The sequence below is a fragment of the Onychomys torridus genome, chromosome 5 (genome assembly GCF_903995425.1).
Source record: "Onychomys torridus chromosome 5, mOncTor1.1, whole genome shotgun sequence".
Taxonomy (NCBI): domain Eukaryota; kingdom Metazoa; phylum Chordata; class Mammalia; order Rodentia; family Cricetidae; genus Onychomys; species Onychomys torridus.
The window spans coordinates 34,638,518-34,781,184 of record NC_050447.1 but is presented as its reverse complement, the minus strand read 5'-3'; the positions used below and the strand labels follow the sequence as shown (position 1 = coordinate 34,781,184).

At 44.9% G+C, this 142,667-nt stretch overlaps 6 protein-coding genes across 9 annotated transcripts in view; 3 read left to right on the top strand and 3 right to left on the bottom strand.

Moving 5' to 3' along the window:
• Terf2 (telomeric repeat binding factor 2) overlaps nt 1-600 on the top strand; it is a 27,935-nt gene extending 27,335 nt beyond the window's left edge. For both annotated transcript variants that reach the window (XM_036188544.1, XM_036188543.1), the window contains one exon: nt 1-600. This exon is cut by the window's left edge and continues 531 nt beyond it. The gene's annotated coding sequence lies outside the window, so the exon portion shown is untranslated.
• A 4,052-nt stretch (nt 601-4,652) lies between these two features.
• Tmed6 (transmembrane p24 trafficking protein 6) lies at nt 4,653-10,729 on the top strand. The gene is made up of 4 exons (XM_036186765.1): nt 4,653-4,889; nt 6,797-6,923; nt 8,579-8,727; nt 10,409-10,729. The coding sequence occupies exons 1-4, from the start codon at nt 4,677-4,679 to the stop codon at nt 10,634-10,636; spliced, it is 717 nt and encodes a 238-aa protein (XP_036042658.1). The 5' UTR covers nt 4,653-4,676; the 3' UTR covers nt 10,637-10,729.
• Nucleotides 10,730-13,190: 2,461 nt separating this feature from the next.
• Nip7 (nucleolar pre-rRNA processing protein NIP7) lies at nt 13,191-14,950 on the bottom strand. Its single transcript, XM_036188371.1, has 5 exons — nt 14,815-14,950; nt 14,623-14,709; nt 14,398-14,536; nt 13,743-13,883; nt 13,191-13,559 (listed from the first exon to the last, which is right to left on the bottom strand). The coding sequence occupies exons 1-5, from the start codon at nt 14,868-14,870 to the stop codon at nt 13,440-13,442; spliced, it is 543 nt and encodes a 180-aa protein (XP_036044264.1). The 5' UTR covers nt 14,871-14,950; the 3' UTR covers nt 13,191-13,439.
• Nucleotides 14,951-15,072: 122 nt separating this feature from the next.
• On the top strand, nt 15,073-26,255 carry Cog8 (component of oligomeric golgi complex 8). 3 transcript variants are annotated; one of them, XM_036188370.1, is made up of 6 exons: nt 15,073-15,549; nt 18,204-18,411; nt 19,507-20,334; nt 21,664-21,832; nt 23,753-23,929; nt 25,531-26,240. In XM_036188370.1, exons 1-6 carry the CDS (start codon nt 15,155-15,157, stop codon nt 25,686-25,688), a joined length of 1,935 nt encoding a protein of 644 aa, XP_036044263.1. In that variant the 5' UTR covers nt 15,073-15,154; the 3' UTR covers nt 25,689-26,240. The 3 variants fall into 3 exon arrangements, with proteins under 3 accessions (XP_036044263.1, XP_036044260.1, XP_036044262.1); XM_036188367.1 differs by lacking the exon at nt 25,531-26,240 and having other exon boundaries at nt 23,753-24,221; XM_036188369.1 differs by lacking the exons at nt 15,073-15,549; nt 18,204-18,411; nt 19,507-20,334; nt 21,664-21,832; nt 23,753-23,929 and adding an exon at nt 24,070-24,861 and having other exon boundaries at nt 25,531-26,255.
• Nucleotides 26,256-27,473: 1,218 nt separating this feature from the next.
• Nucleotides 27,474-41,186, bottom strand: Vps4a (vacuolar protein sorting 4 homolog A). The gene is made up of 11 exons (XM_036188101.1): nt 40,954-41,186; nt 35,632-35,743; nt 35,395-35,542; nt 34,501-34,562; nt 34,288-34,407; nt 32,369-32,525; nt 31,397-31,545; nt 31,024-31,105; nt 30,576-30,795; nt 28,678-28,818; nt 27,474-28,194 (listed from the first exon to the last, which is right to left on the bottom strand). Exons 1-11 carry the CDS (start codon nt 40,972-40,974, stop codon nt 28,093-28,095), a joined length of 1,314 nt encoding a protein of 437 aa, XP_036043994.1. The 5' UTR covers nt 40,975-41,186; the 3' UTR covers nt 27,474-28,092.
• A 13,247-nt stretch (nt 41,187-54,433) lies between these two features.
• Sntb2 (syntrophin beta 2) lies at nt 54,434-142,339 on the bottom strand. Its single transcript, XM_036189001.1, has 7 exons — nt 141,731-142,339; nt 90,572-90,785; nt 79,954-80,164; nt 72,439-72,581; nt 68,542-68,738; nt 60,137-60,321; nt 54,434-58,102 (listed from the first exon to the last, which is right to left on the bottom strand). Exons 1-7 carry the CDS (start codon nt 142,254-142,256, stop codon nt 58,010-58,012), a joined length of 1,569 nt encoding a protein of 522 aa, XP_036044894.1. The 5' UTR covers nt 142,257-142,339; the 3' UTR covers nt 54,434-58,009.
• Nucleotides 142,340-142,667: the final 328 nt, after the last annotated feature.

Below are 142,667 nucleotides of genomic sequence, written 5' to 3'. Positions count from 1 at the left end.
ATCTGGAATGAACTTAATCTTTGTTGAGTTTTGGCCTCCTGACTCGAGAACAAAGGAACTCTGTGTGTTGAGAGGTCAGTCCTTGTGGAACCTGATTCCTTTAAAACTGTTTAATAACCACTTGCATCATCAACCCTGGACCGGACTGCCTTGGCATTCGCTGTTCACGTGTGCTGGGCTACATGGCAGGTTTATCCTCCACACTTTTCATGTGGTTCCAAGTGTGTTTTTTGGTAAAGTGGTGATGTAGATAAGCTTAGCTCCCCACCCCCATCCACCTCCTCCTCAGAGCCCTTCCTTATGCTGGAATTTTAAAGCTTAAATCAGTCCTGGTTGAATCCAGTGCCTAACTCACCCTCTGTGAAATGCTTGCTCCTACACTTCCCTGGTCGTGCTGTGGTCGTGTCTTGCACCGGAACCCAACACCCTTCCCTTTTGTACAGTGTTGTGCTTGCTGTCTTTCAGACACCCTTAAAAACTGTCTTTTTAGCAAAACAAAACAAAACAAAAATCAGTAAAGTGTTTTCTGTAATCTTTTTTAACTGTGAGAATGAATTGTTCCTACTGTAACGTTGTCATTAAAGCCTTGCTTCTCATGCCTCCGCAGCTCGTTCATAGCAGTGCAGCCTGTGCTCCGACGGGGCAGCGGGTCCGCAGGCTGCTCCACCGCGCTCTTGAGCTGCTGTGAGGCCATGCCAGTCCTTGGGTGCCATGTCACACATGCTCTGGGTGTCTCTTCTCAATGTGTGATCCTCGAAGGAGCACTCTATCCAGGGACTAAATAATCCCTGCTTCCTGTCTTCTGAGTGAGTGCTAGGCAGGTTTAGAGATGTGTGCAAGTTTCCATTAAGTCTTTAACGTAACTGCAGAGTGGAAAGTGCGGGTTCAGAACTGTCACCGTGTGTGGCATTTGGTACCCCCGCCCTCCTAACCAGCCAACACATGAAGCCACAGGGAAGTGAGACCTGGAGCTGCTCAGTGCCATGCCTCTCTCCAGCCCTGATTAGAGTCACGATCTCTTGCCCTCAAATCCTATCCTTAGAGGCTCTTTCCTGGAGACGGCTGAGACTGTCATGTTTCCACAGGACTTCACTGTTTATACAGGGCTCCAGAAACAACTTTGCTTTGCTCTCTTCTGAACTATAGAATTTTCTATGGCTGCAGCTTGTAACATAAGTGATGTTAAGACCAAGTGGAACTTGACAGAGAAATCTGTGTTGCTGTAGAATGAGGTAGTCTCAGGCTCCCCTGCCTTAAAAACTGCCCCCAGAGCAACCAGGCCTCCCAGATGGTGAGATGGTTGCTGTGGCTTCAGTGGAACTGAAGTCTGTTGTCTGCTTGTTAACACTTGGAGCCAGTGGGATGAATTCTGGGAAATTCTTAGTTTAAAGGTGCCAATACAGTGTATTTTGTTTTTGTTCCCTGGAACTCCATCTGAAGACCAGGCTGGCCTCGACCTCACAGAGATCTGTCTGCCTCTGCCTCCCCAGTGCTGGGATTAAAGGCGTGTGCCACCACCGCCTGGCTGAGTGTTTTTTAAATGCTTTAAATGCTGCTGCTCCTCCTCCTCCTCCTCCTCCTTCTCTCTCCCTCCCTCCCTCCCCTTTCTCTCTCTTTTCCGATCCCTCCTTCTCTCCTCCCCTCCCTTCCTCCCTCTCTCCCTCTCTCTCTGTTCTAGAGCAAGGCAACTTCTCAGTAGAAGAAGAAAATGACCCTCTTCCCTGTAATTTTTTAAAGACTGTATTAGTTACTTTCCGTTGCTGTAAAGCACCATGACCAAGACAACTTACAGAAGGAAGAGTTTATTTGGGCTTAGGGTTCTAGAGGGATAAAGAATCCACACCTTTAATCCTAGCACTGGGATGGAGAGGCAGGTGGATCTCTGAGTTCCAGGCCAGCCTGGTGAGTTGAGCTCCAGGAAAGCCAAGGCTACACAGAGAAACCCTATCTTGAAAAACCAAACAATCCATCATGGCAGGTAGGCATTGCAGCAAACAGCAGGCATGGCATCTGGAGCAGAAGCTAAGGGTTCACATCTTGAGCCACAAGCACCAAGCAGAGAGAGCCGGGCATAATCCTTTATTCTCAGCACTTGGGAGGCAGAAGCAGGCAGATCTCTGAGTTCAAGACCAACCTGGTCTACAGAGTGAGTTCTAGGGTAGATCCAGTTTCAAAAAAAGAAAAAAAGAAAGAAATCTAGGAGAGGCTCATCCCTAGTGACATACTTCCTCTAGCAAGGCCACACCACCTCATAAGCCTCCCCAAACAGTGCCACCAACTGGGAACCAAGTATTCAAATGGCCAAGACTATCCAGGGGGACATTCACGACTCAAACCACCACCATTTATTACAACCACCACCTGAAATAAACGATGAAGAAGCCCAGAGGTACCTATCTAAAATTCCAATGCTTGGGAGGTGGAGGCAGCAGATCATAAGTGGTAGGCCATCTTGGGCTACACTGTGAGATCCTAGTTCACCTGCCCCTAAGTTACAGATGGGAATTTGGGACCCAACAGCTTGAGAAACTAACTGTCTTAGAGCATAAGGACTCCAGCTATTTCTGTGGGACCATGAGTTATTCAGGTCTGCATCACTGTCCTCAACTGTAATATAGTAGATGACAGTGTCTCCCTCTAATGCTGTTGTGAGGATGAAAGGAAAGAAGGGTGGCGAAATTTTGAGCTCAGTGCCTGTCACAGAATCAGTGGGTGTTGAAGCCATGAATGGAGACAGAAGACTGGGTTATGCGATAGTTTTAAGATTGGAATATATGGCCGGGCAGTGGTGGCGCACGCCTTTAATCCCAGCACTCGGGCGGCAGAGGCAGGTGGATCTCTGTGAGTTTGAGGCCAGCCTGGGCTACCAAGTGAGTTCCAGGAAAAAGTGCAAAGCTACACAGAGAAACCTGTCTCGAAAAACCAAAAAAAAAAAAAAAAAAAAAAAAAAAAAAAAAAAAGATTGGAATATATGATGGTACTAAAGGGAATGTTGGACAGCCTTTCCCCCCGTGAGTGCTAAAGAAGTCATGAAAAAGAAGAGAAGGAAGACTTAAACAGTATCGTTTTTTCAGAGGGTTTTAGAGAGCTTTAGATAGACCCGTAGGTGGAAATCAGAAGGAGAGACTCAGCAGAGGGTAGACCACCTTCCTGTTTGCTGTCTCAGTCTGGGTTTCTATTCCTGTGATAGACACCAGGACCAAGAGCAACCTGGAGAGAAGAGGGTTTATTCATCTTATGCTTCCACATCACTGTTCATCTTCAAAGGAAGTCAGGGCAGGAATTGAGGCAGGAGCTGACGCAGAGGCTGTGGAGGAACATTGCTTATTGGCTTTTTCTCCTTTTTCTTTTCTTTTTTTTTTTTAAGCTTGTATCAAGTTGACATAAAACTAGCCAACACTTCTTCATATATGAAAACTTGTATGTAGCTGGGCTTGGTGACATATGCCTTTAATCTCAGCACTCAGGAGCAGGCAGATCTTGGAGTTCAAGACTAGTCTAGGGGCTAGAGAGAGCAGTGGTTAAGAGCACTGGCTGTTCTTTTGGAGGTCCTGGGTGCAGGAATTGAACCCACATGGGCGCTCACAACCTTCTAATAAATGTATCCCATGGGATCCAATGCCCTCTTCTGGTATACAGATATACATGTGTGGTTTGAATCTAGATGGTCTTTTAATAAAAAACTCAGAGCCAGATATCAGGGTGAAAGCTGAAAGATCAGAGAAGCAGAGCAGCCAGCCACTAGTTCTTACCTCACCAAAATCCTCAGCCTAAAGAGAGTGGGTTCCTGTTTCCTCACGAGTTGTATACCTTTCTCTGCCCAGACATCACTTCCTTGGATTAAAGGCGGGCGTGCTTCCCAATACTATGATTAAAGGTGTTTGCCACCACTCCCTGGCTCTGTTTCCAGTGTGGCCTTGAACTTACACAGATCCAGATGGATCTCTGCTTCTGAGTGATAGGATTAAAGGTGTGTGCCACCACTGCCTGACCTCTATGTCTAATCTAGTGTCTGGCTCTGTCCTCTGATCCTCAGGCAAGTTTATTAGGGTACACAATATATCACCACATACATGTAAACACAACACCCATATACATAAAATAAACACCTTTAAAAAACAGTCTAGTTTACATAGGACATCCCTGCACCCCACCTCACCCCCCCAAAAAAGTGAGAAAATACCTTTTGTATGAATGTATGTGCTGTGCTTTGCTTGAGCCACAAAATCTGTTGGCCAGATGCTCCCTTGGTGTTGGATAGACAGTAAGTGGCACCTAGCCATTTGATATAAGAGAAACCTCACCTTGGCAAGCTTTGTCAGTATGCACAATGGCTATAAATTAACTCGCCACATATTTAATCTACAACAGGCAAGAACTGAGAAATCAGCACAAAGAATGGATGGAAACCTCTCTTCTGATACAGTGCTTTTCTAGAACCCATAACTAGATCCAGCAAGCCACTTTCTTGAGGTGAAAGCAAAATCTATCTGTGAGCCAAGGAGGAGTGGGGGGGGGGGGAGGAGGCAGACTCAGCACCTGTATTGCAGAGTATCTATGACGGCCCAGAAATTGGTCCTAACTGTGACTCGTGGGGTTAATGATTAGCCAGATGCGGTCTAATCTTCCCACAGGACTGTGAGCAGTCACCTGCAGAAGAAGTCACAGAAAGCAGCATGTTCCCCTTGCTCCTTGTGGCTAGGCTGATGGTTCTGAGCCTAGTGGCTTCTGCTAAGAGCCAGGAGACAGACCCCCTGACTGGCTCTGAGGACCAACCACTGTTCCGTGGAGCTGATCAACATGACTTTGCCATCATGATCCACCCAGGAGACACAGAATGTTTCTGGCAATTTGCTGAACGGATGGGTTACTTCTACTTCAGCTATGAGGTGCGTGGAGGCCTCCGGCCATCCCTTTTATAAAGTGAGTCAGGTTTGGGATGGCGCCAAGGCCTGGTTATCTATAATGCTGTGGTTGCCGATTGTGACTGCAGTTCAGAGGGCAACTCTGGATGCAAGTTGGAGGACTAGCAGCAACAGAGGCTAAAGCATATGGCGGTCTAGACCTGGCGCCTACAGAAGTGTGCTCAGACCCAAGGGGCAAACCATGCTTCTTCAAGAGAGGCAGCCTCCACCTTTCCTCTGGTCTGGGGGACAGGAGAGCCAATGCCTTCTAAAATAGTTACCTATGCGGCACAGAGTAGGACGGAAAAGTTACATAATAGATTTCAAATGAAACCACTTCAGTCAGTGGATGGGGGCACATCAGTTCTTCCTGCCTCTGTTAACCCCAGCAAACTGGAGAATAACCAGCTCAAAGCTTGTCTACTTCGTTTTTTGTTTTTAAGATTTATTTATTTTATGTATATGAGTGCTCTATCTGTATGCATGCCTTTATGCCAGAAGAGGGCATCAAATCCTCTTATAGTCGGCTGTGAGCCACCATGTGTGGTTACTGGGAATTAAACTCAGGATCTCTGGAAGAGCAGCTAGTGCTCTTAGTCACTGAGGCACCTATTTCTTTTAGGAAGGTACCTATCCCTTGGGTAAGTACACCCAAAGGGGTTAATGCCATCTAAAGATTCTGAGGTTAATATTAAAGTTAGAGGTACTTTCTTTTTTTTTTTTTTTTTTTAAGTTATGGAGGCTCTCAGGGGAGGCCGGGTCTCATGTAGCCCTGGATCAGCCAAGGAGGTGGCCTCACACTTGAGATACAGCCAAGGATGACCCTGAACTGGTGATCTTCCTGCCTCCACCTTCCAAGTGCTAAGACTACAGATGCACACCAGCAGGCTTTAGTTCCCACTCAGGACCTTGCGTACACTAGGCAGGTGCTCCGCTGAGCTGTAACCTATCTCTCCTGTTTTTATCTTAGAAACCTCTTGGCTTTTTTTTTTTTCTTTTTAATTTTTTGAGATAGGATCTCAATATGTGTGCCTTACTGGGTAAGAATATGCAAGGTTCTTGTGTTTCCCAAAGTGTATGTTGCCATACCCAGCCATAACTTTCTAATATTGATTTACATAGTGGTAAGCTATATTGCTCTTACTCCACTAAAATTAACTTATTCTTTTTTTTTTTTTCAAGACAGGATTTCTCTGTGTAGCCTTGGCTGTCCTGGAATTGGCTCTACAGGCTGGCCTTGAACTTAGAGATCTGCCTGCCTCTGCCTCCCAAGTGCTAGGATTAAAGGCCTGTGCCACCACCACCCGGCTCCTAATTTGCTAGTCTTTTATGATTTATGTTATACTAGACCAGAGCTACTATTGAGCTTACTATGGACAAGTGTCCAGAAGTGCTGCTTGCTTTGGGGAGGGGGATCTCATGCAGCAAACACCCAAATCTAGGTCACCCCAGGGAGCTCAACCACCCCAGCGTCAGCCAGGAACTCCACAGTCAACTGCATATGGCACTGATCCATCCGTATCTGTGAGGCAGGAGAGCTGGTTTCTCCCTGATGGGGGATGGTTTGGGTGACTCTATCCTACATTCTGTGTGTGACACTGAAGAATGCGCTGATGTGGCTCCATAACACCATCATGGTGGCAACCAAAAGAACCACCTCAGTTTTGAGCTTCCAGACTGGGGCTGGGAGGGTGGTCCCATCACACGGAGCTACTGTGGTGATGCCATGGGTGTGCCAGTCTTACCATGTTGCTGGTGTCTGAGTGACTTTTTTTTTTTTTTTTGCCGGAGCTGAGGACCGAACCCAGGGCTTTGTGCTTGCTAGGCAAGCGCTCTACCACTGAGCTAAATCCCCAACCCCCCTTTTCTTTTTTTTTAAATGGTGATGGAAGGTTCAGCTCATTCTCGGGATGTCACATGACCGCCACATTGCTGTCACCGCACATACTCCACAGGGTTTCCTTATTGACACTTCCCAGGATGTTCGGGGCCAGATTAACTTCGCTACACAAGAGACAGGTCTGTATTCATTCCCACGGCTATGATAATAATCATAAGTTTCTATGAAATTGGATATAAGAGCCGGGCAGTGGTGGCCCACACCTTTGATCACAACACTCAGGAGGCACAGACAGGGAGATCTCTGTGAGTTCAAGGCCAGCCTGATATACAAAGCAAGTTCCAGAACAGCCAGAACTGTTATGCAAAGAAACCCTGTCCCAAAAAGCGAAACAAAACAAAAGAAATAAATAATGAAATAAAATAAAAAAAGAATGAAACGTCAAATGTAGGGAATTACTCCAGTTAGGACACTTTTGTCCTTTCTTCCTTCCTTCCTTCCTTCCTTCCTTCCTTCCTTCCTTTCTTTCTTTCTTTCTTCCTTTCTTTTTTTAAGACAGCATTTCTCTGTGTAGTCCTGGCTGTCCTGGAACTTGCTTTGTAGACCAGGCTGGCCTCAAACTCATAGATTCACCTGGCTCTGCCTCCCCAGTACTGGGATTAAAGGCGTGTGCCACCACTGCTGCCCAGCAATTTTTCCTAGTTTCAAATTCAAGATGTCCCCCTCCAGTTCTAATAGCCTACAAAGAATAAGCAAAGACACAATACTTTCAACTTCAACACATACCTGGGGTGACGCACAGAGGTCTGTAGTCTCAGCACTCAGGAGGCAGAGGCAGGCAGATCCCTGTAAGATCGAGGCCAGCCTGGTCTGAGTTTTCTTGCTGTTGCAAAATGTCATGACCAAGGCAACTCATAGAAGAAAGCATTTAACTGGGGCCTTGCTTACAGTTTCAGAAGGTATGTCTGTGACCACCATGGTGGGGAGGAAGGTGGTGGACAGGCAGGCATGGTGCTGGAGCAGTAGCTGAGAGGATACATCTGACCCACAACCATGAGGCAGAGAGGCAGAGACTGGGCCTGGTATTGCTTTTGAAACCTCAAAGCCCACCCACAGTGACACACCTCCTCCAGCAAGGCTACATACACCTCCTAATCCTTCCCAAATAGTTCTCCCAACTGGGGACCAAGCATTTAAATATATGAGCCTAAGGGACCATTCTTATTCAAACTACCACACTTGTCTTCATAACTACACAATAGTGAGACCCTATCTCAACACAAAACAAAAAACCAATTAGTGTTGGAAGAAGAAAAACACTTTTGTATCCAGTACAGGAGTTATCATTTAACAAAATGTAATTATGAGTAATTACTGTTAAGAACAGTGCCCTTTATGTCAAAAATAGTCCCATTACTTCCTAAACAGGTGCTACAGTAGTTATTTTTAACCTGGGAACAAACTAGAGGTGGTAGTGAATGACTATCATCCCAGTGTTTCAAAGGCTGAGGCATGAGAATTCTGGGTTCAAGGCCAGACTGAGCTACATAGTGAGACCCTGCATCAAATTAAAAAATAAAACAAGCCAGGCAGTGGTAGCACATGCCTTTAATCCCAGCATTTGGGAGGCAGAGACAGGTGTCTCTGTGAGTTCCAGGTCAGTCTGGTCTACAGAGTGAGATCCAGAACATCGAGAACTACACAGAGAAACCTTGTCTTCAACCACACACCCCCAGTAAACAAACAAACAAAACTGGTGAACAGTTGTCTAGGGGAACCTTAAGACAGGGTGGGACACCTAAAACATGGTAATAAGATCTAGGAATTCCCACAGGTTTCTATCAGCTTTGTCTAAAAAATGAGCATAATCGCTTCAGTTCTGTACAAGTGTATCTCAACTTTGGAGTGTTCTACGAAGGGCCTGAAATGGATCACAAACAGAACCAAAGGAAACAGCTGAATGACACTCTGGATGCGATCGAGGTAAAGGGCATCCTGGGGGTGGGTGAATGCTGACTCAGGAGAGAAACCACAGACGGGAGGAGCAGAACGCTTCAGTGCAGCAGCATGCAGCATGGAGCTCCGTTTGGTGTCGAGGCCCGGGCAAACATTGGCTAACAGCTCCATCTGGCCCACTGCCTGTTTTCATATGTAGTCACAGGTTGTGCAGCTACCCCTAGTACCTAAAGCACAACAATCTCATGTCCCCTAGAGAAACTCTATGCACATCCTGACTGCCCCCATTCCCTCAGGAATCTCCCAATGCTAGTAGAATCACTGTTGTTCTGTTCCCATAGGTTTTGTGTTTGAAATTTTATGTAAGCATGCGCCTTTGTGGCGGCTTCCTTCACAAAGCATGGCTTTTGTTTGAGACAAGGTCTTACTATGCCTAATGTACAGAGCTCCATCCATCTCTTCAGTGCATGTGCCACCATGCCCGGCTTGATTAGTTAGTTAGGTTTTGGGTTTTTTAAATTTATTTATTTATTTATTTTTTGAGACAGGGATTCTCTGTGTAATAGCTCTGGCTGTCCTGGAACTTGCTTTGTGGGCCAGGCTGGCCTCAAACTCATAGAAATCTGCCTGCCTTTGCCTCCCGAGTGCAGTAATTAAAGGCATGTGCCACCACTACCCCATTTTGACTACTTTGAAAAAAAAAAAAAAAAAAAACCAGAAAACAAAAACAGATCTCTGTGTTTAAGCTAGCCTACAGAGCAGTTCCAGGACAGCTGGAGATATGTAGAGACTGTCTTCACCTGCTTACTGGCCATTTTGTAGATCTTGGAGAAAATGTCGACTCAGATCCTTTGCTCTGGGCTGGGGCTGTCACTCAGTGCTAGCTAGTCCTTGCCCCATATGTCCAAGCACCAGCAGCACACATAGCCTCCCTGTGACACATGACCTGCACACATCTTCTCCCATCACTTTGTCTCCTTGGCACACAAAAGCTTGTGTTCTGTAAACCTAAATCTTATTGGAACAGAGCCACGTTCCTTTGACAGTTATACATCATTTACGACTGTGTTTGTGCTATAATGGCAAAATTTAGTACTTACCAGACACATCTCACCAAAGATATATATATATCTTGCTAGGCAAGCACTCTACCACTGAGCTAAATCCCCAGCCCTTATATTTCTTTATAAGCCTAACAGTTTGTAGGAAGAAGACATCAGTTAGGAGGGTAATGACAGGCTGAGCATACATCTTTTTCTTTTTTTTTTTTAAGTAATTTATCTTTGTGTGCATTTGTGTTTTACCTGCATGTCTGTGTGAAGGTGTCAGATCTTGGAATTACAGACAGTTGTGAGCTGCCATATGGGTGCTGGGAATTGAACCCAGGTCCTCTGGAAGAGAAGTCAGTAGTCTTAACTCTCCAGCTCCAGCATACATTTTTTTTTTTTTCTTTTTTTTTTTTTTTCTGGAGACAGGGTTTCTCTGTGTAGCTTTGTGTCTTTCCTGGAACTCACTTGGTAGCCCAGGCTGGCCTCAAACTTACAGAGATCCGCCTGCCTCTGCCTCCTGAGTGCTGGGATTAAAGGTGTGTATTCTTTATTATCAACTGCTACAGAGCTATGGGTGTCAGAATCATGAGGGATATGACTTAGGGACTTAGTGCAAGTGAGGCCCAGCCGGCAGCCAACGCGGCTTCCTTTTTCCACAGCACAGTACACGAAAGTTACAGAACCATGTTTTTCACATGTGGCGCTACTACAACTTTGCCAGGATGAGGAAAGTGGCTGATTTTTTCCTTCTCCAGTCCAACTACACCTATGTGAACTGGTGGTCCGCAGCTCAGAGCCTTGCCATTGTTCTTTCTGGGGTCCTTCAGCTGTATTTCTTGAAACGTCTTTTCACTGTCTCAACTACTAACACAAAGCCAAGATGCTAATATAGAGCATCTTCATCAAAGCTTTGATCAAATCAGCCTTTTGTTGGAGGGGGGGGTCAATTTAAATCCTATCTGTGTTCATCAATAAATGCAGACGGCAATAATAGAGTGCTGATGCTGATTATTCTAAAGTATGTATTAAGTGCTAAACTAAACTACCGTTTTTTGAGACAGGTTTCAATATGCAGCCTTGGCTAGCCTAGATCTTGCTGTGTAGATCCAGCTGGTCTCAAACTCAAGATTCACTTGCCTCTGCCTCCCCACTGTGCCAAGGTGTGTACCACCTGCCCCCACACTCCTGCTAAAATACCATTCTCTCTACAGCTGTCCCTTTCCCCTCACAGATTCCACTTACAAGATAACAGAAGCACCTGGAAGGGGGTACTGAGGATGTATGCCAGTTTCAGCGTGCCCGCTTTGCCCACATCAATCAGAGTGGTGGTAGACAGGTCTGAACCCCAGCACTCCAGAGGTGGGAGCACTAAGACCAGCTTCCAGCTTCAACCAGTTCAAGACCCCATCTCAAAATATGTTAGAATGCTCTGAAAGAAGAGCTGAAAACAATGAGACAGTCTAATTCTGTTAAGTGTCTTTACAAACTTTTAATCCTGTCTCGGAAAAAAAGGATTTTTAATCCATTGTATAGGGCTGTAAAGGTCAGCATTCCTTCTCTCTACCTTGTCTGAGACTGAACTGGGACAGCTTGGTGGCCTATGTCCTTATCCATACCACCAGCCTACCCACTGAGCTATCTTGCTGGCCTTACAGTGCCTTTCTGTGGCTCAAAATACTTTTCTTTAAAGGATGTTACCTTTGGAAACTAGGTGTGGTGACACAGACTTACAATACCATCCATCACTTGAGAGGCTGACTACAGTGTTTCAGACCAACTTAGATACAATGTGAGAAAATTGTATCTAAATTGTGTCTAATTGTATCTAAAATAAAAAAGACGCTGGGTAGTGGTAGTGTGCACCTTTGAACCCAGCACTCAGGAGGCAGAGGCAGGTGGATCTCTTTGAGTTCAAGGCCAGGCCAGGCAGGACCACACAGAGAAACCGTCTCAAAAAAAAAAAAAAAAAAGAAAAAGAAAGAAAAAAAAATTGTGTTGAGCCCAGTGCAGTTCACCCATTTGATTCCTGCACTTAAGAGGCAGATGGATCTCTGAGTTCAAAGCCATCCTAGTCTACACTTGAGCAAGTTCCAAGCCTGTCAAGATAGTGGGACCCTGTTTCAATTAAAATAATGTAACAAAAACATTTCAACACAGGCAGGGAAGATGGCTCAGAAGTCAAGAGCCATCTGTTTCAGAGGACAGGAGTTTGTTTCCCAACACACCAACACAGGGCAGCTTACAACTGCCTTTAACTCCAGCTCCAGGGAATCCAACGCCCTCTTCTGGCCTGAGGTCACTTGTATCCAAGTGGAATATACTCCCACACACAGCTTTTCTTTTGAGACAGCAGCGTTCCTCTACATAGCCTAGCTGTCTTGGAACTCACTATATAGACTACTGGCTTTGAACTCAGATATCCGCCTGCCTCTGTCTCCTGAGTGCTGGGATTAAAGGTGTGTGCCGACATGCTGGGCACACATGCAATTTTTAAAAATGGGGATTGGAGAGACGTTTAATGGTTTAAAAGCACAGGCTGCTCTTGGAGGAGACCCAGTTTGGTTCCAAACACCCCCACGGTGGCTCATACACATCTGTAACTGTTACATGAATCCTAATAGGAAAATTTCTAACTACATGTAACTCTAGCTCCAGGGAATCCAAGACCCTCTTTTGGCCTCCATGTCAAGGTGCACACACATACATACATGCAGACAAAACATTCACATACAAAAAATAAATGTAAAACCCTTTTAAAAACATACTTCAGTATTTATTCACATCTGTTTGCCAGATCCTATGTTATATACTTTACAAACATTAATTCTGAATACTGCCGTTACACTGATGATTAAAGGTGTTTTTCCAGTTTTGTGGGTTTGCAGTTTGTTTTTTTAGGCTGGCAGGAACTCCCTTTGTAGACCAGGCTGGCCTCGAATCCACAGAGATCCATCTGCCTCTGCATCCCTGGTGCTGGAATTAAAGGTGTGCACAACCACACTCAGCAGTTGAGTAGTTCCCTAACAAAGGAAGAAAATGGAGCCTGTCCAGGTGGAGTAACTGGTCCAATGCCACACAACTGGCAGGTGGCAGGAATGAGGCTTGATATAGGCTCTTCCACACCATTCACCACTTACCAACAAGAAAAATGGCTGAGCTGCATATATTATTTTTACTAAATTCCATCTGTAAAATCACAGGCATAGCCTACTATTCTTATATGGCTGTTTCTATCTTTAATGACATTAAAAAAATAGTAGAAAGATATGCTATTACTAGGCTGGAAAACAGTGTTATCACAGATAACAATAAAACCGCCCCTGTCCTTAGTGCAGTAACTTAGAACTTGTTATCAGAACAAGTCTGCTGATGCAAACAGTTGACGACGATAGAGAACAGAAACACAAACATTTGACAGCTTTGGGGGTTGTTTGTTTTAGATTTTTGAGACAGGGTCTCACTAGGTAGCCCAGGCTAGCCTTGAACTTGCCAAGTAGCCCAAGCGGGTCTTATACTTGTGATTCACCTGCTTTTGCCTCTAGAGGGCCTGAAACCCTATTTTTAAGCCATTTCTGTTGAGTAAGAATCCAAGGTGCATGTATCAGTGTTCTCCAAATTCAACATGATGTTTGCACACACAGGAAACAGCTAAGTCCTCTCACACAGCAAAAAGGTCTCGGGAAGACCATCCTAAGTCAATGTCTCTTCGTGGCGTACGTATTCTCCAATGTCTGCTTGATGAAACACCACAATTGCCATGGGGTCCACTTTTCTGCAGTCTTGAGTAGACTTTGCTGCTACCCCAAAACCCTAGAATTGAAAGAACAGACACCAATCTACTCACAAAATAAATAAAATCAAACAAGCTAAAACAGTTGTATCTCTGAGAAACTCACAGGGTGCTGAGAAGTTAAGTCTCACAGGTGCACCAACTCAAACAACATCCTTTTCAAAAGGTGCTTGGTATTGGTGATGGCCACCATCTCTACTCACCAAAGGAATGTCTGCCATGGAGTAAACCACTACTCCCTGGTACTGAGAAGTGTTTTCAGTGATTCGACCCAGACCGGATTTCAACACATGGTTTCCATATAAGAAGGACTGCTCTGCTCCGGGCTTTATCCACACTTTATACTGAAAGAGGGTTAGAAACCAAGAGACGAAAATGCTACTTATATCCCTGGGGGCAGGGGGGCTGCTGCTTCTGTGTTTAAGGAGGTGGGAAACAGACAAGCAGACACTTTCTCTTTAAACTGTTTGGACCCTGATCTTTGTATCTTTCGTCATGGAGTTCCTTCCTCGGCTCCACATCTCAACATTATAAGCAATTTATAGAACGGACAGCTGAACAGTTTTCTGGGGGGTTTGGGGGCCCCAGGATCATTCTCCTCACAGCCACTTATATCTGCTTTCTGATGACCAGCGGGCACTGTGGAGGCTTCTGTTTTCCTACAGGTACGTAGGCTATGCAGCAACATGGCATTCTCAGGCCCATATCCCTTCCTAAGCACGTCCAAGCAGCTACACCTACAAACATCTCCTTGTGCTGACGCTGTCAGGAACTCGAGGAAAAGGGAATCTGTGCTCTGACCTAGCTGTCAACCTTGACATCATCCCCGGTGGCCAAATGGAGACCAGCCCCACATACCTTGGCATAAGGTGCAAGGTAATCGAGGGCTGTAACGTGCAACCGGAACTTGTGGGTCTTGGTAAACTTTCCAAAACACGTCCCCAGTGACACTAGCTTATCCCCGGAGATGTTGGCTGCCAGCTTCAGGATCATCTCACTACAAGGTGGAGGGAGGAAGGTGCCAGGTGACGGCCACTGAGGGACGCAGGCCTCCAGCCCGGGACGCACCAAGCCCCACCTCACCTCACATAGTACACCCGGTCGTTGTGCAGCCGGAAACAGTAGGTGCCGTCGGGCCTGTCCACCAGGAGCTGTAGATTCTCCCCGATGCTGAGGGCAAAAAGAAGACTGGAAGTTACGCCGCGGCCGTCCCGCCCCGGTGCCGCGGCCCCGCGCCCCGCACGCCCGTCCCTCGTCCGCCTCTCGGGTTCCTACTATTTCGCAATCTTCTCGAACATTACTCGGGTCTCGTCTTCGGTCAAGGGCCGCATTTTTCCCGCTAGCTTGGCTCCCAGGATCCTCGTGCCCGGAGAGGCGGAAGCGGAAGTCGCCTTACCCCGCTTCCTGGCAACACCAAAGCGTGCCTTTCTAGCCCCCCAATGCCACGTGTTCTTTTGTGCTAGTGCCCCCTAGCTGGGAGGACCTCCGGGGACCGGAAAGCTGGCTGGGTGAGAAACCATAGAGAAAGGACGTCTTTCCCAACTGTTTCCGGTTCCAGGCGCGAAACCAGCGCCCTCACCGGGTCCGGAGAGGAAGTGACGGGGTTGCCGGGAAGATGGCCGCCGCTGTGACTCTCCAGTCCTCCGGTTCTGCTTCGGCCACGGCGACGGCCACGGCGGCCGCGCTGGGGGAGGTAGAAGATGAAGGACTCCTGGCGTCGCTGTTCCGCGACCGCTTCCCTGAGGCCCAGTGGCGTGAGCGGCCTGACGTGGGCCGCTACCTCCGGGAGTTGAGCGGCTCGGGGCTGGACCGGTTGCGACGCGAGCCCGAGCGCTTGGCGGAGGAGCGGGCCCAGCTGCTGCAGCAGACGCGCGACCTGGCCTTCGCCAATTACAAGACGTTCATTCGCGGTGCCGAGTGCACCGAGCGCATCCACCGCCTCTTCGGCGACGTGGAGACGTCCCTCGGTCACCTGCTCGACCGATTGCCCAGCTTTCAGCAGAGCTGCAGGTGCGGCCGGCCTAATGCCGACAGGCCCATTAGCTGTAGCCGACAGGATGCTAGACATAGCTGACCCGTACGTAGAGCACAGAGCAGCTCTCTAGGTAGGTGCTCTGTCGTTGTTATTTTACAGACGAGGAAGCCGAAGAGACTTGTCCAAGAACACAGCTAGTAAGTTACCGAGTCAGAATTTGGAAGCCAAGGAGTCCAGCCCTCCCTCGTAGGCTGTTGTGTTAAATAATGATACGCATCCAGCCAGTCTTGTGGACACAAGCTGTGATCCCGGCACTTGAAGCGCAAGCTCATCATCCAAGTCTGAGTATTGAGTTCAGGCCATCCTGAGCTACACGAGACATTGTATCGAAACAAAACAATCAGAAACCTGTGCAAAGCAGTTCAATGGGCCCGGCAGTTAATACTATAAAGATGGCAGTTTAATATATATGCACCTTTGTAATTAGGGATATTCAACAGATTGGGCTGGAGGCTATCTGCTTTGAAACTTTCATCGATATGAGGCTAACTGAAATGGAAATCCTATCGGGGAACATCATAGGTCGTCAAAAAAGTTTCCTTTTTGAGCTATCTTGCCTTATGTGATTCTAGCTCAGTTCTCCTTTAGAGCTTTTGGATATTTCAAACAGCCTTTGTACCCTCTAGGCCTGAAAAGAGATTCAGGACTTCCTAAAGGCAGTCTCTGGAATTACTTTAGAGAAGTGGAGAAAGTTAAAGAGGAAGAACAAAGTTGAACGGCAACACGTTACATTAAGGCCTGAGGGAATCTTGGGGCAAGAGTGTGCCTTGTAGGCTAGTTAGTACTCCATTAGGAAAATATTAGTAGCTATCAAAAATATGTGTATGAGCGTTTTGCCTGCGTGTATGTCTGAGCACCATGTGTGCCCCAGGATGACAGAAGGGGGTGTCAGATTCCCCTGGGACTGGAGTGGTTGTGAGCCACTTAATATGTGTGCTGGGACCTAAACCTGAGTTCCCTGCAAGAGCAGTGACTGCTGAGCTGTCTTTGCATCCCCAATATTAGCTAGTGAGGAATTTGTTTACTTTTTTTATACATTTACTTTGTGTCAGGTCCTGTGTACTTCATAAATGTCTTTTTTTTTTTTTTTTTTTTTTTTTTTCCCCCTCTAAAACAAGGTTTCTCTGTGTAGCCCTGGCTGTCCTGGAACTCCCTCTGTAGATCAGGCTGGCCTCAAACTCAGAGATCTGCCTGCCTCTGCTTCCCAAGTGCTCAGATTAAAGGGGTGTGCCACCACTGCCACCCAGCCTCATACATGTCATTTTGCCTGTCTAACTTTCTTTTTTTTTTTTTTTTTTTTTTTCTTCTGAGACAAGGTTTCTTTGTGTAGCTTTCCTGGAACTTACTCTGTAGACCAGGCTGCCCTTGAACTCACAGAGATCTACCTGGCTCTGCCTCCCGAGTGCTGGGATTACAGGCATGTGCCACCACCACCCCCTGGTATCTGTCTCTAAACTTTCATACCTTTGTGAGATGGGTCTTCTTACTATTTAACCAATGAAGAGACCAGTCCAGAGAGGCCAAGTATCTTGCCATAACTAGTCCTTCTTCATGAGATCCAGAGCAGTTCAGTCCCAATGTGACACCCAGTCCAGATCTACAAGCCATTTTAAAAGTTACATGGAGGGAGATGAGTGCCACCATGTGCGCTGTGGAAGTGGGTTCTCTCCTTCCATTATATGGAATCTGTGGATCAAACTCAGGTCAGCAGGCTTGTTGGCAGGTACCAGGCACCTTTACCCTCTGAGCTATCTTGATGACTTCATGTAAGCCATCAATTAACGATATGATCTTGAAGTTTCTTAAACCTTCAGTTAGAGGTTTCTTCAAGGGGCTGGAGAAATGACTCAGCGGTTAAGAGCACTGACTGCTCTTCCATAGGACCCAGGTTCAACTCCCAGCACCCACATGGCAGCTTGCAACTGTCTATAACTCCAGTTCCAGGGGATCTGACACACTCACACATAAAATAAAGTATTAAAATTTTTTCTTGGGCTGGAGAGATGGCTTAGAGGTTAAAAGCACTGGCTGCTCTTTCAGAGGTCCTGAGTTCAATTCCCAGCAACCACATAGTGGTTCACAACCATCTGTAATGAGATCTGGTATCCTCTTCTATCATGCAGATGTACATGTAGACAGAATACTGTACACATAATAAATAATTTTAAAAATTAAATATTTTTTTCTTTAGCTAGGTGGTAGTGGTGCACACCTTTGATCCCAGCACTTGGGAGGCACAGGCAGGCAAATCTGTGAGTTTGTGGCCAGCCTTGTCTACAGCGAGAGTTCCAGGATAGCCAGGGCTATGCACAGAAACCCTGTCTCAAAAAAACAACAAAAAAATTTCTTCAAGTATAATAGGAGTTATAGGTTTGATGTGAGGAAAATGAGACAAAATGAGACAGGTTCTTCCTATGTATCCCTGGCTGGTCTGTAACTCACTATGTAGGTAAAGATAGCCATGAACTCATACCAGCCTCAGCCTCTGGAAGGCTGGGGATCAGGGAGTATACCACCACACCCAGCCCTGTATGAAGACTTTAAAGAAACCATCAAGCCAGTGCCCAGTAAATGCTTGGTAACTACCTAGTGTGCAAAGCAATGAGATCTTTTTCCTAATTGGTTCTAGGAACTTTGTGAAGGAGGCCGAGGAGATCAGCTCTAACCGGCGGATGAACACCCTGACTCTAAACCGGCACACAGAAATCCTGGAGATTTTAGAAATTCCTCAGCTTATGGACACTTGTGTCCGAAACAGCTACTATGAAGAGGCCCTGGAGCTTGCAGCCTATGTCCGACGACTGGAAAGGAAATACTCCTCCATCCCTGTCATCCAGGTAGACAACTTGCCCAGAGGGCCCTCAAGCTGGTGAGCTTGTAATCATTAGTTCTGTAATTGTGACTAAGGTTTTAAGTAGAAGCCTTTGCATATTTCTTATCAATTTCTGCCAGCCAGGTAAGCTGAACAGAAGATACTGGCTCACTCATTCAAAGATCTTTTGTTGTTGTTGTTGTTGTTGTTTTTTTTTGAGACAGGGTTTCTTTGTGTAGTCCTGGCTAGTCCTGGAACTCACTCTAGACCAGGCTGACCTCGAACTCACAGAGATCCACTTGCCCCTGCCTTCCTAGTGCTGGGATTAAAGACGTGCACCGCTACCACCCGGACAAAGATCATATTACTCATGTGCCAGACACTAACTTAGGAACTGGGAATACCATGTGAACAAAGCATTCAAGGCCATGGCTCTCATGAAGTTTCTATTTTAGTGAACGTCTGATAATTGACAATAATATTGCAGATATTGGTAAATATCTGAAATGAGCCAGAGAAAGCCAGGCAGGTATGACGGGGTATGCCTGGAAGGTGGAGACGAGGATCAATCAGGAGTTCAAGCTTAACTACTTAGTGAGTTTGAGGCCAGCTTGCTGAGATTATCTCAAAAAACCAAAAGGAAAGTGAATTGGGGACTAGAGGCTGGAAACAGTTATTGGAGTACTGCTTTGCTGGCATGGTCAGGAAGAGAAAGAACTGGCACTTGGAGGTCTAGGGAGTCAGCAAAACAAGAAGCAGGAGAAGTAAAACAGGTGAGATGGGAAGAATTGGAGTCCCAAACCAGCCACTCTTACTGGACTATCGTGAGAAAGGCTGGGGCATTAGGAAGCAGGTGAAGCTGGAGAATCAGGCAGGGCCTGGAGATCATGGTCAGTAGTTGGGAGTTTGTTGATTGTGATGGGGAATCCTAGGAGGATTTTTGAGCAAGAGAGTTAGTTATGGAAGCAGATCTTTGTAAACCTGCAGGTGTAAGCTTTAGAAATCCACTGTATGTCAGGAGAGCCATAAGAATGTTGGCCTCCAGTGTCTAGGGTTAGTAGGATGAGTTCCAAAGTATTTTTTCCCAGTGTGTTGTGACTCAGTGTATCTGTATTGTCAGAGCATTGTGAATGAAGTGCGCCAGTCCATGCAGCTGATGCTAAGCCAGCTGATCCAGCAACTGAGGACTAACATCCAGCTCCCGGCCTGCCTGCGTGTCATTGGCTATCTTCGGCGCATGGATGTCTTCACTGAGGCTGAGCTGAGGGTGAAGTTTCTTCAGGCTCGGGATGCTTGGCTTCGCTCCATCCTGACTGCTATCCCTAATGATGATCCTTACTTCCATATCACAAAAACCATTGAGGCCTGCCGGGTCCACCTCTTTGATATCATCACCCAGTACCGTGCCATCTTCTCAGATGAGGACCCCTTGCTGCCACCTGCCATGGGAGAGTACACTGTGAATGAGAGTGCCATCTTCCATGGCTGGGTGCTGCAGAAAATCTCACAGTTCCTGCAGGTGCTAGAGACCGACCTTAACCGGGGTATAGGTGGTCGATTGGACTCTCTGCTAGGCCAGTGCATGTACTTTGGGCTGTCCTTTAGCCGAGTGGGAGCTGATTTCCGGGGCCAGTTGGCTCCTGTTTTCCAGAGGGTGGCAATCAACACTTTCCAGAAAGCAGTTGAGGAAGCAGTGGAGAAATTCCAGGATGAAATGACTTCCTACACCCTCATCTCAGCTGCAGCCATCCTGGGTAGCAGTAACATGCCTACTGCAGTGCCAGCCACACAACCAGGGACGTTGCAGCCACCAATGGTGCTCTTAGACTTTCCACCCCTTGCCTGCTTCCTCAACAACATTTTGGTTGCTTTCAATGATCTTCGTCTCTGCTGTCCTGTGGCCCTAGCACAGGATGTGACTCAGGCCTTGGAGGATGCCCTTGCCAAGGTGGGTAACTTTCTGTGACCTTGATCTGCCTTTGTTAAAAGCCAGCCAGGCTTTTGTATTAAACCAGGTGCCTGCTGACTTTCAGAGGTTTAGTGTGGTCTTAAGGGTTTTTCTGATCGAGCAGCTCTGATGATTGATGACTCTTTGTGGGGATGTATAGGCAGAAGTTTCTATCCTGCCAGAAGCTCCCAAATAAACACACTGAGGATTATATTAATTATAAATGTTCGGCCAATAGCTCAGGCTTGTTACTAGCTAACATTTCAATTAACCCATATTTCTTATCTACACTCTGCCACATGACTTGGTACCTTTTCTCAGTACGGCATGCTCATCTTTCTTCTCCTGGCATCTCTGGACAATCTTCTGACTCCATCCTTCTTCATCCCAGTATCCTCAGTTTGGCTCTCCTGCCTAACCTTACCCTGTTCAGCTGTTGGGCAGTCAGCTTCTTTATTAAACCAATCAGAGTGACAAATCTTCACAGTGCACAAAAGGATTATTCCACAGCAGAGATGATCCTGGAAGAAGCTGTGAAGTAGAGTACCTGTAGCAGTCATTCAGCATGCACAGTCTATTGCTTGATACCAGATTCCCAAGAACTCAGCAGCTTGAAACAGTACATATATCATCCAGTTCTGTGAGCCAGGAGTCCAGGGACACTGTCTCTGGGTCCTCTGCTCAGGGTCTCACAGGTTGTATTCAAGGTGTCAGCTGAGTCCAGGCATCTATTGGAGTTAGAGCTCTGGGCTGTTAGAGGCTCATTCCAGTTGCCAGGTGTTAATCTGTGCCATTGGAAAATTTACAGAACTGAGGTCCTCAGCTCCTAGAGACCATGTATCACAGATAGCTCACAACATGGCTGCTTCTTCCTCAGCGCTGGCAGGAGAGCATCTCTCCTGTATTTCGTGATGCTCTTCTACTGGAACTGGAAACCATACCAGAACATAACAAGTTGGGTCATAAATCCACCAATGAAGTCACACAATAGTGACTATTGACCACAGTGCTGAATTTGAACAAGATAGCAATGAAATGTACTGTTGTGAATCAGTAACTTTCTATTTTTGTTTTGTTTTGTTTGTCAAGATAAGGTGTCTTTGTATCCCTGGCTGCCCTGGAACTTGCTCTGTAGACCAGGCTGGCCTTGAACTCAGAGAGATCTGCCTGCCTCTGCCTCCTGAGTGCTGGGGTTAAAGGCGTGCGCCCTCATTGCCCAGCTGTGAAAACTTTCTTCATGCTGCACATTTGTGCCTTGTGCTTGCTCTTCCACATAGCAGCAGCAGTAGACTTCCTCTGTGGTTGATTGTTGGCGTTCTTGTCTTGTAGGTAACCAAAACAATCCTGGCATTCCATCGTGCCGAAGAGGCTGCATTCAGCAGTGGGGAGCATGAAATCTTTGTCCAGTTTTGCACTGCCTTCCTGGAAGACCTTGTTCCTTATTTGAACCGCTGTCTTCAAGTCCTTTTTCCACCAGCTCAGATAGCCCAGACTCTAGGTAAGAGAAAGGAAAGAGTTTTTAATTGTTTGCCTTTTTATAGGGTCTGTGTAGCCCAGACTGACCTGGAACTCAGAGATCTGTCTTCCTCTGTCTCTCCAATCCTGGGATTAAAGGCATGAGCCATAACACCTAGCTCTGGTTTTCTTTTATTATTGTTGTTGTTGTTTTTGGTGTTTTGAGACAGGGTCTTATTTAGCTCTGGCTGCCCTGGAACTCGCTCCATATGCCAGTCTGGCCTCGAATTCAGAGAACCTCTTGAATGGTTGGGATTAAAGGTGTGTGCCATCACTGCCTGGCCTGTTTTTATTATTTTTAATTATGTATTCATGTAAAGTCTATGTGGGGGGTATGTATATGTGAATATATTTTTAATTTAAGTCTCACGTAGCTGGTCTTGAATTCAATATGTAGTTAAAGCCATTCTTGAACTTCTGGTCATCCTCCCTCTACCTTCTAGGGGTTAGGGTTACAGCCACGCACCACCATTCCTGTCTTGAGTAAGAAGTTTTAAATTGCCTTACAGGTGTTTAATTTACATAAATAAATAGTGTGTACATTAGTATAAGTCAGTGTCTTTCTGGAAATATAGAGGTGGGTAACCATTACTAGTACCTGTTTTATAAGTCTGTCACCCTTAAGATCGCAGACTTCAGTTGTACCCGGGAAACTTTGAATGCTGTTATCTCTCGTTTCTGAACATTGTATAGAAATGGAATCATATACTGTATTATTATCTGGGGAAGTGGAAGAAGCCAGTCACAAAAGAACCACTTATTGTGTGCTTCCCTTTATATAAAATACCAGAGAAATGGTTCTGTTGTTTTTAGACAAGAGTCTCATGTAGTCTAGGTAGGCTATATACTGGAGGATGTATACTCTGTACTGGTAGGCTGTATACTGTATACTCATGTAGTCTAGGTAGGCCTTACTGTATACTGGAGGATGACCTTGAACCCCTAGTCTGCCTGCCTCAGCCTCCTAAGCACTAGGATTACAAGTGTGGGAGAAAAGTGGTTTTTTGGAGCTGAGGATCGAACCCAAGGCCTCAGGGTTAGGCTAGGCAAGCACTCTACCACTGAGCTAAATCCCCAACCCGAGAAGTGGTTTTATTTATTTACTTTTTTTTTTTTTTCTAGACAGGGTTTCTCTGTAGTTTTGGAGCCTGTCCTGGAACTCGTTTTGTAGATCATGCTGGCCTCTGCCTCCCAAGTGCTGGGATTAAGGGCATATGTCACCGTGCCTGGCTAGAGAAGTGGTTTTAAAAATATTTTTCTAGGCACTTGAGAGGCAGAAGCAGGCTCATCTGACTTGAGGGCAGCCTGGTCTACAGAGTGAGTTCCAAGACAGCCAGGGCTACACAGAGAAACCCTGTCTTGAAAACAACAACAAAACGAACAAGCAAACAAAGAAAAGAACAACAACAATTTTCCCTCACTGGGCTTGGTGTCACAGGCCTTTAATCCCAGGACTTGGGAAACAGGAAGCAGGTGGATCTCTGTGAGTTGGAGGCCAGCCTGGTCAAGATCGTGAATTCCAGGACAGCCAGTGCCATGTAGAGAGACCCTGTCTCAAAAAATAAAAATAAGACCAGTCAAAAATATTTTTCTTCAGTTATAGATTTTTTTTTGGAGTGGTGTGAGGCGAGGCGCATGACCTTCGATAAGGGTAGCTGTTCTCCTCCTTGGCTTAGCCCTTTCTCTTGTGTCTAGCCCAGGACTCTAGTGTCTCCTGGCTCTGGCCCACCCATGTTTCTGTGGGGCTCCAGTATAATAGCATTCTTTCCATTAGTACAAACATGCTCTTGCTGGATTGGAGTATGTAATTGTGTCCCCCCCCCCCCCCCCCCCCCCCGCCGTGCTCTCTAAGTTGAATTTAATGACTTTTTCCCATTTCGTTTTTTCCTACCATCTGGGTCAGGCATCTCACCCACCCAGCTCTCCAAGCACGGAACCCTTGGGCATGTGAACATCAGCGCCATCCAGGAGCCTCTCGCCTTTATCCTGCCTAAAAGAGAGACAGTCTTCTGTCTAGATGACCAGGAGCTAGTGCCTGACCTCGGGGTTCCAGCGCTAGAGCCTTCTGCGGAGCAGCCCGGCCTGGAGCCAGTGACTTCGGCGGCCCCTGAGGGCGGATCAGAGAGGAGCGATCCAGGGGAGCCGCTGCCTGGGGAGCCAGGGGAGGGGGAGCCGCTGCCGGCGCAGCCGCCGGGGGAGGAGCCCTAGGCAGTGTCCGGGCACCCAGACCGGGGAGCAGCACTAAAGGCCCAGAGCTGCGGGGTTATCTGGAGAGGGAAGGTCGCCGCGTGTGTGCAGGCTGAGACTGCTTCGCCTAGGATATCGTGGGGCACTGTGGTATGTGGGAGCTTTAATAAATCCGACCGACTGTCGCCACCTGGCTGCTCTCTCGGAGGGCGGGTGCCCCAAGTCGCGCGGGAACTACACGTCCCGGCATCCCTGGCGCCAGCGGGAGGCGGCGCGGTTTCGGCGCCATGGGGCTGCTGGGTGGGCTGCTGGTGGCGGCGCGGGTCCCGCTGAGCCGGGCGCGGGGCTGCAGCTCGTCGGCCGGCCTCGAGGGCCCCGCACGCACGCGCTCCTACTGGCGGTACCTGAGGCGCCTCGTGTGGGGCGCGCCGCAGCCGCCATACACGCGCGTGTGCCAGGTCGGGGACCCGGTGCTGCGCGCCGTGGCGGCCCCGGTGGAACCCGCGCAGCTGGCGGGGCCGGAGCTGCAGCGGCTGGTGGGGCTGCTGGTGCAGGTGATGCGGCGGCGCGGCTGCCTGGGCCTCAGTGCGCCGCAGCTGGGGGTGCCGCTGCAAGTGCTGGCCCTCGAGTTCCCCGACGCGCTCTTCCGCACCTTCTCACCGCGCCTGCGTGAGCTGCGTCAGATGGAGCCCTTCCCGCTTCGGGTGCTGGTGAACCCCAGCCTGAGGGTGCTGGACAGCCGCTTGGTCACCTTCCCTGAGGGCTGCGAGAGCGTCTCCGGTTTCCTGGCGTGTGTGCCTCGCTTCCAGGCCGTGCAGATCTCAGGTCAGGGCACGGGGTGGCGGCAGGGTGACTGTGCTCTCCTTAGCCGGAGACTGCAAACAGCAGGACCCAGGAGCACCGGGAACTCAGGGCTGACAGAAGAGCAGGGTGAAACCCGCTTAGATGGATGGCAGGATGCCAAGCTGGGAGGCTACTACTTAGATAGGGGGTCTGTCAGGGTCTGTCCCTCCTCTCTTATAGGTATGTATAGATTCCCGTGTATGTGTGTCTGTATCACACGTTTTTCCTATTTTAACTGTCATGGTGGGCTTGTGTAAGAAAGTGGGACCCAGCTTTATCCACACTAGGGCAACAAGTCATCCCACATTGTTTTATAGAACGGGTTATTATTTGCTACTGTGCCAAGCTGAAACAGCTTTGATAGACAGCGCCTGAGAAGAACTTTGAGGAGGGAAGTGCCTCAGCATGAGGATTTCTTATCCTTGCCCTGTAGTAGAGCTGGGAATCAGGCTGAATAAAAGTTGGCATTGAATGACGCTGAGGTATCCTTTGTAGGAGGGATAAGGCTGTTGTCCACATTCACTTTCAGATGTTGCCTCTGTAGATAGGATACAAACAGGCACAGCCAAGGCAGGAATCAGGAAACAGGGACAGGAGGTTAAGGACATTCAGCAAACCCTCACCTCAGCCAGCCTGTAACTTCCTTTGCAGGACTGGACCCAAGAGGAGAGCCAGTGGTGTGGTCAGCAAGTGGGTGGACCGCCCGAATCATCCAGCATGAGATGGATCATTTGCAGGGCTGCCTGTTCATTGACAAAATGGACAGTGGGACATTTACCAATCTCCACTGGATGGAGGTGAATGACTGACGCTCTCTTGCTTGACTGAGGGTCTGGAAAACTGGCCTGGAGACATTTCAGGTTAAGGTGGGCACATCTTTTGTGCTTCAGCTTGGAATTGGTTCTAATCTGACAGTAAACAGTGGACTGAGGTAAAGGAAGGTGACAAAATGCTTGTCCTGAAATCCGACTTGGACAGAGTCCATTACAGCATGAGTAGAAATACACCCTTGAAGAAGGGGTCGGGGTACTTTCTGACAATTCTGCATACAAAGACGTGGGCAGGTAAACATTCTCAGTACAAATGTACTTCATGAGACACGGTCTACCCACGCAGCCAATGCTTGATAATGTATCCAGCATCTGGAAGTTGTCGTCAAACACAGGTGAAGTTTGGGTGTGGTAGCACTCTGCGGGCAGAGACAGGCTGATGTTTGAGGCTACCCAGAGGTACATAGTGAGACTGTCTCAAAAACAAAACAACAACAAAAAACGTTAATCAGGGAGGGATGACTTGACAGTTAGGTTAAAGAGTACTTGCTTTTCAAGCAGCGGCAGCACGAGTCTTTAATCCCAGCACTTGGAAGGGAGAGCAGTTGAATTTCTTGAGTTTGAGGCCAGCCTGGGCTACAGAGTGAGTTCCAGGATGGTCAGGTATACACAGAGAAACCCTGTCTCGAAAGAAAAAAAAAAAAAATTCCCTCGGAGCTGAGGATCGAACCCAGGGCCTTGTGCTTGCTAGGCAAGCGCTCTACCATTGAGCTAAACCCCTAACCCTGCAAAACAAAATTTTTAAAAAAGTATTTGCTTGCCGGGCGGTGGTGGTGCTCGCCTTTGATCCCAGTACTTGGGAGGCAGAGGCAGGCAGATCTTTGTGAGTTCGAGGCCAGCCTGGTGGTCTACAGAGCGAGATCCAGGAAAGGCACAAAGCTACACAGAGAAACCCTGTCTTGAAAAACAAAAAACAAAAAAAAAAGTATTTGCTTTTGCAAAAGGCTGCAGTTCTGAGACAACTCACTACACCTGTAACTCTAGCTCCAAGGAATTGAGTGTCTCCTGGCCTTCACAGGCACTGTTCTATGTACAAACTTACAGAGAGCCACACACACATAGTTAAAAGAAAATCTAAAAACCAAAGCTGCTAACAGCCACTTTCAATCAGCAAGGGAAACAGTGAAAGGCCAACCAAGTCCTGGCCACAGACTCAGTTCTGAGCCTTTCAGGTTTTCAAGTTAGAGCACTTAGAGCTGTGTGTAAAGCTTATATAAAGCTCATAGGTACAACAGTACTTAATGTGGAGGGACCTAGGTTTGATTCCTAGCATTAGGAAGTTAAAATATAGAGCAATAATACCAGTTTGGGGAGGATAGAATAATCCCTTCAGTGTGTGAACATGCCTGAACTGTGTTCTGTGTCACACAGCATCTATCTGTGTCCAGGGCTGCTCTATCTGGGCAGCATCTGTTCGGGAGCAGTTACCCATGGGAACAGAGACCTAACAGTACCACTCACTCTTATCTCAGCACTTGGGAGCTGGAAACAGGAGTTTAAGGTCATTCACCTCTACATAGTGAGTTCAGGGTCTGCCTAAGCTACTTGAAACCCTGTCTCAAAACAAGAAAGAAACCAAAACTACAGCCACACTTTGAGCCATAGGCCATGTAGGACCTGTCACCTGACTGGACGGTAGGCCTGATGAGTACTCCTACTTCCTGCCCTGCTAAGGAAAGAAAACAATGAAGAGAGCCTTACCAGAAGTAAGCTCCACTCCCAAAGAACCCCACACTAGAATCAAAATTCAGAAGACTCCAGTAGCTCAAGAAGGGGAAAGGTTTATTAGATATCTCCAGGACAGGACCAGCAGAGGCTGGGCTCAGTTCTCAGTCATGAAGGCAGCAGAGACCTGCCTGAGTGTCATCTCTCCTGATGGAAACGTTCTGTGCTCACAGAAGCCATCAGCTCCTGCAGGGCGAAGCTCCAGATGCAAACTTAAGAAGGTGGGATGGATGGGTTTTCCTGCTTTCCCACGGTCCGCTCTCAATAGCCAAACTTAAGAGGAAAGGAGAGGGAGCAGGGGCCTGGCAGCTCTCTCCTAACACTTCAGATGAGTGTCCTCTTTATTTATAAACAAGACAGAAATCAAAGCAGCATTAATTTAGGGGAACCGAAGTTAACGAAAACACAAGAAAAACATATCAGGACAAGGAGTGTGAGCATCCAGGAGTGAAGTGTGCAGAACCAGTGTTCAGGTGTCCTACATGGTGAAGCATCTCCGCAGCTGTAGAGGCCCTTCCATCATCCCACTAGGTTGACAGCCAGGCAGCAGAGGGGATACTAGTGACTTCAGGACTTCAGGCCCTGCCTGGCCACTGGTGGAGGAAGTCCCATGAATTTGCTCCAGTCAAACTCCCGATTTCTTTATCAGCATGAAGCTTTAACTCTCCTGTCCAAAGTCCTCAGAGAATTTCTTTACTTTCAGGAGGTCGTCTGCATTCACTGTGGGCCGGGTAGTGGCTAAAGACCGGAGCATGTCTGACTGCAGAGACACAAGCATGCAGCTGAAAAGAGCTGACTGCAGGTCCTCAGCGCCTCTTCTCTAGTCGTGCTGTCTAGATTGGCCTGCCTCAGGTCACCCCCAGTGCAGACTGCATATCATCTGAAAGACGACTTCTTCACCCCGTAACTCCTCCCTTCCTTCCCATCAGCAGCTTCCGTTACTGTGTTCACCCCTGTGCAGAAGCTGCCGGCAGAGAACAGTACCACAACTGACAGAATTAGAACCCTAGACTGCTCGGGTCAGACCCAGGTGAGAAGACTTTCACTGGCTCCCTCTGGACTTCCTCTGCCTCTTAAAGGTTTCCAGAGTCTCAGCAAAAACCTCAGCTACCCACAACCCCAAAGGCTTCATACTCTCTGGGAGGACTATGAGCCAGAACAAGAGGAAGACACTCAATTTTACTCTCAGGCTCAGATTCCCAGTTTTCTGGACTTTCTGGTTCTCTCCCAGTGGGTCACTTACCATGCAGACCACAGGCTCTAAGAGTTTATCACCAGGGACATCCATCCAAGTCATTTCTATGGCCCCTGGGTCCCCTGGAGAACATGGGGTCAGAAGATCATCAATCATGACGCTAGGGTTGGTGCGGGAAGGTCCACAGACCTGAAACCAAGCAGAGATTGTCAGGCTGGTGTGGCTATCCCTGGTAGTAGTGTACATCAGGACCTAAGGATAGCCTGAAGGCAACACTAGGGTTTCTAGGTCATCAAGGCTGGAGGAGGGCAAAGCTCCTTAAGAACTCAGGCCTGAGGTCTGAAAGATGGCTGGCTCAGTGGGTAAAGGCACTTGCCATGCAAACCTGACAGCTGAGTTCCATCTGTGGAACCATGTGAAAGTTGAAGAGAGCCAAGTTCAAACTTGTCCTTTACCTCCAAAACATATCATGGCACCCATGCATACTGCCCCCACCCCCACAGCAGAATTTAAAACAAAACAAATAAGAACCCTCTGGAGGGGCTGGAGAGATGGCTCAGAGGTTAAGAGCACTGACTACTCTTCCAGAGGACCTGGGTTCAATTCCCAGCACCCACATGGCAGCTAATAACTGTAACTCTAAGATCTGACACTTCACACAGACATATATGTATGCAAAACACCAATGCACATAACATAATAAAAATCAATAAATTAAAAAGAACCCTCGGGTGGCAAACACCTATGATCCCGGCACTTAGGAGGTACGGGCAGGATGGATATCTGAGTTTAGGCCATCTCCAACTACAGGGGGAGTTTGATGCTGGCCTGGACCAATTGACACTGTCTCAGACAAATGAATTCCAGCTAGTGAGATGGTAAAGGCATCTGTAAGCCAGCCTGATGATCTGAGTTTGATCTCCCAGATCTATATGGAAGGAAAGAACCAACTGAAAGTTATCCTTCCACCTCTATGTGTGCGCACACAAAACAACGAAGAGCAACCAATAAACACAGGCCAAGAAGTCCAAGTGGGTGGTTCTGGTTTTAGAGGTGCATGGACATGCTCTTCTAGCTGCTGGTCTTTAGAATCTACCTGTAGCCCCAAATGTCTCATCTTCCTCAATAATGCCACCAAGATTCAGCCCCATAAATGTAGTTGCAGCAAAAATGTTCCTCCTGCAATGGGGAAATACCCCAACACCCCAAGGCTACTTTCCCCATTCCCAAGAACTGGCTCTGGTCACTACAGTGTGTCTTTTCTTAACAGAGCAACCCATTCACCCCTCCAAACTTCTGGTACTCCTAGTGTCTCCAACTATTGCTAAAGAAGAATCAGCATTTCTTGTTGGGTGTCTTCATGACTGCCTTCCCTACACCCAGGACAGTGCTGGCACACAGCAGGAGCCACAGCAGACACACAATAAAGATGTGCCTGCAGGAGTGGGCAGGCCCTTCCACCTGCTGTGGCTGGCACTTGGCAAGTGTCTGGTTTGTGTGCCCTGCCCTCCAGCATGGTGCTGCCTGCTGTATTCTGTCTCCCACAGCTGAAGAGCACTATTTTCCAGCAGCAGCTGCAGGGGGGCGTGTGGATGGCACAGCTCCAGTCCTACAGCAAAAGGGGTACATAGTATCTACCTTTGGGGCCGGATGGTGGCAGTGCACATCTGTAATCCCAGCACTCAGGAGGCAGAGGCAAGCAGATCTCTGTGAATGTAAAGCCAGCCTGGTCTACAGAGTGAGTTCTAGGACAGCCAGAGCTACAGAGAGAAAACCTGTCTCAAAAGAAAAAAAAAAAAAATCTACCCTTGGTTCTCTCATAGAGAATGTACCTTTAGCAGTCAGGAAGCTAGTAAAAAACAAACAAACAAACAAACAAACAAAAAAACCAGAGGCCACTCCCACCTCCTGACTGGTGACACTGCCTAACCACTGCTGCCACCCACCTTCTTGAAGTGTGTTGCTGACTGGACTTTTCTAACAGGCTGCATGAGAGAGTCCCGCACGATGATGCTGATATCTGCTCCTGAGTAGCCTTCTGTCTTTCGGGCCAGCTCGTGGATATTAGCATCAGTGAGGTTATGAGGTGTGCTTCCCAGATGTAATCGAAACATCTGGGCACGGGCCGCTTCCTCTGGCAATGGGATATAAATTCGCTTTTCAAACCTGGAGAGATAGATGCATATCAATCAAGAGCTGGTCACAGAATGATGTGAAGGGAAAAGACAGCATGCATATTAAAATGAGTGACTGAGGTCCAATACCCAACTTTGCCAAGGGCTCTGCTTGACACGCAGACATGGGAGGATTCCAGAGAAACGGGGACGGACAGCTAGTAGCAAAATGACCATTGCTAGACAAAGATACCAGCCTAAGCTCCCAGTTTAGACTCACCTCCTCCTAATGGCTGAATCCAACACCCAGGGTATGTTTGTGGCACCAAGAACAAGAGTCCCATCATTGTTATTTCCCACTCCTGTGGAGAATGGAAGACAAAGAAGCAATAACTGAAGATGCCTGCAGAGGCAGCCGGAACCCATGGAAACTAACCACGTCTTGGGGCTTCCCTGGGTAGAGACCGACAGCACCACCCGCTCTGGGTGGCAAAGGCCTGAGAACACTCTCTTTGATGCAAGCCCACATAAGGCTGGCAGAGATGGCATCACAAGTGCCTCTCCTCTATCGTGCCCAGTGCAGCCACATAATGGAGCCCTGGGTTGCCTTGAGGAGGAAGACAGCCCAGGAATGACAAGGTGCCAGCACACACCCTGCATCTGGACCAAGAACTCCGTTTTGATCCTTCGGGCAGCCTCGCTCTCATTTTCATTCCGTGAGCCACAGAGGGAGTCCACCTCATCAATGAAGATGATGGAAGGCTTGTGTTGCCTGGCCAACTCAAACAGGTTCTTGACTAGCCTGTGAGAGTGAGAAAGGGGTCAGGACCTGGACACCCACAAACGTGCCCACCCTGAGACCCAGTCATTACATCCAGTGCCTCTCCCACAGGGAGGCTGAAAATGCTAACAGGGAAAAGAGGGCAGACAAGTCCTCCAACAGTAGTGAACCAAGAACTTGCTGTGGTTCTTGCTTGGCCTCAAGTCCTGGGAGCTCCATTCACTAGCTCCTTTCCTTTTCTCTGAGCCTCAGTTAATATCAAAGAATGGTGGTCAACTTGAGGAATAAGCTAAAGCCATAAAGGGCCCCAAAGAGGCACACAACTGCAACTGACTCTGTAGGCTTGGTGGCACATGTCCGTAACCCCACCACTTCGGAGGCAGTACTAGGAGAATCAGGTGTTCAAGGCCAGCCTCTGCTACTGAAGGAGTTTGTGACTAGCCTGGGGTACATAAGACCCTGTCTCACAAAACCAAAGAGAAAGCAAACAGAACGATATGTACTCACAACAGGTTGCTTTCTCTTTCCCTTTTCTTTTTCTTTTTGGTTTGGTTTTTCAAGACAGGGTTTCTCTGTGTAGTACTGGCCGTCCTGGAACTCACTCTGTAGCCCAGGCTGGCCTCACACTCAGGGATTCTCCTGCCTCTGAGTGCTGGGATTACAGGGTGCTTCATCTTTTCCCAGTTCCCTGACATGTGTGTATCAGGACAGCATCTCAGGAAGTAAGCTTGTTCTCCTGACTACTCTCTCTGGTCATCTGATGGCAGCCTCTCTGGGAAGTGATTTCCAGGGCCAGGAAGCTGGACTACAGCAGCTGCCACAGCGCAGCTGACGGCTGACTTACTTCTCACTCTCCCCCAACCACTTAGACATCAGATCCGAGGAGGATACAGAGAAGAAGGTGGAGTTGTTGGCTTCTGTTGCCACGGCTTTGGCCAGGTAGGACTTGCCTGTGCCTGGGGGCCCAAAAAGCAATATACCTCGCCAAGGGGTACGCTTGCCTGTAATACAGAATGAACACAAGTCAGCTCTTTCCTGACTGAGAGAAGTTGAAAAGTTGAAGGCAGAGCAGGAGAAGCCATCACAGGAGGCAGAACACTTGCCTACAAGCATGAAGACTACAGTGCAGCTCCCCAGCACCCAGGAAAATACCAGGCAAGGGTGGTGGCCTGCCTGTCACCCCAGTACTCAGAAAGCAGAGTGAGGGAGTCCCTAGAGTAAGCTGCTAGAGTAGCTGAATCATTGCGTAAAGATCTTGCCTCAGTATATAAGGTGGAGAGCAGCTGAGGAGGACACTTGACGTCCTCCTCTGACCTCCATATACATGTCCACACACATGCATCCCCACATAGGGAGCATTTATATATAATTATGCATGAACATACCACACATACACAATAAATAAATAAAAAGTTGTGGGGTTGGAGAGATGGCTCAGCAGTTAATAGCACTGGATGTTCTTCCAGAGAATTTAGGCTTGGTCCCAGCACCCACATGGCAGTTCACAACTGTAACTCTAGTTCCAGGGGATCCAACACCCTCTTCTGGCCTTCAAGGGAACTGCATGAATATGGTGCACAGACATACATGCAGGTAAAACACCAATACATATAAAATAAAACCAATCTCAAAACAAAGTTATTCCCCGGGTGGTGGTGGCTCATGCCTTTAATCCCAGCACTTGGCAGGCAGATCTCTGTGGATTCAAGGCCAGCCTGATGTACAGAGTGAGTTCCAGGACAGCTAAGGATACACAGAGAATCCTGTCTTGAAAAAACAAAAACAAAAATTAACAACAAAGTTATAAAATTTATATAAGTATATTAAATGAAAGGCCCTTAGTCACTGTCAAAACAGAAAAAGAAACTTCTGTAAAAACACTGATTTTAAAAGTAAAGAGAACCAAACACCTGTTGCGAGCTCACACCTCATCTTCTTAATGACCCCCATGTCCTTAACAAGAATACTGGCCAGCACTGGTTCTTGACCCTGCCTGCTCACTGAGATGGTCTATTCAAAGTTCAAGTCTCCTGTATCTCAAATGGACCTAGAACTCATGCTGTAGTCAAGAATGACCCTGAACTTCAGATCATCCTGCCTGCCAAGTACTGAGATCACAGGGCTGTTATACCAGCACATCCAATTTATGTGGTGCTAAGGATCAAACCCACGGCTTTACAAATGTCAGAAAAACTACAAATCAAGCTGGATTCTTAGCCCACAAAAACTTTTTTTGTTTATTTGGTTGGTTTTTTGTTTTTGTTTTTCGAGACAGGGTTTCTCTGTGTAATAGCCCTGGCTGTCCTGGAACTCCTTTGTGGACCAGGCCGGCCTGGAATTCACAGAGATCCACACAAAAACGTTTTTGATGCTGGCAAGACACCAGGGAATTAGGGTCAGGGTAGTGGGAGAGTGCTTGCCTAGGTCCTAGGTTCCATCCCAGCGAGGACAGACACAACATACAAGGCCAGGGCCTACCCTCTGTGAGCTGTCTGCTGAGGACACGAGGCCACCTACCATCTGTTCTGGGACACTTGGGGTGGAACCCCAAGCTAGATTCCTCAAGCTGACAGTTTTATACCTGGGCTAGTGACTACATCCTTTTGTTTGTTTGGTTTGGTTTTTCAAGAAGGGTTTCTCTGTGTTATTTTGGCTATTGTAGAACTTGCTCTGTAGACCAGGCTGGCCTCGAACTCACAGAGATCTGCCTGCCTCTGCCTCCCAAGTGCTGGGATTAAAGGCACGCTCCATCTTCCCTCCTACCTGTGAATAAGTGTGGGAATTTAATTGGCAAAATGACAGCTTCTTTGAGAGCCTCTTTCGCCCCCTCGAGTCCGGCCACATCATTCCACCGTATGTTGGGCTTCTCCATCACAACAGCACCTGCAAGAAGGCCCAGACTGACCCATGAGCACAAGTGGACCCCAAAGAGGACCCCTGACACTCCCCTATTGCCATGGACCTCAGGCCTCTTACCCATCAACTGCTCTTGTAATTTCTTTTTCTCTGGATTATCCCCTTCGCTGTCACTGTCGCTACTAAGAAAGGAAACAGAAGATCAATTTGGTCCTCCATTCTGAGACTCTGGAAGGTGACTCTGGAAGGCTAGGTGTGTGTGTGTGTGTGTGTGTGTGTGTGTGTGTGTGTGTGTTCCCAATTCAGCCCTGGTGAGGGACGAGCAAGCAGAGATCTCTGAATGTGAGGACCACACTCCTCTAGGAAACACTCATATGCCATCCTTGCTTTTTCATTAAAGAAATAAGGAAAGAGGCAGCCGCCTCTTCCTAAGGGCTGGTGAGTGAAGTGGGCTTCGGCTGGACTTTAAGAACACCGAGGCAAATGGTCAGACTTTTCAGATGGACTCTAAAACAGACAACAAGAGTTGGGGATTTAGCTCAGTGGTAGAGCGTTTGCCTAGCAAGCACAAGGCCCTGGGTTCAGTCCTCAGCTCAAAAAAAAAGACAACAGACAACATGTAGCTGTGACCCCAGAGAATTCAAAGGGTGGAGAAAACATCAAGTTTAAAAATTAAAATTACTAAGTTTAAAATTACATAGTGAGATATCTCAAAACAAACTAAACAAAAGCATTAAAGGAGAATGTGCTCTCATGCCAACAGCCATCTGCTGCCAGATCTGCATCGCTTATTTCCAGCCTCAGACCCTCCTGCTGACCTATCTCCTGTCTCTTCCTAATCTGTCTGTCACACTCGGGACTCAGACACCGTGGACTGCTTAATGAAAGCAGCTGTTGGTGTTTTGTCAGGAGTACAAGTTCAGGGCAGCATTAGCATCCAGAATGACAACAGCGTGAAATAGGAACATGCACTTGGGGACTCTGGCCCCAGAAGCAGCGTGCTCCAGCACTCACCCCTTGCCCTCACTCTGACTCTCTTTGACTGGCTTCTTGCCATGCTTCTCTTTGCTCCGTAGATAGTCCTTCAGCTTCTCTGCTCGGTCTAGGTACTGCACACACTTGGCTCGGATGCTCTCCTTGGCCTTGTCGCTGTGTGCTTCATCTGCAAAACAGACCCAGTGTGGCCTCCCTGTCCAGTGTGCCTGCCCTCGCTCCCAGGGCACTGCACCGGGCACCCTGAGAGTGACTCACATTTGATGGCGTGGAGGAAGTACTCCACAGCATGCTGGTAGAGCCGGAGCGCCTCCTCGTAGTTCTTGGCTTTGTCCTCCTCTGTGGCTTTTGTTACCAGATCGATGGCTTTCTGGAAAGGCAGAGCATATAGCTCAGTGCTCCCCATGGGATCCAAAGAGCCTCTGGGGTCACAAGCAGCAGAGTGAGACATGATGAGAGTCAGTGCCAGGCCTGTGGCTTTGTTGGTGGTAGGCCATTATGTTGAAAAATGGCTGTCCTTCCCTGGAAGCTTAATGGTCAGAAGCCACCCTTCCTCCATCTGTTCTGGAGCTTGGCAAATGGAAACTGACTAATGTCTAGGGTTGAGACTCCAAGGGCAGGCCCATGGAGCAAGCCCACATTCTATGTCACCACCCCAAGGGAAACATGGACTAGCTCTTGGAGCTCAACAAAGCCAGAAACCACACTTGGCCCAGGGGCCAAAAAGATGCAGCCAGCTAAGAAAGTCCTTTATGGACCTGATCATTTCAATCTAATAAATTTAGAGATAGCTCTAGCCCTCTCTACTGCCCAGATCACTCTGGGCTCAGAAGAGAATTTTCCTGAACTGCTCAACCATACTACAAGCTCCAGGAACAAAAGTGCCAATGGAGGGAACTGCCTTCTGGCTCTCTAAGAACTCTCCCAGTGATGCCTCTGGAGTCTCAAAGGCTCTGCAGGCCCATGCTTCCAGCCGAACTGGAAGCCCTATACAGCCAATTTCAAAACCTGCAGCTTCCCCAATCAGCAAAGCCTGGCCAGAATTCTCCTCCATCTGGTGTGGCACTAGCCGCCTGGCAGGCAGATCCACTGCAGACCCTGCTTCAGCCACAGCAAACAATAACCTCCTGACCAGCTCTTGGCAGGGCCAGGGCATTTGTTTAGTATCCTCATCTGTAAGAAAAGGCACACAGACAGCTCTGTGAGACGGCCAGGCTGGGGTAAGGAGACAGGCTACATGAGAGGAACTCACTAGAATGAAGAACAGGAAAAGTGAGAGTGTGGATAACTGTCACGCTTCGATCCCCACTGTCACACAGTGCATGGCCAGTGCTGAACTATCTTGCAGGTGGACATACTAGTCTCCCCCGGCAGCTCCTTAGAAGTCACAAGACAGTACCTGGTCTTGGTGGCTTCTTTCCTCTACAGTCAACACCCTCAGTTCTTTGGACTTTCCACTCGTATGACTTGCTTGGTCTCCCCTTTTAAAATGGGGGATAGAGGGAAGGATCAGGGCTGGCGAGATGACTCAGTGGGTAAAATCACTAGCTGTGAAAACCTGAAGTCCTGAGTTCAATTCCTAGAACCCATGGAGGAAGGAGACACCTAATTCCTGAGGAGACCCCACACTCAAGGAGAACTTACTACTCCTGAGAGCTGTTCTTCGACCTTCACACAAATAATGTGTAAAATTAAAACATAAGGTAAGAAAGATAGTTCATCAGTTATACCCTACACAAAATAAAACAAAATAAATGGGAAGATGGCTCCATGTTTAAGGTACTTGCAGCTCTTTGTTTTGAGACAGGGTTTCTTATATAGTTCTCACTGGCCTGGAACTCTGACTGTAAATGACCTTGGCCTCTGCCTCCAGAAAGGTGCTAAGATAAAGGTGTGTGCCACCAAGCCTGACGGCGCTTGCTGCTCTTGCAGAGGATGTGGGTTTAAGTCCTAGCACCCATGTGGTAGCTCACAACTATCTGTAACTCCAGTTCTAAAAGACACCTCCTTCTGGACTCTGAGGGCACCAGGCGTGCAAGAGGTACACATATATACATATATACATGCAGGCAAAACACATGTATAAAAATTAAAAAAATAAGCTGGGCGGTGGTGGCACACACCTTTAATCCCAGCACTCGGGAGGCAGAGGCAGGAGATCTCTGTGAGTTCGAGGCCAGCCTGGTCTATCTACAGAGCAAATTCCAGGACAGGCACCAAAACTACACGGAGAAACCCTGTCTTGGAAAAAAAATTACAAAAATAAAGTGGAGGCTCAGAAGAGTGTCTGAGGTTCCTGTCCCCACAGAACAGAACAGGCCTGTCTCATCCCTGCTGACCACTATCAGGACACCTACTGGTGCATGGCATTTTTCTGGCAACCAATGCTGTCGCTCAGTTGAAGGAGATCTTAGTTTCAAAGGAGTGAAACAGCTTCGCATAGCAGGAGGGTGAGGTGACAGATTAAACTGCCACATCTCTAGTAACACCACGGCAAAGGCTGAGATGAAGGAGCAACAAAGGTGTGCTAGCAGGGACTGACAGACTTTGTATGAAAGCCCAGTCAGCAGGTATGTTAGGTTTTGTGGGCCATATAATATCTGCAGCACAAAAGTAGCCACAGACAGTATATAAAAGAATGAGCTGGGATGTCATCCAATAAAACTTTATTTATAGGCTCCAAAATCTGAATTTCAAATTATGTCATGAAAGGCTCCGAGCCATTTAAACAATGTAAAAGATTGTGACAGTAGTTAAGCTGGCCAAGTCAGTCACAGAGAACCACACACTACGAGTCTATTTAAAGAAAATCTCAGCTGGGGTGGTGGTGCACATCTTTAATCCCAGCACTTGTGAGGCTGAGGCTCGCAGATCTCTGAGTTTAAGGCCTGCCTGATCTACAAAGTAAGCTTCAAGTTAGCCAGGGATACACAGAGAAACTTTGTCTCAAAAACAAAACAAAACAAAACAAAACCAAAAAAACCAACCACCACAATTTAAAAAAAAATTCTGCCAGGCAGTGGTGGTGCACACCTTTTATCCCAGCACTCGGGAGGCAGAGCCAGGCAGATCTCTGTGAGTTCGAGGCCAGCCTGGGCTACAGAGCGAGATCCAGGACAGGCACCAAAAACTACACGAAGAAACCCTGTCTCAAAAGAGAAAAAATCGTGGGCCAACAAGATGGCTCAGCAAGTAAAGAAGCTTGCCTGATTTCAGGACAAAGACAAATCAAATGAGCTGGGTGTGGTGGTACACACACAACTTTAAGACCAGGTCTGGAAAGATAAAGGCAGGTAGAGATTTGTGAGTTTGAGGCCAGCCTGGTCTACACAGCAGGTTCCAGCCACAGCTACATACATACTCAGACACTGTCTCAAAACCAAGCTGAAACTGACCTTCCAACTAGCTTTCATAGTGTTCGAAGTTGCTACGTGGGTCCCTGGGGGAGGAAAGACATATATAGCGTCCCTGAAGTCAACCAGCTCACTATAGCTGACCTGCTCGGCAAGCTGTGCTCACTGGTGGCACAGAGGTTATGGGGTACTCAATGTGTTTGGCTTGGACCTGAAACCTGCTCTAGAGTAGGGAATTCAGGACTGGTACTGTAAACCTGCTCAGAAGCACACGGCTCAGGAATCACAGGCCCTAGAGAAGAACCGAACCTATATGCTGCTGTTTTGTTAGATGACATGTTGTTGAACTGTCTTCTAAATATTTATGTTTATATCCATAGATACAACCTAGGCCAGAGAAGCTTCTCTCTGCACAGTGGTTAGAGTTGATGCAGAGACTCTTACCAGAGTTAAGTGTCTACTGAGGGCTCGGCCCTAAGTGGAGCACCTATATCAATACTTGTCCCCAAGGCTAAAGGAAGAACTTCGAAGAGAGGAAGGAAAGAGTGAGCCAGAGGATATGGAGGAGTGCTGTAAAGTGCTGTCTTTGGAATAACGTGGTCACAGCAGCTATGGTTACCTGTACCATTCAGCATTTAAGAAGCACTAACTGGACTCAGCGGGCTATTACTAAAGAAAGGAGAGGAGAGGACGCAGAAGGGGTAGGGGGATGTGTTGGCAGTTTGAGGGGACTGAGGAAGGGGTTGGGGGCTCCTGGTGGGAGCTGGAAGTGCACAGGACCAAGATGCATTGTTTACATATATGAAATGCCAAAGAATAAAGGAAATTCCAGAAGAAAAAACAATAAAGAAAGAAACAAAACTGCTTACTACCAAGCCTGACAACCTGAGTTCAACATCGGCGAGAACCAACTCCTGAAAGTTTTCCTCTGACCTCACCACACAGGCAGTGGAATGGGAATGGGTGTGCTGGCACTGGCATACTAGAACACATATACACACCACACAGACACACATAATAATAACATAAATAAAGTGTCTAAAATAGGCTACCCCACAGACAGAGTGTGCTACATGGGACAGAATGGCTGGGAACTATGGCTGATGGCATAGTTTTTTGGTGATGATACAAACCTCTAAAAGCACTAAATGGTACACTTTAAATGAGTGTACTGAATAGCACAAGGACTCCATCTACTAAAACTGTTTCAAAAAAGCCATACAAAAAAAATCCCATTCTTGATTCATAGGTAGTGCTAACACTAGCCAGACAGGTGGGATGGGGCTCAAGTTGGCGTAATCCCTAGTAAACAAACAGATAAGAATTCTGGAGGTGGATGGTGGGTTCTGGCTCTGGATTCCATCTAGTTCCAAACCTTATACTCCAACTGATTCCCACTACTGTATTTCCATCTGGAGCAACCATTCCAATCCCCCTCTCCAACAGGTATGTGGAAGCCACCCACTCTTTGATGCTCCGAGTAAAGTCCCTTCCTTCATGAAGTATTGCTTGGTTCCACCTAAGCGCTGACTTTTATTTATAAAGGCTTACCGAGCACATGATGTGCTGAACCTATGTTACAAACGCTTTCCCTTGAATTATTCAGTCTCGGGCCGTCTGACAACCACCCTACAAGGGCACTGCCCATTTTACTGATGAGGAAACCAACATTCCAAGATCAAAAACCTAGGCATGCTAGTGAGTGGCAGGGCTGGGATTTAAACCCAAGCCTGAGGCCTGAACGTGTTTACGCTGACAGCTTTAGAATGAGCCCTTCCTTCATTCGGGCGGCGCCACCCCAGCATCGCCCTGCACGATCTAGGGAATGAATGAAGGGTGGCTGGCCGAGAAACCGGGGGGGGGGGGGGGGGGGGCTCGCTGGCAGAAGGTCAGGGGGCAGCAGGGCGCGTTGCAGGAGCGAGTGAGCGGCGTTCCCGGAGCGACCTGCCGGACCCGGGCGCGCTCGGGGGGAGGCGGCGCCGCTGCACGGCGGCAGTTCAGCCCCGCCTGCGGGTAGCGAGATCGGGGCCACGCCGGTTCGGCCTGGGCCGGGGCCCGGTGGAGACATCCCTTGGGCTCCGAGCGTGGGAGAGGCGGCAGCACAGGTGGGACGGGGCGGCCCTATCGGGACCGCCGGACCGAGCTCCGAGGAGGCCGCCGCCCGCCCGCTCAGCGGCCCGCAGGCCCTGCCGCCTTGGGCCTCCGCGGTCGCGCCGCGCCCAAGTACCTGGAGGGTTGACGTTGTCATTTCATCTCCTGGGTCCGCCCCACTCCCCGCGGCGCTGCTTGCGGCCTCGGTCCGGCCCGGAGGAGCCGAGGTGGTGGGTCCGGCGCTAGGAGCCCGGAGAGTCGGCGTTCGGCGCGGGCACGACGGCCACTAGCAGCCGGAGCCTAGTCCAAGGGTGAGCGAGGAGGTTGGCCCAGAGCGGCCCAGCCCGAGCTACACGGCTGCCACCCAGCGGCCATGGCCCGGAACTGCAGGCATCTCTCCTCCAAGAGGGGAGGGGCCTGTCGGGGGCGGGACCTGGTGGGATCCGGGTGAGGGGCGAGGCCTAGTGAGACCTTAAGTAGGAGGCGGGGCCTAGCGAGGGTGAGGATGGAGGGGGCGGGGAAGGGAGGAAACCTGGAGGAGGGGTGGGGCCGGAAGGGGCGTGGCCTGGTGATCCGGGTGAGGGGCGGGGCCTGGTGGGATCCGGGTGAGGGGCGGGGCCGGACAAGGGCACTGCTGGGACCAGCAGAGTGCTTGCTTGTAAGGGCGGGAGTCGGACGGGACAGAGCAGGGCAGGGCTTGGAGGACTGGGAATGAGGGAGAATCAGGATCCGAATTGAGTTAATATCACCAGAAAAGTAAATCTAACTTCCTGGAGCTGTGTTTTCTGGCTATTAAATAGGTTATGATAATATAATGATATATTAGCATTTACCTCTTAGCTTAACTAGTGTACACTCAATGAATGCTACACTGTGATTCTATCCCTGGTAACTGTTCCGCTACAATGACTCCGCCAATTTTGTGATAGTTTTTAATTTTGTTTATTTTTTGTCTTGTTTTTCGAGACAAAGTTTCCCTGCTTAGCCCTGGCTGTCATGGAACTCACTCTGTAGACCAGGCTGGCCACTTGCCTTTGCCTCCGAGTGCTGGGATTGAAGGCATGCACCATCACTGCCAGGTTTGTGCTAGGTTTTTTGTTTGTTTGGTTTTGGTTTTTCGAGACGGTTTCTCTGTAGCTTTGGAGCCTGTCCTGGACTAGCTCTGTAGACCAGGCTGGCCTCGAACTCACAGAGATCCGCCTGCCTCTGCCTCCCGAGTGCTGGGATTACAGGTGTGCGCCACCACGTGCTAGTTTTTAAATGTTAACTTTTCTGGCCAGAGATATGGCTCAACAGGTAAAAGAGCTTGTGCACAGGCCTAATGATCTAAAACCGTCTCCAGTTCCCACCAGACTGGAAGGAAAGAACTGACTTCTTAGATTTGTCTTCTAATCTCCACACTCCTCGCCCACCCAACTAACTAACTAAATGTACATTTTTATTTCAAAACGTTAACCTTTCTACCTTTCTCTTAGGAAACTGGTATTTTGTTCATTTTGTTTTTGTGGTACTTGTAATTAAACTCGGGGCCTCTCTCAGCAATGTAGCTTTGTGCCTTTCCTGGAACTCACTTTGGAGACCAGGCTGGCTTCGAACTCACAGAGATCCGCTGGCTCTGCCTCCCGAGTGCTAGGATTACAGGCGTGGGCCACCACCGCCCGGCTGAAAAGTTCTTTCTTTCTTCTCTCTCTCTCTCTTTTTTCCCCCAGGCACATTCCTTTTTTTTTTTTTTAAGATGTATATATTTATTTATATATTTATTATGTATACAATGTTCTGCCTGCTTATATGCCTGCAGGCCAGAAGAGGGCACCAGATCTCATTACAGATGGTTGTAAGCCACCATGTGGGTGCTGGGATTGAACTCAAGACCTCTGGAAGAGCAGCCAGAGCTCTTAACCTCTGAGCCATCTCTCCAGCCAGCCCCCCCACCCCCACCCCCACCAAGGCACATTCTTATGGTGCCAAGTATGGTCTCCTCAAATTCAGTAGAAAGCTGAGGATGACCTTGAATTTCTGAACCTCCTGCCTCTATCTCCCACACCTGCTGTCATATATATGTGGGGTGGGGGGGCACTATGCCCAGCTTTTTTTGTTTTTTTTTTTCCCCCAGACAGGGGCTCTCTCTGTCAGTCCAAAGGAAACTTCATTTCCCAAAATTCTGGCAGTTAGACAAAAGCCAGCATTCCTCAAGAACTTGCAAAGTTGGTTCCTCTCTTCCAAAAGAGACATTTCCCTTGTCATCATCAGAGGGGCAAATGGTTATCTATGGTGTCTATCCGCATAAAGTGCATACTGGTATGCAGGCCCTCTCCTCCCTTCCACTTCTCCAGCTCATGGGCTTCCCTCCCACAGCTACTCATTTCTCCTGATTTCGGCTGTGTGCCCTCTTGGCCCCTCTCTGCTCTGCTCCTGCTTCTCTCCTAGCCAGGTCCAGTCTGCTGGCCATGTTCAATCTACTTCTTTCTCTCTGCTCTGGATTCTCCCAGATGCATTTGGCTGTTCTCTCCCTCATAGCTACAATACAAACCTTCCCCATGACCATATCATGGTGGCACACACTTTTAATCCTAGCACCGAGGAGCCAGAGGCAGGAGGATCTCTGTGAGTTCGAGGCCATCCTGGTCTACATAGCAAGCTCCAAGACCAACAGAACTACGTAGAGAGGCCCTGTTTTACATTGTGTGTGTGTGTGTGTCTGTCTGTCTGTCTGTCTGTGTGCCTGTGTGTAGGACAGTGGAGTCAGTTCCCTTCTTCCACCTATAGATCCTGGGGATCAGACTAAGGTTGGCAGGCTTCGTGGCAATCACCTTTATCTGATGTGCCATCTTGCCTGTCCAAAACTATTGTTTTTTTTGTTTTTGTTTTTGTTTTTCTAAAACAGGGTCTGTGGTCCAGGTTTGTCCTTGATCTTTCTATGTAGCTAAAAATGTCGTGGAACCTGAAAAAGCCAGGCCAGGGGCTGAAGAGATGTCCTAGTGTTGAAGAATAATGGCTGTTCTTCCAGAGACACTGACTCACCCACATGGCAGCTAACAACGGTCTATAACTACACTTCCAGAGGATCCAAGACCACCTTCTGGCCTCTGTGGGCATCAGGCACACAGACATGAATGCAGGCAAAACACTCATACACAAAAATAAAATATTTTTTAAATTATTAAAAAGAAAAGAAAAGGTAAGGCTATCTTTTTTCTTTCTTCTTTTCTTCTTTCTCCTCCTCCTCCTCCTTCTGGCCTGGAGCTCCTAATATAGCTGAGAATGACCTTGAATTCCGGATCCTCCTGCCACCGTCTCCCAGATTTGTCTGGATCACACCACCACACCAGGGTTTGGTGTGGATTTTTTGCATTTTAAATAGATGAATCTAGACTTAATTTAGGAAACAGCATGCAAGAATGGCTGTGGCAGATCCAAAGAGAGAGAGGAAGTTTGGGACAGCATAGAGGAGGATAGACGGAGAGGTGTGAGAAGGTGAATCCTAAGTGTGTAAAGTAAGGACATGAGCGCTCCAAAGTATGGTTGAGGGGAAGGTTTTTAGTGTAGATATGAGAGAGAGAACAGCCAGAGGCATCTGGAGGACTCCAGAGCAGAGAGAGAGAAGTGGACCGCACATGGCCAGCAGATTGGACAGGGCCATGGGGGTGGGGGGAGAGCAAGAGAGGAAGAGCAAAGAGAGAGCCGAGAGAGTGCCGAGAGAGTGCATGGCTTAAATGGCAGGAGAAGATGGAGAAGTTTAGGATAGGCGCAGGCTGGGAAGAGCCAGGATGGATTCTGTACAGTCATTTTCCAAAGCTGAGAGAGCCTGAAACCAGCATTCGATTTGGTATGATAATAAACACCACGGCAGCCATTTGTCCTGCGTTTCTTTTGGACCTGACCTTAAGGACTAGTGCAGGGATTAAAGATGTATTCCACCATGTCCAGCCTGGTGTTTGTTAGTTAGTTTGTTTGTTAAGATGCTATTTATTACTTATGTGCACCATGTGTGCAGGTAGCCACCAAGGCCAGAGGTCTTAGATTCTCTGGGGTTGGAGTTAAAGGCAGTTATGAGCCATCTGATATGGGTGCTGGGAAACAAACCTGGGGCCTCCGCAAGAGCTAAACTTGCTTTCTCACTCTGTCCCTGTCTCTGTCTGTCATTGTCTCTCTTTTTTCTTTCTTTCTTGTAGGAGTCTACTGAAGTCCAGCTCCAACCTATCAAACGGTTCTTGGGTGGAGGAGAGAGGAATGAGGAAATATTAGGTAGAAAGAAAGAGACAATAAGAAATACAAAGACACAGGATAGCTTTGGGAGCCCTGAGTCAATACCCAGTTTCCTGGATGTTTATTCCAAAGCATTTTTGTATAATACCAAGGGGAGAGGCAAAAGATGTCTCCCTTTCAAGATCAAAGCACACTGTACAGCCAAATATAGACCCTTCAAAACACCTGGTGACCACACTCATGGCTAAATCATCCCTTTATGCAGCCCTGCTGGGTAAAGCAAGCTCAGAATCTCTGACCTTGAGGAAGGTCTCACTAGGAAGACTCTGTGGGTCTCTACACTTCCTTTCTTTCTTCCTTCCTTCAAGACAGGGTCTTTCTATTATGGTGATATTTTATATGTATTGAAATGTATTTTATTTGTATGTTAGTAAATAAAGTTGCCTGGGGGTCAGAGCTAATAGCAAGCCATAGTAGAAGTCAGGCGGTGGTGGCGCACACCTTTAATCCCAATCACATTGAAGTGTGTTCAAGGATACAGCCAGCATGGAGACACATGCCTTTAATCTCAATACCAACCACAGCAGACCTGGAGGTATAGACAGGCAGTTACAAGGAGGTCATGTGGTTAGGTTTACAACCAATGAGAAGGCAGAATAGAAAGTCAATAAAAAGACATACACAGGAAGTAGGTCTCTTATTGAGGGGAAGGACGACAGCGGCAGCGAAGGGTTTTAGCTACTGCTCTGACCTCTTGGGCTTTTAACTCTGCATTTGGCTCTGTGTTTTCTAATTAATAAGACTGGAACTCATAGAAATCTGTTGCAGGATATTTGATAACTGTGTGAAAATGTGATACTGTTTTATTCTTATTGGTTTAATAAAGAGTTGAGTGGACAATATCTAGGCAGGAGAGGATAGCCTTGGACGTTCAGGGAGAGGGGAACTGGGGAAGAATCTGAGGCACATGGGAGACACCAGCAAGACACTGAGGAAGTCAGATGTCAGAATGAAGGATAGGTAAAGAGCCATGTGGCAGAGCATAGATTAATAGAAACAGGTTAATTTAAGTATTAAGAGCTAGTGGGACAAGCCTAAGTTAAGGCCAAACTTCCATAATTAATAATAAGTCTCCATGTCATTATTTGGGGGCTGATGATCCAAAAATCCAACAAGAAAGACCAACTTCAGAGATCCACATGCCTCTGGCTCCCAAGTACTGAGATCAAAAGGTGTGTCACTGCCAAATGAGTTAAGATTCCTCTCCCCCACACTCCCAAGGCAGGGTTTCTCTGTGGAGCTTTGGTGCCTGACCTGGAATTTGCTTTGTAGCCCAGGCTGGTCTCAAACTCACAGAGATCCACCTGCCTCTGCCTCCCTAGTACTGAGATTAAAGGTGTGCGCCACCACTGCCCGGTGAGCTAAGCTTTCTTAACCACTGAGCTCTCTCTCCAGCCCCCAGATAAAGCACTTATTAATTAATTAATTAATTATAGATTTGGTGGTCAGGCTGGCCTCAAAAGAGTTATGTAGCTGAGTGTGGCCTTGAACTCCCACAATCCCCCTTCCACCTTCTTTTTTTGTTTGTTTTTTGGTTTTTTGAGACAGGGTTCTCTGTGTAGCTTTGCGCCTTTCCTGGATCCTACTCTGTAGACCAGGCTGGCCTCGAACTCACAAAGATCCACCTGCCTCTGCCTCCCATGTGCTGGGATTAAAGGCGTGCGCTGCCGCCGCCGCCGCCGCCGCCGCCGCCGCCGCCGCCACCACCACCACCACCACCACCACCACCACCGCTCGGCTCACCTTCCACCTTCTAAGAGGTAGGATTATATAGGTGTGCACCATCACCCCTGGTTCCAAAGTGGCTTTAACAACAGAAATGTCATTTTCTCACAGTTCAGGTCCAGTATCATTATTTCTTTGGAGGTCTCTCCTTGACTTGTAGTGGCAAGTCCCTCTCTGTCTCTGTCTCTCTGTCTCTGCCTCTGTCTCTCTCTCTGCCGCATCATCTTGTGGTTTTCCTCAATATGGATGCCCTTGTCACTCAAATCCAAGGTCTCAGAGGATTGTTTTGAAATGTGAAAGACTGGAAGAACTCCATGGGAGCTTGGACATTTTATTACTCACACAATGCCCAGTGTCTGCATCTTGCCTATAAGCAGTAGAGATATGCATAAATATGGAAATAATGCTGGAGGCCGCATTAACTGACTTCTAACTAGCGCCTTCCTTGCCCCCCAAGCCATATTTTCTTTTTCTGCTTCAGTGTCTTCAAAGGAGGGAGAAGCCAGACCCCAGACTCATCACTTGCCTTTATAGTCCACAGAACACATGCAAGAACAGGGCCCCTTTGCCACTGCAGACACTGACATGGTTTTCTTCAGTCAGCTCAGGATCTATGCCCACATTTCTTCATCGTATAAGGACAGTGGATTCGTGCCTACTCAAAAAGCTCCATTCCAACTTAACTTTTTTTTTTTTTAAGATCTATTTATTTATTACATATACAGTGTTCTGCCTGCATGTATCTTTGCAAGCCAGAAGAGGGCACCAGATCTCATTACAGATGGTTGTGAGCCACTATGTGGGTGCTGGGAATTGAACTCAGGACCTCTGGAAGAGCAGTCAGTGCTCTTAACCACTGAGCCATCTCTCCAGCCCCCCAACTTAACTTAAAGCCATCCTGAAGGGCCTTCGCTCACTTTCTGAGATTTATCATATGGATTTTGGGGGACACTACTCAGTCAAGTGCTGGGTTTGAGACCCATGGGCTGTTGCCTTTTTTTTTTGGTTCAGTCCACCCAGTATTCTCTGGTGACTTGCTTTGCTCTCAGAACCTGCTATCCAGAAAGCTTCCCAGGAAACACACCTCACCTCCAGCACATCCCAAGAAAATTCTGTTCCACTCAGCTGCTTCTGAGGGACAAAGATTTCATCTCAATAGTCTCCCACTGCGCATGCTCCCAAGAAGCGGGGTGATAGCCTGAACTCAAGACACCTCGACACCCCAGGCTTCTGGAGTCAATGCTGCTATTGCTGGGGTGGAAGTACAAGGAGGTGGAAAGGGGGGGTGCAGGCACTAAATTTAAGTTTTAGGGGGCTGGCCCACATGACAAGTTTAGACTTGATAACTTCACATTCTTTCTCACTGTATCGGATAATTGATTCTTAGTTCCCACACTTTCAGTAGAACAAGACTGAATTTTAAATGCAGTTAATCCCATTTCTTCCTCACAGCTCTCTGTCTTAGATTGGATTCTGCTAGTTCTAAGAGTGTGTGTGTGTGTGTGTGTGTGTGTGTGTGTGTGTGTGTGTGTGAGAACCCAAGCTTGGACCAGTGAGCCACTCCAATTAGCCAAAACAACCCATTAAAACCAGAGGATGAGATGAAAATAGTAGTGTCCTGGGGCTCATACAGAGACACATGCTCTTAACAACTTGTTAGGGAACCTTGGGCTTTTGCCTGTAACACCAGGGGTGGGAGGATCACCACTAGTTTAAGGTCAACCTGGTCCCCAGAGACCTGTCTCACCACAACAGGACAGCTGACTATGCAGGGCAGGGATAGATGCTTGTCTAGCATTGGTAAGGCCTGAAGGTTGACTTCCGGCTGTGCACAAAAACAATGGCATAGGTTAAGCAGAGAACACATCTAGGACAGAAAGGAAGGGACCAAACCCAGGTCCACAAGAATCCATTTTTTCCCCCCGAGACAGGGTTTCTCCATGTAGTTTTGGTGCCTTTCCTGGATCTTGCTCTGGAGACCAAGTTGGAATCAAACTCACAGAGATCTGCCTGCCTCTGCCTCCTGAGTGCTGGGATTAAAGGCGTGCGCTACGGCCGTCCAGCCAAGAATCATGTTTTTAATGAAGGATCTTATATATAACTAAATAGACCAGGCTGGCCTTAAACTCAAGAGATCCTCTTGCCTCTGCCTCCTGAGTGCTGGAATTAACGGCGTACGACACCATGCCTGGCTCCAAAACTAGTTCTAAGAGTGGGGTTGCTGGGCTGGAGAGAAGGCTCAGCAGTGAAGGGCATTGGCTGCTCTTCCAGAGGATCTGGGGTTATAGTCAGCACCCATATGATGGCTCACAACCATGTATTTCAGCTCCAGGGGATCCAACACCCTCCTCTGGCCTCCATGGGCACTGCATACATATGGTGCATTTAAATAGGCAGGCAAAACACCCATACATATTGAAAAACAGAGCGCAGCTGCCCCGAATCTGCTTCCGAATGGCGCCAAATCCATTTGTTCACCAGCTGTGCCATTACTGGAACTTGTTTCCAAGAAGAGGCAGCTGAGATGTCCTGGACTGAGGGTGCTTGGGTCGGGTGGTCGGCAGGCAGGTGGGAGTAGTGGCTTCAGTGACTGAGGTATTGTTATAGTAAGGAGTGTGATGACTATTCTTGGTTGTCAACTTGACTACACCTGGATTTAACTAAAACCAGACTGGGCACACTATGAGTTTTCTTTTTGGGATAGGGTTTGTGTGTGCAGCCCTGGCTGTCCTGTAGATCAGGCTGACCTTGAATTTGTCTGCCTCTGCCTCCCAAGTGCTGGGATTAAAGGCATGCACCATATATATATATATATATATATAACGTTTATGTTCATGTGTAGGGTGTGCGTGCATGCCTGTGTGTATGTGTGTGCAACTTCTGGGAGTCATTTTCTCTTTCTGTCACGTGGGATCCCAGGGATTGAACTCATCAGGTTGGAGGTGCCTGCTGAGCCTCCCATTGGCCCAAGCAGCTGTGTTCTCTAACTCTCCAACACTTGATTAGGAGTGACAACAGAGCTGTCCCGGGCTGAAGAGACACGACAACATAACACATGGTACTAGGTTTAAACAGCCAGAAAGCGAAGGAAGGCCCTGCAGGGGATGCGTGGCACCATGGCATTGGCTTGGTGGTGCTGGTCTTGATCTCATGTTGATTTCCTGACAAGGAGGGCCAGACAGCGGCCACCCTAAGTGCCTTAGATCTTAAGAGAGACATTCATCAGGGAGGTGAAAGGTAAGAGTGCCTGCAACGGACACATCAAGATAATGGACCAAGTGTGAAAATGCTAACAATTGGGAACGGTGGCCGCCAAGGGGAGACAAGCTTTGTCTCACACTGGCTGAGGCTGGCTCAGCAGCTCTCTCTAGCCTCAGCTTCCCGAGTTCTGGGCTTGCCGCCACCAAGTTTCTCCAGTGTTTTTGAAACTTTCCTGTAAGTCTGAAACTGTCCACATTCTAAAAAAACAAGAGACAATGTCCAAAACAACTTTTTATTTACAATATAAAGATTACAAAGGCATATATACTTATATATGTATATATATATATATATATATATATATATTATACCCTTAAGTTACAAGTTTTCATTGTAATATACAATGCTATACGTTGATGTGCAACCCAAGGGAAGTGTTGTCTAAGCATCTATATTAATAGAGTATACATAAAGCTTTTTTAAAAATTAAGAATACATACTGCTCTGTTTTATGTCATGGGTCTTTGATTTGGTAGCCAGAAACTTGAGACACTTTAAATAAGACTTGAACAGAGGTCTTTCTTTAATACAGGATTTTAAAAAGAGAAAACAAAGCCCAAAAACAACCAATTGGTAGAAATGTATTCTTTCTTGAGACCGTTTCACACCCTTAAGCTGGCTTGATATTCACTATGTAGGTGGATAGCTTCTTCCGGCCTCCACCTTCCCAATGAGTGCTGGGTGCACAGATGTGGCCACCACACCTGGTTTTACACGGTGCTGGGGATGGACCCCAGGGCTTCCTGCATGTGAGGCAAGCCTTCATCCAACTGAGCTACATCACCAGCCTTACTTAAGCTGCTTTCTAAGTCTTTACACTTAGAAAAAAAAAGGAGTGTGGGAAATAATCCATCCATGTGGGCCATATCAGAGTGTGCACAGGAGAAAATAGGCTATGCTCTGTGTGACGTCAGACCTGGCACCAGGAAGGAGAGAGATGGCCTGGGTATTGAGATTTCCATACAACACTCACCTAACAGACTAACCATAGCACGGGCGTCCTGTACTGAAGGAGATCTGAACCTAGGGCCTAGAATATGATGTAAGTGAGGTCTCAGAGATGGCAAACCTGTACTTTTTTCTCTCCTCAATCCTACTAATTCAGAAAACGTCAGCAACACGCAACAGCTACCCACTGTTAACGGGACTCAAGAGAGGGAAAGCACTCCTTCCGTCCTGCAGGCCTGGACAGGCGGCAGTGCCATGTGCTGGCTTTGATAAAATACAGTCATTAGCACCTGACTGTCAAAAGGCAGGGTTAAAGAGTGAGACACCAAAAGGATGACCTCATTTTCACACACTTGAAAACAAGAAGCCTGGGTAACCACATCCGTATGCCACCTCCAACAGAGCTCAGGTGCTGTCTGGGAATGGTTAAACATGTTTGAAAAGCTGACCTAATAATTGAAGGCAAGATGATTGAAAGCTCATTGTAGGAAAATTCAGTCAGCCTCTCACTTTTTCTAGGTCTTTCCACTGAGCTTGAACACCAGTGTGACCTAGAATAAGTAATATCTTACTAATTTTTAGGACTTATTTTTTTCTTTTAAATTTATTATGTAAACAGTATTCTCCCTGCATGTTTGCCTGCAAGCCAGAAGAGGGCACCAGACCTCATTACAGATGGTTGTGAGCCACCATGTGGTTGCTGGGAATTGAACTCAGGACCTCTGGAAGAGCAGTCAGTGCTCTTATCCTCTGAGCCATCTCTCCAGCCCTGGACTTGTTTATGTATTGTATGTATCTGGGTGTTTTGTCTGCACGTACATCGCATACCAGAAGAGGGCACTGGATCCCATTGGACTATGGCTATAGAGGGTTGTGGGAATTGAACCCAGGACCTCTGGAAGAGCAGTCAGTGCTCTAACTGCCAAGCCATTTCTCCGGCCCTGGAATCTTGCCAATTTTTAATGCAATTTGGGTGGTTATTAATGGAGAAACAGTCCAGCTATCATGTGTAAAGGGACCTTAAGAAAATAAGACGCACCCTGTAATCCCAGCACTCGGGAGGCAGAGCCAGGCGGATCTCTGTGAGTTCAAGGCCAGCCTGGGCTACTGAGGGAGTTCTAGGACAGGCTCCAAAGGGACACAGAGAAACTCTGTCTCAAAAACAAAACAAAAAGATGCTTAAATGGTATGTATGAAAATGAATAGGTCAGCAATATTTAGAAATAAGCTTTGCTGCCTATTTAAAAGAATAATAAAAAATAAGCCAAGCATGGTGGCAAATACCTCTAATCTTAGTATTTGGGAGGCAGAGGTAGGCTGATCTCTGAATCAGATCTGGCTGTTTCAGGACAGCCAGGGTTGTTACACATAGGAAACCTGCCTGAAAAACCAACCAACGAACCAATCAACAAACACACACACAGACACATATACACATAGACCAGTTGGTATTTGAGAGCAAAGAATAATTTGCAAAAGGCCTATTTATATATTACATTAAATTCGCATACAAAAGAAGGTTAATCTGAGTTTCATGTATCCCAGGGTGACCTCAAACTCTTTATATAGCTGAGGATGACTTTGAACTCGATCTTCCTTGCCTCACACCTCCCAAGTGCTGGAATTGCACTTCACATACTGTAGCTGTAAAGATGACTCAGTGGTTAAGAGCAGTGGCTGCAGCTGCAGAGGACCTGGGTTTTAGTTCCCAGCACCCACATGATGTTTTCTAACCCTTTGTGAACTCAGTTCTGAGGATCTGATGCCTTCTGGCTTTCCCAGGCACCAGGTGTGCAGACGATGCACGTGAGGCAAACACTCATATACATAAAGTAAAAACAAACACATCTTAGAAAATGCTTTGATCCAGTCACCCAAAGTGGGATGAAGAAACAGAGGTGGCAAGAAATGATGCTCAAGTTTTCAGTTTGAGGCTGTGGTTCCTGGCACTTAGTTGGAGGCAGGAGGATCAGCAATTTGAGGCTGACCTAGATGGGTATACAAGAGAGTATGTCTAAAAACTAAGAAGAAAACCAAAACTTGTTATTCTGAAATCAAAGGGGCTGGGAATATATGAGTATATAGCTCAGTGGTACTGGCTATATGCTTAGCATGCCCAAAGCCCTGCCTGGGGTCAATGTCAAAAGAAGAAGAAAGAATTCATGGTTTTCTGAGTTAACATAACAACCATTTTTCCAGTTGACCTGGCCACTGCTGGAAAGAGACAAGAATATACTATGTTCCCTGTGGCTATTCCCTGAACCTCAACCTATGATTCTCACCTTTGATAAACTTGTGTTACTGATCAGCCAGATGTGAATTTGTGTTTGTTTTTAGCTGTGTTCCAGAGGGATCCAGGGCCTTGTACATGCTGGGTGGGTGCTCTGCTATTGAGCTACCCCTCCAGGTCATTTATTTTTTAAAAAAGACAGAACAAGTTTCAGATCAGCTACTTGGGTAGTCTATTGCTGGAAAGAATAACTTCCACTTACGTCACTATAGTGTGGAACAATTACGTTGCTCGAATAGACCTCACTCTGACATGCAGCATGATTTCCACCTATCATTACACTCTTAGTCAATGTCTAGATGTCCAACACAGTGAAAGGTAGAGCTTAAAGCTCACAGTAAACTATAATAACACCTGGTTCATGTGCCTGACAGAAACATTTGAAAGAATGAATATGACTTTTGTTAAATCCAAGTTAAGTAAAATTCAACTAAAGTTTAGGTAATCTCAAATTATCTCTTATTTTTTTGAGACAGGATCATATATAATCCAGCTGGCCTTAAACTGGCTATAGAGCTAATCTTTAATTCTCTACCTGTAGTGACGAAGTACTAAAATTTTATCTTGTTTTGAAGCAGTCTTGCTGTGTAGCCTTGATGCCTGGCAAACCCAGTTTAGCTTCCCAAGTACTCAGACTACCACTGTAGTGCTACATAAGAAAATCCATCCAGAGCAATGTGCTTTCAAGAACTAAGTGACCTGGCATTTGACTTTCTCCTTAGAGATGAAGAGTGTGTTTGTTTCTTTCCTTTCCTGGGTCGCTGGTCATGGGTGCTGGGATCTGAACTCCAGTCCTCATAGCTGAGGGACAAGCCCTCTGAACTCTGAGCCAAATTACTTTTTTTAAAGATTTATTTATTTATTATGTATACAGTGTTCTGCCTGCATGTATGTCTGCAAGCCAGAAGAGAGCACCAGATCCCATTACAGATGGTTGTGAGCTGTCCTGTGGTTGCTGGGAATTGAACTCAGGCTCTCTGGAAGAGCAGTCAGTGCTCTTAACCTCTGAGCCATCTCTCCAGCCCCAAATTACTTTTTGTACTTGTTTTGTTTTTCCTCTCTGTGCAGCCCTGGCTGCCCTGGAACTCTGCAACCAGGCTGGCCTCTAACTCAGAGATCCGCCTGCCTCTGCCTCCCAAGTGCTGGGATTAAAAGTGTGCACCACCATTGCCCGGCCCCAGCTCTCTAAGGAGCCAGTTCGTTCTTGGCACCTAGAGCTGCTGATAGCCACTTGGGGATGGAAGCAGAATGTTTGGATAGTTTAAATGTAATGTACACTCAATAGCTTGAACCAGTGAGAATAATAAATTATGATCTAGGTAGGTGTCCAACAAAGATACACACTGAGAAAGTGCTGGAGTCTCTTCCTTGAACACTTCCAAACTGCTGAACTCTTTTAGCAGGTGGGGCTTTCAACAGAAGTTGCACAGCAGCTTGGAAGGTGATCTGCATTAAAACGCACGGGCAGATTCATCAATGGATTTGAAAACAAATCCACATGCATTTAAATTAAACAGGAAGACTGAGTTTCTTACAAATTTTTAAGAAATCAGTCATTTTCTCTATACACTTTTATTCATCCAAACCACTCACAGTAAAACCCTTTTTTGAGGGGGAGCATAATCGTGTTTATATTCTACACAGCTTAATAGTTTTTTGGTGATAATAATTTCTTGTTTTTAAAGAATAAATTTTGGTTTATCAGCTAAGTGCATTTATTCAGTTGAACAAAAGCTTTGCTACTATTCTGTTCAGGAGGATAAGTTAGGAAAACAAATAAATCAGAAACAATGTTAGCTTTTTGTTGGTTAGAGAGAGATTTTTCTATATATAAAAAAATAAATAATTCAATCTCTCCCACCATGCAAATAATTTCCAGTAACAAACTCAGAGTTCAGACGAAAACAAAGACAAAAAGCCCACCAGGCACTATCAGACTTCCCTAGTCTAAAAAGTGCTAAACATGGCTTCAAAATAGGCAGGTGGCATTCAAAGTAACACTTCTGGTTGCCCATACATATCCCCAAATCTAACCTGAAACTGTTTACTAGTTGATGATTTTAGTTATAATTATCTAATAAATACAGCACACACACATGAGCATTTCTTTATATAAAATATTTGATACCAATTTCTAGGCAAGGCTTGTTGATAACATCAGCCTCCTTTAGTCCCCTGTCTTGTGGGGGAGGAGACTCTTGTGCCCAGGGCCAGCTATCCAGGTATGGAAGGCAAAGGTACCCAGGAAGTAGTCCATCAGGACCGGGTGCTCTGTGGTTTCCTCTCCTCTGGACACCCAGGATCCCACAACATCCCCAACAATATTCAAAAGAAAAAGAAAACAATTTAGCTGATTCTATAAAAGAGGTGAATTATCAAGGATGTTCATTTTTAGTTATTTGAAAATACTTTACCATGTTTTGGCATTTGAGTACAAAATTGGTAATACAGGTATGTATCAAGGTGTCCCACTCACAAAAAGCATTTCACTTGTGGTTTGAAAAATTTGACACACTTAGCTGACCACATGCCTGGGGGGAGGGCTACTACAGCTTCTGAAACCATCGGCTTAGGGCCCTCGCTCTCGGGGCTGTTAATGACAAAGACATCACCCATAAGCTTCCATTTTACACCAGGAACCAAATGATAGTATTAAAAACCCCATGGGCCACAGTTCTCCGACAAACAGATGCACACTTACTGCCCCAAGTCATCACACTGTTTACAGCTCTTGAAGGGACAGGGTGGCAGAAGCCCTTATCAAACGTCTTGGTGGTTTAGCCTTTCATACCAATATGGAAGACTTCAACTCTGCTACTGAAGCCTGAACCAGGTGTATGTCCTAGTAACAAGAGCATCCAAGCACTCTGCTTGAGGTTATCTGTTGTAGTTCTGCTTTCTGAACTTGGGTGGACCTTTAAAATACTTTCTTCCTTTCTTTCTTTTTTTTTTTTTTTGAGTTGAAGATGTATCATGGATGGATCCAATCTCAGGGTTACGACTTTTTAAAACATAAAAAGTTCTTGAAAGATATTCTTCAGATTTTAATTTCTGGTTTAAAGTGGATCCCAACACTGGTTTTCGGGGCTCCAATACCTATTTGAAGTGGAGATAGACATTCCTACCAGCCTTTGTATACTGTTAGTCTGGCTGCAGAGAGCAGAAGGAAACCTGACTCAGAGTCAGCAGAGGACTGTGGAGTCACCACCTCTCCCTGGGTATCTGTTCTTTCCTTTGGCCAACCTGTCAGTCAAGGCGCTTCAACTACACAGCTCAAGTTCTGCATGAACAGCAGTGTTTTCTTTCCTTGTCTCCTCCTACCCCATTTGAAGCCTCACATCCCTGTGTAACACTCCAGAGAAATCTATAACATGAGAGCTATTTCTAGACATTTTTTCAGAGAGCACAGAAAACTCCAAGTAAATGTTTCCTTTTTGTTCAGATTTAGGGACTGTGCTAATCTGGTTATTTTATGTAAAGAGACTACTTCAAATGTTTCTACACACATCTATTTCCTCCTTCCAACCCAGGAAAAACAAGCTGAGTATGATTTTCCAGGCCACAAAATCAGAAAGCACCCTGATGCTGAGTCATGACGACACTTGGCCATCCTGAACAAAAGCAGATGACTGCTGAGGTCTGTCTCATTACCCTCTCAGCCGCTGTTAAACCTTGAGCTGGAGGTGACTTGTCTTTACTCCTTTGGGGCCACAGAAGCCCAGTACCAGGATCTTTCCTGGGCTCACAGTGCCCTGTAACACTTGACACGGCATCTGTGCTGCAAAGGTAATGACCCACTAAGTCACCACCGAAAGATGCCATTAAGGAACCGACCTCAAGGATGACTCCTAAAATGGCAGTGAGATCCATCATCTACACAGTCACTAATAAAGCTCCAATGACCCTAACCAAAGGCACATTTGGTAAGCAGTAAGAAATGGCTTAGCTTAAAATGAGGATCTTTCATTTTGGAAATAACCCTTAGACCATCCCCTGGCTCCTACCAAACAGAAACTCAAAAACTCAAGGAAGCAAAGCCCCTCTTTCAGAGCGGCCGTTTCCAACTTGCTTTTCAACTCGGCCAACCACAAAAAAAAGGGGAGTGAAGGCAGAGGTGGCCAGACTCTAGGTAGCACTGGTGTCAGGGCTGGTGTCAGAGGTGGGGTGTGGGGCAGGGTGGAGCCAGGGTGGACCCGAGAACCTCTGGGGAAGAACAGGTAGAGAGAGTAACACTGCGTGCAATGGGCCTGTGTGGGAAGTCTGAGGGCTGGGCTGCTGTACACTCGCCTCTGGGAAGCGAGTTACCCTAATAAGAGCTCGATGCTAAGCCCCAAACAAATCCTCCAGGAAGAAAAGGAGAACCCCTTTTGGCTATTTGTTTCTATCCGAAGAGAAACCCAAAGAGCCAGCCTTCAAAACAGGGTCAGAAATAAACGTAATGACTTAGCGATCACATTGTGAGATGAGATGAAGAGCTTCAATTGGGAGCTTATTTCAGCTCCAGGACTTCTGGCCAGGGAGTGGGGGAGGGGGGCGGCCCCTCTCGGCCTGTGGTTTCAGCAGTCATCGGCAGGTCCTTGGGAAGGCACTATGAAGGAGGAGAGCGAGGGCTGTTTCTTGTGCTTCTGTGTGGTTGACGCTTTTTTAGTTTTCTTTTTTGTGAGGTGGAAATACTTGCTGTGACTTTCTTACTTCTCGTTGCTCATACAAGCAGTCCCATCCGGGTGACTTTGGCGGATAAGAACGTGTGCAACACAAATACTATCGGCTTTGGACAAGAGTGCAGGTCCACAGTCTGCGGAGAAAAGACAAGACTGTGACATAGCAACACGCTGTAAACAAAGGCGTTAAGTACATTTAGATATGACGGTCCACTTTTTTTTTCTTTTTTGGTTTTTTGAGACAGGGCTTCTCTGTGTAACAGCCCTGGCTGGCCTGGAACTCACTCTGTAGCCCAGGCTGGCCTGGAACTCACACAGAGCTGCTGCCTCTGCCTCCTGAGTGTTCGGGTCAAAGGTGTGCACTGCCGCCGCACCGGCCCCACTTCTATTTTTTTAAATGCAGTCTCTTGGAGCCCAGGTGAGCCTCAAATTTATTGCATAACTGTGGATGACCCTGAATTCCTAGTCTGCTTGCCTGGATTTCCAAGGTGCTGAGATTATAGGGATGTGACTCCATGCCCAGATTTATGTGGTGCAGGAGATCAAACACAGAGCTTTGTGCATGCTAGGCAAGCACTACATTTCAATGCCTAAATTACATTTCTTTTTTTTTCTTTCGTTTTATAAAATCCTTATTGACAGATAATTCACATAGTATACAATTTTGCTGTTTGCACAATTTGATAGACTTTAGTCCAGCATCCTCATAGGCCCAGGACACCATCACCATTTCTTGTTGTAGAACATCGCTGTCTTCAATTTCATACACACATATAATGTATGGTGACTACATTCTACCTTATTTATTTATTTTTCTAAGGTTTATTTATTTATTTATTATGTATACAGACAGAAGAGGGCTCCAGATCTCATTACAGATGGTTGTGAGCCACCATGTGGTTGCTGAGAATTGAACTCAGGACCTCTGAGAGCAGTCGGTGCTCTTAACCTCTGAGCCATCTCTCCAGGCCCACCTTATTTTTTTTAAGTTAACATAACATTTGCAATTATAACCATTTTTAAGTTCACAATTCAGTGGCATGAATTATATTCAATCTTGAATTAATTACACTTATGGCATTCATTACTAAATTACATTTCTTTATTATTGTGTATATACACTTGTGCATGTGTTTGTGTATATGTGTCAAAAGACAGCTTATGAAGTTGGTTCTTTCCTCTTAGCATGTGAGTGCTAGGAATCCATCATAGGTCCTGAGGTCTGGTGTCAACCGCCTTTACTTGCTGAACCACCTCTAGGGCTCTTTCCATGCCCTTTTTGAACAGGGTCTCTCACAGGCCTGGAACTTGGCACTTAAGCTAGGCTGGATGGCCAACAAGGCCCAGGGATCCACCCATTTCTGCCTCCCCAATGCTGGAATCACAAATGTATGCTACACATACAGCTTCTTTAATGTAGATTTTTTGGGGGATTGAACTCAGGTCCTTACACATGTAGAGCAAACACATTACTCTCTCCCCAGTTCTCAGACAAAACTTAAAAAAAAAAAAGAGGCCTGGAGAGATGGTTCAGAGGTTAAGAGCACTGACTGCTCTTCTGGAGGTCCTGAGTTCAATTCCCAGCAACCACATGGTGGCTCACAACCACCTGTAATGAGATCTGGTGCTCTTTTCTGGCCTGCAGTCATACTTGCTGTATACATAATAAAGAAATAAATATTTTAAAAAAATTTTAAAAAAGAGAATGGTTTCCTAATGTGGGGAAAAGAAAACAAAATCCAATCCCACTGGGTGGTGGTGGTGCAAGCCTTTAGTCCCAGCACTTGGGAGGCAGAGACAGATCTCTGAGTTTGAGGCCAGCCTGGTCTATAGAGTCCAGGACAGTCAGGGCTACGCAGAGAAACCCTGTCTTACAAACAAACAACAAAACCAAAACCAACCCAATCTCAGTGCCATCCTGAAAACCAGTGAACAATGTCCTAGCTCTAACGGAACGTCAAATGTTAGGCTACAGGAGGTTAGAAGCAGCGAGAGGGCTGGGGTGCTGCTCAGGAGTAAAGCACTGCTCAGCATGCAGAGGCCTTGGATTCAACATCCAGCAACAGAAAGGGAAGCAAGCAGCCGAGAAGCATGTGAAAGACAGAGAGGACCAGTGCAGGGCGGTGTCCAAGAGACACCACGCTCATGGTTTTCAGGAAGATTCTCACCAGTTCTCCCTCAGGACCACCAAAATCCAGATAGAGATTTCTGATGCCATCATCAGCAGACATCTTCAGCCGCTCAAAAGGATAGCGGTACAATACGCTGCTGGAGCCTCCATTGTCTCTGGAGATAGTGAACCCATGTTCATAGTGGACAGTGAACCTTACCTCCTGGCCACTTAAGGTGCAGCCTATCAAAGATAAGAAAAACCCATATATAATACAGATCTTGTTTTAGTTACCAAATAGAAAAGGATTCTTCTAGTTTCAAACAAGAAAAACAATCTTTTCTTGAGAATACGAGGCCTAAGCTGCTTAAAATTTCCTAAAATAAATGTCTTCAAAGATTTCCTACTCTGCACTTACTGTGACAGCACAAACTCTAGAACTGGAATGATCCAGGGAGGGTCAGTAGGACCCCTGGAGATTCACCAAGCAGCACATATTTTTAAAAGGCCTATTATTAGCATTTTTATTGAAATAAGACAGGGTTCAATGTACCCCAGGCTGGCCTGTAATTGTGTACTTACCCTTCCTGACCTTCCTGCTTGTGTATTCCGAGTGTTGGAAGAATAAGCGTGGGCTACAAAGCCTGGCTGAGTTTTCTTTCTTTTTGAGACAGGATCCTCCTATGCAGCCCTGGATAGCCTGGAACTTGATAAGTAGACCAGGCTGACCTTGAACTCATAGGGATCCACCTGCCTCTGCCTCCAGTATGCAGGGATTAAAGGCATGTACCACCACACCTGGTATTATATTTAACTATATGTGTATAATATGTGTGGGTGTATGTGCATGTGAATGAGACCTGAGTCTCCTTGGAGCTGGAGTTACAGTTGATTGTGAGTTATCTGACTTGGGTACTGGGAATTGAACTTGGGTCCTTTGCAAGAGCATCTTGACTGAGATGAGATAGGGTACAGCCTAACTTTCCTTAACCTCTGTTGACTCAGTTCAACTGGATATGAATTGTATGTGTTAGGATTCTGCTGCTCCTCTAGCTGTATGATCACATATGCGCAGTTCAGTAGCTAAGCAAGGAGTCTTAGGGTCTTACGTCTTACATCAGCAGTGTACTGCGTGATCCCCTGCACAATCATGCTGATTCACGTGTGGCATAGCTCCATAAGCCCACCTGCGCATGTGCACTGGAATCCTTAAAAAGCCAGACACAGACTCCTCCTCTCTCCTGCTCTTCCTCCTTCCTCACCCTTCCTCTTTCTGCACGTGCCTCTTCCCAGGCCTGGCTACTCTTTTCTGTCCCTCCCTTCCTCCTAATAAAGCTCTGATAGTGGGTTTTGTGGTGTCTCATGACCTTTCCACCTGGTAACAGCACCATGTATCATTTTAAAAACAGCAGTATGTAGTGAGGGGGAGACAATGAGGGATTTCTCTGCTCTCAAAAAGACTTTACAAATCCCTAACTAGACAAGGTAGAATGTATAAGACACAATTACACTTGAAACTGAAATAAGGCTCAAGTTAGGAAAGGTTTCTAGAGCTGGGTGGCAGTGGTACACACTTTTAATCCCAGCACTTGGGAGGCAGAGGCAGGTGGCTCTCTGTGAGTTTGAGGCCAGCCTGTCATACAGAGTGAGATCCAGGACAGGCTCTAAAACTACAGGGAGAAACCCTGTCTTGAAAAACCAAAAAAAGTTTATGATCAGCAAGACTCATAAGGTTGATGCTTTCAAAGGGGCTGGGGATGTAGTGCAGTGGTAGAGTGCTCATCTAGCAGGAAATGAGGCCCTAGGTTTAATCCTTAGTACCACAGAGACTAGAACAAAACAAATACTGCCAGCCCCACCCCCAAAACAAAGATGGGCTTGCCACCAAGCCTGTTCTATCCCAGACCCCATGGTGAAGGGAGAGGACAGATTCACAAACAACACATGCACGCACACTCTTACAAGCTAATGTAATAATAATAATAAAAAAAAAATTAAAAGCACAACCAAACAAAGTATGTGTGAGCTAACAGAAACTCTGATCCCTGGGTATGGGGACACATGCCTAATCTCAGCACTTAACTAAAAAACAGACTGGAGAATCAACGACCTAAGGCTAGCCTGGGCTACAGAGTGACACCTAAAGATCAGAGCTGAGCTTTGCTTCCATTTTAACAAGAAAACGGCTCTTGAAGCAGGTCATCCCATGTAACCAATATATTCTCTCACTGGATAGGCAAAAACTCCAATTAGTTAATGCAGCTATATGTTTAGGAAACTGGGGAAAAAACAGGTGAATATTGGTAGTGTCTTTCTCTGCACTATTTGATGAGTTTTGGACAACTAACTAGAAGTTATCCTCAGAGGAGGAACCTAGTGGGTAAGGAGTAAACATGGGTGCAATCAGCTCCCAGGAAAGCAGTCTATGCACTTTCTCTACATGAATGGCTGAGGTAACAGCACGCCTAACCAAAGCACCCAGATTACAGTCCTATCAACATCTCTAAAGCCAGTGTGTAGTAGAGGGCCAGGGTCTAAAAGGGAGCAGGTTAGTTCTAATCTAGAAAGTTCAAAGATGGCCCAAGTTCTTACAGTCCTGGCTGTACAAGGTGCCATGAAGACAGCTGAGTGAGGCAGTGAGTGAGGGCCAGTCACAGCAAGGAAAGGCAAGCCATCAACCCAACAATGGGCTGGTATGAGGGTCCTCTCACATGGTAGTTTTGTAGAATGTTATTTTAACGTGTGTTACTTTTGTTTATGTTATATTTGCTTAACTCTGTGAAGCTGTGTTACTGTGCCTTTCTGAAACACTTGATGGTCTAATAAAGAACTGGCCAAAAGCAAGGCAGGAGAAAGGATGGGCGGGGCTGGTAGGCAGAGAGAATATAGAGAAGAAATCTGGGAGAAAAGAAGTAGCCAGAGAAGGAGGAGGACTCCAGGGCCAGCCACCCAGCTACACAGCCAGCCACGGAGTAAGAGTAAGATTTACAGAAGTAAGTGAACGGGAAAAGCCCAGAGGCAAAACAAGACGGGATAATTTAAGTTAAAGAAAGCTGGCTAGAAACATGCCACACTAAGGCCAGGTGTTTATAATTAAGAATGAACCGCCGGGCGGTGGTGGCGCACGCCTGTAATCCCAGCACTCGGGAGAAAGAAAGAGGCAGGTGGATCTCTGTGAGTTCAAGGCCAGCCTGGGCTACAAAGCGAGTTCCAGGACAGCCTCCAAAGCTACAGAGAAACCTGGTCTCGAAAAAACAAAACAAAACAAAAAAGAATAAACCTAGGGGGTTGGGGATTTAGCTCAGTGGTAGAGCGCTTGCCTAGTAAGCACAAGGCCCTGGGTTCGGTCCTCAGCTGGGGGTGGGAGGAGGGATAAGCCTTGGGGCTGGAAAGATGACTCAGTGGTTAAGAACACTAGATGCTCTTCCAGAGGACCAGGTTTCAATTCCCAGCAACCCATATGGCAGCTCACAACTGTCTCTTACTCTAGTTCCAGGGGATCTGACACCTTCATACCAACACACGTTAAATAAATTATTAAAAAACAAACAATATTTAAAAAAAAAAGACTCCATGTGTGATTTATTTGGAAGCTGGGTGGTGGGCCCCCAAAAGGGCAAAAACAACAATATGGTAGTCAAGTACTGTGCTACATTCCCAGGCCCTGAGATTTCTCACATGTTCTATTTTGAACCGTGTTACCTCAGGAGGTCAGAAAATGAAAGCAAACACGTATGTGAGAAGAGGTACTTGAAAAACACAATCTTTTCTTTTCTTTTTTTCCTTTTCCCAAGACAGGGTTTCTCTGTGTAGCTCTGGCTGTCCTGGAACTCACTTTGTAGACCAGGCTGGCCTCAAACTCAGATATCGCCTGCCTCTGCCTCCAGATAGGCTGAGCCACCACCACCTGGCTGAAAAACAGAATCTTGTTTATGGTTGCTTCAACCTTGAAAAGGAGCAGGAAGATCATACGAATGTTCACGTCTAGACTAGACACTGGGGATTTATTTTGTGGTATGTGGGACAGACAGACAGACAGACAGACAGACACACACACACACACACACACACACACACACACACAGACAGTGGGCATGTGCAAGTCACAGGACAAGTTTGGGAGTTAGCTCCCTCACTCTACCAAGTGGATATTGGGACTGCATTCAGGCTGTCAGGGATTCTCATACATACACTGAGACATCCCACTAGCTCTATTTTATATTTTTTTGTTTTATTTAATTATATTTATTTATTTTTTGGTTTTTCAAGACAGGGTTTCTCTGTGTAGCTTTGGAGCCTGTCTTGGAACTCTGTAGACCAGGCTGGCCTCGAACTCACAGAGATTCGCCTGCCTCTGCCTCCTGAGTGCTGGGGTTTAAAGGCGTGTGCCACCACCGCCCAGCCTGTTGTATTTATTTTTATTTTATGTATGTAAGTGTTTTGCCTGTGTTTATGTCTGTGTACCATGTATGTGCCTGGTGTCAGGAAGGCAGACTTGCATCCCTTGTGACTGGAATTACAGATAGTTGTGAGACTCCTTGTGGTTGCTGGGAATTATATTGATAACTTCTGGAAGAGCAGCCAGTGCTCTTAACCACTAAGCTATCTCTTCAGCCCCTGATTTATTTAGAGACAGTCTTACTGTGGCTCAGGGAAAAGGATCAGGAGTACTGGATATATAGGAAGTTCAAGAACAGCATGGTTTTAGAACAACTTATCTCAAAAAACAAAACAAAATACATTTTAGTTTATTTTTTTAAAAAAAGGCATCGTGGGGCCAGGCTTAACACAAGCTAGAGTCATCAGAGAGGAAGGAGCCTTAATTAGAAAATGCCTCCATGAGATCAGGTCTAATGGTAAGTAAGCCTGTAGGGCATTTTCTTAGTGATTGATGGGAAAGGGCTCAGCCTATTGGAGTGGTGCCAACCCTGGGCTGGTGGTCCTGAGTTCTATAAGAACGCAGGCTGAGGAAATCATGATGAGCAAGCCAGGAAGCAGCACCCTTCTATGGCTTCTGCACCAGCTCCTGCCTCCAGGTTCCTGCCCTGCTTGAGTTCCTGCCCTCACAGATTTCAATGATGAACTGTTACATGGAACTGTGAGTGAAATAAACCCTCTCCTCTCCAAGGTGTTTTTGGTCATGGTGTTCCATCACAGCAATAGTAATACTAACTAAGACAAGGACTATTTGAGGGAGAGAAGAGGAACAGTATGGGAACAAGTGAGTGTAAAGGGGGTGATTATGAGCAAAACACACTGATATGCACGTATGAAAACGTTATAATGAATAGGTGGGGGAGAATTCAGCAGTAAGAGCACTGGCTGCTCGCGTTTCTATCCCAGCATCCATACAGTAGCTCACAACTGTCTGTGGCTCCAGGTCCAGGTTATTTAACACCTTCTTCTGGCTTCCATGGGCACTGCATCCATGCGGTGCACATACATACATGTAGGCAAAACACTCATATCTAAAAGTTAAATGTTATAATGAAATCTATTAATTTTTTTTTCTTTTTTGTTTTTTTGAGACAGGCTTGCTTTGTAGCTTTGGATCCTTCCTGGAACTCATGCTGTAGAGTTCAGGCTGGCCTTGAACTCACAGAGATCCGCCTTCCTCTGCCTCCCAAGTGCTAGGATTAAAGGCGTGCACCATCACTTCCCAGTGAAATCTATTAATTTGTATGTTTGTTAAAAAACTAAAAACATGGGGACTGGAGACAGCTTAGGGGTTGAGAGCACTGGCTGCTCTTCCAGAGGCCCCAGGTTTAACTTCCAGCATCCACATGGCAGCTCACAACTGTCTGTAACTCCAGGTCCAGGGGACCCAGCACCCTTACACAGACATACCTGCAGGCAAAATACTAAAGCACACAAAAATAAACAGATCTTTAAAAAAAGTAAACATTTCATCTAGTCTCGGTGGACACTGTTAACCTCGGTCTAATCCATGCCAAATGGTGTTTTCCCCGTCCTCTCCCTGACACACTCTTTCCTCCATGACACTCGCCATCCCCCAAATCTGGTCACTATGTCTTAAACTCATGAAGGGACATTAGCTTTTTCACATCATATGGGGAATTACTGAATAGAAAGACATACCTTTTAAAAGTAACTTTCTTTTTTCCAAGATAGGGTTTCTCTGTGTATCCCTGGCTGTCTTGGAATAGCTCTGTAGACCAGGCTGGCTTTGAACTCAGAGATTTGCCTGCCTCTGCCCACCTTAAAGGTTAACTTAACAGGTCCCTAATATTAACATACTTTACTAAAGTCAGGAGGAGAAGAAATTTATTCACTAAGGGGTCAATCAGTGTTGTACTGAAATGAATGTAAGCATGTTACTTACTTTGTACCTTTATGTGTATGTGTAGGTGCATGCACAGGTGCATGTGTGCAGAGGCCAGAGGCCAGACTTTGGAAACTGTTCCTCCCCAGTTGCTATGCATCTTTTTTTTTTTTTTTTTTTAAGAAACAAGAAAAGTCTCTTGTTGGTCTGGCCACTGAGTCCCAGGGATTCTTCTTTACCTTCCTGGCATGGAACTACATACACAAGTCAGCACAGCTGGATTTAGATGTAGACATGAGTTCTGGGGATTGAACTTGGGTCTTCATGCTGTGTGGCAAGCACTTTTTCCCAGCCCATGTCTTTTTATTTATTCTTTCGGTAGTGCTGAAGACTGAATCTCAGACCCCTACATGGTACCACTGAGCTCCACTTCCTAAAACCAAAGACTGGTATTATTAAGAGGGTGAAGACCTAATGATACAGATGTCTTATGCCACAAATCCTGCTTCTACACTACTCTGGGATCAGTTACTTTGTTAACTTGTAGTTCTAGAGTTTCAATGTCTCTGGAAAGTTCGTTGACCTCACCTTACAGCAGAACAGGAGACAGAGAGAGAGAGAGAATGAAGCAGGGAGATGGGGAGGGGTGGAGAGAGACAAACAGACCCTGACCCAAGTGCTTTTGAGAATTTCAGGGCGACTTTGAAGGGAGAAGACTAGAAGTGTGTCAGAGACAGGCTGGGGTAGCACTCCTGCTCAACGGTGTAAGAAAAGCCCCTAGTAAGTCTAATCAACAAGCTAATTACAGGGGCTAATAGGACACTGTACTCTTCTCACAGCTTTTAGTCAAGGACAGGAAATAAGGGCTTATTTACTTTTATCTCTCTCATTAAAAGCATAGCTCTTGGTAAATACTAAAGCACACAGCAAACATTTTGCGCCTTTAATGAATGAAGGGGGTCCACACTGCATATCCTCCGGGCATTGAATCCAGGCATGAGTGAGAGCCATCTGGAGAGAGACGGAGGGGCACAAAGCGCTGGCTCTCTAAAAGAACTGCAACTCAAGTCCCAGCCAAACTGACCCTAGCCTTTGTCAAACCGAAAGGCAAACTGAAATTAAACCTGTGTGCTTAGTGTGCGTGAAACGCCACCGGGTTCATGGTGACTCGCCACCAGGGGGCGCGTCCACAGTGGAACACAATGCCAGCAGGGACTAGCCTCCAGGGGGCGCTTCCACAGCAGACACATGGCAACCAGCTCCTTGAAGTACTAAGTGTTGACAGAGTATTTTCAAACCTTTGAAGAGAAACTCCTGTTCCAAACATTTTATTTTCTGTAGCTACAATATCGCCAGATGCTTGTATTTAAGGGTGTCTAGCCATGCCTTAGATGCCAAATCTTTTTTTTTTCTTTCTTTTTTTTCTTTTTCTTTTTTTGGTTTTTCGAGACAGGGTTTCTTTGTGTTGCTTTGCGCCTTTCCTGGAACTCACTCTGTAGACCAGGCTGGCCTCGAACTCACAGAGATCCACCTGCCTCTGCCTCCCGACTGCTGGGATTAAAGGCGTGAGCCACCACCGCCAGGCGGTAGTAGGGTTCTTAATGCCATGTGGCAAGGAAAGGAAAGCTCTGTCAGTGAGACAGACACCAGATTTCTTCCCACCATCACCACTTGAGCTACCTAGTGTTTTAACACAGTTTACAGTCGGCACACACAACGGTGGTTTTACTTTAAAGCTGAGCAGCTCCATTTTAATTAATGTCAGCGGCCAGGAGGGACGGTTCAGCTTTTAAAGGCACATACTTCAGTCTTCTGAAGGACTCCAGTTTGCTTCCCAGCACCCACAGAAGCAAATCCTGTCTCTTCAGCTGCCCCTTTTTTGTTCTCCAGGGGCATCTGTACACACGTGGCACATATACACAAACACATGCCCACACACATCAATAAAAATAAACCCTGAAAGATACTCTAATTACTGTTAGAAACCCAGAGTCAGGGCCAGGAGTGTCGTGTACACCTGTAACCACAGTCCTGGGGAAGTGGAGCAGAAGGATCAAGAGTTCAAGGTCATCCTTGCCACATACTGAGTTCCAGTCCAGGACAGGCTATGTGAGGCCCTGTTGCAAACAAACAAACAAACAAACAGGAAGAAAGAAAGAAACAAACTCAAGTATCTCTACCTAGGGAGACTTCCTTGACCAGCTCAGCAGCAGCATGACAACCTTGAACAAGTATTCTGGTCCAGGTCGACAAATCCCGATGTGTTTCAACCCTGAAGAGATGCATCTCAATGCCCTGCCGAGAGCCCGTCCTTGTAGCAAAGGTAAGGTCAGATCCAAGTGAGGGTGACCGACATCCAGAACCTGAATGAACCAGTCTAGGACCACAAACAGAACAGAGAGCTAAAGTAATTAATGGAAGAAAATGTCAGGAATTTATGCCCATTGGTAAGCAGAAACTTGTAAAAACCTTCAGCAGTTTTCAGATAAATGCATTTCAAAACCAGACTGTGATATTTTGAAGTAGATACTATTCTTTAATCCTACAGAATAATCCCTGGTGTCACAGGAGGCAGGATACAGGCACGTGCAGGATGCCTGACTTTCTACCTGGGTGCTGGGACCAGAACTCGTGTGTGCTTGAAACAAGCACTCTCCCCCACTGAGCAATCTCTCTACCCTACACTGAGTTTTTACAACTTCAATAAAGACATTTTAAAATTAAACTGAGTCCCCACCCCCAAAGGCCATTTGGGGAACACAATGCTTACTGACACAGGTGTGTTCTGTGCATGTGATAGGTTGCCAATTGCCCTGAAACATATAAAGGTATCAGCACTTTTACTTACCCCAGGGCAACCATCAGCACAGCGAAAACCACAAATAACATTTCATAATTATACAGTATTACCATAAGATACGTTTGAACTTACAGACTTGCCCTATGGAGTTACCCCTGAGAACTGTGTTACTAAACCGATTCCTGAAGAACTTACATGCCAGGTGAACATGAGCGAGCTCAGACAGCTTTAAGTTTTAAGATTACTCCACATATGATCCAGGTGAGATGGAGCACAGAGGAAAGCAACAGGGTATTCTACCACACTCAGTTTGATTGCTAATCCATGTCAGACATTACAAAACATCAATCCAGGAGGAGAGTTTCCTCTGAGATGTGATTTTGAAATATTTGACAGAGGGGATCTAATTCAAACCAGCTGCTGGACTTGGGGAGGAGTCATTGGTTAGGACACATTGCCAAATGCCCCCCACCCCCACTTTTGTGAGGAAGCTAAATAAGCTCATGAAAAGACGAGCTTTAGCAGTTTGTGCCATTTTAGTTCCACAAGCTCAATACCACTCAATTGTCCACATGGTACAGGAGCCATGTTGTCCTTGGGTTCTGTCTTTCCCAGTCAAAGAGAAAGCTTATAGGAAAATCCACACCTAGAACATCAAGTCTTTCTGCCTGTGTTGTGTACCAAGCATTGATATTAGGAAAGACCTAAAATAAAAATTCCCTTCAACACCTCCAGGTATTGCCAAAAATGTCATGTATTCAGAGAACACACACACACACACACACACACACACCCACACACACACACCCCAGAGTTTTGATTTCTAAGAATCTAAATGTGAGTCAGACATGGTGGCGCACACACTAATCCCAGCACTCAGAAGACAGAGGCAGGTGGATCTCTGTGAGTTCAAGGCCAGCCTGGTCTATAGAGTAAGTTCCAAGACAGCCAGGACTACACAGAGAAACCCTGTCTTGAAAAACCAGAACCAAAACCAAAACCAAAACAAACTAAATGTGTATGTAATCCAACATAAACTGTAGCTGTTACTTTACAGAAATCTAACAATGTTACTTGATCTTGAAGTTTGAAACATGATTCATTATTAATTTACCGGGGATTACTTATTTTTATAGATAATCAAGATCGTTCTTTTCCTTTCCTATATGTTTCTGCTATCTTTTTTCCTGTCCATTCATTTGAACCTGGAGCTCACTGATCCCAGTAGACTAACAGGCAGTGAGCTCCAGGGGTCTGCCCATCTCTGCCTCCCCAGGACTGGGATTGCATCTTTCCTGGTTTTGCAGGGGTTCTGGGTATCTGAACTCAGGTCTAATGTTCATACAGCAAGTACTTTACCAACTGAGTTGTCTGCCAGCTCCTCTTGGCTTCATTCTTGATGCTACTTGAAGCACAAACACTCTCTCTCACTCTTTTTCCTCATGTGGCAAGCTTTTTTTCTCTTTTCACATAGGCTCTCATGTAGCCCAGCCCAATCCCGAACTCCTCATTTCACTGTTTCTACCTCTCAAATGCCAGGATTACAGGTACATGCGGCCATATTTGGCTTTGCATTTCTTTTTTTTTTTTTCTTGAGACAGGGTTTCTCTGTGTAGCTTTGCACCTTTCCTGGATCTTGCTCTGTAGCCTAGGCTGGCCTCAAACTCACAGAGATGCGCCTGGCTCTGCCTCTTGAGTGCTGGGATTACAGGCGTGCGCCACCACTGCCCGGCTGCATTTGTTTTTCATGTCACACCTAAGAAGGCTCTGGGCAGACCTACTCCTTTAAATACACAACTGCCCCGTTTTCCTTACTATTAAAGGCCTCTGATGAGCGACATCTAACAGACAGAAACTGCTTGTTTATGAGTGACTATAATTTCTAGTATTATGGAATGAAGGTTTATTTAGTGTTCTAAATCTTTGGGATACAAGTTAATTGGTCTAAGCGTAACTGTGGCAACATGTCCTTGTTTTTGTAGGATTCCTGTCCTGCTCTCAGTGCAAGCCAGACAAAGTAGAGTAAGTGGGGCACCATACACAAGCACCGTGGGACATTCCTAGATGACATCATGGTTTTTGATGTCAGACTAGCTTTACTTCAGTGAGGGCATGGGTACTGACATTTATGTCTTCTACAAGATGCTTCTACCCTCAAGAAATTAAGGAAAGCACACCTTCCTGTCCTCAAGTTCAGGAGATGCTTTAACTCTGTTGTGCACTGAAACCCAGGAAAGCTTGCTCTATGACGATTTGAGACTATTTTCATGAGACCAGGCGGCACGTGGAGGCACACACCTTTACTTCCAGATCTTAGAAGGCAGAGGTAGATGGACCTCTGAGTTCATGGCTAGCCGGGTTAGATATTAAGTTCTAGGCCTGCTAGGCCTACATAGCGAAACCCTGTCACAAAAGCAAATTTGTGCTTGTTCAGAACAGAAAACATTCAGTGTTCTCTATGGGGCACAGCAGGTGGGTCCAGCACTTCCTTCTTTCGCTACCAAGTACTTTTCGGAGCGGCTCCCCATCTGAGGAACCCCTAGACTACCTTCCACTTGCCCTTCCATCAGGGGTAAATGGCAGTTCCAACAAAGCATCTCCAAGAGGCAGCTCCAGCTCAAGAGAGAACACGGACTTCTCGTGGATTCTGCTTACTGCACTGAGAGAAACTTGTAAATGAATCCTAAAAGCGGCCTGTGGGGCTTTTCAGTTACACCACACCTGACTCTAAAATCCCCGTAAAACTGAACTTGAGTATGTTTCTAGTTACAGTTACTGTCTTTTAAGACACCACAAGTGTCCATCTCTCTACTGTCCTGTCTAACTCCACATATTTGTGCCAGTGGGAACATTCTGTGGCTTCAGGACAAAGCCGTGTTCATGGCCATGTGCTTTGTTGTTGCAAAGATATTCTGGCTAAGTGGAGTGGCTTATCCACTTACCACAGTCTGCTTTAAAGCATTTCGTCACCTACTCCAAAGGCTGCTACAATTTCAGTGGTTTTCTAGGCTCAGTCAACAGCACAGAAACCAAACACCCAAACACCTACCGTCTCTATGACTAACCAAGTTTTAAAAGGATCAGCCACTCTCACCAACTTAAACAGCACACACACAGAGGGACTGAAACAATTTATTCTGTTAAGAGCTGCAAAATGATGAGTTGGGGAAAAACCATTTTGTCTATGTTAGCTTCTTAAATGCTATTTTAGGCACCAAAGGCAGTAGAATTCATTTTATAGTACACTTAAGAGTATTTTTTTTTCCTTTTGTCTTACCTTGTGGCAACAAGAGGGTAGCTATGACATGGCGATGCCCAGGCATCTCTTGTCCATGGCATACAATCATAAAGCAGCAAATCCTTCTCGGTCACAGCCATGAGAACAGGCCTCCACTGCTGTCTTCCACCATCTAGTTTTGCCTGTTACAATGGTGAGATCAGAATCAGAGCTAACTATGAGAACGATGAGCTTTTTGCAGAAGTGACTTGAACTAACACTGGGGGTCTTTGTTTTGCTCCCCACCCTAAAAGATTTGAGATACAGAATCATCCTCATGAAGTTACTTCCATAGGTCGGTATTCCCCTCCGGGAAGTGTGAAGTGGGGTGTATTTAAAAAGTTAACAAGTCACAGGCATTATGTAGTGACATGATAATTTTACCCCATTCCTTAAAAACTGAGCATCACCAATTCTAAGTAATATACACTGTTATATATCTTTTAAGAACAGGATGGAAACTCATATCTTCTACTGGAGAATCTATATGTAATGTTTTGACTAAGATCTGCAGGAAGGAAGCTGAGTATGGTGTGGTTCATGCTTGTAATTTCAGCACTCAGGAGATAGAGGCAGGTAGATCTCTGTGAGTTCAAGTCTAGCCAGAGTTATATAGTGAGGCCTTGCCTCAAAAAAACAAAACAAGCAAAACAAAAAATTCAACCTACAGTTAAGAAATACAGGCCGGGCGGTGGTGGCGCACACCTTTAATCCCAGCAACCAGGAGGCAGAGGCAGGCGGATCTCTGTGAGTTCGAGGCCAGCCTGGTCTCTAAAGCGAGTTCCAGGAAAGGTGCAAAGCTACACGGAGAAACCCTGTCTTGAAAAACCAAAAAGAAAAGAGAAGAGAAGAGAAGAGAAGAGAAGAGAAGAGAAGAGAAGAGAAGAGAAACATTGTTTGGGGCTGGAAAGATGGCTCAGTGGTTAAGAGCACTGGCTGCTCTTCCAGAGGACCCAGGTTTAGTTCCTAGAACCCACATGGCAGCTCACAACTATCTATAACTCCAGTTCCAAGGAATCTGATACCCTCATACAGACATACATGCAGGCAAAGCACCAATGTACATTAAAAAGAAAGAAAAAGAAAGAAAAAAAATACAGACATTGTTCGTTGCAATCCAAAACACAAAATGTATATTAATTAGTATTTTGAATATTTTATAACAATATATTTTAAAACAACATAATTCTGTATGTTGTAGAACTTACTATAGTAAATTATAGCCTATTTTGTTTCAAAAAATTGTTGACCATGGGTCAATGAGATGGCTCATCATTTTAAAAAGTACTTGCCATATAAACTTGACAACCTGAGTTTGATCCCTAAAGGCCACGGTGGAAGGAAAAAAACAAACTCCCAAACGTTTTCCTCTGATCTTCTCCATGGACTGTAGAATGCATAAGCCTGCACTCATACACACATACACATCAAATGCATACACAATAATAAGTATAAAAAAACTGGATACGATGCAGTTTGTCTTTCTGATACTCTGATTTAAATAGGGGCCTCATTCTAGGCAATGGCTATACTGTTGAACTAGGTCCCCAGTGCTACACTGTTATTTTGGAAAACACAAATGTAAGAGTTCTTCACTTTATTTAGGAAGTACATGTTTTGGCTTCAAATATACATATTTTTATCTGCATAAAGCTCAGTTATCTAGGAAGTTTAAAGATCTAGGAAAATGGCCACCTACTACTTATTCATACGTCAAGGATCCAGGGCCAAAATGCAAAGGACTACGTTCAAGAAAAGTCCCGCCACCATCAAAACCCTGGCCCTCTGCAGTAAGGCTGCTGAAGAGCACTGTTCTTACCCTGCCCCCAAGTCATCCCTGACTGCCTCCAAGAGAACTCAAGCTGGTGAATTACTTGTCTCTTCCATAGCTTTCTTCAGAATCACCTTTTCTTTCTTTTCTCTTCTTTTTTTTCAGAGCTGATGATCGAACCCAGGGCCTTGCACTTGCTAGGCCAGCGCTCTACCACTGAGCTAAATCCTCAACCCCTTCTTTCTTTTCTTTAAGACTTCCAAAGAGAGCTGAAGAGATGGCTCAGTGGTTAAGAGTACTGGCACTCTTCCAGAAGACCCAGGTTCAGTTGTAACTCCAGTTCCAGAGGACCCCAAAACGACCCCTTCTGGCCTTGTTGGCACCAGTCTTTCATGTGGTGCAAAGATACAAATGTAACATCCAAACGCATTAAAACAAACAGACCAAAAAACACAAAAATCTTCTGAAGGTAATTTGGATGTGGCAGAACATTTTAAAGACACACTTAGAATCTTCAAGAGACCTAAATCATCTGGTTCTGTGTTGTAAATTTTTTTTTTTTTTTGTACCGGGTTTATGTAGACCAGGCTGGCCTCAAATTCATAGAGATCCACATGCCTCAGTCTCCCAATTGCTAAGATCAAAGGTGTGTACCACCATGCCCGGCATATACTAAAAACATTTAACTCAGGGTCTTAGATTCTTTTGAGACAGGGTCTCACGCTGTAGCCCTGGATGGCTTTGAACTCACAAAGATCTGCGTACCTCTGCCTTCTGAGTGCTGGAATTAAAGGGATGTGCCACCTCACACCTTTGGGTCTCTTTTCTCCTAGCCAAAGCTACAGCCTGATTCCAGGAGTGGGAAATGAAGTCTAGCCTGTGAGAGAACCAATGCACTCTAGTTTTCTAAGATTCTCATCTCTGGCTAGCTGCAATCTGGTAGAAGAATATCAGTTATCAGGCACAGTGGTGCATGCCTATTAAGCCCAGCCAGCACCTGAGAGTGAAGGCGGGATCAGCTATTAAAGGTCATTCTTGGCTACACAGAGAGTTCAAGCAAACCCTGCCTCAACAAACAGTGAGGGCCAGGGAGATGGCTCAGCAGGGAGGGGAGTTTGCTGTCAATCCTACAGTCTGTGTTCAATTCCCAAGAACCACAATGATAGAGAGAACTTATTCCCTTAAAATGGCCCTTGACTTGCACATATGTGTACATACACAAACACAGACACGATAGACAAATGTTAAAAAACAATGAAGAGAGAAAAGTCTGAGATTCTTACTTTTTTTTTTTTTTAAATCATAAAGCCCCTAAAGAGATTTCTAGATTACTAGTACTAAGTGTATCCCAAGATTGTTATGGATAATATTTAAATCACAGTAGTGAAGACATTGTCCAATTTATCTTCTCAAATGGTTAAACTGATACTAAGATTACTTTTCTCTACCTACAGTCTCAGGTGCCCAGGATGGCCTCCCTCACACTTAGCTATGTAGTTGAGGATGACCTTGAACTTCTTATCCGGCTTCTACCTCCAAAGTACAGGGTTATAGACAGTCATCACCATGCTGAGTTTATGTAGTATTGGGGTTCGAACCCAAGGCTAAGCAAATACTACCAACTTAGCTACATCCTAACTCCAACAATCTTATTTATTTATTTATTTTGGTTTTTGAGACAGAGTTTGTGTAGCTTTGGCTGTCCTGGAACTCACAGAGATTCACCTGCTTCTGCCTCCAGAGTGCTGGGATTAAAGACATGTGCTGCCACCACCTGGTCAATAATCTTATTTTTTTTAATGAAAATTTCCATTGAGTTACAAGAATGAGATTTTGAAGGCTATTCCAGATTATATACATTTAGAAAAATCTAAATTAAGCATATCTCTTCCCAAAAAAGGTACTTTAGGCCCTTAAAAGAAAATGTTACTATCAATAAGTAATGTCCAATTTCGAGAGACAAAGAGAAAGAAGGGGGAGAAAATGTTTTGTTTAATTTACAATTTGTTAAAAGTGTTGGATCTTAAGGCTGGAGAGGAGTGCAGTGTTTAAGAGCACTTACTGGTCTTGCAGAGGACCTTGTTCAGTTCCCAGTATCCACAACTCCCTAAGCAGCCAAAGGCCTTAAACTTCCTCGTCTTCCTGCTTATACCTCAAGAGCACAGATTTACGGGTGTGCCCGGTTTATACAGAACTGGGGATGGAACCCAGGGTTTTATGCATGCTAAGCAAACAATCTACCAATTGAGCTACATTGACAGCTCTTAGCACTTAAGTTTTTTGATACAGGACCTAATGTAGCCCAGGCTGGCCTAGAACTCACTCTGTATTAGAGGTTGTTCACAAAATCCCAATCCTCTTACCTTTACCTCCTGAGTGCTGAGATTACAGACATGAACAACCACACCCAACTTCAAGTCTGTAGTTTTAAAAACTGTTATTAATATTAGTGTGTGAGTATATATGTTGCGTATGAGCATGCCACAGGGCTAGTGTGGATGCTTCCATTGCAGGTTCCATGCACTTTTATCCACCAAGCCATCTCACTAGCCCAAGCTCTTAATATTTATTTATTTACTGATTTGAGACAGGATCTTATGTAGCTTTGGCTACCCTGGAATTCACAATGTAGACTAGGCTGGCCTTGATCTCACAGAGATCCACCACATGCCTTTGCTTCCTAAGTGCTGAGATTAAAGTCGTGCACCAGACTCAAGTCAGTCCTTGGTCTTCTAGAGGTGGGTAACTAACATCTCTTCTAACCAGTCATTTTCTGGAGATTACCCTTCAGATAGAGAAATATCCCTAATCTCCAAACTCTCACTATCCAAACCCCAGAACTGATATAAACTGAATTTGTTCTTTTTAATTTCTTTTATGTGTGTGAGTGTTCTGCCTGCATTATGCCTATGCATTTGCACGCCCATGGCATCGCTCTCCAGAGTCGAGTTATACAGACTGTGAGCTGCCGTGTGGGCGCTGGGAACCAAACCCAGTCCTCTGCAGGAGCAGCCAGAGCTCTTAACTGTAGAGCATCTCTCCAGCCTCCATATCTTTAAAGAAACAGTTCTATCTGCCTGACAGGGGCTAAGGAAGCACACAGGCGAGCCTCTGTCTACGCCTCTCCTGCTTTCCACCTCTCCTGTCTCAAAACACTTCATTCAAGGCAGTGTATTTTGACAAAGTCATCAAATAAAGGTTTTGAAAAAACATGTCTTGTGTCTATGGAGGTCGGAGGACAGTTTTGTGGAGCTGGCTATCTCCTACATTCATGAGGCTCTGAGGATTAAACCCAGGTCATCAGGCTTGGGCAGTAAATACTGAATCCACAGCCACTGCACGGGCCCTGGCCAACAAAGTATGTATGTATGTACGTGTACATATGTATGTATGTATTTTATTTATTTATTAGGGACAAAGTTTCTCTGTGTAACCCTACCTGTCCTGGAACTCAAAGGTCCTCCTGCCTCTGTTAGAATTAAAGGTGTGTGTGTGTGTGTGTGTGTGTGTGTGTGTGTGTGTGTGCCATTATACCCTACTCCCAGATATAATCTTAGGGCCCAAATATATTCAGATAATATAGGTTCCCTTGTTATCTGATCCATGTGAGCAAAGACCAGAAAGTTTAGATAATTACATGTATGACAAGATAAGCTACAAGGATCTACTACAGTATTGTTTGTAATAATAAAATATTAAGACAACAAAGCTGGGAACATTCTTATTAGCTACAGAACAGAATATTTTACAGAATAAGATAGCTCTTTATGTATTGTATGGAAAGCTCTTCAGACAGACAGTTTAAATAAAAAGAAAATAGCTCAGTGGGTAAAATACTTCATGAGCAAGCCTGGTGACCTGAGCTTGATCCCCAGAACCCACCAAAAGTGGGAGGACAACTTGACTTCACAGGCTGGGAGGTGGTGGCGCACGCCTTTAATCCCAGCACTCGGGAGGCAGAGGCAGGCGGATCTCTGTGAGTTCAAGGCCAGCCTGGTCTACAAAGAGAGTTCTAAGACAGCCAGGGCTGTTATACAGAGAAACTCTGTCTCAAAACAAACAAACAAATAGACAAAAGAAAACAAAACAAAAAAACCTACCAACCAACAACAACAAAAACAACCAAGCCTGACTCCACAACGTTGTCCTTTACCCTCTGACCTCCACATGTTCTCTGTGGTATGTGCAGGCCATGCTCACAAAGACACACACGAATTTTTTTAAGAGAAAAAGAATATGTACTCATATTTTTCTTTCATTTGCATAAAGAAAATATCTAAAGATTGACTAGGGCAAAGGATATGAATTCGGGTGATAGGAGCAGTACAGTACAGTAATAAAGGCAAGGTTTGTTTGTTTTTTTCCAAGACAGGGTTTCTCTGTGTGGCCCTTGCTGTCCCAGCTGACAGGGAGGGATGTAACTGGATAGTACATGACCCTTTTCCCTGTGTGCTGAACCTGGGATCTAAGACTTGTGCTCTTCAGTTCTCCCTTCCCCTCATTCGGCATCCACTTAGCTTTCATGGCTCTTTTCTTTTCACTTTTCAGTTATGGACTAAATTGAATCTTGTTTAATGGCTTGTAAAATATTTTATACATTTCCTTCCTCTGGTATTGGAGATTAGGCCTAGGACTTTGTATGTATCAGACAAGTGTTTTTTTTTTTTTGGAGCTGAGGATCGAAGAACCCAGGGCCTTGTGCTTGCTAGGCAAGCGCTCTACCATTGAGCTAAATCCCCAACCCCCAGACAAATGTTTTACCATGGAGTTTTGTCTCCAATGCTGTATTTTGTATATTTTAAGTTCTAAGTCAGGGACATAAACTAGAGACTGTTGCCCATGAGAACACTGCCAATAGTCTACAGAAAGAGTGGAGAAACTAGGACCTCTGGGTCAAATCCACTCTTCAACCTGCTTTTCTAAAATTCCAGTAAAACATAGTCCATTTATTCTCATGATGTCTGAGGCTTCTTGCTTGCTATTTCGGCAGAGTCAAAGTGTGTTGCTATGTGCTATTCATACACAGTTCACTGACCCAGACACCCATTTAAAGATTATATTTGTGTGTTTGTGTTTGATGTGTGTGTAGATGGAGCATGGAGGATAGGAAAAGGTGTTGGATTCCTTAGAACAGGAGTTATAGGCAATTGTACAACACAGCTTGTTATGAAGGTGCTGGTGTCTGAACTCTGGTCTTCATGATTGCACAGGAAACACTCTTAACCAGAGATACCTCTCTAGGCTCACGACTCTAGTCCTAAATCACAAAAAGTATCCCATGTTGTTTAGAGAGATGGTAACAGGAACCCCCTTGATGATACCATAAACGTTAATTCTGCTGCTGGAGGTGAGGATTAGAGATCAGTAGCTAAACTGGAGAGAGAAGGGAAGGAGGAGAAACAAAATAGAAGAGCTGCAATGTGGCTATATCTAAGGACTGAGTGATCCATAATAATCGATACATCATCTACAGATGTGTCGGGAGATGGCAGGCATGGTGGTGCACACCTGTAGTCCAGCACTGTAGAAGCAGAGACAGGTGGTTCTCTGTGAGTTCTAGGCCAGCCTGGTCTACACGGTGAGACCCTGTCGCTCACTCGCTCACTCATTCACACACACACACACACACACACACACACACACACACACACACAGGATGGAGACAGGGAGAGAGTGAGAGAGAGATTATATGCCACTAACTCTGAGTGGCGATGAGTAAATCCCGTGCTCTGCCTCCTGCCTACCTGTTCTGCCAACCAGGCAATGTGCTTGACTTCCTTGCTGCCTCCCGCTGTACTGGTTGCACCAAGCATGGCATTGAGTTCAGCCAGTACCTGTGGGAGGAGAGCCATTATGTTGGTGTGGATAGCTACGAACCAGGAGTGTGCTGTGGCCGTGTCTTTGCAGCGTAGGATCAAGGTGTTCCTGCTATCAGGAGAATGTAGCTCTATCAATCTGTATGGAGAGAGAAAAAAGAAAAATGAACTAGGTTCCAAGTCATCACACCACTAGAGTTAACATACTAACTGCAAATCTAGTCTAATACTGTGATTTTCAAGTAGAGACACTTGAATTCCTCAGAGTCCAATTCCAGAGAAACCCACAAATGTTTGGCTAAGAATCGGGACTAATGGCTGGACTTGTGCCATGCATATGGGATGGTCAATAGTGGGACACTTCACTTTCGCTTTGCCTCAATTCCCATGTCAAAGAAAGAGAACTGGTGCCTGTTGGACACTGCAGGCACGAACCCCCCCCCCACACACACAAGCACACACACACGTACATTATGGATATAAAAGACAGGGCTGTGTGTATACCATGTACGCTAATTACTTGCTATGTAGTGGAGGATGACCCTGAATGCCCACTCCTCTGGCCTTCAGCTCTCAAGTGCTAGGATTACAAGTGAATTTTACCACACAAAGCTAAAAGAATTTTATATTTTAAAAATTAAAAAATATATTTAAAAATAACTAGGAGCTGGAGAGATAGCTCAGTGATTAAAAGTACTTGCTGTTCTTCCAGTGGACTCAGGTTGGAATCTCAGCACCTAAATTAGGTGATTATATTATTATATTTAATATAGAAACTGCCTATAACTTCAGCTTAAGGAGAGCCAATGTCTCTGGCCACTGTGGTCACCTATACTTATGGGAACAGACACACACACAAAAACACATATATAATTTTTTTTTTTTTTGTATGTGGAGCTGAGGATCGAACCCAGGGCCTTGCGCTTGCTAGGCAAGTGCTCTACCACTGAGCAAAATCCCAAACTCCCATATATTAATTTTTTAATAGGTAATTCTAGTACAAGCCATAAAAATCCTAACAATGAACTGAAATGCATATTATTTGAAATAAAGGGATACTAGCAGGATATTACTTTTCTATGTGAATATCATTCCTTATGAAAATTTGGAATTTTATTTACATATTTGAGACTGAGTCTCACTGTGTAGTCCTGGCTGGTCTGGAACTTGCTGTATAGACTCAGCTGGCCCCAAACTCACAGAGATCCACCTGTTTCTGCCTCCTGAGTGCTGGGATTAAAGACATGTGCTGCTGCTGCTGCTGCTGCTGCTGCTGCTGCTCCACTTGGCTAAAGCTAACTTTAGAGCAGCAGTTCCAAGGCTGGCCTCACAGCTAACAGTCGGACATTAATTAGGTATCCCCGCTCTACTCTTTAGTTCTACAGTGAGATCGAGGTTAAATTCAGGTCTAGGTTTACATGCAGCAAGTACTTTTACAAGCTCAGTCATCTTGCTAATCTACTTTTATTTTTGATTTTACTTTTTCATCTTGCATTAAAAAATTCTTTTGGGGGGGAGTTGTTCAATTAATTTGTGCACACACACATATGCATGTGCACGTGAGTGTGCACAGTGTTGAGTGTGGAGGTCAAAGGGTAACTTGTGGGAATCACTCTTCCTCTACATTGTGAGTCCCAGGAATCAAACGGAGGTGGTCAGACTTGGTGACAGGCAGCTCGACTTACTGAGCCATCTTGCTGGCCCTACTTTTTATTATTTTGAGAGAAGTTATCACTATGCAGCCCTGGTTGGCCTCAAATTCATGACAATCCTCCTAGGTGTTGGGATGACAGGTCTGGACCAGCATGCTGCCAGCTCCAAATACTTAAAGTTGTTATTTTATATGGCAAATGTTTATTCTCAAATTCTGCTTAGCTGTACTTTCTTCTAAGATTTACTTGTTTTTATGGTATGTGGAGGTACCACAGATGCCAGAAGAGGCCATCAGATGCCCTGGAATGGGAGTCACAGGTGTGCTGAGAACTGAACTTGGGTCCTCTGGGAGAAGAGCAATCACTCTCCAACACTGAGCCACCACCTCTCTAGGCCCCCATCTATCTTTCCTTAGATAAATATATTACTTGAGTCCCTACTAAATGACAGATATTGTGCTCGTATTGCAGAAACACAGACCAAAGGGGGAAAAAATCCCATCTCTACCCTAATTGAGCCTACAGTCTAACAGGGAGGGCAGAAAATGAACAGTAGATAAAACACAATTAATTACAGGTCACAAAGGACAGCTGGTTCTGGCTATTATGAAGACTGTGCCTTAAAAGACACTTCTGCCTGGCGATGGTGGTGGTGCATGCCTTTAACTTTAATCCCAGCACTTGAGAGGCAGAGGAAGGCAGATCTCTGTGAGTTCCAGGACAGCAGGGCTACAAAGAAGCCCTGTCTTGAAAAACCAAAACCAACCAACCAAAGAAAAGCACAGACAATGTACAGTAGTGAAGGGAAAGCAGGACCGCAGTGGAAACCTTCACACTTCCGGGCACACTTCCAAACTGGCTCTAAGTGGTGAGATCATTTATAAACCTGGTACCTCCTCCCAGGAAGCTTTTCTTTTCTTGGTTTTTCAAGACAGGGTTTTTCTGTGTAGTCCTGGCTGTCCTGGTACTCAATCTATAGACCAGGCTGACCTTGCTTCTGCTTCCCAAGTGCTGGAATTAAAGGTGTGCACCACCACCACCATGTAGCCTAAGACGACATTTTTAAAAGCTAATTCTAGAGCTGGTGAGATGGCTTAGCAGGTAAAGATATTGTTGCCACGCCTAATGGTCTGACTTTGATCTGAAAAACCCACCTGGTAGGAGGAGAGAACACATTCCTGTAAGTTTTCCTCTGACTTCTAAACATTCACTGTGGCATGCTCAAACTCAGGTAAAAAAATTAATTTAAAAAATTAAAGAATAGGGGCTGGAGAGATGGCTCAGTGGTTAAGGGCACTGACTTCTCTCCCAGAGGTCCTGAGTTCAATTCTCAGCACCCACATGGTGGCTCACAACCACCTGTAATGAGATCTGGTGCCCTCTTCTGGCCTGCAGGGACACATGCAGGCAGAATAATGTATACATAATAAATTTTAAAAAATCGTTTTTAAAAAATTAAAGAATAATCCTATAAGCTCAGAGAGCTCACAACAACAAAATTTGGGAAGCTGGCACACGGCCGTAGGTCTTAGAAAAGTGGTCTCTGGTCACTTGACTGTGTCACCTTGACACAAGCTAGGGTTATCTACTAAGGGGGAACCTCAATTGTATCTCCAGATTGCCAATAGGCAAGTCTATGGGGCATTTTCTTGATTGATAATTGATGTGGAAGAGTCCAGCCCACTGTGGGCACTGTTACTTCCCAGGCAGGTGGTCCTGGGTTCTATAAGAAAGCAGGCTGAGCAAGCCATAGGAGGCAAGCCAGCAAGCTGCATTCCTCTACAGCATCTGATTCAGTTCACGTCTTGCGCTGTCCTAACTCATCTCAGTGATGGCATATGACCTGAGAGTCCTAAGACAGCATCAAATCTCTCCTCCCCAAGTTGCTTTTGGTCACAGATTTCATCACAGCAACAGAAGCCCTAACTAAAGTGAGTGGAAGAGCCAAATCCCAGCCACTCTGCCACACATCCCTAAATGGGTGGGAATTGGTGCAAGGTTATTTCTGAAAGTGAGACTAAAGTATGCACTACAAAGAGATGCTGGAGGACTGTGAGTTCCACACCAGCCTGGGCTACTTAGTGAGTTATCTCTCAAAAGATAAAAACAGGAATGTGCCTCAGTTGAGTGTTTGACCCCAAAGTTCAGCTCCCACCACTGCAAAGACAAAACCAAAGGCAAAAAGGCCAAACAAAATCCACCCCCAAACAAAAGTGCACCTAGCTGAGCATTGTGGATTCTGTGCTCGGGCAGCTAAGGCAAAATTGCAAGAAATTTGAGGCCAGCCTGGGCTATATATATAGTAAATTCTAAGACAGCCTAAGATACACTGTGAAACTGTCTCAAACAAACATACTCAATGGCCAGTGACTACCATGACTTCATCCCAGCAAAAGAGCCGGCCATTCTCATTCCCACCAAACTGGCTGGGAGAAGCAACTCTCAGTTCAGACTGCATGTCTTTTTGTTTGTTGTTGTTGTTTTTTGTTTTTGAGACAGGGTTTCTCTGTGTAGCTTTGCGCCTTTCCTGGATCTCACTTGGTAGCCCAGGCTGGCCTCGAACTCACAGAGATCCGCCTGCCTCTGCCTCCCGAGTGCTGGGATTAAAGGCGTGCGCCACCACCGCCCGGCCCAGACTGCATGTCTTTAGGCTGACCATATTCTAGGAAATAAATATTCATTTATTTCCACCCCGTGACTGTGTTACTGAGGCCAGCATAACATTCTTTAAACACATGCTCAAATTTACTGGCAAGAACCAGACAAGAAATTTCCTTCACTCCTCCTACTGACCTACTTAGCACTGAAGATAGAAATCAGTTCATCCTTCTTTAGGCACAAAACAATTACTTTCTGGGGAAGAAATTTAAAAAAACAAAACAAACAAACAAACAAAAAACAAGAAAACCTTTACGCTGTATACAGTCCTGAGACAGTTTCTCAGATAGGTCATGGCGGTCATTGGCCACTGAGTATCCTATTAACACAGAATAGCTTCTAAAAATCCTGGTATTAGTCCCTAATTATAAATAACTTGGAAGAATGAAAATAAATCTGCTATATAATAAAACTAAACCTGACTAATTAGGAGTGGACATTAATCAGGACATGAGGGTTCAAATGATGAAATGGGCAGGGAGTTGTAGGTGGGATCACCAGCATTTATGAAAATTGTAGCTTCTTAGAAAGAGGCTATGGAAAAGTCAATGAAGAAAACAATAAACTCCCAAGCAGAACTGAGTCTAGGATCCAAGAGCCTGTCTTGGAGCAGTTCTCAAAACTGACACAAACAACATAGTAATGCTTAAAATGAGCTATTTTAAAGGAAAATCAAAATGAAAACCCTGCCAATAGCAAACATGGAGGCAGTCTGCCAGTAATTGAGCCCATAGGAGAGAGGAGGCAGCTACAAGGTTAAAGGTTTTGGATTGTAGTCAGACACTGAGGATTTCCTGGGAAATTAAATCACAGTTTGAACAGACAAGTCAAATCAATAATTTAGGTAGACAGAAGCATGGAATTGTAAGCTCAGCCTATATTATTTTATCTGCCTGGTTATGTATTTGACATACCTTATGAGTTAAATTTAGTAATAATCATGGGATTTTATGTCACAAATCTCAAGTATACCTTTTACTAAAAAATAGTCAGAATGAAGATGAGAAACTATGAGCCAATGCAAAAGACAGATTTAAAATTGCTACATTCCTACAGGACACTTGCTTGCTAAGGAATAGGCTCATGTTCTCTCACCGGACTTCATCACTAATTAATTAGTTTTCAAGTTTCATAACACAACACATAATTAACAGAAGCATCTAGTGAGGCAAAGGCAGTAACCTTCTTTTACTCACTTATTCTGAGTTAGAAACCCTACCAGCTTTATAAGTACAGAACCAAATCAAAGTAGTAAAATAATGATAACAAAAATAAGCCATTTCCCTTTTTTTTTTTTTTTGTTTGTTTGTTTTTTCTCAAGACAGGATTCTCTGTGTAGCTTTGCACCTTTCCTGGAACTCACTTGATAGACCAGGCTGGCCTCGAACTCACAGAGATCTACCTGCCTCCCAAGTGCTGGGATTACAGGCATGCGCCACCAATGCCTGGCCTCCCTTTTGGTTTTAATGAAACCTTTACATAAAAATGAAAGATGAGCCGGGCGGTGGTGGTGCACGCCTGTAATCCCAGCACTCAGGAGGCAGAAGCAGGTGGATCTCTGTGAGTTCGAGGCCAGCCTGGTCTACAGAGCTAGTCCAGGACAGGCTCCAAAGCTACAAAGAAACCCTGTCTCGAAAAAACAAAAAAACAAACAAACAAAAAAAGATGACTGGGAGGCAGATCCAGGTGGATCTCTGAGGCCAGCCTGGTCTACAGAGCGAGATGCAGGACAGGCACCAAAACTACACAGAGAAACCCTGTCTCAAAACCTTCCCTTACAGCCCCCTCAAAAAAGAGAGCCGAACCATAACAAGACTCCCACATACCCATCGAAACTGTCAATACAGGCAATGCTGGCAAGGACAAAGAGCAATCCAAACTCTTACACTGTTGGCTGTTGTTGGTGTTAGCATAAAATGGCACAGTCACTCTGGAAGAATGCCTGGAAATTTCTTCTTTTCTTTCTTAGATTTACTTTATTTATTTAATGTGTTGAGTACTTTGCCTCCATATATGTATGTGGACCATGTGTGTGCCTGGTGCACATGGAGGTCAGAAGGAGTCTGATCCCTTGGGACTTGAGTTCCAGACACTTGAAGCCATGTGCTGCTGGAAAGCATGGTCCACGGGAAGAGCAGCCTAACCCATGAGCCATTTCTCTAGCCCTGGAAGTTCCTTTGAAAATAAAACACACACCTACCACTTGTTTGTTTGTTTGTTTGTTTTTCGAGACAGGGTTTCTCAGTATAACAGTCCTGGCTATCCTGGAACTCTCTTTGTAGACCAGGCTGGCCTCAAACTCACTGAGACCCGCCTGCTTCTGCCTCCTGAGTACCAGGATTAAAGGTGTGTGCCACCACTGCCCGGCTTGTTTTGTTTGCTTTTTGAGAGAAGGTCTTGCGCCTTGGCTGGTGACCATCAAGAAGGCACAGATAGGGCTGGAGAGATGGCTCATCAGTTAAGAGCTCTGTCTGCTTTTCCAGAGGACCTGGATTTGGTTCCCAGCACTCACATGGTGGCTCACAACCATCTGTAACTTTAGTCCCAGAGGGTACATTGACCTCTTGGCCTCTGTGGGGTACCAGGCATGCATGTGGAGCACAGGCATACATGTAGGTAAAACACTCATAAAATAATTTTTAAAACAGATAAATTGACATGTGTTTTGGTGGGATTTAGATCAATGTAAGGATAAACCACTCCCAGTGATTTTATAGATCCTATCTCCATTCCCCTTGCTGTGTGTGTGTGTGGTGTATGCATGTGAGCATGCTGTGTGTGTGTATGGAGGCCAGGTCAGTTTGATCCTCTGCCTCTGGCACTCTCTATCTGTCTCACTGGTCCTGGAGCTCACTGACCAGCTAGGCTGGCCCACAAACCCCTAGGATCTTCCTGTCTCTAAGCACTGGGATTCCAGGTGCACACCACCAAATCTGGCTTTTTACAAGGGTGCTGGGTCTTCATGCTCATACAACAAAATCTTTACCCACAGAGCCATCTCTCCAGCTTTCCTGAAGGGGCTCTACAAGATGCTGCTGAACTGACTGTATTTTCATTTTATAGATAGAAAACATGCCAGAGAAATTATATAAACAATTTTAACCAGAGGAAATTGACAGCACCCACACACCTTTAAGAACTTACTATGCCAATTTTATAACAATTTTCTTATTTAACCCTCATAGAATTTTTATTTTGTTCAAAGGAAACTGAGGCATATAGAAAACAAATAGCCTGGCCCAAGTGCCACAGGCCACGTGCTTAGCTCTGTCTTCTAGTCTTACAACTGAAGTTTGCTTAGGTGATGAGTCTGTATTTTTTTTTCCTACCAAGACACACAGGACAGATGTTCAGTCCTGGAAATAAGCAAAGTTACGTGTGATCCCCGCTAGCTACTTGTAATTCTGCTGCTTGCTTTTCTCTAGAGAACACTGCAATGCAAGTTTAAAGCATCATCACCCTTCACAGAATAACCTTTAGTCTCTTTTCATTTGTATCTTACAAACAGACAGTCATTTTCAAATGTGGTATTTCAGGTAGGAATAAATTCCTGTTGAGCAGTGAGACTGAGAATCTTTACACTAGCCTCAGCCACCAGAGATCCAACCTTGTACAGCACATCATGGCCAAGTATGAGGGTTCATCTGACTGGAATGAAGGGTGCCATGCGATGCATGCCCCCACCCCAAATATTCTGCAGTGTTCTGACTTTTGCTGAAAGTGCTGGGTGTCACCATAGCATCTTCGTAGCCTCATTCCCTCCTCCATTCCCCTCCCCGCTGGTTCCCTTTCTGCTTCCCTTTTACATGTGACCCATCGCCATCTCCTATCTCCCTCAGGATCCCTTTCTCCTTTTCCTAATCCCTGTCCCACTTTCCTGAGCTGCAAACATACATACAGATAGTTGGCTACCATTTTAGCAGTGTCACATTGCTCTCTACACTTGGTTCTGAGGATCTCTTTCCAACCTGACAGTTATCAAATGTTTCCAGCATATGGGGCTAGAGAGAGAGACAGCTCAGTGGTTAAGAGCATTTGTTGCTTTTGCAGAAGACCCAGGCTCCTGCCTGGCAGTGGTGGTGCACGCCTTTAATCCCAGCACTCGGGAGGCAGAGGCAGGCAGACCTCTGAGTTTGAGGCCAACCTATTCCAAAGAATGAGTTCCAGGACTACAGAGAAACCCTGTCTCAAAAAATCCAAACCAACCAACCAATCAACCAACCAACCAAAGACCCAGGCTCACTTCCCATCACCTACATGGTGGCTTACAAATGTCTGTAACTCCAGTTCCAGGGGAATCCGATGCCCTCTTCTGACTTCTATGGGCATTAAGTATTTATGTGGTGCACAGACATAACACACTATTTGCAGCTTATGACTGAGTTTTAAGGAAAGTCAAGGTGATGGGTTCTAACAGATGTCTTAGTAGATGATAAAGGTAGCAGATCTCTGAGTTATATGGTCAAATCATGATCACCTTTGTTCTGCCTTCTTTCCCTATCCCTGCAACCCGTTCTCCAGAAATTGTATATGTTTCGCTCTTCTAGCCGCATCAGCAATGCCATAGGCACCTATTCTAGAAGTGATTTATAATGGAAGGATTTAGCATTTCTGTCTCCTTGGCCTGAGGGGTGTGTGTGTGTGTGTGTGTGTGTGTGTCCAATAGATGAACAGAAGGCTTTTTGCACCTTTGTGATTTTCCTGAAACTGGTTCACTCAGTTATTTTATAACCTAGACTAATCTAGAACTCACTATGTAGCCCAACTTGCCCTTAAATTCACAGTAATCCTCCTTCCTCACCTTCCCAAGCACTGGGATTATAGGTGAGAGCTACCACACTGTTCAGTTGTGGCATTTTATGCTACAGTTTCCTGGGATGAAGACATGGCTCAAGGTTAAGAGCACCTGATGTTCTTGCAAAGGACCTGAGTTTGGCTCTCAGCACCCATGCTAGGCAGCTTACTGCTGCCTGTAACTCCAGTTTTGACCTCTGCAGGCACCCACACACATAGCATACATTCACATAAACATACACATGAATAAAATAAATTTTATAGACTTTAAAATAAGCTATAGTTTCTTGAGATAGTACATAAAACACTCCAAGCAGAAGTTTTGTGGGTTTTTTTTTTTCCTTTTTAGTTTAGTTTAGTTTTGTTTTCTTGTTTTTCAAGACAAGGTTTCTCTGTGTAGCTTTGGAGTCTGTCCTGGAACTCACTCTGTAGACCAGGCTGGCCTTGAACTCACAGAGATTGGCCTGCTTCTGCTTCCCGAGTGCTGGGATTAAAGACATACGCCACCACGCCCGGCCCCAAGGTTTTAATCAAGTTAAAGCCTTACATGTTCAAGAAGGTCATTCTTGGCTGGTCTGCAACTCACTATGTAGACCAGTTGAGTCCTGAATTCAGAGATCTGTCTGCTTCTGCCTCCCGAGTGCTGGAATTTAAGGCATGTGCTACTATACCTAACAAGAAAAGCCTGGTTTCAGTTTTTATTGTGTTCCATGTTCTATCCTACTCTGCTTAGGCACAGGGGTGCATTCAGATCAAAGACAGAATAAAAACATATTAGGCCTGTTTTTAGGTCTTTGAACAAGCTTTTTTTTTTTTTTTTTTAAATAAGTCATCACCACTGCAAAACCCCTGGCCTGACACTGAGTCTGATAGTACTTTTCACATAGTCAATGAAATCAAAGTCAATATAAAACACAAATTGCTATAGAACAAGAAGGAAAGATTATAAACGACTCATTCCATTGCTTGCATTTTATAGAAGACAGGGAGGCCCATGAAGCCAATTTGTCAGAGACACAATACCAATTTATGTCCCAGATCTACAATGTGGCCTCTGAACTATACATTACTCACAATTAAGAAATTTCCTTATAGATGGGCAGTGGTGGTGCACACCTCTAATCCTAGCACTCAGGAGGCAAAGGCAAGCGGATCTCTGTGAGTTCAAAGCCTGCCTGGTCTACAGAGTGAGTTCCAGAACAGCTGGGCTTGTTACACAGAGAAATCCTGTTTCAAAAAAAAGAGAAATATCCTTATAAAAAAGGCATGGGGGCTGGGTGGGAAGATGGTGGGTTTGAGGCTGCCCAGGGTCCTAAAAAGAAAGACTGATCTCTGATCTCAGAATGTAATTTTTCTTCTCAATAATCTACTCGACACTGATACTGTGGTATGTCCTTGAGTTTGTAATGCTGAGTGTGATGCTCTCGACAGTCACAGCTCACCTGTTCTCCAGATCTGGCATGCTTAGGTTTCTAGCAGCAAAGCACATTTTGAGAGGAATGACCTTCCTGTCCTTGGTGCTATTCTGATGCTTTGGAGAACCAGAGTCTTCACTGCCACTAAAGTTTGGTGACTGGGGAGTAGCACCTTCCCATGGCAGATCTGATACTAAAGATGGTTTCTTGATATATGGTGTTACTTCTCGGATGAACTTGACTATGAAAAAAAAAAAACAACAAAAACAAAAGGTTAGTATTTTTTTGTTTCTGATCAAATGAAAACTGAAACATTCATATACATGCAACATCTACAGTGAAGCAGAATTCAAATGCTATTAATGTCCTTGAGCTTTACTCCACATATCCTGAGCTCGCACTGAGGGGCTCACCTTAATGCTTCTTCCCACTGAAATACACACAGCAATCTTAATCTCACCTTTCAAATGGCAGAAAAAGATTTCTCTTTCTTCCCTGCACTAAGGCAAGTACTTCAGCTCAACTGATACAAGGCAAATACGGCTTGGTCCCTGCCCTAAAGGATGTTTCACCTGGATGGGGAAGAGGAAGCTACATAAACATTATTACTGTGCTTAAGAAAAAAAAAAGTGTCAAAGTATATACAAGCACAAAGGAAACCCCCTGCCTTTTCACAATTGTCTATTCCCACTAAATTCTCTTTTGAATACATAATATAGGTTGATTATCCCTTATCTGATATGGTTGCCAGCAGAAGCCTTACAAATTTTGATGTATTTGTATATACATGGAGATAAAAATATTCACATATACATGGGAGGATGAACAAGAAATCCATTTTCATAAACTGTATACATATACTTGAAGGCCAACTTAGGCAAGAGCATCTTCATTTGTACTGCCATATTAGGTCAGGTATGGAATTTTCCACTTACATCATGGTTGTGTTCGAAAAGTTTCAGGTTTTTAGGTTTTTGAATGAGGTATAATTGATACACCTTCACATAAAACAAAGCCCAGAAGTACTAGATTTCATAATAATGACAGATCTCCATCTCTAAAGTTAACTATTGTGTGAGCATGTGGAGGTGCTACATATGCTAAGTGCAATTAAGAACAGACACAATTATACATCTGTCTATCCACCAATTTCACACAATGGTAGTATATTATGCTTACTACTTACTACTTGTATTTTTATTTAGTAATGTTTACAGCAGTCAGTCGGTTATTATCCCCCACCCCCTCCATACCAACCAATGATGGTGTTTTATGAACCCTCAACACTTCACAACACAATGGAGACACCTTTGGGAAGGGACTTGCCTGGTTCAATTTCCACTGCTTCAAAGCTCTATGGTTTTACCTGCTGCTTCAAAGGTTCTCCCCTAAAAACAAAGAGTGATTCTGAACACAGTGAATATTCAATAAACAGCAGGTGCCTTTCTTTTGCCTTCCTTAGGAAGCTGGAGAAATTAAATAAAATTAACCCTAATCAGTAGAAGAGATGAAGCCATTGTCTTACGTTATCAAATTAACCTAAGCACTTGGGAGGCAGAGACAGGTGGATCTCTGTGAGTTCACGACCAGCTAGTTCTATCTAGAGTTTCAGGCCAGCCAAGGCTACAAAGTAAGACCCCGTCTCAAAAGAACAGATGAAACAGACAAACAAAAAACACCACACCAATATCTGCTGAAATCAAGCATAATACTTGGAAACGTAATCCTCATGCTGCCATTTAGATATGTACAGACACTTGTATATGTGGACATATTTTTCCTGCATGTTTTTATAAATGCATTTTTGGGTGGAGAGAGCAAAAGCTTGCTGCCTTGGGTCACCAAGGAGATTTTTCATCCTAGAAGAATGAGCAGGAGTGTAGCCAATATATCCCTTAAGCAGCTGACTCAGGCATTTCAATATACTCGAGCTTTGTGCTTTCAGGAGAGGATTAGATCACAGGAACTTGGCAGAAATTCCCAAGGTTTTCAATCAATGCCAATGGCAGAGGCATGCTTTGGAACACTTGCTGCACCATGCCAGCTACTAGCTTACCAACTGGGAGAAACAAAGCGGTTCTAATGAGTACCCTTGAAAAGTACAATGATTAGAAGAGTCCTTAACAATCTACTCAGAATTAGCATCTCTAATATGATTACTACAAACATGCTAAAACCAAAGCAAAGCAGACACACATCCAACCTAAGCGCCACTGGATTAAAAGAGCAATGAATATGGGCTCAGGACAGCCAGGCTGGCACACTGCTTTCCTAGCACGGACAGAGCCCCTGGTTTGATGTTCAGCACCTCACAAACCAAACAAGGTGGTTTATGAGTGGGAAGAGGAGGATTAAAAGTTCAAGGTCATTCTGGACTGCATACCAATTTTAAGGCTTGCCTGTGCTACATGAAACCTTTGCTCAAAAAAAAAAGAAAAAAGAAAGAAAAAAAAAGTGTTAAATTTCACCTGAGATTATAGTGTCACTGCCTGTACATCCAGCTAATTAGCTATCCATAATGTTTAATGCCTGTAAATTGATATTTTTGTCTTATGCTAATAACTTCCCAGCTGTCACAGAACCAACCTGGACAACCTGAAAAGAAACACCTTTACAACCAACCCACTAGCTTTCAGCTCACTTCTCCCCCCCCCCTCATAGTTAAAGATCATCCTCAAAATAGTTCCAGCACTGACTGGGGAGGCAGAGGTAGGTGGATCTCTGAGATTGAGGCCAGCCTGGTCTACAGAACGAGTTCCAGGAAAGCCAGGGCTACACAGAGCAATGCTGGGGTAGGGGGAAAGGGGGAATCATCCTCAAAATAACCACACACTGATGTTTGTCAACTGCTCTAAGCGCTCAGAGGCTAGAGCTAATTTTCTGTCTTACCTGCACTGATCACGCTTAGTAAAACGAAGGGGAGGGCTTAGGTAGTCATAGAGTTCTTGCCTAGGACTTGAGGCTTTAGGTTCAATTAAAAACAAACAAACAAAAAAACCAACCACCACCACCACCACCACCACCACCACAACACCACCACCACAACAAAAAACATGAGAAGAAAAAATCCAAGAGAAAGAGGTCCTATCCATCCTAAAAAGTATTAATGTAACTCCCTTTTTCCTATTCTGGTTTCTTTGTATAGCCCTGGCTGTCCTGGGACTAGCTCTATAGACTGTACAGATCTAATTCACATAGAACCTTCTGCTTCTGCCTCCCGAGTGCTGGAATTAAAGGCGTGTGCCACAACTGTCCAGCCCCTTCTCCTTTTTTAAATGACAAAAACATGGAAGGTATGAAATGGTTCAGCTAGTAAAGGTGCTTGTTGCCAAGCCTGAGGACCTTAGTCCCAGGGACCCACAGAGTGGATGAAAAGGACTCCAGTAAGTTGTCCTCTGACCCCTGCATGCACTCACACAAAGTGAATAATTGTAATTAACAAACTATCTGTCCTATACTTGTACCTATAAATATATTGAAATATATTTTTACCAAATATTACAGTGTTTCTTTATACACTGATTTTAAATATATAATTCTGTGTGTTTTAAATGAATGCCTCTATTATGTATTTTTTAAAATAAGGTCATCAACTTGACTAAAAAGTAAGTTAAGACTGTCTCAAAAAGGGAAGGAGAAGGGAAAAAAGGAGGAGGAAGGAAAGGAGAAAAGAATGCTTATATATCTTTAATTTTTTTTAATTTTTATTTATTCATGTGCCTTCTTGTCTGTATGTGTACCAATTGCATGCAATACCCACAGAGACCAGAGGAGGGCCTCAGATCCCCTAGAACTGGAGTTACGTATGGTTGTGAGCCAATGAAGTGGATACTGAGAACTAAACTCAGGTTCTCTGCAAGAGCAGTCAGTGCGCTTAGCCACTAAGCCACTCTCCAGCCCCCTTTCTTCCCTATAAGATAATAAAAAATGCTGAAGGGGAAAAAAGATTAAAAAAAAAAAAATCCCAATTTTACTATATCTTTTAAACTCTCTCGTGTTACATTTTCCACACTACATCAACTCTTAAGTATTATTTAAGAATCACTGCCAGGGCGTGGTGGTGCATACCTTTAATCCCAGCACTTGGGAGGCAGAGCCAGGCGGATCTCTGTGAGTTCAAGGCCGGCCTGGTCTACAAAGCAAGTTCCAGGACAGGTTCCAAAGCTACACAGAGAAACCTTGTCTCAAAAAACAAACAAACAAAAAAAAATTACCTTATCACATTCCATTGTATGCTTATCATAATTTACTAGGCTATTCCCTAATTACTGGGCATTTAGTTTTAATGATATGCAATGAATATCTTTTTCAGGGAGAAATTAACTACTGGATCAAAGAAATATTCAAGACTCCTGATAAACATGGATAAACTATTTCACCAAAGCCAGACTTTTATACTCTCAGTAGCATGTCCAGGTCCCATAAGGTGATATATGATAGTTAATCATGATTGGCTCTAGAGTCAAGTAAAAGGCATGCCTCTGAGTGGGTATGTGAGGGTATTTTCCCGGAAGGACTGGCTGAGGAGATCCTTTCTGTGCCCAGATTATGAGGTGTGAGGAGAAGGCTGTTTGCTTTTCACCTACTGACCTTTGATCCTTGCTGGTGCATGTGCCTACTTTGTTGTTGCCTCTGTAGTCATCTTTCACTGACAATGGAACCCAGCTTCTTCAGCCTTCCATGTGGACTGAAGACTTGTGATTCTCCAGAATCCTCCAGGCCTTAAGTGCCAGATTGGGACTGCTGAGGGAACTAGCCTTATGGACTGATCAGCTACTGGGCTCTCAGCTTCTCCAGCAGTAGACAACCACCGTTGACTATCCAGTCCATATCAATGTAAGCCAATCTGATAAATCTCCTTTGTAATATATGCTCATTCTAACAGTTCCATTTAGTTCTGTTTCTCTAGAGAACACTAACTAATGCACAGTATCATATTAAAAAAAAAAATCCTGGGGGCTGGAGAGATGGCTCAGAGGTTAAGAGCACTGACTGCTCTTCCAGAGGTCCTGAGTTCAATTCCCAGCAACCACATGGTGGCTCACGGCCATCTATAATGAGGTCTGGTACCCTCTTCTGGTCATATATGCTGTATACCTAATAAATCAATAAATCTTAAAAAAAAAATCCTGGCCCTGGCAGTGGTGGTGGTGCACACCTTTAATCCCAGCACTTGGGAGGCAGAGGCAGGTGGATCTCTGTGAGTTCAAGGCCAGCCTGGTCTCCAGAGTGAGTTCTAGGACTGCCAAGGCTACAGAGAAACAGTCTCAAAAAACCAAACAGAAGAAAAAAGAACCATTTCATTAATCTTATCAATGTGATCATATATAGGGCTATATGGAGTTTAGATATGTACTTAACTGCAGTGGTGAATCTTTCTCCTTTCTTAGAATAATCTCCTGGAAGCAGAGGAGGATTTGCCATGCACAGAGATAAATATAATCTCTGGATAAGCGCTCTTACTGACTTGTAAGATGCTGATATTAACACAAATGGGCTGTCACTTCCAAGGACAAACCTGAACACATCCAGAGCTATTCCAGAGCTGGGCATGATGGTACATGCCTGCAGTCCTAACACTTGGGAAACTGAGGCAGGAAGATGGAGAATTCAAGACCAGGCTTTATTACATAGTGAATCTGAGGTAATCCTCAGCTATTTAGAGACCCATCTCAAAATTAGCAAATAGGGACTGGAGAAGTGGCTCAGCCACTAAGAGTGTGCTTGCACAGGTTGTCCTCTGACTTCCAGAGAGATGCTGTGGCATGCGCATCTACATAAGCGTACAGACAGACGAATGAGTTAAAAAACGCCATTGCCTATTCATTATTCTGACTTCTCAGATGTACCCTGGCTCTCTAAGAATGAGGTGAAGGGAGCTGGAAAGAAGTGGTGGGTACTGTCTCCGCTGCTCTAAAGGCGGAAGCAGGGGGGTTGCAAGTGGAAAGCCAGACAGAAATGGCACAGGGACACTGGCTCAAAGACATGAAAACAGCTGGGCATGTGGCGCAGCCTTAGTCCCAGCACTCAGGCGGAGGACCCAGGTTTGGTTCAAAGAACCCACGTGGCAGCTCACAACTGTTTGTAATTCCAGTTCCAAGGAGTCTGGAGCCCTCTTGTGAGTTCTGTGGGTACACAGGCACACACATAGTACATAGACAGACATTCAGGTAAACATGCATTTAAAGTGGGAAAAGAGTGATGTTCCTATCTCTGTTTTTTAAAAATAAACTTTTAGCTGGGTGGTGGTGAATGCCTTTAATCCCAGCACTCAGGAGGTAGAGGCCAACCTGGTCTACAAAGCTACACAGAGAAACCCTGTCTTGAGAAACCAAAAAGGTTTTAAAGATTTTTTTTTTTTTTAATTTATGTGTGTACATGAGTTTGTGTGTGTGGCTACAGAGGCCAGAAGAGATTGTCCATCCCTTGAAGCTGGAGTTACAGACAGTTGTAAGCCACCTTATATGGGTGACGGGAACTCAATTTTGGTCCTCTGGAAGTACATCAAGTCACTTAAGTTCTGATCCCTGGCCCCTTCCTTTCTTTGGGCAGGGTCTCAGATATGCCAGGCTGGCATCCAACTTTATACATAGCTGACAACAACCTTGAACTTCTGATCCTTCTTCCTCTACTTCTGGGATTAAAGTTATGTACCACTACACACAGCTTTAAAATATATGTGTGTGTCTCTCACATGTGTACAGACCAGACAGAAGAGGGTGTAAGATCCACTGGAGCTGGAATTAAAGGCAGTTGTGCTCCCAACATGTGTCCCAGGAACTGAACTCTGGACCTCTGGAAAAGCAGTTCACACTTTTAGCTGCTGAACAATCTTTCCAAGCCCAGAGCAAACATTTTGAAAGATTTGATGACTGTTGCTGATCTGCTGTCTGTGTGTTTATATTTTAAGGACTGGTATAGACCGAAGCTAACACTGAGTTTCTAATTTGGGCAACTGGTGATACCACCAACTGTGCCAAGTAATTTGAACATTGAAGGTTGGAGAAAAGAGTTGAGTCTGGACATCGTGTAAGTTAGTGCACTTGGCTACAAGCAAAAAAAGACACAACTAAGAATGGTGTAAGCATCAAAGAATGTTTCAACAGGTCTGAAGTTGGTTCTTAAAGGACTGAAGAAACACCTCATGGTGTCATGTTTATGTTATCTGTAGTGCGTTTATTTATATTACGGTTGGTAGAGTCTGACACATCTAAAGCTGCCTTGAGACGTAAGTTCAAGGTAGAATGAAAGAGAGTTGCTGGTGGGATCTGTTCTCTGTATCAAGAGAAGCTTTCCCAGCTGAGTATGGTGACTCATACCTATAATCCATCATTTGGGAGATGGAGGCAGGAGGATCACCTCAAATTCAAGGTCAGCTTTGACTATATAGTGAGAGGCCAGGCTGGGTTACAGAATAAGACCCTGTCTCAAAACAAAGGAAGGAAAGGAAGGAGTGATGGCTTTCTTAAATGCAGCACATTTCAGCAGGAAATCTCTCTTATTGGCCAACAGTGAGCTTGTAGCAAAGCCTGGAGAAGTATGTGATTAATTTTAGTAGAAAGAGCTGAGGATTAGAAATAGATACTAGGTTATACAGTCAAGTATCTGTGATGAACTCAAATTTTTAGTATCTGTAAAACCTCCGTGGACAGGTATCTCCATGACAGGTAAGGTGACCTGCTGATGTCCCATGCAACCTAAGTCAGAAGCTCATTTTTTTTGTTTTTGTTTTTTGTTTTTAGAGACAGGGTTTCTCTGTGTAGCTTTGCACCTTTCCTGGATCTCGCTTGGTAGACCAGGATGGCCTCGAACTCACAAAGATCCACCTGCCTCTGCCTCTGCCTCTGCCTCCCGAGTGCTGGGATTACAGGCATGCGCCACCACCGCCCGGCTAGAAGCTCATTTTTTAGTAAAAGGGGGAGACCTGTAGGGCCATGCCCCCCCCCCCGCCCACGTTTTGGGTAATGTTGTCTTGCTTGCTGACCTTGATACCCTCCCTATGCCAATTCCCTGCAAGATTCCACCCTCCTGAATGCTTCAGGGAAGCTCCTTGTCTGTAAATCCTGCATATTGGGCATTAACAGTTTAGATGCAAGATTGTAAAACATGGAAGAGAACAGCTGTCCTCTGGGGTTCTCCCATTGTGCTGTAAGCCTGTATTTAAGACATCCTCCCTCCTTCAATGAATGGCATTCGGCATTTAAAAAAAAAAAAGAAAGAAAGAAAATAAATAAATAAATAAACCCTCAGATAAGGCCAGGCTGTGCTAAAGGCAACACGTCTTTAATCCCAGAACTCAGAGGCAGGTGGATCTCTGTGAGTTCAAGGCCAGCCTGGTCTACAGAGCCAGTTCCAGAACAGTCAAGGCTATATAAAGAAACACTGTGGGGGTTGGGGAACGGGGAATGAATCTCAGATAAGAATGAGAAACTCTTCATTATTTAGCCTTGGGTCCCAAACAAAACTATAGTTGGTTGATAGTATGAAAAATTAATTGGCTTAATGAATATTAGATTAGTACCTGGAAGGGCCACCATGAAGAAGCTGGGGTGTAAGAATGTGTTTGTTTATTGTCTAGCTTTCTGCAGATGTCAAATCAAAGAGTATTCGTATATACCTCTGGAATTATAAGGTCTCCCCAAAGGCAGAATGAGTAATGATACTGCAGTGTGTGATGCTTTATATTTAGCTGAGACTCTTAATAGCGTGTAATAGCAATATAACAGTCATTACATAGATGATTACAATACAAGCCTAGAGATTAAGTAATTTGTTTACGGTTGGGTCATGAGTCAGTAATAAGCCAGGTCAGAGTCGGGGAGGACCTTAGATCTCTGAGATAGTGATGTGTATGTTCTAGGTATATTAGGAAGAGCCCTTGGTTCAATCTTTTTTCTAGTATTTAATGGTTTGTACCAACCAGCCGGGTGTGGTGGTGCATGTCTTTAATTCCAGTTTAGGACAGCCAGGGCTACACAGAGAAACCTTATCTCAAAGGACAAAAAACAAACAACCACACACACACACACACACACACACACACACACACACACACAAAAGCAAAAAGTCTGTACCAACCATAATTCTAAGAAACCTGATCATTTGTTTAAGCTTCTTGACAGTTTTATGTTAACAAATATATATATTTTTTTCTGCAAGAAAGATGCTTGGTTGATGTTTTTGTTTCGTTTTGCTCCTATTATTATCACAGGTATTATTTAGGGAAGTCTCATGCATCCCAGACTAGGCTTAAACTCACTATGTAGTCAAGGATGACCTTGAAGTTCTGAACTTCCTGCTTCCACATCTGAGTTCTGGGTTTCCAGGTGTGTACTGTGGTTGGACCTGGGTTTCATACACTTGGCAATCTTTCTACCCACTGAGCTATATCCCAGCAACCCTCTCTGTTATTTTTAAATTAGTGTTCTTCTGTAAGAAAGAGCTGATTCTTTCCTGTATTTACTTAGCTTATATCAGCATGAACTCGTGGTTTTTATTTTATGGGTTATAATCTGACATTCTACTAATACTTTTGGTTGGAATTGTTCTACTCTTTGTTTTAGTTATAATTTAATCAAGGAAACAAACCAAACATTGTTATTCGATACATAAACATCACACTATAGCTCAACATTCAGTGTTGGTCTCAGGGTAGTGCAGCCACATTCCTTAGTTTTGTCACATAAAGGAGAGAACACCATCGACCATATCTTTGTCTTTTCTCCTCTTCCTCAACTTGGTTATTCCTCCAAATAGTTCAGAAAATCTCTAATGACAATAAAAGCCTGGCACTTACAAATATCAGTCCTTTTGTACAAATTTCAAAGTTGCTAAGTGATTGCAGACATGGAAACTTGGATGAAGTTCTTATTCCCAGTGGTGGCTTTCACTGGATGCTCAGGATGGAGTGTTTGCTGACCCCATGAAGGCAGCTATTGTGCTGGGTTAATACCGTGTTTCCGTCCATAGTGCATCACTCAGTGTGCTGATCTAAAACAAACCATCCGGTTTATCCAGCTAGTCCAAGAAACATCCACTTAGCTGCAAAGAAAGAGATGGATTTCCGTGCACTTACATGGCTAGAACTTTTTTGTTTAATGGAGAACATTTTGTTATCACACAGAAACCCTGTCTCAGAAAAGAAAAAAAAAATTGTTTAAATATATTTAAGTCAATTAAATTAGGGGATGGGAATATAATATAGCACATTTTGTAGAGTGCTTGCCTAGCAAGCATGAAGGCCTGGGTTTGATCCCCAGCACTAGGGAGGTAAAGGTAGGAGGGTCAGGATCCCAAATCATCTTCTGACACAAAGCAACTTCAAACCCTGCCTTGGCTTAGGAGATCCTTTACAAAAAAAAGTTGTGGTGGTTGTGTGTGTGTGTGTGTGTGTGTGTGTGTGTGTGTGTGTGCACGTAAAGACATTTTCCCAAATCACAAAGTTTATAACTAGCAGAACTAGAATTCACGTCTGTGTCTAAGTTCAAAGATTCTGGGCTTGGGGGTGTATTTTAGTGGTAGAACAGTTGCCTAGCATATGCAAGGCCCTGAATTACGGAATATTAAATTTCTGTTCACTACACTGCAATCCTTTGGAAGTTCATCCTGTTATGCTGGGTCTGGTTCACACCTGTAGTCCCAGCACTTAGAAGTCTAAGGCCTGAGGGTTACTGAAAGGTCCAGTTTGGGCTGTAGTATGACACCTCATCTCTTAGGGAGGTGGGTGATAGGAAATCACAACACGTCCACACGGTTGGGCTTGCCTGGCGGACCGCCTAATTATTTCCGGTTCAAAATAGCCATTTCTAGGTCAGAACATCTTGTGTGACTAGGACTCTGTGGCTTTACATGGTTGCGTAAAGCACGCACGGCCATGTAATCTACACGCATGCATGGAGTAGCCACATGCGGTCCTGTACACATACGCGGCCCACTCTTTGAAAAGCCGGTGCCATTTTGCACAGCTCTCTCTCCTCTCTCTTCTCTTCTCTCCTCTCTCTCTTGTCTCCTCACTCACGTGTGTGCTTCACACAGGCCTGTCACGTCTTTTCTATCCTATATTAATAAACAGCTCTTCTGTGGATTTGTCATGTTCGGGATGTGTTCCTCATGGGGGTAAGAGTGCCGCTAAATAACTAACATTGGTGCCGTGAGGGAACGGGTGCTTCCGGGTGCTCTGCGCCTGGAAACCTGGGAACTGGGGATGGAAACTGAGCTACACAATCCTGGAACTCTGCTCCGTTCATGACAGATCACTCTCCATTTGCCTAATCGCACAAATCCGCATACAACACCACTACTGATTGGTGAGTTTTCCCCTTTTCAGCTAGCATGAATGGTTTCCTGAATCCGTGAGAATGATCGTTGAGCGTCCTGCACTCACTGGTTATTCTTGAGACGGGGGAACCCCTGGCCACGGTCTTCACTGGCTACGGCCGGCCCCCACGGCAGGCCCAGATTTTCAGCCACCTCCCACGTCTGCGGCTTGAGATATTTTTCGCAAAAGGACCACCACCGTCGGGTGCATCCTGGGACTGTGTGAAGCCTGCACGTTCTTCACGCCCAATGGGGTGGCTGGGCGTTAAGGGCTCCCGAGGAGTCTGCCTCACACAGCAGGGGGGGGGGGGCGCTTATGGACTGACGAGCGGATAAGGCGGTTAGGCGGTTTGTGCCCGAGATCTGCCAGGCCTCCGGGAGGTCTTGGCTCCGGATCATGTTTGTTTTTTTTTAATTTTTTGTTTTTGCCTCTCCGCTGCACACATGGGAAATAAGGCTTCCAACCTGATCCCTTAGGCTGTCTTCTTGAAGCTTTACTTAAAGATTCCTAAGCTTATCCGTCTCTGTACTGAGAGATGGCCCAAATATGCTTTAAAAAATAACAAAAACTCCCAATCTTTTACAGGAGTTATCTAATTCTGGCCAGCGAACAGGCAAATGGAAAGAGTTGCTCTTTATCTGAGCTTTCTCTCTCTCAATAAAGCTCTAGAAAGGTAACCATGGCTTGTGATTCTTCCGCCAACCAGCACACACCTCTAGCTGGCTGCCGCGGGTGGCCAGCCATGAGAAGCGTGGCTTTCCACTGTTGATACCGCCATTATTTTTCACAGTGAGTCTGCTGTTCTAATGGCTGAAATCTGAGCTATATGTTTGCGACGGACATTCCCGGGGGTTGTCCTCAGGCTGTGCCGGCAACGGCAGGCACATTTTTGATCAGAGCAAACATGTTGTCTGGGGTCTACCGGGTAGACCACTGCAGCACAGTCGCAGCCCTTCCCATCCCTTGACGAAGAGGATGGTGAACTTGAGCTGATTCTTAGATCTCTCTCCATTCTTTGGGGACGCCCAAGATTGGAGTCTGATCCCGGTTTGTTATTTTAATTTTTTATTTTTCTCTCGGCTACAGCCACGAGACAAAGGGGCACATTTACCACCTACATTGGCGGATAGGGGTGGGTACTGGTCATAAACCTGACCTAACAGTGTGGCAGGTACTTCAGCCAGTGAACGGGAAAATAAGAGTTGCTTCATCTCCAAGCTTTCTGCTAAAGCTCTAAACCTTTTCTTTCCTTCCCCGCTTGTAACCTTTTCTGTCTGGCTTGTAACCTTTTCTGTCTGACTTCCTCGCCGGCAGTGGGTGGGCTCAAATTCACGGGCTCCGGCGGTTTCTAAGACTCGCCCTAACTCACCTTAACTCCACCCACTCCTTGTCAAACTGCCTTGAGAACCACAGACAAGTCTAAAAGCAGCTGAGATCTAAACAATTAAGTTTACAGTAATCGGGATGGCTCCTAAGGCCCCCCCCCCCCAAAAAAAATCAGCTTATAGCCTCAGGCAAGTCTTCCAAAGGATTGGTTTACAGTCTGCCTACTGGCAGATCTTCCAAAAGCTGTCCTTAAGCCACCAATCGTCAGAAAAAATTCAGGACACAGAGTAAAATCCATCTTTTGTTCCTGGCTAAAAGTTAAGTATCTGGAGAACAAGGCTCCTGACCCCACAGGCAAAAGAGTCATCTGTGGCATTTAAGGTGTGCCAGGGAAGAGATAGAAGCCTGAAAACAAAATTGCCAAATGCTGGCACTTGCTGATTCCCGAAAGCTGTTGGGTCCCTGTTTTAAATGAAAAAGGCCACAGGCTAGCGAATGCCCTGCCCATCAACAGCCTTGTCCTTGTGCTGCCTAGAAAGACAATCAGTCAGCTGACTGCCCCCAGGCGCCAAGACGCATGGGTACCGCAAGCTAAGACCTCCAGCAAATCTAGGCTTGGCTACAGACACAGCAGGGAACCCAGAACTCAGCAGGGAAGCGATCAGTTTCTTTCCTTCTGGACACCAGAGCCATTGACTCAGTCCTGGGAATTTTAGGATGTCTCTTCTCCTTTCTATTGTTGGGAACAGAGGACAGCCTTATTTACCTCACCAGATTTAATTGTACTTTCAGAGTTACTTAATGAGAAAGATGTCCAACTAAGATAAGAGCTCATTGTCTCATTTCAAAGTTACCGTCTGTGTTTCTCATGTGCATACACAGACAGGGCCATGATCTTTGCCTTGTCCCTAATTCAAAAAAAAAAGTTCTCTTCCACTCTCAAGCTCCAGAGGACACCAGGATCCACTGCCTTGTCACCAATTCCAGAGGAATAAGGTATCACCCCTTTCCTGACTAGGGCAACACAGGGCCGGAGGCAGAAGGGACCATCAAAACATCCAGGTGGTAAGGATATAACAGTCTATCACTATTCAATACTCAGCAACTGATCACCTGTGTAAATGCTAAATTAACAAAACAAACAGGTGCCTTAAATAAACTGCCTTAAATAAGGCTTGTCTCAGGTAAAAATTAAGCAGAGTACTAAAACATCACAGCCACCTTTTTAACATGTCTCCATCCAGACAGGCCAGATCTACCTCAGATAAATGTCAACTCCAAAAATAAAATAATAATGAGTCTTTTCTCTAAGCTTTTATGTCACCAGTGTCTTGTCAGACAGAAGGTTCCCAGCCACACCATGAAGGACAGACAGCTGCAGAACAAGGCATGACAAGAACTTCATCCCAGGACCAGCCACACCATGAAGGATGGACACAGCTGCAGGACTTCATCCCAGGACTTCAGATAGTGCTTCACACAGGCTTGTCACCTCTATCCTCTATCCTATATTAATAAACCGCTCTTCTGTGGATTTGTCGTGTTCGGGATGTGTTCCTCACGGGGTAAGAGCGCCACTAAATAACTAACAGTGGGAGAAAGCAGGCTGTTGGTGGCACTCAAAAAAGCTGAGGCAGGAGAAGGATCAATGCAAATCTGAAGCCAACCTAGCCTACAAAATAAGATCTTAAACAAAGAGAAAGAAGGGGACTGCAGAGATAGCTCAGTGGTTAACAACATTGGTTGTTCTTTCAGAGGCCCTGGGTTCAATTCCTAAGATGGCTCACAACCATAAATAAGTCCAGTGCCAGAGGACATGGTGCCCTCTTTTGGTCTCTGTAGGCATCAGGCATGTAAATGTGGTACAGACATAATGTTGAAAAACACACACATAAAATAAATTAAAGAACATACTGCTGTTGTTTTTTTACAAGTGCCTGCTTCCCACGTGCTGGGATTAAAGGTGTGTGCCACCAGAGCACAGCACATTGTATTTTTTAAAAGAAAACATTTAAACTAGGTGATGGTGGCACACGCCTTTAATCCCAGCAATTGGGAGACAGAGGCAGGTGGATCTCAATGAGTTTGAAGTCAGCCTGGTCTATAGAGTAAGTTCCAGGACAGGCACCAAGACTACACAGAGAAACCCTGTCTCAAAATGGGGGCTGGGGGGCAGGGGTGGGACTGGGACATGTGTACGATGACGACACACAGGACACGACATTGTTTCGTATGTATCAGCACTTCTTTGTAGAGAAAGAAACAGGAAGAGCTTACTTAACTATAACTACCAAAAAAAAGAAAGAAGAAAGAAAGAAACTCAGGAAGGCCATAGAAAATAAGTATAAATTGAGGTGGGTGTGGTGACCTATGCTTATGATCCCTGCACTTTACCTGCAGAGGCAGGAAGATCCTTATAAGTTCAAGGGCAGCCTAGGACCTGTAAAAAAGAAAGAAAGAAAGAAAGAAAGAAAGAAAGAAAGAAAGGAAGAAAGAAAGAAAGGAAGAAAGAAAGGAAGGAAGGAAGGAAGGAAGGAAGGAAAGAGAAAAAAAGAAAGAAAGAAAAAAAAAAAGAAAAATTCAGGCTGGAGAGATGGCTCAGAGGTTAAGAGCACTGACTACTCTTCCTGAGGTTCTGAGTTCAATTCCCAGCACCCACATACATGGTGGCTCACAACCGTCTGTAATGAGATCTGGTACATGCAGGCAGAACACTGTATACATAATAAATAAATCTTAAAAAAAAAAATAACCTCTAGAGAAGAGGCCAGGAATATCTGCCCTGCTGAGGAGGACAACAGATCTTGTAGTCCTCTTCGGCCTCTCCTCACCTTCAGTTCTCTGAGTAAAGTGGTTTGACAGAGACAGAGAGGGTGGGTAATGAGTGGCTATGAGTCAGTATAAAGGAAAGCCGTTTCCCGGTTCTTTACTGCGTAAGGGTTTTAAATAACCACACTTACTGTGTGGAGATCCAAAGGCAGATTTACTAGTGGCTATCTTCTCACCAAAACACCTAAAAATGCAAACCCAGGGTGTTTAAAATAAACTTATGTATTCTGTTACAGTTTGAGGGAATTATTATAAAGAAAAAATTTAAAAATCCATTTAAGAAGCATTTACTTTACGGATAACCCACAGCTACTTGACAACATTAGATTAGTAGTTAAAATTCTTCTATTAAGGAGAATTTACACCCTAGACCAAAGCCCCAATTATTTCAGTATGGTTGGTATTTGTATGTTTACAGATATGTAAAGTTATGAAAGCTGATACTTCTGTGCTAATGTAACAGACATCCTGTAGAAAGCCAACTGAGGACAGAAAAAACTTTCTTTGGTTAATTTGCCTAAACTCCTAAAAACAACAACAACAAATGCCTTGTTTTGTTTTTCCTTTCTTGTCTCCTCTCCCCTCAAGGCAGGGTTTCTTTGTGTAACCTTGGGTGTCCCAGAACTCACTGTGTAGACCAAGCTGGCCTTGAACTCAGAGAACTGCCTGCCTCTGCCTCCGGAGTGCTAGGATTAGGGGCATGTACCACCACTACCCTACCCTTATTTTGTTTTGAGACAGTCTCACTATGTAGCTCTGGTTGGCCTGCAACTCACTATGTAGACCAGGCTGGGTTGGAACTTACAGAAATCTACCTAGCTCTGCCACCCTGGTGGCACTGGTGTTTGCTACCATGCTTGGCTAAAAAGGCCATGATTTTAAAATCCTGAACTTGTAATTACTGGACACAAATTTCCTCTCTAACTTATTTCTGGTTATTGGACTTATTCTACCACAGCCCACAGATTTAAAAGAAAACCTAAATTCTTTGTCTTCCCAGTAGTAATTTGAGATCTTCAAAGAGAATAGTTGTGGGTTGAGTCTGGTGCACACCTTCAATCTCATCACTGAGGCAGAGGCAGGGGGATTTCTGTGAGTTTGAGGCCAGATGGTCTACAGAGTGAGTTCCAGGACAGCCAAGACTACACAGAGACCCTGTATAAGTTGCAGGTCTGGAGAGATGCTCTTGCACAGGACCTGAGTTTGATTGCATGTACCCATATGGTGACTCACAATCGTTTATAATCAGTCCCAGGGGACTCAACAGGCATGCATGTGGTGCACACAGATACCTGCAGGCAAATGGTTCTCATTGCCCTTGGGCAGAACAGCAGGAAGAGGACAGCTGGATCTGCAGCAGTGTCTACTCTGTTTGTACCGTGAGTGTACCGTATTTGATTTATTCCCTAATAAATTTTACCTGGTATAAATTTTACCTGGTGCATTGTATTAGTGTCTCACTCCAGAAAACTGTAACTATAACTATCTAATCTTCAACCCCATCAAAGATCCAAGGAGGATATAATATTACCTGAGTATACAGGAAGTGCAGAGCAAGCAACTTCCAAAACTAAGAAACAACAGACATCTGGCTACTCGGACAGTCACCGCAGAGTTCCTCTGCAATGTTGAGGCATCCATCTTCAGCCTACAGGCCTAAAACAGCTGACAGACTTCTCTGTGAAACAGGAATTTTTTTTTTTTTTTTTTTTGAGACAGGGTTTCTCTGTGTAGTTTTGCGCCTTTCCTGGATCTTGCTCTATAGACCAGGCTGGTCTCAAACTCACAGAGATCCACCTGGCTCTGCCTCCTGAGTGCTGGGATTGAAGGCGTGAGCCACCAACGCCTGTCGAAACAGGAATTTTGAAGAACTGTCCTACATTGTCTTGGCTAAGTTTGGCAGTTGCCTTCTTGTGTGTTCTGCTTGTCCAATTTGGACAGCATACTGTCAGCAGTCAAGGCAAGGGCAGGTCTCTGTCCAGTGGCTAGCTTTGCCACAATTCTCCCACAACAGAGGACCAGGACACAGACACACTTAGAGGGAAGTCATGTGAGTACTGAGAAGGCCTTGGCAAGCCTCTCCAAGGAGAGAGACCTTGGGACAAGGCAGCCCTGTCCATGCCTTGACCTTGAGTTGTTACCCCCCCCCCGCCCCCCAAGAAGAGGGAGTGAAGTCCTAGTGTTTGAGATTCCCAGTTTGTGATGACATGGAGGAGAACAAGGGAAGAGCACACTTTCAGGTCCTGTGGTTTTGATCTGGTGTTGAGGAAATGAAGCAATGAGAATTACCAAGGACTGTGAACAAACAAACAAACAACAAACAACATTCATATACATAAAGTAAAATAAAATCCATAAACATTTTTTAGAAAAGATCTGTAAGTCAGGCATTTTATTCATGCCTATAATCACAACACTGGGGAGGTGGAGGCAGAGAGATCATCAGAAGCTCAAGGCTAGCCTGAGCAAGATCTTGTCTCAGAGGGAGGGGAGATTTGTGTGTGGTGAAATGAGGGAAGGAAGGGAGCTAATGGAGAGGACGGAAGAGGAGGGAAGATACAATAATAAAGGTACTCTAAGACTCACTTTATATTTTAAAGATAACAGATGATTCATATTAAAAACTGTCATTAATGTTCCCACGTTCTAAATATTGAAAAGCACTTCGGCCTCTTGAAACAAAGAGGGAAAAAACCATGAATTTCCTGCCCCCTCCCTTTTGGTTTTTCAAGATAGGGTTTCTCTGTGTAATAGTCTTAGCTGTCCTGGAACTTGGCTTTGTAGATCAGGCTGGCCTCGAACCCACAGAAATTTACCTGCCTCCCATGTGCTGGGATTAAAGGCATGTACCACTACTACTGGACTAGAGGTTATTATTCTTCGTGTTTGTTTCTGTTGTTTTGTTTTTCAAGACAAGGTCTCTCTAGCTTTGGAGCCTGCCCTGGAACTCGCTTTGTAGACCAGGCTGGCCTAAGACTCACAGAGATCTTCCTGCCTCTGCCTCCCGAGTGCTGGGATTAAAGGCCTGTGCCACCACTGCCCAGCTGAAGGTAATATCCTTATTTGTTGAGATTCAGTGGGCACATAAATTGTACATCTATTGAAATAGTAAAGATTTTTCTTTTTTTTTTTTTTTGGTTTTATGAAACAGAGCTTTGAGCTAATTAATGGCAATCCTTCTACTTCAGTCTCCCCGATGCTAGAATTACAGGTGTGCACTACTACTCTTCTTGGCTACCAAGAATTTTTTTTTTTTGTATTTTATTTATTAAAATTTTTTTCCATTTTACATACCAACCCCAGTTCCCCTTCTCCCGCCTCCTCACCTCCCTCCCACTCTACCCCCATCCACTCCTCAGAGTGGGTAAGGCTTCCCATGGTAGTCAACAAAGTCTGGCATACCAAGTTGAAGGAGAGCCTAGCCCCTCCCCATTGTATCAAGGCTGATATCCCACCATTGGGAATGGGCTCCAAAAAGCCAGGTCATGCACCTGGGATAAGTCCTAGTCCCACTGCCAGGGACCCCACAAAGAGTTCAAGTCACACAACTGTCTCCCACATTCAGCGGGTCCCATGCAGGTTCCCGAGCTGTCAGTCCAGAGTCAGTGAGCTCCAACTATCACCGATCAGCTGTCTCTGTGGGTTTCCCCATCATGATCTTGACCCTCCCCCTTCTTCTTCTTCTTCTTCTTCTTCTTCTTTTTCTTCTTCTTCTTCTTCTTCTTCTTCTTTTTTTTAAATGCTGAATGCCATTTATTAAAGGAGGGAGGTCTTGAATACATGTTTACAGCACAATGGGAGAACCCCAGATGGCAGAAGTTCGCTTCTGATTTTTTTTTTTTTGAGGGGGGTGCTGAGGATCGAACCCCGGGCCTTACGCTTGCTAGGCTAGTGCTCTACCACTGAGCTAAATCCCCAATACCCCCCCTCCCACCCCCCACCCCACTTTCTGATGTTTTACAATCTTGAATCTAAGCTGTTAACACCCAATATGCTGGATACACAGACAAGGAACATCCCTTAAGCATTCAGGAGGGTGGAATCTCACAGGGAATTAGCATAGGGAGGACATCAAGGTCAAGGTCAGCAAGCAAGGCAACAGTTACCCAAAACAGGGGGCCATGGCCCTAAAGGTCCCCCCCTTTTACTAAAAAATGAGCTTCTGACTTAGGTTGTGTGGGACGTCAGCAGGTCACCTTACCCGTCATGGAGACACCTGTCCAGGCCACACAGGCATTCTGTCTTAGGTTGGTGAGTGCCCCCCAGGCATTACCCGTCTCTGAATACTAATTATCATACAGGCTCAATCATGTGAGAGCTGCAGAGTTAACTGTTGCCAAAAATAGCTAAGTGGCGCTGGGCTTGCAATCTGTGTGTTCGACACAGAAAAGACCAACAGAAGTCTTAGCCCACCCATAGCCAGTAGGCTAAAGGCAACCGAGCCATTCCCTTCCTTAACGAGCCTTACTGCAAATTGGAGACCTTGTAAGATGGTATCCTGAGAGCAAATGGAACTTGAGTTTGTAAATTTATAACTTTCAAAGCCAATCGAAATGTATATAACTACTGATTTAAATTTCTCATGTCCAATAGAATGAAAGATTAACTAACTGTGGTAGCTACTCTTGTTGCCAGGGTCTCCACTGTGCTAAACTGTAGTAACCAATTATGAAATGGCAATCCCAGAAACAGTAGTAGCAGTGGTCATCACTGTTATAACAGCAACAACGGCAGCAGTGATGTCAAATTCTCTTCTGGAGCGTGTGGGTATCCATTGGCATGGACACAACTTCAGGAACATGAACCGCCGGAGGCCCTTTTTTTGGGGGAGGGGTTTCGAGACAGGGTTTCTCTGTGTAGTTTTGCACCTTTCCTGGATCTCACTCTGTAGCCCAGGCTGGCCTTGAACTCACAAAGATCTGCCTGCCTATGCCTCCTGAGTGCTGGGATTAGAGGTGTATGCTACCACTGCCCAGCTATGAAATGGTTCTTAAAAGTACATTATGGAGTTGAAGTGGCAGTGGTAGTGAACTTGCCCAGCATGAGCAAGGCCCTGGTTCTCATGCCCAGTATTAAGAAGGGTATACTATGTGTAATAACACACACACACACACACACACACACACACACACACACACATCTTATTCTTAAAAACTGTCCTCAGAATAGGTAACTTACATAAGTTTAGCACTAAAAGAAACCCTGGCGATAATTCACTCCAGCAAATTCATTTTTAAAGACATATAATCTACCCCAGCATTCAGATAAAGCCAGTGGCACCTGTAATCCCAGCACTCAGGAAGCAGAATCAGGCGATCTCTGTGAGTTCTAGGCAAGCCTGGTCTACAGAGAGAGTTCCGGCCAGGTTAGGCTACATAGTGAGTCTTTGTCTCAAACACACACACACACAAGTATAATCTAAGAAAACTGAAGCCCAAGAAATTAGAAAACGTGGGGGAAAAAGGGGGGAGGGGTTGGGGATTTAGCTCAGTGGTAGAGCGCTTGCCTAGCAAGCTCAAGGCTGGGTTCGATCCTCAGCTCCGGGGAGGGGAAAAAAAAAGAAATTAGAAAACCCTTGTCACTCCTCCTGCCTCTCTTGTCATCCTGTCCTGGACTGAACTCAGAGCCTTTGTGCACACACAGCTCAGCTTCTAATCTTTATTATTATTATTATTATTATTATTATTATTATTATTATTATTATTTGTTTCCAACCTTTAAGATAGCATGCAGTTACCATATGTACAGATTATTCAGCAGCCAATACCAATGAGTCAAGACTAAAAAATTTGCTTCTGGGGTCTTTATAACTAAAAACAGAAGTTGTCAGGTCTTATCTAAGATTAACATAATAATCTTAGTATGAGAGCAAGTGAGCACTTCATCTAATTCCTATTTTGAGAAAAAAGCCAGATGTGATGACACTAATTTGTCACCCCAGTACTTTGGAGGTTAAGGCAGAAGGATGACAAGTTAGGCTAGCCTGGGTTGTATAGGAGACTTTGTCTCAAAAAAATAAATAAAATAAATGGCCAGCTAGGAATAGGGGCTCATGTCTATAATCTTATTACCCAGAAAGTTGAAGCAAGAGGATTGCTGAATGTTTGATGGCAGGCAGCGTGGGCCACAGTATGACACTGTGACCCCAAAACCAACCAATTAATGAACTGGACAACAATAAAATAAAAAATAAAAAAGGTGTGGCAAGGCAGGGAGGAGGGGGGAAGAGGGGCAGTCTGACTATAAGCCAGGCATGGCATATCTGTAACCCTAGTACTTGGAAGACTGAAGCATGTAGATCAAGAGTTCAAGGCCAGCTTGGGCTGTGTAGTTAGTTTGAGGCAACCTTGAATTACACAGAAAAAAAACCTGTCTTGAAAGGACAAAAGAAACTCTGTGGAGATGACTCAGTGAGTAGAGACACTTGGGCAGTACCGCAAGACTAAACACCTGAGCTCAATCTCTGGAGTCCAAGGAAAGACGGAAGGAAAATACAGAACCAAAGCTGTTCTCTGACCTGCACATTCACGCTCTGTGGTCTGAGCATCCACCACCACATCGTATACATGCACACACACACACACTAATAATAATAATAATAATAATAATAATAATAATAATAATAATAATGGAAAAAAGGAGCCTGTGAGATAGCTTAGCAGATAAGGGTGCTTTGGTGCCAAGGGTGACAGATGACCTGAGTTCAATGTCCAGAACACATGATGGAGAGAATCAACCAGCCAACTGTCCTCTGATCTCATACATACAGTGTGACACATGCATGTCTGCACTTACACACAAACACATACAACAAATAAATGAACATTTAAGAAAAGAATGAGGGCGGAGCGGTTGTGGCACACGCCTTAAATTCCAGTACTCAGAAGGCAGAGCCAGGCGGATCTCTGAGTTTGAGGCCAGCCTGGTCTACAGAGGGAGATCCAGGACAGGTACCAAAACTACACAGAGAAACTCTGTCTCAAAAAACCCAACCAAACAAAGAATGAGGCACCAACAGTGACCATGTATCTAGGACAATGATCTTACAGGTTATATTTTTGTTGAGATTTGCCATGTGTGTGTAGTCTAGTCTTGCCTCAATCTCTCACATGCTACCACCAGACCTGTCAAAAAACTAACCCTTTAAACCATTTCTATAAATAGAAACCTCTTTAGCCAGAGCCTTTTCATCCTATGAAAATTCATCTTTTGAACAGCAGATGTAAGACTTAAAATCAGGCTCAATATTCATCAGGTTGTCCACTATAAAAGCAGCAAATGGCTTATGAGTCACCAAAAGCAGCACAGAAGAGCCTGAACAGTCACTGGCACCTTTTTCTTGTCACAGACATCACGGCAATGATGCAGGGAGAGAGGCTAGGAAAGCGGCATGGAAGCCCCTGCCAAGCTACTTCCTGAAAGGTTACCACTTTACGGAAGATTATGTATTCCACATGTCCACCCTATCTCTTTGGGTTTCAGTTTTTCCATGTGTAAAATTATGATAGCTATCTGAAGATAGTCGTTACAAGGATTAAATAAATTAATGTATGGAGAGGGATTTTAGAAACCACAAAGCCATACAGATGTGGGGTATATTACTTTTCCCAATGCTGCAAACTTGACATTTTTACATACTTCAGAAGTTAGTACGGTGTATAGCAAAGAACATGTGTTCGGATAGTGTTTGTTGTATGAATTTGTGCACAAATAATTAGGAATTCCTCCCAAGAAGTATTGTCTGGGACTGAAGGGTTAAGAGACCCAAGTTCAGTTCCCAGCATTCATAAGGTGGCTCACAAATGCCTGTAACTCCAGCTCCAGAGGATTCATTACCCTCTTCTGGCCTCTGTGGGGACCTCCACTCACAGGCACCCCACCCACCCACCCACACACACACATATATACATAATTAAAAATAAATCTTTAACTGGCTGCTCTCCCACAGAACCAGGTTTTGAATCCCAGAACCCACATGGTGGCTCAAAACTTCCTTTAGCCCAAGTTGCAGGGGATCTAAGGCACTTTTCTAGCCTCAATGGACAGTGACATGCAGGCAAAACACCCAAACATATAAAATTAAAATAAAAAAAAAATCTTTCATGTCTATCTTGGTCATGGAAAGACACTATAACCTAAGCAGAAAAGACAGAAATGAATGAGCCTAGCTAGACTTACAGCACAAAGGCAGAGGGAGACACAGGCAAGGAGAAAGTAACAAGTCACAGAAACCTAAGCAGCTAGGAAAGTCTAGGATGTAGGTTCAAGGTCAAAAGAAGTCATCTGCTGAATCACCAGCTGAAGTGTTATCAGATATCATGAAAGATAGCCTTGCCTGTTATGGGTCTTTCCTCTTTAAGGAGAAACAAACATAAGAAATAATCAACTATTCCCCCAAACATCAAAAAGCAGACATCAAAAAGTTTGAAGTCACCTCTAACAACACAGACTTCATGAACTTTAGAAGATAATAGACAGCTGGGTTTGTTGGTGCATGCCTTTAATCCCAGCACTCAGGAAGCAGGGGCAAACCAGGAATACATAGCTGACCCTGTCTCAAAAGAAAACAAAACAAGCTCTCACCATCGTCCTCATTAGAGTGACATCGTCTTTAATCCCTGTGTGGCAGTCCCTGACACACCGCTGTGATGTCGGGGAAGACTGGGCTACATGAAAGTCCAACTACTTCCTTAAGATATCCAACTTTTAGATGATTACCCAAAGTGCTTCATTGTGGGAGCAGGCAATGTGGGCTCCAAGCAGATGCAGTAGATCCTCATATCCCTTTGAGGAAAGCTGTGGTACTGATGGGCAAGAACACCATGATGCACAAGGCTATGGGGGAGGGGGCACCGAAAACAACTCAGCTCTGGAGAAACTACTGCCTCATATCTGCGGTAACGTGGGCGTTATGTTCACCAAGGAGGACCTCACTGAGATTAGGGACATGCTGCTGGCCAATAAGGTGCTGGCTGCTGCCCGTGCTGGTGCCACCGCCCCGTGTGAGGTCACTGTGCCAGCCCAGAACACTGGTCTGGGGCCCAAGAAGACCTCCTTCTTCCAGGCTTTAGGCATCACCACTAAAATCTCCATGGGCACCACTGAAACTCTGAGTGATGTGCAGCTGATAAAAACTGGAGACAAAGTAGGCGCCAGTGAAGCCACACTGCTGAACATGCTGAACATCTCCCCTTCTCCTTTGGGCTGATCATGCAGCAGGTGTTTGACAATGGCAGCACATCACAGAGCAGACTCTGCACTCCAGATTCCCAGAGGGTGTCCAAAATGTTGCCAGTGTTTGTCTGCAGATTGGTTACCCGACTGTTGCCTCAGTGCCACACTCTATCATCAATGGGTACAAGCGGGTTCTGGCTTTGTCTGTAGAGACTGAGTACTCCTTCCCACTTGCTGAAAAGGTCAAGGCCTTCTTGGCTGATCCATCTGCATTCGCAGCTGCTGCCCCTGTGGTCCAAGCCAAGGCTCAAGCCAGGAAGAGTCAGAGGAATCAGAGGAGGATATGGGATTTGGTCTCTTTGACTAATCCCCTCAAAACCACCAACTCAGCCAGCTTAATTGAGAAACATGGAAATAAAAGCGTACTTCTTTAAAAAGAAAAAAGAAAAGGAAAGAAGAGAAAGAAAAACAAACAAAAAACACCCCCCAAACAAAACAAAACACAAAGAAGATAGTAGATAAAGGTAGACTTTTAAGAGTTCAGACAAGACAAGTCTCACTCATTCATACCACACCACACAGCCTTGCTGAAGGAATACAGGTGTAAGATATGCTAAAGATTGTTGCCCAGTAGCAAAATGAAGAGTTTTCCATACATTCTAAAAACACCTGCAGTTTAGCCCTATTCCATAAATTCAAGTAAAACAACCAAACACAGAAGCCACACAAGAAATCTTTTTCAGTCCAGCATTATTTTTTGCTTGTTTGTTTTGTTTTATTCTTTAAATCTCAAGTTTATGTTAAATAGTAACAGAAGAATGATTAAACAGCTTTATAGGTTTAAAGAGGGTTATAGGTTGGATGTCTTTTTTGAGACAGGGTTTCTCTTTAGCCCTGGCTATCCTGGAACTTGCTTATAAACCAGGCTGGCCTCAACTCACAAAGATATGCCTGCTTCTGCCTCCCAAGTGCTGGGATTAAAAGAGTGTATACCACTGACCAGCTATAACATTTCTTTATTTTTTATTGCCTTAAGTAATTTTATCCCTTTTTACTGTAAAAGGAACTAAGCATTCAGTAACCGTAATACTGCAGCAGTAATAACATAATAGATGAAAGGGCTTTGTGAACTTACCTAAACAATCACTGTGAATGAACAGTAAGAAAATACAGGATGTTCTCCTATAGCTACCCCCACGACCAAGTATCACGTACTACAAATACATCCAGAAGGGTGGACTAATATACTCTCTTATCACTGTGCCTTGTCTCGTCACACATTGCTTATTTTTGTTCTTCAAAGTTGCACGCATTCCTACTTACGTGACTATCTTAGCATCAACAACATTTGGAATGAATACTATCACAGCTAGCACAGTAAACAGCATAGGTTCTTGGGCCATGCTGTCTGCATTTCCTTCTTGGGTAGATTCAATGCCTTAAGTGACATATGGGGGAAATAAGAATATCTCTTTCCAAGTCAGAAACATCGCTGTTAAACAGTTGGAACAGGGCCTAGCAAGCTCTCTATGATTAGTGAATGTTAGCTATTTTAATCACCACCCATCTTCTGAAGAATAGTAGTATTCTGAAATAGATATCTTGGGTCTAAGAAATAAAACTAAGGTTCAAAGAGCATCTCTGGAGGTTTCATCTTAAGTAAATTAGATCCTTTGTAGCAAAGCAGCACAAAACTAGACTCCTAGTCAATGCAGTCCTCCTCATTCTGGTAAGCATACTCTTAACTTCCTTAGTGACTTCTTAGGTCTTTTCTCCTCTTTCATTTAGTGATTCTCCATCCAAAGATATGTTAAAAAAAATACAGAGCTTGTAAATCTATAAACTTGTCAAATAGTTTAATCTCTTTAAGAGTACTCCTATTTACACTGTCCCCTGGCTTTACTTTAGTTGTATAGAAAATAAACCAGGGCTGGAGAGATGTCTCAGTGGTTAAGAGCATTGGCTGGTCTTCCAGAGGACCCAGATTCAATTCCCAACATCCACACAGCAGCTGACACCTGTCTGTATCCAGTTCCAGATCTGGTGCCTCTATTCCACAGGATCCTGCCCGTATATGAGGTACAGAAGCGCTGGTGTCTCTCTCTCTCTCTCTCTCTCTCTCTCTATCTCACACACACACACACACACACACACACACACACACACACACACACACACAGGTTCATATAAAGATTTCTCTGTGCAACCTTTGCTGGCCTGGAACTCACTCTGTAGACCAGGCTGGCCTCGAATTCACAGAGATCTGCCTGCCTCTGCCTACCAAGTGCTGGGATTGGCAACAAATCCTTTAAAAATCTCTAGAATCTCTCTAGACTTGTCATAGTATTTCGATTTCCAAGAAAGATTTCGAATTGACCTCAGCTCTGCTAGGGAACAACATGCTCAATCTGCTGTGTAACGTTGTAGGATCTTCTTACAGACACGCCACAAAGATGAGATTTCCTCTCAGAACATGTCAAAACTGGTCATAGCTGAATCTGCTTCCCTATTCACTGGTTTACATGGCACAATAACTTAAACAATAGAAAGAGACAGTTTAAGAAAGGCTTGGACACAATAGAAACAGAAGGAACATTACCAAACTCTTTTTATGAGGCTACAATTACCCTGATACCAAAACCACACAAAGATGCAACAAAGAAAGAGAATTACAGACCAATCTCCCTCATGAACATTGATGCAAAAATACTCAACAAAATATTGGCAAACTAAAACCAAGAATACATAAAAAAAAAAAATTATCCACCATGACCAAGTAGGTTTCATCCCAGGGATGCAAAGATGGTTCAACATATGAAAATCATGGGGCTGGGGAGATGGCTCAGAGGTTAAGAGCACTGACTGCTCTTCTAGAGGTCCTGAGTTCAATTCCCAGCAACCACATGGTGGCTCACAACCATCTGTAATGAGATCTGGTGCCCTCTTCTGGCATGCAGGCATACATGCTGTAAACATAGTAAGTAAATAAATCTTAAACAAACAAACAAAACCCAAAAAAAACATATGAAAATCTGTCAATGTAATACACCATATAAACAAACTAAAAGAAAATAACATGATCATCTCACTAGATGCTGAAAAAGCCTTTGACAAAATCCAACACCCCTTCATGATAAAGGTCTTAGAGAGATCAGGAATACAAGGAACATTCCTAAACATAATAAAGACAATTTACAGCAAGCCAACAGCCACCGTCAAATTAAATGGAGAGAAACTCAAAGCGATTCCACTAAAATCAGGAACAAGACAAGGCTGTCCACTCTCCCCATATTTATTCAATATAGTACTTGAAGTTCTAGCTGGAGCAATAAGACAACAAAAGGAGATCAAAGGGATACAAATTGAAAAAGAAGCCAAACTTTCACTATTTGCAGATGATATGATAGTATACATAAGTGACCCCAAAAATCCTACTAGGGAACTCCTAAAGCTGATAAACTCCTTCAGTAAAGTGGAAGGATACAAGATCAACTAAAAAAAAAATCAGTAGCCCTCCTATACACAAATGATAAAAGGGCTGAGAAAGAAGTAAGAGAAACATTACCCTTTACAATAGCCACAAATAATAGAACTGCCCTAGGTTTATCCCCAGCAACAAAACACAAATGCAATGTAGCCAACTCTACATGTGGCATGGGCTTGTGACCTAAGGAAAGAGGATCTCCAGTTCAAGGCTGACCTGGGCTACACAGTTAAGACCTTGTGTCAAACCAAAACCAAACAACAACAACAATAACACCAACAACAGGGCTGGTGAGGGGGCTGAGGAAGGAAGGACACCACCAAGCCTGGGGATCTAAGTTCAATCCCTAGCATTCATATAGTACAAGTAGAGAGCCAAGTTGTCCTCCGACCTCCATATAGTCACTCATGTACACTCAGGTAAATAAATAAATATAGTAACAAAAGAATAAACAAACCCCCATCAAACAAAAGAGACAACCAAGAAACTAAGTAAGGCATGGTGGCACATACCTGTAATCCCAGTACTCATGATTCTGAGGCAGGAGGATTGCTACAAGTTTAAGGATAATAGGGATTAGGTAGTAAGATTAGGTAGTAAGATTCGGTAAACTGCCCCCAAAAAGCTGGGGGTAGAAAAAAAGACTACTGCCATCATAAGCTAAAAAATAATAAATAACCAGTCACTATGATTATATTATGGAAATCTATAAACTTGTCAAATAGTTTAATCTCTTTAAGAGTACTCCTATTTACACTCATTCATTTTTACTCACACTGTACTGTTAAAGGCAGTTAAGTTATTCAGGGTGTGCTGGTTGGTTTTATGGCAACTTAACACAAGCTAAAGTTCCCAGAGGGGAGAGGGATTCAACTGAGAAACGCCTTCTTAACATCTGGCTATAGTTGGAGGGTGGTGGCGAAGACCTTTAACCCCAACACTTGAGAGGCGAGGCAGGCGAATTCCTGAGAGTTCAAGTCCAGCCTGATCTATGGAATGAGTTCCAGAACAGCCAGAGATACACAGGGGAACCCCGTCTCAACAATCACCAACCCACCCTACCCTCCCCCAAAAAAATCTGGCTGTGGGCAAGGCTGAAGAGCATTTTATCAATTAGTGATTGATTGGGGAGGGTCCAGCTTACTGTGAGTGGTGCCATCCCTGGGCTGGTGGTCCTATGTCCTTTAAGAAAGAAGGCTGGGCAGCAAGCCATGGGGAACAAGCCAGTAGGCAGCACCCCTCTATGGTCTCTGCATCAGCCCTGCCTCCAAGTACCTCTTTTGATTATGAATGTGATGTGGAAGTATAAGCCAAATAAACCCTTTTCTTACCAAATTGTTTTGGTCCTGGTGTTTCATCACAGCCAGAGTAACCCTAACAAAGACATAGGATTTTGTTTTTCTTTTTTATTTGAGATAAGATCTCTAACCCAGGCTGACCTTAAAGTCCCTATGTACACTTAAGTACCTAAGGATGACTTTGAATTTCCACACATCTCCCCAGTGCTGGGATACCAGGTATGTGACACCACATCCACTTTATGAGGTACTAGGGATTGAATTCATGAGTTTAGTGTATGCTAGGGGCAAGCACACTAATCAACTGAGCTACATTCCCTGCAGCAAGCACCTAAAAAGCACTGAGATTAAGGCCAGCCTGGAATACATGAATCCCTGTCTCCAGTGAGATGCCTCAGTGAGTAGGAGTGCTTGCTGCCAAGCCTAATGACCTGAGTTTGATCCCTAGAACCTTCATGTGTTTGGGAAAGAACCAACTCCCTGAAGTTGTCTTCTGATTTCCACATACATCATGGGTGCAAACACACTCACAAGCGCTAATATACAAATGTTATTTTAAAAGCTGAATCCCTCCCTGACAAAAAAAGGAGGCACTTAGTTCTCTAGCACACCCTTTTAATGCAACTAACAAATAACCTGACCAAAGTATTACCCTAAGCATAGGAAGAAATATGTATTTGTGTTTCTTATAGTCCACATGTTTATTACCTACAAGTGGGCAAGGCTTTTTAAATTATTTTTTTCTTCAGGGCTGGAGAGATGGGCTCAGCTGTTAATAGTACTGACTGCTCTTCTATAGAACCCAGGTTCAATTCCCAGTATTCATATGCTGGGCTCACAACCATCTGCAACTCATGCACATGGGGCACAGACATACACACGCAAAACAACAATATCCATAGAATAACCTTTTCTTTTCAAGATTTATTTATTTATTTATCTATTTATTTATTTATTTATTTTTGCTTTTTTGTTTTTTCAAGACAGGGTTTCTCTGTGTAGCTTTGCACCTTTTCTGGAACTCGCTTTGGAGACCAGGCTGGCCTTGAACTCAGTGATCCGTCTGCCTCTGCCTCTCGAGTGCCGCCGCCGCCGCCGCCACCACCCAGCTTCTCATCACTTCTTAACAAGCATAGTTGAGAGCAGAGTGTTGTGGTACACACCTATAATTCCAGCACTCTGAAAACTAAATCAGGAAGACCACTTTTGAGTTCAATGCCAGTCTGAGCTACAGAGGCCCAGGCTCAAAAAACAAATAAACAAAAAATAAAGTTATTTATGTATAGAAAGATTTTACAGTGTATAATTTGTTTAGAAACACATGGGTTGCATTAAAACATTTTTAGGAAGCATTCTTAGAAAGTTTAGTTTTGTTTTGTTTTAGTGAAAGTTACATTTCAGTTTTCCCTACTTCAAATCCATCTCATGTTACCAGGTTTTAACTTTCTTTGTTTGGGTCAGTAGGGGCCATACATGTGAAATGTGTTGTTTCAGATACAGGGAAGAGGAAATGGAAAGACTATTATACAAATAAAAGGCTGTGTTATCATACTCCCCAAACAGGATGCCAGAAGGTACATCCAAGGATCAGTGGACATGACAGGGAAGGAAAAAAGATGAAAGAGGAGATCCTTTCCCTGTGTTAGAAGGGACCAGAAGACATATCTGTCAAATAAGAATTGTAATAAGGGTTGGGGATTTAGCTAGGCAAGCGCAAGGCCCTGGGTTCGATCCCCAGCTCAAAAAAGAAAAAAAAAAAAGAATGTTAATAAAATGGTCTCTGGACAGGGTAGAACTGAGGGTAGACTGTGAAGAAAGTACTTGATTTTCTTCCCTTGAACTCTAGGGCAGTCAACTGTGCCTGCACAGGAAGATTCCTTTTTACTAAAAGAATTGTATTTTACTAAAGGAATTTTACTAAATTCATTGTATTCCTAGCCAACTGAAAACTAAACTCACTGAAAACAAAGCAAGATCATCAGGATAGAATAACAAGACCTGGGTAAGCAGTGCTGACACAGGAGTGGGGCCAGCCTGGGCCACAGGATACATGAGACCCTATTTTTAAATGATAAAAACAGTATGAATTTGATCTCCTGTGAAACAGTCACTACCACCACTGGAACAAACAAGCTCCACCTAAAATACATAGAAAGATACAGAATGCCAAAAATAACATGGTCAACTGAAGAGTGGAAGACACTTCTCTGGACACAGAGCACTTAACTGAGAGATCGATTACTATAGGGCCAATGTTGCAAACCTCCATATTTTGGCAGGTCATTTGAAAAACCTTCCTCCAATCTGAGACTATTCTCACATATGTTTCAGGTTTCCCCAAACTTACATCTGAAGATGTTTCTTTAGGCTGATGGTCTACGTTGAGATCCTTTGTTTCCACAAAATGAGATTACTAAGTCAGCATCCTGGTGAAGAGTTGGTGTCTTGGATTTTTGGCCCAAGATGCAGATTTGTAGAGGGGACAGTGGCAAAATCTGATGTTGGAACTACTATCTCAGCATGTGTTTCTGTTTGACAAGAAATGAAGTTCCATATATGGAAGACCTGATGATATACAACCCAGTGAATCTGGTGTCTGATGGGAGATTCCTGGTGAACCCCTGTAATGACAGCTGAGTAGCAAGGCTTTCTCATATTTCAAAGCGAAGTTTCTTGCTTATAAGAATATTAAGAATATAATAATAAAATCTCTGTGTTTGATGCCAGCCTGGTCTACATAGTGAGTTCCAGGGCAGCCAAAAATACTTAGTGAAATCTCATTTAAAAAAAAAAAAAACAAAAAACGGGGGTTGGGGATTTAGCTCAGTGGTAGAGAGCTTGCCTAGCAAGCGCAAGGTCCTGGGTTCAATCCTCAGCTCAAAAAGAAAAAAAAATTAAGGGGAGAATAACTAAATCACAGATTCTTACTGTAATTTTAAAAGGGAGTAGAAGTGACTAGTTACAGAGTTTTAAATGAGAAAGTGCAAAAATCTGAGTTAATACTAATTCTAGACACCACAACAGAGTATAACACTAATAATCTGTATTTGAGTACAGCCATCGTAACGTACGTAACACCTTGCCTTTTAAGCTCAGAAAAGGCAGGTGTCCTACTTCATTTTCTGTTGCTGTGACCAAAAGCAACTTGAGAGAGGAAAAGGCTTATACTTCCACACAACAGTGAAGCGTCCAGGGAAGCCAGGGCAGTGACTCGAGGCAAGAACTTGAAACAGAAACCACAGAAAAATGCTGCTTTCAGGCTTGTCGAGCTACTTTTCTCATAGCCCAGGCCTCCAGTCTAGAGATTTGCGCTGCCAATGAAAAAAAATGTCCAGACATGACCAGAAGTCAGTCCGAGGGAGGAAATTTCTCAGTTGAGGTTCCCTCTTTCCAGATGACTCTAATTTGTGTTAGGTTGATAAGAACTAACCAGCACAGTAGGAATGTATGTTCAAAATAACACCCAGAGATAGCAGAGTTACTCCGACTTGGATACAGCAGTCGGGAAGGATTGGATAAATAAATGAAGCTATAGAGAACAGGACTTAGTATTAGGTACACATGTGAGTTTGGAATCATGGCCCTATGTCACTACATTGACCTGCTCCCACATCAGTTAACATCACTTTTTCCAGACAGGGACTGATAATCTAAATCCACTTTCCATCTGGGAAGGAGTGTAAAGGGGAAGGAAATATTCATTTTTAAATCTCTACATGGCAGGAGTTTTGTGTACTCTGTTACGCTTCATGGTTAGTGAACTGACCCTTAAACAGTGCTGTCTTCCTCCCGACACCCAGACTCGTGCGTTCTTCCTCATAGCCTGTGTGTGTCACTCATCTACCCAGAACACAGGCTAAGAGAAGCCTAAGGGAAAATACTTTCAGGAAATTATCTGCAGAACTGATCAATTTTATATAAATGGTGAAGACTACTCACAGATATTTTAGTCAAATTCAAGATCATTACTTTCCAGGTAAGTCCAAAATATTGTTCCAACTTTTCCTTCTGACAACAAGAATAATTTTCAGGTGTTTTTGGTTTTTTTCTGTTTGCTCAGGTTTCTGAAGTTCATTGTTTTGGCAGTAAGTACAATGTGAACGGATTAACATTGCTTTCAGTCTGTCCTCTACCTAACCCTGGGTAATACCCAGTGATTTAGCAATGCTTCCCTTCCCCATCCCAAGTATCCCTTTCATAAAGAATTGTAGTTTTTTTCTTTTTTCAAATTGCTGAAATTAATACTTTAGGGCAAGAAGATGACTCAGGGGTTAATAGGGCCTGCTGCTCATGCAGAGGATCTGAGTCTGGTTCCCAGCAACCAGGCTGGGTAGCTCACAATACTATGGCTCAAAGGAGATCTTTGGAGAAAGAGAACTCAATCATGTACATACATATACACATGCACACACAACATTAGAAACAATAACAAAACTCATAAATTAATACCTTGCTAAGGACTATTTAAAGGTTTTTCATGTATTACACTACAGAAACTTGAATCTAGTGGCTGGCACATCCTAGATAAAACTTGTACCACTTAGCTATATTCCCAGTCAGTCCTCTTTACTTTGACTCAGGGTCTTATCAAGTTTCCTAGGCTTGCCTTGAACTTACTCTGTAGCCTAGGTGGGCCTTAAAACTGTGATCCTCAGCTGGGTGGTAATGGCGCATGCCTTTAATCCCAGCACTTGGGAAGAGCCAGGTGGATCTCTGTGAGTTCGAGGCCAGCCTGGGCTACAGAGTAAGTTCTAGGAAGGCCCAAAGCTACACAGAGAAACCCTGTCTCGAAAAACAAAAAACAAAACAAAACAAAATCTACAATTCAGAATTTTATAAATTAGAGGCTGGAGAGGTGGCTCAGAGGTCAAGAGCACTAGTCACTCTTGCAGAGGACCTGAGGGTTGGGCTCACTTGTCAGGATCCACATGGCAGCTTACAATCATCTATATAACTCTAGTTGGGGGAGGCTTCGGCTGGGATGTAAAATAGATGAATAAAAAGGGGAAGCTGGAGAGATGGCTCAGTGGTTAAGGGACTGGATGCTCTTCCAAAGGACCTGGGCTCAATTTCCAGCATCCAGATGACAGCTCACAACTGTCTGTAACTCCAGTGTCTGGGGATCTTCACACCAATGCACATAAAATAAAGTTTAAATAAATTAAAATAAAAATAAGTAGTCCAGTGGTGTTGGCACATACATTCAATCTCAGCACTCAGGAGGCAGAGGCAGGTGAATCTCTGAGTTCAAGACCAGCCTGGTTTACAGATGAGTTCCAGAACGGCCAAGGATACATAAAGAAATCCTGTTTTGAAAAAAAAAAAACTACAACAAAAAAGTCTTATTTTCAGCAGGCATGGAATTCTCGCCTTCAACTCCAACAGTTAGGAGGCAGAAGTAGGGAGATCTCTGAAGTACCAGGCCAGCCAGGGTTAAAAACAAATGGGCTGGAGAGATTAATTCAGCAGTTAAGAACGTTTACTGTTATTGCAGAGGATCAGGGTTCAGTTCTCAGAATACACATGGTGGCCATAACACTGTAATTCCAGTTTCAGAGCATCTGATACCTTCTCCTGACCTCCTTGGGGGCATCAGGCGTGCACATGGTGCATACCTTATGCTTTCTAACATTAAAATAACATACTGACTTCCACATGTACAAATACATCAAACATGCTCTCAAACACATTAACAACACTTTTACTTTTTATTATTATTATTTAAAAAACAAAGTGCCACACCTGGCACTTGTTAGTTTCTCCGTCCAAACTTGTCCACCACAGAGGCAGTCTACTACAATGGTTAGATCTGATGAAACTAGTGCATCTTCTCTCTATCACCTACATAACCTTAGACAAGTAGTTGAAGATTCCAGTATTCAATTTCTTCATATTTAAAGTGCATGAAGCTAGGAATGTTGGTGCCATGTGCCTTTTAATCTTAACTATTTGGAATCTAAGGCAGGAGGGAGTTTGGGACCAGCCTGAGCAACACTGTGAGACTCCATTTCAAATAAATAGATAAATAAATAAGGAAATAAATAAGTGATAAACAGGGATAAGGCCCAGTGATGGTGGTTCACGCATTCAGTCTCAGGACTCAGAGGCAAGAAGATCTCTGTAAGTTCGAGGACAGGCAGAGCTGTTACACAGAGAAACTCTGTCTTGAAAAACCAAAAACCAAACAAACAAAAAACCCCAACAACAAACCAAAACCAAAAACAGGGCTGAGGATGTAGCTCAGCTGGTAGAGTGCTTGCCTAGCTCAGAGGAAACCTTGGTTTGATCCCCAGCACACACCAACTGGATATGGTGGCTCACCCAAAATCCCAGCACTTGAGAGGTAGAAGCAGGAAGATAAAAAGTTCAGGGTGGTAATCTTTGGATACAGAAGACCCTGTCTCAAATAATAATAATAATAATATAATTAAAGAGGATGATGTCCATTGCTCCATGAGTAGTTAAAGTTGTTACAATGCATACCAAAATTAGGATAGTAAGTTCTCAGCAAGTCATTTAATTCCTATTTGTATTACTATTATGTATATGTATGTGTTTGAGATGTATGTATTCGAATGTACATGCCATGCCAAATGAGGAAGTCAGAGAACAACTTTCATAAGTCAGTTCTCTCTTTCCACTGGGCTACAGGGATCAAAAACTCAGATAACCAGGCTTGTGTGGCAAGTACTTTTACCTGCTGAGTCATCTCACTGGTCCTATTTTTAAAAACAAAAATAAAAAACCTATTTTATGTATATGAATATTTTGCCTGCATTATATATATAACACGCATCCCCAACTTTTAGTTCTTAAAAATTTACAATATAAAAGACAAAGAAAATTTTTGAAGTAAAATTTAGATATGAAAGTACTTTTGGCTCCCTCGTCTCACTGTCTGCACTGTTACAGTGGATATGAATTTGTGTAGCAGCCACCTATTAATATTTCAGTCTGATGCATTTTCAAATCTCCATATATTTGACCTAGGCCTAGACCACATCTCTATCATTTGGTAACAGTGGCATAGTCCAAGAAGTGGGCAAAGTAGAGCTAATTAGAATCCTTTTCAGAAGCTGATAAGTAGAAAGTTACTTATCAGGGGGGAGTTACTAAATCAGGATGACATAGAGCTGAGTGTCTGTTTCCTGCCTATAATCTCAGCATTTAGGAGATTGGGGCAGAGAATTCAAGGCCAACCTGCTCCACCCAGTGAGAGATCTTGCTTTAAAAAAGTTAGGACTGGATATTCCTAGAATTGTTGGTGCCACTTTAGCTGACTATACAGAATTAGACTCTCCACAACAGGAACTGTTGTGGCCAATGAAGATAATTTGAGCTTTTGGATTCTACTGCATCTAAACCTAGAACCACCCCCAGTCTTAGGAGTTACCTGAGGTAACACATGCCATTTCAACTTAAATTAGTGTGTTTTGGTTTTCTGTAACCAAATAATCTTTGCAAAAATAAACTATTTCTATCTAAATCTATTTTTGACTTAAAGGCCTAGCCTAAGAGTGCTCCCCCTACTCCACCAGATCTCATATACCAAGGCAGGACTTGTTACATAGATGAAGATGAGCTTCCGCCTCCAAGAGGGACTACAGGCGTACACCACACACACCAGGCTTATGGAATGCTAAGGACAAACAGGGTTTTGTCCATGCTAAGCAAGCACTACCAACTGAGCTAATCCCTGGCCTGAATGCCACGTATTTTGGTTGGCCTAGCTGGAAAAATATATGATAATGAATATTTGCAAAGTTTCTATAAATTCATAGAAAATTATATTCAAAGTACCATTAAAATAAATGTTGAGAATCATTTAGAGTGGTAAGAGTTTTTTCAAAAGCTCCATTTGCTGTACTCCAGCAAATCTATTCTGTTTTCCTTTTACAGCTATCCGTAAGACCCCTAAATCTCTAATATCATCTTCTGATGTTTCTAGAACAATGTAGTGGGTGTCTATTGTTTATATCTGCAACCATCCATTCAACTTTGGTAACACCTTTACTATCTTTTGAGAAACTTTCACCTTCAGTTTATGTGTTTCCAGATGCAAGGTAAGTACCTGACCTGTCAATCATCATATAGACAGAACACTCATTGGCCATAAAATGGATGGATGAGTAAGGTCTAGTTTTTGTTTTTTTTTTTTAATTTTATTGAAAAGGGATATTACAGCTGGGCAGTGGTGGTGCACACCTTTAATTACCAAACTGTTTTCTCCAAGTAGATAATAGATTTAGGTACCCCATAAGTTCAAAGCTAGCCAGGGGTACATGGGACCCTGTCTCAACAACAATAAAAAAATTATCTGTTATTTTTCAAAATTTCCTGACTGTTATAATGTACTTTAATTACTAGATATTAAATGTTACCCTACAACATACAGTACAATATGTTAAATTAAGAAACTCAAATGGGCTGGGTGGTGGTGGCACATGCCTTTAATCCCAGCACTCAGGAGGCAGAACCAGGTGCATCTCTTTGAGTTCGAGGCCAGCCTGGTTTATAGAGCGAGATCCAGGACAGGCACCAAAACTACACAGAGAAACCCTGCCTCGAAAAACAAACAAACAAAAACTCAAATGGAAGGCTAGAGAGATGGCTCAGTTGTTAAGAGCACTGTCTGCTCTTCCAGAGGACATGGGTTCAATTCCCAGCACCCACATGGCAGCTCACAGCTGTCTGTAACTCCTGTTCCAGCGGATCTGATTGCCCCATACAGACATACATGCAGGCAAACACCAATGTATATAAAATAAAATAAATTATTTTTAAAAGCTCAAATAGGAAAAATAAAGAAAAAGAAAATCCAGAATCAAGCCACACACACAAAGGAAGGTGCACTTCAGCTGGGCACAGTGAGGAACAGCTTTAATCCCAGGGAGAGGTAGACCAATTTCTAGAGTTTTAAGCCAGCTAGTCTACATAGAGACTTCTAAGCCAGCCAGAGTTACATAGTGAGACTCTGTTTCAAAATAACAACGATGATGATAAAATTAATAAAAGATGCAGGTCAAATCAATGACAAAAGGACAGGTCACTCCTAGGGCGGCAGACAGCACTAACTAAGCAGACCAGCCATTCAGCTGAAAGCAGATATGGCTTTGACCTGTCTTTCTCCATATGGTACTCAGGACAACCACCATCAATCACCAAACTTAGTGTACAAAAGGACTGACAAATAATGTTAAGACAATCAGCTGAAAAAAATGAAGTTTTTTTTCTTTCAGATTTTCATTCCACTGTACACTTTATGCCAAAATAAAATGTACATAAAAAGTTAAACAGGACAGATGGCTCCACTGGTAAAAGGTCCTTGCCTCACAAGGCTGGTGACCTGGTTCGGATCCTGAAGAACCCATGAAAAGATAGGAGAAAACTGATTTTACAAAATTTTCCTCCACAAGCATCACCCCACGCCAGTTAAAACATAAAAACTGAAACCATACAGCTGGATGTGGTGGCACATGCCTTTAATCCCAGCACTCAGGAGGCAGAGACAGATCTCTGTGAGTTCAAGGCCAGCCTGGTTTACAGAGCCAAGTTCCAGGATAACCTGAATTGTTACACAGAGAAACCCTGTCTCAAAAAGACTGGGGGTGGGGGTGGGGGTGGGAAACCAGAAAAGAAACGATAAAAGGAAGAAACCAGGGCTGGCAAGATGGCGCTAATCACCAACTGATAACCCCGAGTTTGAAACACTGGGAAGAAGAGAACCAACTCCTCTAAGTTGTTTCTGAACTCTCCACATTACCTCCCATGGCTCAAGTGCCCACATACACAGTCAACCAATGAATAAGTAGATGTAAATGTAAAACAATTTTAGAGACTAGAACACAGAGCCGCCTCAGCACAACTGGCAGTGTTTCAGTCCCATAAAAAGACTGAAACACTCAAAGCTGCTGCAGCAAGGCGTTCTCTTACAAAGACAGCCAAGCCCCAGGAGAGGGAGAGGACAGAACAGAATCCTCGCAAACAAACAAAGCCAGAAGAACACTGACTTGGCAGCACACGCTTGTAATCCCAGCACTCAGGCAGGGGGGATGAGAGATCAAGGTCATCCTCAGTTACACTGTGAGTGTAAGCCAGCCTTGGCTACACAAGTTAGAGGGCAGCTTTGACCACACAGTGAGATGCTGTCAGCAACAAGGTCAATGTTCTCATCTCCTTAGCCTAGGAAGTTTACTCTTTTCTAAATTATTTTATTCTGGGTAGTAGTGGTGGTGCATGATTTTAATCCCAGCACTCGGGAGGCAGAAGCAGGAGGATCTCTATGAGTAGGAGGGCCAGCCTGGTCTACAAATCAAGTTCTAGGAAAACCAGAGCTGTTACACTGAGAAACTCTGTCTTAAAAACAAAACAAAAACCCCAAAATTATTTTATGCTCTTTTATATGGAGAGGTGTCTTGCCTGAGTATATGTCTGTGCAGTACATGCATGCCTAGTACTCTCTATAGACCAGAAGAGGGCATTGGATCCCCTGGATCCAGAATTACAGATAATTGTAGACTGCCATGTGGGTCCTGGGAATGGAACCCTGGACCTCTGGAAGAGCAGCCAGTGCTCTTAACTGCTGAGCTATCTCTCCCTTCTTTTTCTTTTTCTTTTTCTCTCGAGACAGGGTCTTACTGGCCTGGAACTCACTGTGAGGATTGCCAGTGGTAAGCTTGCAGCTCTTCTTCTGCTTCGGCCTCTCCTGCGTACTGTTTGTAAACCCAAACTCTCCTTTCAAATGCCACACAGCAGACTTACACTGTCTGACTGCTTTCTAACCAAGTTGAACAGTATGAGCGCCTCAGCCTCCGAACTATTCCATTCCTCACGGGTAACCATTTCTCTACTGTTCCTGGATAGAAATCTCACAGCTAAAGTCATTATAGCCCACTTGTCACTGTATCCTGCCACATCTTCCTTTGAAATAATGACTTCATTCTTCTGCCTCAACATGTCTGGGTTCCAAGCACCAGTGTTTAGTTAACAGAAACTTGCTGCAGAAGTATTGTCCCAAGGGTCAAACCTGTGGGGACGTGGACAGTCAGGAAGAGGCGATCTGGGCAGAAGGTCCCCAGTGTGTTCTGCTATGTCCTTTGGCCAAAGTCTCCCTCTGGTCTCACCCCACGGCTGTCACCTACGGTTTGAATCATTTACTGCACAGCTGTAGTCTCTCCTAGCTCCGCTCTTTCCTCTTTGCACAGCATCCAGTGCATCCACTGCTGCCAACCTAAAATTCTGTTCCCATCATGTCACTTCCTGGCTCAGAAATAGACTGCACCACCCCTTCCATCTCTGCAACCTCTCCCTCACTCTATTCTCCTTTCTTTCTTTCTTTCACACAAATATGCCCTGACTCCGCCCTACTTAAACAATCTAAGTCAAACTGTGTATCTCACTCAATTCTGTTACCTTTGTGGCTTTCATTTTGCTGAGCTTTTAAAAGTTATGGTCCACTCACTGCCCTCTGCTCCTGCACCCAGATGAAGCAGATCTCGGGGACACGAACAATCTTATTCTCTATCAGACCTTAGTGGACTTCTGATTTCACAATTTTCCCCTTTGTAAACGTGCCTGCCTGTCAGAACGACCATTCTCCCCTCCTCCCCACCCAGTCTCCTGTGCCATCTCTTCCGAGACTCTTCCTCTACCCTGCTTTAAAAACAGAGTTCCTACAGGATCCCACCCCAGCTCTACTTCTTTCCATTTGCATTACTCTCGATGACTTCATCCACAATTACCACCTCTACCCTGAGGTCTCATAAATATTCAATGCTCGTCTGACATTTCCCTTGAGCACAGACTTGTATGTACTTCCAACCAGCTTCTTCTGGCCTTTTCCACCGGGATATCACATAGGTAACTCAAGAACAACATGCCCTGAAATGAAGTTCTTTGTCCTGACCTCAAACTAGTTCTTTCATGTTCATTGTATGGGGTCTTTAAAAAAAAAAAAGTGTTCTTTTGTTATTAAAGACAAGGTCTTAAAGTCTCAGTCTTCCTACCTTTGATTCCCAAGGATTACAGCATGTGAGGCATGGCCCCTGTTCTTGCTGGTTTCACAACTGTCCAGCTTCCAAGCCAGAAATCTTGACTTTTGCTTCATTTCTTTCTCTCCTATTTCCAACTTTTTTTCCGAATTGGTTTTTCAGACAGGGTCTTTACATATCTCTGGCTGTCCTGGAACTTACTATGCATACCAGGCTGGCCTCCAACTCAGAGAGATCTTCTACCTGCCTCTGCCTCCTGAGTGCTGGGATTAAAGGGAAGCACCACCACAGCTGGCCAGTTCAACTTTTTTCTTTTTCTTTTTTTATAATTTATTTTATATACACTGGTGTGAAGGTATCAGATCCCCTGGAACTGGAGTTACAGACAGTTGTGAACTGCCATGTGGGTGCTTGGAACTGAACCCCTGTCTTCTGAAAGACCAGCCAGTGGTGCTCTTAACCATGTCTCCAGCCCCCCTTTTTTTAAACCTACAACATCACATATGCCACAAGTGATGTAGCAATGAACTATACCCCCAGGTCTCCCCTTTCTTTTCTTTCCTTTTTTCTTTCTTTATGGTTTTTTGAGTAAGTGGTTTTCTGTGTAACATCCTGCTCAAACTTGCTTTGTAGACCAGGCTGGCCTTAAACTCACAGAGATCCGTCTGCTTACCAGCTCTTCCTTTTCACTTTTATTTTCAAACAGGACATTGTTAAGTGGCCAAGGCTGACTGTAGCTCTAGCAGGCCTGAAATTTCAGCTATCTGGGAGGCTGAGGAGGGAGAGATCATAAGTTCAGGACTGGAGCTTCTCGGCTTCATCTGCTATCCCCACCCTTCTACAACCCTCCTCCATTTAAAGAACACGTGCAGCTTCCCAGGCCTAAGCCTTTTGACCGCACATCTCTAATCAGTAATAATTTGAGCAGACTCTTAACAGTGAGTATCTACTACTACTATATATTATAAAACACATAAAAACATATAATACTATATATTATAAAAACATATAAAAAATACAGAACTAGGGCTAGAGAGATGGCTCCTAGTGCCCACGTGGTGGCTCACATGCATCTGTAACTAACACCCTCATCTGGCTTCTGTAGGCATTAGGCACATACATGGTGTAGAGACATACATTCAGGCAAAGTGCCCATCACATAAAATAAATAACAAAATAAAATACAGGAATCAGAAAGAATGAGATAAAGAGGAAGGAAAAATACATGAAGTCATTCTAGCATGGGCAGCTAAGTGACTCAAGTGCAATATATATCAGGGTGAAGTTCACTATTGATGATAATGTGGGCATATCTGCATTTCAAATGGTTTCCTTGACAACTTCACTTTCCAGATTGACTTCCTGACAGATCTAATGACCTCATCATGTGGCAAAGAGCTCATATTAAGATGGAAATATTGGGGGCTGGGAAGATGGCTCAGCAGTTAAGAGCACTGGCTACTCATCAAGAGGACCCGGGTTCAATTCCCAGCACCCACATGGCAGCTCACAAATATCTGCAATTCTAGGTCCAGAGGATCCAGCATCCTTACACATACATACATGTAGGCAAAATACCAATGCACATAAAATATAAATAAATATTTTTAAAAAGCTTTAAGATGGAAACAATTGGTCTGGACATGGTGGTGCACACCTTTAATCCTGGCACTCGGGAGGCAGAGGCAAGAGGATCTCTTCATTCACCAGCTTGGCCTACACAGGGAGTTACAGGACAGTGCAAGACTATACAGAGACTCTGTATTTAAAAACGAGAGAGATAGAGAGAGAGAGAGAGAGAGAGATAGAGAGATAGATAGATAGATACAGGGACAAGAGAGATAGCTCAGCAGTTAAGAGCACTAGCTATTCTTGGTGAGGACCTGGGTTCAGTTCCCAGCACCTATATAGTGGCTCACAACTGTCTGTAATTCTGTTCCAGAGAATCTGATGTTCTCTTTGGCTTCTGAAGGCACTGTACACACATGGTATACAGACATACATGCAGGTAAAACATGAATATACAATAAATACACATAAAAGTCTAAAGCTGAGTGTGGAGACAGAGGCAGGAGGATCCGAGTTCCAGGACAGCCAGGGCTACACAGAGAAACTCTGCCTCAAAAAGCCAAAAATAAAACAAAGAAACAAAAATCTAAATTGTTTTTAATTTTAAGAATGGGGAGGGTGGGGGGATGTCAGCTCAGCCTTTTTGTTATAGTTTGCAGTGTTAACAATTATCCTCAAATCTACGGTTCCCTTCATACAAACCTCTAAGCCAGTGGTTCTCTACCTTCCGAATGCTTTGACCTTTTAATACAGTTCCTCATGTGTGGTGACCCCCAACCATAAAACTATTTCATTGCTACTTCATAACTGTAATTTTGCTACTGTTATGAATCATAATGTAAATATCTGATATGCAGGATATCTGATATGTGACCCTCTGTGAAAGGGCCATTCAATCCCCCAAAGGGTTCATGATCCACATGTTAAAACTGCTGCAAGCCATCTGCTCATCTTGTAAAGACTAGTTCAGAGCAGATGATAAAAGATGAAGCTGCTTACCTAGAGACTATAGCACTATAAGTTCCAACCTGATAACAGCAGGCCAACGAGTAAGGTCACCAGGACCAACTCCTGTTCCTTTGTGAAGCCTCCTCTCTTCCCTTGTCACATTATTAAATATTCATAGAGCTCAATTTCTTTTTCTTTTTCATGTTAGTACTGTATACACAGCCCTGATGATCTACCTCTGTCTACTTTGTGTCCTCTCCTAGCATACATTTCCTATTCCTTCTCATGTGTTAACTCTGGCTTATTATAATCTCAGTCAGGATACTAAGGCAGAAGCATCAAGAACTGCAGGACAGCTGGGCTGCCCAAGATCTTGTCTCAAAATGACCACTTAGTCATGCTTTGTGAAAGAATGTGTGTCTGCACACATGAGCACAGCACCAACTTTCTTATGGCCACCATGTTGTTTCCTTTACACATCTACCTGTTTCCAGGGCAAAGAGTCTCACCTCTATGAAAGTATTTACAACAAGCCATAATTGTCCCTTATCAGCCTAAGGGTAGGGATCACTCCCAATTTGGAATTCCTAGCATCTACCACATACATACCTTGTTCGCTATGGGTACCTGTTAAATGATGAGCGACAAAGTGAAAAATATCCAATTCCTCAGGCTCTTTCAAAGTCTTGCATAAACCCAATTGATTTTACTTTCTTCCCTCGGGTCTGTGCCAGTTAGCGCTCCAATCTATTTCCTACTGTATACCATGCTCATTTGGCTTTTGTTCAAACTATCCTCTCATCTTGGATTGACTTCCATCTACAGAGAAGCTGTCTGTCCTTCAAGCCTGAGATCAAATTCCCCTTTCCTCCAGAAGTCACATTCAACAATCCATCCTCAACTGATTACTCACTTCAAAGAAATCTCAACAAATGACACATTTTAGCAACCATTCTCTAGCTGATAGTCTACTCTTCCCCCAGTATGACAGAGTCTTGCTTATGTGGCCTAGGCAGGCCTTGTACTTGCAATCCCCTACTTCAGCCTCCTGATTGCTCAGATTAGGCATGTGCCAGCACACCTGGTTCTCTCAATGGCATCACATGCTCTGATGCCAAGAACCATCTCCGGCTTCTTTTGCACACAAACCTCAGTAGTTGTAAGTGGCCTGTAGAGAAGACACTACAATGGGCTGGCTGCACGCCCTCCCTTCCCACCACTAGGTTGTTAGATAGCCTCAACCATCTCTTTAACTGCATGGATTGTTTGTGCCTTATTTCACAGAGCAGACTTCAAAGCTTTTAAAATTCCTGGGAAAGGTCAGCGAGATGCCTCAGTGGGTAGGGATGTTTGTCATCAACCCTGACAACCTGAGTTCAACCTCTGGCCTACATGGTAAAGGAGAGAACCAACTCCCATAAGGTGCCATCTGACCTCCACACATGTGCCATGCTGCATGTACACATATACTCAAATAAACCTTAAAAAAAAAAAAAAAAATCCAGGGTGAAAGGGTTGAAGAGATGGCTCAGCAGTTAAGAGCACTGACTGCTCTTCAGAGGACGAGTTCAATTCCCAGCACCCACATGGCAGCTCACAACTGTCTGTTAACTTCAGTTCCAGGGGACCCCACACCCCTGGCAAAACACAAATGCACATAAAATAAAAATAAATAAATTAAAACCACAACAACAAAAATTCCAGGGAAGGAATCTTGCCTAAAGAAAACAAAATTTCCCCATTAACACTCCCCCACCAAATAAAAAGGTATTTTGAGGCATTCAGTAACTCAAGTAGTTTTGTGAACCTCAGTACAACAAAAATAAACACCCCATTTTAAAAGGCCATATAGAGAACAAATTAAAAAACAGGTGGTGGTGGTGCATGCCTTTAATCCCAGCACTGGGGGCGGGGGGCCCCCCCGCAGAGGCAGGCGCAAAGCTACACAGAGAAACCCTGTCTCCAAAAACCAAAAAAATAAAATAAAAATGTTCTTATATGTTTCCTGACTGAGCCCAGCGGTGGTGTCCCACACACCCTTATCCCAGCACTGGGGCGGCAGAGGCAGGCAAATCACCAGGTCAGCCTGGTCTACCGAGTGAGTTCCAGACAGCAAGGGGTACCAAGAGAAACCCTGTCTGGGGAGTGGGGGGTGAGGGGAGGGGGGACAAAACAATCAGCCAAACAAACAATAAACCAGAAGTTTCATAACTGTTCTACTAGAATTACTTTCTCAAGCCGTGGTAATAATTTAGAGGGCACATTTAGCATGAAGGAGCTTCTAACAAAGTAGATAAACCAGGAGGAATTCAAGGCCAGACTAAGCTACATGAGACCCCATTCAAAAACCCAGAATGGCAGAGGGGTGGCGCTGGTATCGGACTACAGAGATAGCTTCTCACAGTCATTCAAAGAAAACCAAGAGAGGTTAAACCAAACAAAGTAAGTACAGAAACACAGACTAACAATTTGGTTGATTTGGTTGCTCCTTAAGAGTGTAAAGATCAAAGAAGAAATATGTAGCTGGGCATGGTAGCACATGCAGAAGCAGGCAGATCTCTGAGTCCAAGGCCAACCTGGTCTATACAGGGAGTTCCAGGCTAGCCAGAGCTACACAGTGTCTGTCTCCCAAAAACAAAATCACTAACAGGCCTTGCTCCTTGAGGCTGGAGAGTGTAAGAAAAAAAGAATTGAGAAAATGTTTTGGCTGACAAGAAACTAGAGGAACAATCCCTTCACCTCTCCAAGAGAAAGAAGAATCCTTTAGCTCCATTCTATAACCTGTGGTTTCTGTCCTTAAGTTTACTTACATGGTGTGTTACATTTATTGGTTTACATATACTGATATGTAACAGTGATACATTATGTATCAACGATACATATACTGATATATATATACATATATATATATATATATATATATATATATATGTTTTTATAATTCATTTTATGTGCATTGGTGTGAAGATCTCAGATCCCCTGGAACTGGAGTTACAGACAGTTGTGAGCTGCCATATGGATGATGGGAATTGAACCCGGGTCCTCTGCAAGAGCAGCCAGTGCTCTTAACCTCTGAGCCATCTCTCCAGACCATGCATCCATCCATTTATTTTGTATATAGTGTTCTGTCTCCCTTGGAGGGGTGGGCAAGATCTGGGCCAGTGGGGGTAAGAGACTAGCTTGAGTTAAAGTTCTCTGTGTTGGGTACCAGACAATAGGAGAAATCCACTGAACTGAGGGGGTGGGGGACAACAGAGTAGGTATATCTCAGGTCCCGAGAGGCCACGCCCTAGGGGCATGTACTTCAAGGTCATAGGCAGATGGAGTAGTTACCTGCTGCGTCTCTATGGGCAGAGATTCAAGGTCATAGACAGAATAGCTAGCTACCCACTACACTAACCTCAGGCAACTAGACACTAAGGCTGCTGTTGACATGTGGGTGGCAAGAATATGCCTGAAATTCCCTGCCCACACCACCAGAACAACATTATTATGCTATGTGAAGGCAAGGTTTCGGGCATCTTACATAGGGACAAATCATTATGTTTAAGGAGTAATGTCCCCCAACTCCATATTCCCTCCAATTTTGTGACCTAGGCTGTTCTCCAACAATTGTCAATCCTGGCCCCACCCATCAAGTGTGGGGATTCTAAGCATACAGAACCCAAGAGGAGTGGTTTCATCAGGATGCCAATGCTGTCCTTGAAGCAACCCTTCTTCCTGTTTTAACCTCCCATGTAGCAGGCGAAACTCTTTTTCAATGATTTTTGAGACAGGGTCTTTTTACATAGCCCTGGCTATCCTGGAGCTCACTATGTAGACCAGGCTGGCCTAGAGCTCAGAGATCCTCTTGCCTCTACCTTCCAAGTGTTGGGCTTAAAGGTTCATGCCATTGTACTAGGCTTTAAAATCATCTTTTACAAGTGGCCTACTGGAGCCAAGCATGGTAGCTCAGGCTTATAACTATGACCCGTTGGAAGTAGAGGATCACAAGTTCAAGATCAGACTCACCACATACTTATGTCAGAGGGGTGGGGGGAGAGAGAGGGAGAGGGAGAGGGAGAGAGGGAGAGAGGGAGAGAGAGAGAGAGACAGAAAGAGAGAGAGAGACAGAAAGAGAGAGATAGACAGAAAGAGAGCTCATTGCTACATGAAACTCTGGCTTAAGGGGGGAAAAGCCTGTCTTGGAGGGGACACCAGCTCTCAATTTTAAATAATTTGACTGGATCACTAAATGACTCTTTTAGGGATTTTATATTTGAGTAATTTTATTTTTACATCCCTTGGCTTAAAAAGGGAGCACCACAAACTCACCACCCTGACCTACCCACATCTATATAGACAAAAACTGCTTGTCCTACACAAAATGGGAAAACAAGTGTACAGGCTAGGTAAAAAGGCTTCTAATAAATGTCACTATGCCAGCATCTCTAAAACTGGCCTGTGAGTGAACTAATGAATACTGGGAAGCATTTACTAGATGGCTGACATTTTACAGCTATGAATACCTGGTTCAAACGACTGGGAAACAAAAACCTTTTGTTTTGCATTTTAATATAGCATAAAGGGTTGAACTGTACTCATCACTACTGCATACCACAAAATTGAATAAAATTCAATATTCTGGCTCTAAGAATTTATACCTGAATACTTACCTACGCCAGTGTCAACGTACTTTATTTTTACAAACCTATGCCAATATTTCTGTATTTTTACTCCTTTCATTAACACTAATTTCTGGGCAGTGTCTGGCCCTACCTAAAATTGGGATATAAACTAGACTCATAAATAAGACATTATAAAAGTGGGGCACTGCAATTTCACAATTAGAACACTTAAAAAACCACAAATTTTTAACAATCTTTAATTATGTGTACATGTCTGTGTGTGAGTATGTACATGTGTGTTCAGGTGCCCTTGGAAAGTGTCAGATGCCCTGGGACTAGAGTTCCGGGTGGTTGTGAGCCCCTCCCCGATGTGCATGCTGGGAACTGACCTGGGGGGCCTCTTGCCAGAAGAAACACAGGGTCTTCCCCACTGGGCCATCTCTCCAGCCCCATGTTACTTCTTATTTTGTTTTTTAGAGACAGGCTTTCTCTGTATAGCTCTGGCTGTCCTGGAACTCAGATTTCTACCTGCCTCTGGGATTAAAGGGGTGAGCCATCACCTTGCCCCATATTCTTTGTTTCTTTCTTTCTTTCTTTTTTTTTTTTTTAAGATTTATTTATTTATTATGTATACAGAAGAAGGTGCCAGATCTTATTACAGATGGCTGTGAGCCACCATGTGGGTGCTGGGAATTGAACTCAGGACCTCTGGAAGAGCAGTCAGTGCTCTTAATCTCTGAGCCATCTCTCCAGCCCCATGTTATTTCTTTATAAGCTATTTTTTCCAAGTATCACAGATTTATAAAAAGGTGAAAACTAGGGCTGGTAAAGTACACCGCCTGCTCTTACAGAGGACCTAGATTTGATTCCTATTACCCACATTAGGTGGCTCACAACCACCTGTAACTCTAGTCCCAGGAGATCTGACACTCTCTTCTGGCCTCCAAGGTATGCACATGGGTATAATAATTTAAATTCTTTAAATGAACACTGAACTGGATATGGGGTACATGCCCGTAAATCTCAGCACTCATGAGGCTGAATCAGTGAGATGACCACTTTGAGGGCAGGCTAACCCTAACCCCCTTGCCCACGGAAGGTAGAAGCACATCAATATTTGTGAATTCAACAACAAACAGATGGAAATTATTTTGCCAAGTCAGACTTGGTTGTGGCTTCTTAGTTTGATGATCTTCTACCCAACCCCAATCCTTCCCTTTGGTTCTCTGGCCAGTAAGCCTTTCCCTTTCTGACTCATCTCTGCACATTTATGACCATCACTTCCTTGAATATCTGGCTCAAAAACTGGCTCCTTGGGAAGCCCTCCCGGATTAAGCTCATTTCCATCAAATACTTTGTGGGTTTTTTTTTTTTTTTGAGACAGAGTTCCACTGTGGCAGGCCTGGAACTCACTATGTAGACCAAGCTGGCCTCCAACTCACAGAGGATCTGCCTGCCTCTGCCTCTTGGGTCCTGGGATTAAAGGTGTGAACTACCAGGACTTCAATTTGTAGTCCCTTAGCCCCTTGTAGTTTGTACCACAGAATCAAGTCTCAAGTTTTTCCTCCCTAGAAGTTGTTTTGCATTTTCTATCGTCTCCCCACGGAGAGAGAGAACAGGGACAGCACCTTTCGTATCCTCTATTATACAGCTGGCAGCAATGAATGCTCCTGGACTGACCTGACTCAACAGCGGAAATGAAGCTGGTCGTGCAATTATTTCTAAAGCAAGCAACTGGCTTTTCATTTACAATACTCCATCACCTTCAACATGCATGAGTCTCTGGAGATGAGATTTAACTCTATTTCAGTTGCATCAATTCATATGAAGTGTAGCACTCAGATCACACTTACATTTAAGGTAAAAAAAAAAAAAAACACTGGCTATTCACACATAGCGTGCGATGGTACGGTTTCGTGATTCTTATAAAATGCCTACTGGTCTTGAGGCAGCACGCCTGCGAGCGGTAGGAAGCTGGCACCAGGCTCTTGCAAAAGGGGCGAAACTCTAGTTGGCAGTAAAATGCTCAAACACGTGAGCCTCCCCTGTTAAACAAGGCTCATTAACCACCCAAACTTGCTGTTTCAGCTCTCTCTGCCTTCCACGAAGTGCTATGATCTCCTCTGGTTATTGTTGAGAGCCAATGATGGGTTAAATTCCCATAAATTAACCAGTGCTTTGGTGCTTTGCCCAAGCAAACTACTGGCATCGGTGTGGATGGATTTAATAGACCCGCCCGCCCCGGGGAAGCCCGAGGTGACTGAAGAAAGCGCCCAACCGACGCTTCTCAGCAGGCAAAAAGGAGACTACAGAACTGGAGCCGATCGCCCTCCCCGCAGTTAGTACTTAGTGCCAGCTTATCGTGCAAGAGGGGTGCGCTCCGCACGCTCGCTCCTGCAGCTCCCCCTTAAATCTCCGAGTCTCGCTGAAGGGAGGCAAAGTCACTCTTCGGAGACTATCCAACTTTCTCCTCGCAGGACGCATCAGTTTTTCCACACTCCAGAGCCCCAGAAGAGGAGGTCTGGTGGCTGAGGCGGAGGGAACCGGCTCGCCCCTCACAAGGCGTCAGGCTGGCAGGAACAAAGTGCGCGCTGGCCAGCCCAGGCCGCCGCCCGCCGCCCGCCGCCCGCCGGGCCCCGCTCACCCTCCAGCAGCACCTCCTTGCCCGCGCGCTTCAGCGCCTGCACGGCCTGGTCGTGGGTGGCCTGGCGCAGGTCGGTGCCGTTCACCGACAGGATGGCGTCGCCCAGCCGCAGCGCCCGACTCTGGTCGGCCGCCAGCCCCGGGAAGATCTTGGAGATGAGGATCGGCATCCGGTTCTCGCGGCCGCCCTTGATGCTGATGCCCAGGCCGCCCGCCTCCTGCTTCACTACTCGCACTCGGCGCACGGGCGGCGAGGCGCCCGCCTCCCCCGCGGGGTCGCGGTGCGGTGCGGGCGGGCTGGGCGGCCCCAGGCCGCGGTTCGGGCTCCCGGGCAGCGAGTCGCCGCCGCCGCCGCCGCCGTTCGGAAGACCGTTGAAGGCGGCAGCCGGCGGCTCGGGCTCGATCGCCGCCGCGTCGCCCGTCAGGCTCAGGCTCTCGCCGCTGAGTTCGGCCACCACCCGCACCCAGCGCTCCCTGAGGAGCAGCTCCACCAGCCCCGCTTTGGTGGCCCGCGTCCACACCGCCATGGCCGGCTCTGCTCCCGCGGCCGCCGTCGCTGCAGCTCCCTGGATTCCAGTCGGGCAGCCTCGGCGCTTCCCCCTTCCCGCCCGAGGGGGGCGGAACCCTCCCCTCCCCCCGGCGATTCATTATTCATGAGGGCCACGCCCACTCTCCGGAGGGGCGGGGGAAGGCCGGCCAGGCGGCTTCCGGGAGGTGAAGTTATCCTGGTTCGGGGAGAGCTCTTCTTGGTAGGTGGACAAGCACCGAGTGCAGCCAAGGCTCCGCACAGTCCTTCCCCACCCCCTCCCCCCCGAACTCCCGACCTCTTCTACGAGAGCTGCCTGGGCACAGAGAGCAAAGTCTGGGTGGAGAGGCACTTCGCGACCCTACAGGGCCGGGTGGCGCATTCATTCTTGCATTGATTGGTTCTTTGCAAA

Bases quoted from the DNA above. Each gene is read 5' to 3' on its own strand.
- Vps4a (XM_036188101.1), bottom strand. From the start codon at position 40,974: ATGACAACGTCAACCCTCCAG. The intron at 31,546-32,368 runs GTAAGTCAGCCG...TCACTCTCACAG, and splicing joins TGGTTGGGGGAGAGTGAGAA to GCTAGTCAAGAACCTGTTTG. The intron at 28,195-28,677 runs GTAAGTGACCCA...GTGTCTCTGCAG, and splicing joins TAGAGCCTGTGGTCTGCATG to TCAGACATGCTCCGGTCTTT.
- Tmed6 (XM_036186765.1), top strand. From the start codon at position 4,677: ATGTTCCCCTTGCTCCTTGTGGCTAGGCTGATGGTTCTGAGCCTAGTG. The intron at 4,890-6,796 runs GTGCGTGGAGGC...TGGTGATGGAAG, and splicing joins ACTTCTACTTCAGCTATGAG to GTTCAGCTCATTCTCGGGAT. The intron at 8,728-10,408 runs GTAAAGGGCATC...CTTTTTCCACAG, and splicing joins ACACTCTGGATGCGATCGAG to CACAGTACACGAAAGTTACA.
- Cog8 (XM_036188370.1), top strand. From the start codon at position 15,155: ATGGCCGCCGCTGTGACTCTCCAGTCCTCCGGTTCTGCTTCGGCCACG. The intron at 15,550-18,203 runs GTGCGGCCGGCC...AATTGGTTCTAG, and splicing joins AGCTTTCAGCAGAGCTGCAG to GAACTTTGTGAAGGAGGCCG. The intron at 23,930-25,530 runs GCCTGGAGCCAG...CTTCCTTTGCAG, and splicing joins GCCTTCTGCGGAGCAGCCCG to GACTGGACCCAAGAGGAGAG.
- Nip7 (XM_036188371.1), bottom strand. From the start codon at position 14,870: ATGCGGCCCTTGACCGAAGACGAGACCCGAGTAATGTTCGAGAAGATT. The intron at 14,710-14,814 runs GTAGGAACCCGA...TTTTGCCCTCAG, and splicing joins TTCGAGAAGATTGCGAAATA to CATCGGGGAGAATCTACAGC. The intron at 14,537-14,622 runs GTGAGGTGGGGC...TCCACCTTGTAG, and splicing joins GACCGGGTGTACTATGTGAG to TGAGATGATCCTGAAGCTGG.
- Sntb2 (XM_036189001.1), bottom strand. From the start codon at position 142,256: ATGGCGGTGTGGACGCGGGCCACCAAAGCGGGGCTGGTGGAGCTGCTC. The intron at 60,322-68,541 runs GTAGAGATACTT...TATCTTTGATAG, and splicing joins GGTCAAGGAAGTCTCCCTAG to GCTGCACCTTAAGTGGCCAG. The intron at 58,103-60,136 runs GTGAGAATCTTC...TTTTCTCCGCAG, and splicing joins GTGGTCCTGAGGGAGAACTG to ACTGTGGACCTGCACTCTTG.